Source organism: Eucyclogobius newberryi, unplaced genomic scaffold (genome assembly GCF_026437365.1).
Source record: "Eucyclogobius newberryi isolate DKJ021-1_F unplaced genomic scaffold, fEucNew1.0.hap1 SCAF_8, whole genome shotgun sequence".
Classification (NCBI taxonomy): Eukaryota; Metazoa; Chordata; class Actinopteri; order Gobiiformes; family Gobiidae; genus Eucyclogobius; species Eucyclogobius newberryi.
In genome coordinates, this window is record NW_027316500.1 from 36,839,023 (window position 1) to 36,983,201 (window position 144,179).

Sequence of the window (144,179 nt, forward strand, 5' to 3'; positions counted from 1 at the left end):
GGTGGTACGTGTGGAAGCGTGTGTCCTACAGAGGCCGTGGGTGCGTGCTCTGGTGGTACGTGTGGAAGCGTGTGTCCTACAGAGGCCGTGGGTGCGTGCTCTGGTGGTACGTGTGGAAGCGCTTTAGCCACGCCCCTCACACACACTAGCTTTAGCCACGCCCCTCACACATACACACACACACACACACACACACACACACTGGAATTACTAGAGGTCTTTTTTTGTGAAAAAGTGTCCTTTCTGCGCCCCGCCCCCTATGAGCTCATTGGTCCTCACCTCTCCGTTGCTCACGCCCGCCTCTTCGATGGTCGGGCGGGGCCCGAGGTCGGGGCAGCTGTAGCGAGCGTCTTCTTCACACATCCACATTAAAACACTGTTCTCTGAGGCTCCGCCCCCCAAGTCACCGTCGCTCGTTGAGACCAGCCGCCAGCGAATCAGGAGCTCCGACTGCTCGCCCACCGAGCGCCGACAGCGAATCAGCTCCGAGGGACACGCCCTGCGGCCGGCGAACTGCACCACCAGTGCTCCGGACATCTGCAAACACGTGTTGTCATGGAAACGTGAGCTTTAGAAACATCCGTCTGTTATACACGAGAACCTGGAAGAGTCACAGCCCAAAGGCTCTAAACCAGAGGACAGATGAGAAGAGAGAAGAGAGACATTCAGCAGACCCATGTCAGGGACTGAAAATGAACCCACAACACTCACTGAAACATTTCTCTCTACAGCTGAAACATTTCTCTCTACAGCTGAAACATTTCTCTCTACAGCTGAAACATCTCTCTCTACAGCTGAAACATCTCTCTACAGCTGAAACATCTCTACAGCTGAAACATCTCTCCACAGCTGAAACATCTCTACAGCTAAAACTTTTCTCTACAGCTGAAACATCCGTCTACAGCTGAAACAGCTGAAACATCTCTCTACAGCTGAAACATCTCTACAGCTGAAACATCTCTACAGCTGAAACATCTCTACAGCTGAAACATCTCTCTACAGCTGAAACATCTCTCTACAGCTGAAACATCTCTACAGTTGAAACATCCCTCTACAGCTGAAACAACCCTCTACAGCTGAAACAACCCTCTACAGTTGAAACAACTCTACAGCTGAAACAACTCTACAGCTGAAATAAGTCTACAGCTGAAACATCTCTACACAGCTGAAACATCTCTACAGCTGAAACATCTCTACACAGCTGAAACATCTCTACAGCTGAAACATCCGTCTACAGCTGAAACTTTTCTCTCTACAGCTGAAACATCCGTCTACAGCTGAAACATAGCTCTACAGCTGAAACATCTCTACAACTGAAACATCTTTCTACAGCTGAAACATCTCTACAACTGAAACATCTTTCTACAGCTGAAACATCCCTCTACAGCTGAAACATCTCTACAGCTGAAACATCCCTCTACAGCTGAAACATAGCTCTACAGCTGAAACATCTCTACAACTGAAACATCTTTCTACAGCTGAAACATCTCTACAACTGAAACATCTTTCTACAGCTGAAACATCCCTCTACAGCTGAAACATCCCTCTACAGCTGAAACATCCCTCTACAGCTGAAACATAGCTCTACAGCTGAAACATCTCTACAACTGAAACATCTTTCTACAGCTGAAACATCTCTACAACTGAAACATCTTTCTACAGCTGAAACATCCCTCTACAGCTGAAACATCCCTCTACAGCTGAAACATCTCTACAGCTGAAACATCCCTCTACAGCTGAAACATCTCTACAACTGAAACATCTTTCTACAGCTGAAACATCTCTACAACTGAAACATCTTTCTACAGCTGAAACATCTCTACAGCTGAAACATCCCTCTACAGCTGAAACATCTCTACAGTTGAAACTTCTGACCCTCACCCCAGGAAATGTGACTCAGACTTTCACTTTCGGTTCAGTCCGAGCTCAGGCCTGAGTCTGGACCAGGACTAAAACAGGACTAAAACAGGACTAAAACCGGTCTAAAGCAGGACTAAAGCAGGACTAAAGCAGGACTAAAACAGGACTAAAACAGGACTAAAACCGGTCTAAAGCAGGACTAAAGCAGGACTAAAACAGGACTAAAACCGGTCTAAAGCAGGACTAAAGCAGGACTAAAACAGGACTAAAGCAGGACTAAAACAGGACTAAAACAGGACTAAAACCGGTCTAAAGCAGGACTAAAGCAGGACTAAAACAGGACTAAAGCAGGACTAAAACAGGACTAAAACAGGACTAAAACAGGACTAAAACAGGACTAAAACCGGTCTAAAGCAGGACTAAAACAGGACTAAAGCAGATCTAAAGCAGGACTAAAGCAGGACTAAAACAGGACTAAAACAGGACTAAAGCAGGACTAAAACAGGACTAAAACAGGACTAAAACAGGACTAAAACAGGACTAAAACCGGTCTAAAGCAGGACTAAAGCAGGACTAAAGCAGGACTAAAACAGGACTAAAACAGGACTAAAACCGGTCTAAAGCAGGACTAAAGCAGGACTAAAACAGGACTAAAACCGGTCTAAAGCAGGACTAAAGCAGGACTAAAGCAGGACTAAAGCAGGACTAAAACAGGACTAAAGCAGGACTAAAACAGGACTAAAACAGGACTAAAACCGGTCTAAAGCAGGACTAAAGCAGGACTAAAACAGGACTAAAGCAGGACTAAAACAGGACTAAAACAGGACTAAAACAGGACTAAAACCGGTCTAAAGCAGGACTAAAACAGGACTAAAGCAGATCTAAAGCAGGACTAAAGCAGGACTAAAACAGGACTAAAACAGGACTAAAACAGGACTAAAGCAGGACTAAAGCAGGACTAAAACAGGACTAAAACAGGACTAAAACAGGACTAAAACAGGACTAAAACCGGTCTAAAGCAGGACTAAAGCAGGACTAAAACAGGACTAAAACAGGACTAAAACAGGACTAAAACCGGTCTAAAGCAGGACTAAAGCAGGACTAAAACAGGACTAAAACCGGTCTAAAGCAGGACTAAAGCAGGACTAAAGCAGGACTAAAGCAGGACTAAAACAGGACTAAAGCAGGACTAAAACAGGACTAAAACAGGACTAAAACCGGTCTAAAGCAGGACTAAAGCAGGACTAAAACAGGACTAAAGCGGGTGTCTCCCCCCGTGTGTCAGTTTCACCTCTGTCCCTTGGCCTCAGTTCCGGCTCTGTCCAGCACGTCCCGGTTCTGGTTCTGGTCCCGGTTCTGTACGGGAGTCTGGGCCTCAGTATTGGTGATATTTTGTGTAGTTTTTGGTGGTTTCCTGTAGTTTCCTGTAGCCTCGCGCTGCGACCTGTGCAGCGGAAGTGACGTCAGTTAACTTCTGCTGTTTGTAGAGGGGCAGCGCCTCCTGCCGGACACAGGGCGCACACGCACTACACAGGTTTATTCAGTGTGACTGAATCACCTGTATATGGTATATATGTGGTGTTTATATATATGGTGTATATGGTATATATATATATATATATATATATATATATATATATATGGTGTATATGGTATATATATATATATATATATGGTGTATATGGTATATATATATATATATATATATATATATATATGGTGTATATGGTATATATATATATATGGTGTATATGGTATATATGTGGTGTGTATATATATATATGGTGTATATATATATGGTATATATGTGGTGTATATATATATGGTGTATATGGTATTTATGGTGTATATGGTATACATGGTGTATATGGTGTATAAATATGGTGTATATATGGTGCGTATATATGGTATATATGTGGTGTATGTGGTATATATGGTGTATATATATATGGTGTATATGGTATACATGGTGTATATATATATATATATATATATATGGTGTATATGGTATACATGGTGTATATGGTGTATAAATATGGTGTATATGGTATACATGGTGTATATATATGGTGTATATGGTATATATATATTGTATATGGTATATATGTGGTGTATATGGTATTTATTGTGTATATATATGGTATATATATATATATATATATATATATGGTGTATATGGTATATATATGGTGTATATGGTATATATGGTGTATATATATGGTATATATGTGGTGTATATGGTATATATATGGTGTATATTCTCCATTTGCCTGATGTCTGTCCCTCTCTCAGTCCTCGTTGGTGATGTTTGTGTCCATTTCTTTGTGATGGACTTTTTCCTGCCGCCAAAAGTACATTCTAAAGTACAGCCTAAAGTACAGTCTAAAGTACAGTCTAAAGTACAGTCTAAAGTACATTCTAAAGTACAGCCTAAAGTACAGTCTAAAGTACATTCTAAAGTACATTCTAAAGTAGTCTAAAGTACAGTCTAAAGTACAGTGTAAAGTAGTCTGAAGTACATTCTAAAGTACATTCTAAAGTACAGTCTAAAGTACATTCTAAAGTACAGTCTAAAGTACATTCTAAAGTACATTCTAAAGTACAGTCTTTAAAGTACATTCTAAAGTAGTCTAAAGTAGTCTAAAGTACATTCTAAAGTACATTCTAAAGTACAGTCTAAAGTACAGTCTAAAGTACATTCTAAAGTACATTCTAAAGTACACTTTAAAGTACATTCTAAAGTACACTCTAAAGTACACTCTAAAGTACAGTCTAAAGTACATTCTAAAGTACAGTCTAAAGTATATTCTAAAGTACATTCTAAAGTACAGTCTTTAAAGTACATTCTAAAGTAGTCTAAAGTAGTCTAAAGTACATTCTAAAGTACATTCTAAAGTACATTCTAAAGTACATTCTAAAGTACAGTCTAAAGTACATTCTAAAGTACAGTCTTTAAAGTACATTCTAAAGTAGTCTAAAGTAGTCTAAAGTACATTCTAAAGTACATTCTAAAGTACATTCTAAAGTACAGTCTAAAGTACAGTCTAAAGTACATTCTAAAGTACATTCTAAAGTACACTCTAAAGTACATTCTAAAGTACACTCTAAAGTACACTCTAAAGTACATTCTAAAGTACATTCTAAAGTACAGTCTAAAGTACACTCTAAAGTACATTCTAAAGTACACTCTAAAGTACAGTCTAAAGTACATTCTAAAGTACAGTCTAAAGTATATTCTAAAGTACATTCTAAAGTACACTCTAAAGTACATTCTAAAGTACACTCTAAAGTACACTCTAAAGTACATTCTAAAGTACATTCTAAAGTACACTCTAAAGTACATTCTAAAGTACAGTCTAAAGTACAGTCTAAAGTACATTCTAAAGTAGTCTAAAGTACAGTCTAAAGTACATTCTAAAGTAGTCTAAAGTACAGTCTAAAGTACAGTCTAAAGTACAGTCTAAAGTACAGTCTAAAGTAGTCTAAAGTACATTCTAAAGTATATTCTAAAGTACACTCTAAAGTACATTCTAAAGTACACTCTGAAGTACATTCTAAAGTACACTCTAAAGTACATTCTAAAGTACAGTCTAAAGTACATTCTGAAGTACATTCTAAAGTACATTCTAAAGTACAGTCTTTAAAGTACATTCTAAAGTAGTCTAAAGTACATTCTAAAGTACATTCTAAAGTACATTCTAAAGTACATTCTAAAGTACAGTCTAAAGTACATTCTAAAGTACACTCTAAAGTACACTCTAAAGTACACTCTAAAGTACATTCTAAAGTACACTCTAAAGTACAGTCTAAAGTACATTCTAAAGTACATTCTAAAGTACAGTCTAAAGTACATTCTAAAGTAGTCTAAAGTAGTCTAAAGTAAATTCTAAAGTACAGTCTGAAGTAGTCTTTAAAGTACATTCTAAAGTAGTCTAAAGTAGTCTAAAGTACATTCTAAAGTACAGTCTAAAGTACATTCTAAAGTACACTCTAAAGTACATTCTAAAGTACAGTCTAAAGTACATTCTAAAGTACAGTCTAAAGTACATTATAAAGTACATTCTAAAGTACATTCTAAAGTACACTCTAAGGTACACTCTAAAGTACATTCTAAAGTACATTCTAAAGTACATTCTAAAGTACACTCTAAAGTACAGTCTAAAGTACATTCTAAAGTACAGTCTAAAGTACATTCTAAAGTACACTCTAAAGTACACTCTAAAGTACATTCTAAAGTACACTCTGAAGTACAGTCTGAAGTACATTCTAAAGTACATTCTAAAGCACATTCTAAAGTACACTCTAAAGTACATTCTAAAGTACATTCTAAAGTACAGTCTAAAGTACATTCTAAAGTAAGGTCTAAAGTACATTCTAAAGTACATTCTAAAGTACACTCTAAAGTACATTCTAAAGTACATTCTAAAGTACACTCTAAAGTACATTCTAAAGTACATTCTAAAGTACACTCTAAAGTACAGTCTAAAGTACATTCTAAAGTACAGTCTAAAGTACATTCTAAAGTACATTCTAAAGTACACTCTAAAGTACATTCTAAAGTACATTCTAAAGTACATTCTAAAGTACAGTCTAAAGTACATTCTAAAGTACAATCCAAAGTACACTCTAAAGTACATTCTAAAGTACATTCTAAAGTACATTCTAAAGTACACTCGAAAGTACACTCTAAAGTACACTCTAAAGTACACTCTAAAGTACATTCTAAAGTACAGTCTAAAGTACAGTCTAAAGTACATTCTAAAGTACATTCTAAAGTACATTCTAAAGTACATTCTAAAGTACATTCTGAAGTTCATTCTAAAGTACAGTCTAAAGTACATTCTAAAGTATACTCTAAAGTACATTCTAAAGTACATTCTAAAGTACATTCTAAAGTTAATTCTAAACTACAGTCTAAAGTATAGTCTAAAGTACAGTCTAAAGTAGTCCAAAGTACATTCTAAAGTACATTCTAAAGTACACTCTAAAGTACATTCTAAAGTACAGTCTAAAGTACAGTCTAAAGTACATTCTAAAGTACAGTCTAAAGTACAGTCTAAAGTACATTCTAAAGTAGCCTAAAGTAGTCTAAAGTACATTCTAAAGTACAGTCTAAAGTACAGTCTTTAAAGTACATTCTAAAGTACATTCTAAAGTACATTCTAAAGTACATTCTAAAGTACATTCTAAAGTACACTCTAAAGTACACTCTAAAGTACATTCTAAAGTACATTCTAAAGTACACTCTAAAGTACATTCTAAAGTACATTCTAAAGTACACTCTAAAGTACAGTCTAAAGTACATTCTAAAGTACATTCTAAAGTACATTCTAAAGTACATTCTAAAGTACACTCTAAAGTACACTCTAAAGTACAGTCTAAAGTACAGTCTAAAGTACATTCTAAAGTACATTCTAAAGCACACTCTAAAGTACACTCTAAAGTACATTCTAAAGTACATTCTAAAGTACATTCTAAAGTAGTCTAAAGTAGTCTAAAGTACATTCTAAAGTACATTCTAAAGTACAGTCTTTAAAGTACATTCTAAAGTAGTCTAAATGAGTCTAAAGTAAATTCTAAAGTACATTCTAAAGTACAGTCTAAAGTACAGTCTGAAGTACAGTCTAAAATACATTCTAAAGTACATTCTAAAGTACAGTCTGAAGTAGTCTTTAAAGTACATTCTAAAGTAGTCTAAAGTATATTCTAAAGTACAGTCTAAAGTACATTCTAAAGTACAGTCTAAAGTACAGTCTAAAGTACATTCTAAAGTAGCCTAAAGTAGTCTAAAGTACATTCTAAAGTACAGTCTAAAGTACAGTCTTTAAAGTACATTCTAAAGTAATCTAAAGTACATTCTAAAGTACATTCTAAAGTACATTCTAAAGTACAGTCTAAAGTACATTCTAAAGTACACTCTAAAGTACACTCTAAAGTACATTCTAAAGTACATTCTAAAGTACACTCTAAAGTACATTCTAAAGTACACTCTAAAGTACATTCTAAAGTACATTCTAAAGTACACTCTAAAGTACATTCTAAAGTACATTCTAAAGTACACTCTAAAGTACAGTCTAAAGTACATTCTAAAGTACACTCTAAAGTACACTCTAAAGTACACTCTAAAGTACAGTCTAAAGTACAGTCTAAAGTACATTCTAAAGTACATTCTAAAGCACACTCTAAAGTACACTCTAAAGTACATTCTAAAGTACATTCTAAAGTACATTCTAAAGTAGTCTAAAGTAGTCTAAAGTACATTCTAAAGTACATTCTAAAGTACAGTCTTTAAAGTACATTCTAAAGTAGTCTAAATGAGTCTAAAGTAAATTCTAAAGTACATTCTAAAGTACAGTCTAAAGTACAGTCTGAAGTACAGTCTAAAATACATTCTAAAGTACATTCTAAAGCACACTCTAAAGTACACTCTAAAGTACATTCTAAAGTACATTCTAAAGTACATTCTAAAGTACATTCTAAAGTAGTCAAAAGTAGTCTAAAGTACATTCTAAAGTACATTCTAAAGTACAGTCTTTAAAGTACATTCTAAAGTAGTCTAAATGAGTCTAAAGTAAATTCTAAAGTACATTCTAAAGTACAGTCTAAAGTACAGTCTGAAGTACAGTCTAAAGTACATTCTAAAGTATATTCTAAAGTACACTCTAAAGTACACTCTAAAGTACACTCTAAAGTACATTCTAAAGTACATTCTAAAGTACATTCTAAAGTACAGTCTAAAGTACATTCTAAAGTACAATCCAAAGTACACTCTAAAGTACATTCTAAAGTACATTCTAAAGTACATTCTAAAGTACACTCGAAAGTACACTCTAAAGTACACTCTAAAGTACACTCTAAAGTACATTCTAAAGTACAGTCTAAAGTACAGTCTAAAGTACATTCTAAAGTACATTCTAAAGTACATTCTAAAGTACATTATGAAGTTCATTCTAAAGTACAGTCTAAAGTACATTCTAAAGTATACTCTAAAGTACATTCTAAAGTACATTCTAAAGTACATTCTAAAGTTAATTCTAAACTACAGTCTAAAGTATAGTCTAAAGTACAGTCTAAAGTAGTCCAAAGTACATTCTAAAGTACATTCTAAAGTACACTCTAAAGTACATTCTAAAGTACAGTCTAAAGTACAGTCTAAAGTACATTCTAAAGTACAGTCTAAAGTACAGTCTAAAGTACATTCTAAAGTAGCCTAAAGTAGTCTAAAGTACATTCTAAAGTACAGTCTAAAGTACAGTCTTTAAAGTACATTCTAAAGTAATCTAAAGTACATTCTAAAGTACATTCTAAAGTACATTCTAAAGTACATTCTAAAGTACACTCTAAAGTACACTCTAAAGTACATTCTAAAGTACATTCTAAAGTACACTCTAAAGTACATTCTAAAGTACATTCTAAAGTACACTCTAAAGTACAGTCTAAAGTACATTCTAAAGTACACTCTAAAGTACACTCTAAAGTACAGTCTAAAGTACAGTCTAAAGTACATTCTAAAGTACATTCTAAAGCACACTCTAAAGTACACTCTAAAGTACATTCTAAAGTACATTCTAAAGTACATTCTAAAGTAGTCTAAAGTAGTCTAAAGTACATTCTAAAGTACATTCTAAAGTACAGTCTTTAAAGTACATTCTAAAGTAGTCTAAATGAGTCTAAAGTAAATTCTAAAGTACATTCTAAAGTACAGTCTAAAGTACAGTCTGAAGTACAGTCTAAAATACATTCTAAAGTACATTCTAAAGTACAGTCTGAAGTAGTCTTTAAAGTACATTCTAAAGTAGTCTAAAGTATATTCTAAAGTACAGTCTAAAGTACATTCTAAAGTACAGTCTAAAGTACAGTCTAAAGTACATTCTAAAGTAGCCTAAAGTAGTCTAAAGTACATTCTAAAGTACAGTCTAAAGTACAGTCTTTAAAGTACATTCTAAAGTAATCTAAAGTACATTCTAAAGTACATTCTAAAGTACATTCTAAAGTACAGTCTAAAGTACATTCTAAAGTACACTCTAAAGTACACTCTAAAGTACATTCTAAAGTACATTCTAAAGTACACTCTAAAGTACATTCTAAAGTACACTCTAAAGTACATTCTAAAGTACATTCTAAAGTACACTCTAAAGTACATTCTAAAGTACATTCTAAAGTACACTCTAAAGTACAGTCTAAAGTACATTCTAAAGTACACTCTAAAGTACACTCTAAAGTACAGTCTAAAGTACAGTCTAAAGTACATTCTAAAGTACATTCTAAAGCACACTCTAAAGTACACTCTAAAGTACATTCTAAAGTACATTCTAAAGTACATTCTAAAGTAGTCTAAAGTAGTCTAAAGTACATTCTAAAGTACATTCTAAAGTACAGTCTTTAAAGTACATTCTAAAGTAGTCTAAATGAGTCTAAAGTAAATTCTAAAGTACATTCTAAAGTACAGTCTAAAGTACAGTCTGAAGTACAGTCTAAAATACATTCTAAAGTACATTCTAAAGCACACTCTAAAGTACACTCTAAAGTACATTCTAAAGTACATTCTAAAGTACATTCTAAAGTACATTCTAAAGTAGTCAAAAGTAGTCTAAAGTACATTCTAAAGTACATTCTAAAGTACAGTCTTTAAAGTACATTCTAAAGTAGTCTAAATGAGTCTAAAGTAAATTCTAAAGTACATTCTAAAGTACAGTCTAAAGTACAGTCTGAAGTACAGTCTAAAGTACATTCTAAAGTATATTCTAAAGTACACTCTAAAGTACACTCTAAAGTACACTCTAAAGTACATTCTAAAGTACATTCTAAAGTACACTCTAAAGTACATCCTAAAGTACATTCTAAAGTACAGTCTAAAGTACATTCTAAAGTACATTCTAAAGTACACTCTAAAGTACTCTAAAGTACAGTCTAAAGTACATTCTAAAGTACACTCTAAAGTACATCCTAAAGTACATTCTAAAGTACACTCTAAAGTACAGTCTGAAGTACACTCTAAAGTACATTCTAAAGTACATTCTAAAGTACACTCTAAAGTACAGTCTAAAGTACATTCTAAAGTACACTCTAAAGTACACTCTAAAGTACACTCTAAAGGACATTCTAAAGTACATTCTCAAGTACAGTCTAAAGTACATTCTAAAGTACAGTCTAAAGTACAGTCTAAAGTACAGTCTAAAGTAGTCTAAAGTACATTCTAAAGTTCATTCTAAAGCACAGTCTAAAGTACATTCTAAAGTACACTCTAAAGTACATTCTAAAGTACAGTCTAAAGTACAGTCTAAAGTACATTCTAAAGTACATTCTAAAGTACAGTCTAAAGTACAGTCTAAAGTACATTCTAAAGTAGTCTAAAGTAGTCTAAGGTACATTCTAAAGTACATTCTAAAGTACAGTCTTTAAAGTACATTCTAAAGTAGTCTAGTCTAAAGTACATTCTAAAGTACACTCTAAAGTACATTGTAAAGTACACTCTAAAGTACACTCTAAAGTACAGTCTAAAGTACATTCTAAAGTACAGTCTAAAGTACACTCTAAAGTACATTCTAAAGTACACTCTAAAGTACAGTCTAAAGTACATTCTAAAGTACAGTCTAAAGTATATTCTAAAGTACATTCTAAAGTACACTCTAAAGTACACTCCAAAGTACATTCTAAAGTACATTCTAAAGTACACTCTAAAGTACATTCTAAAGTACATTCTAAAGTACAGTCTAAAGTACAGTCTAAAGTACAGTCTAAAGTACATTCTAAAGTAGTCTAAAGTACAGTCTAAAGTACAGTCTAAAGTATATTCTAAAGTACACTCTAAAGTACATTCTAAAGTACACTCTGAAGTACATTCTAAAGTACACTCTAAAGTACATTCTAAAGTACAGTCTAAAGTACATTCTAAAGTACATTCTAAAGTACAGTCTAAAGTACATTCTAAAGTAGTCTAAAGTAGTCTAAAGTACATTCTAAAGTACAGTCTGAAGTAGTCTTTAAAGTACATTCTAAAGTAGTCTAAAGTATATTCTAAAGTACAGTCTAAAGTACAGTCTAAAGTACATTCTAAAGTACACTCTAAAGTACACTCTAAAGTACATTCTAAAGTACAGTCTAAAGTACATTCTAAAGTACAGTCTAAAGTACATTCTAAAGTACATTCTAAAGTACACTCTAAGGTACACTCTAAAGTACATTCTAAAGTACAGTCTAAAGTACATTCTAAAGTACAGTCTTTAAAGTACATTCTAAAGTAGTCTAGTCTAAAGTACATTCTAAAGTACATTCTAAAGTACACTCTAAAGTACACTCTAAAGTACACTCTAAAGTACACTCTAAAGTACACTCTAAAGTACAGTCTAAAGTACACTCTAAAGTACATTCTAAAGTACACTCTAAAGTACAGTCTAAAGTACATTCTAAAGTACAGTCTAAAGTATATTCTAAAGTACATTCTAAAGTACACTCTAAAGTACATTCTAAAGTACACTCTAAAGTACACTCTAAAGTACATTCTAAAGTACATTCTAAAGTACAGTCTAAAGTACATTCTAAAGTACAGTCTAAAGTACAGTGTAAAGTAGTCTGAAGTACATTCTAAAGTACATTCTAAAGTACAGTCTAAAGTACATTCTAAAGTACAGTCTAAAGTACATTCTAAAGTACATTCTAAAGTACAGTCTTTAAAGTACATTCTAAAGTAGTCTAAAGTAGTCTAAAGTACATTCTAAAGTACATTCTAAAGTACAGTCTAAAGTACAGTCTAAAGTACATTCTAAAGTACATTCTAAAGTACACTTTAAAGTACATTCTAAAGTACACTCTAAAGTACACTCTAAAGTACACTCTAAAGTACATTCTAAAGTACAGTCTAAAGTACACTCTAAAGTACATTCTAAAGTACACTCTAAAGTACAGTCTAAAGTACATTCTAAAGTACAGTCTAAAGTATATTCTAAAGTACATTCTAAAGTACAGTCTTTAAAGTACATTCTAAAGTAGTCTAAAGTAGTCTAAAGTACATTCTAAAGTACATTCTAAAGTACATTCTAAAGTACATTCTAAAGTACAGTCTAAAGTACAGTCTAAAGTACATTCTAAAGTACATTCTAAAGTACAGTCTTTAAAGTACATTCTAAAGTAGTCTAAAGTACATTCTAAAGTACAGTCTAAAGTACATTCTAAAGTACATTCTAAAGTACATTCTAAAGTACACTCTAAAGTACACTCTAAAGTACACTCTAAAGTACATTCTAAAGTACACTCTAAAGTACAGTCTAAAGTACATTCTAAAGTACAGTCTAAAGTATATTCTAAAGTACATTCTAAAGTACACTCTAAAGTACATTCTAAAGTACACTCTAAAGTACACTCTAAAGTACATTCTAAAGTACATTCTAAAGTACACTCTAAAGTACAGTCTAAAGTACATTCTAAAGTACAGTCTAAAGTATATTCTAAAGTACATTCTAAAGTACACTCTAAAGTACATTCTAAAGTACACTCTAAAGTACACTCTAAAGTACATTCTAAAGTACACTCTAAAGTACATTCTAAAGTACAGTCTAAAGTACAGTCTAAAGTACATTCTAAAGTACAGTCTAAAGTACAGTCTAAAGTACAGTCTAAAGTAGTCTAAAGTACATTCTAAAGTATATTCTAAAGTACACTCTAAAGTACATTCTAAAGTACACTCTGAAGTACATTCTAAAGTACACTCTAAAGTACATTCTAAAGTACAGTCTAAAGTACATTCTGAAGTACATTCTAAAGTACATTCTAAAGTACAGTCTTTAAAGTACATTCTAAAGTAGTCTAAAGTAGTCTTAAGTACATTCTAAAGTACATTCTAAAGTACATTCTAAAGTACAGTCTAAAGTACAGTCTAAAGTACATTCTAAAGTACACTCTAAAGTACACTCTAAAGTACACTCTAAAGTACATTCTAAAGTACACTCTAAAGTACAGTCTAAAGTACATTCTAAAGTACATTCTAAAGTACAGTCTAAAGTACATTCTAAAGTAGTCTAAAGTAGTCTAAAGTACATTCTAAAGTACAGTCTGAAGTAGTCTTTAAAGTACATTCTAAAGTAGTCTAAAGTAGTCTAAAGTACATTCTAAAGTACAGTCTAAAGTACATTCTAAAGTACACTCTAAAGTACATTCTAAAGTACAGTCTAAAGTACATTCTAAAGTACAGTCTAAAGTACATTATAAAGTACATTCTAAAGTACATTCTAAAGTACACTCTAAGGTACACTCTAAAGTACATTCTAAAGTACATTCTAAAGTACATTCTAAAGTACATTCTAAAGTACACTCTAAAGTACAGTCTAAAGTACATTCTAAAGTACAGTCTAAAGTACATTCTAAAGTACACTCTAAAGTACATTCTAAAGTACACTCTGAAGTACAGTCTGAAGTACATTCTAAAGTACATTCTAAAGCACATTCTAAAGTACACTCTAAAGTACATTCTAAAGTACATTCTAAAGTACATTCTAAAGTAAGGTCTAAAGTACATTCTAAAGTACATTCTAAAGTACACTCTAAAGTACATTCTAAAGTACACTCTAAAGTACACTCTAAAGTACATTCTAAAGTACATTCTAAAGTACACTCTAAAGTACATTCTAAAGTACATTCTAAAGTACACTCTAAAGTACAGTCTAAAGTACATTCTAAAGTACAGTCTAAAGTACATTCTAAAGTACAATCCAAAGTACACTCTAAAGTACATTCTAAAGTACACTCTAAAGTACAGTCTAAAGTACATTCTAAAGTACATTCTAAAGCACATTCTAAAGTACACTCTAAAGTACATTCTAAAGTACACTCTAAAGTACAGTCTAAAGTATATTCTAAAGTACAGTCGAAAGTACATTCTAAAGTACACTCTAAAGTACAGTCGAAAGTACATTCTAAAGTACACTCTAAAGTACACTCTAAAGTACAGTCTAAAGTACAGTCTAAAGTACATTCTAAAGTACATTCTAAAGTACACTCTAAAGTACATTCTAAAGTATGCTCTAAAGTACAGTCTAAAGTACATTCTAAAGTACACTCTAAAGTACACTCTAAAGTACATTCTAAAGTAGTCTAAAGTACAGTCTAAAGTACAGTCTAAAGTACATTCTAAAGTAAAGTCTAAAGTACATTCTAAAGTACACTCTAAAGTACACTCTAAAGTACAGTCTAAAGTACATTCTAAAGTACACTCTAAAGTACAGTCTAAAGTACAGTCTAAAGTACATTCTAAAGTAGTCTAAAGTAGTCAAAAGTACATTCTAAAGTACAATCTAAAATACAGTCTAAAGTACAGTCTTGAAAGTACATTCTAAAGTAGTCTAAAGTAGTCTAAAGTACATTCTAAAGTACAGTCTAAAGTACAGTCTTGAAAGTACATTCTAAAGTAGTCTAAAGTAGTCTAAAGTACAGTCTAAAGTACATTCTAAAGTACATTCTAAAGTACATTCTAAAGTACATTCTAAAGTACACTCTAAAGTACATTCTAAAGTACACTCTAAAGTACAGTCTAAAGTACATTCTAAAGTACATTCTAAAGTACACTCTAAAGTACAGTCTAAAGTACATTCTAAAGTACATTCTAAAGTACACTCGAAAGTACACTCTAAAGTACACTCTAAAGTACACTCTAAAGTACATTCTAAAGTACAGTCTAAAGTATAGTCTAAAGTACAGTCTAAAGTACATTCTAAAGTACATTCTAAAGTACATTCTAAAGTATATTCTAAAGTACATTCTAAAGTACACTCTAAAGTACATTCTAAAGTACACTCTAAAGTACACTCTAAAGTACATTCTAAAGTACACTCTAAAGTACATTCTAAAGTACAGTCTAAAGTACAGTCTAAAGTACATTCTAAAGTACAGTCTAAAGTACAGTCTAAAGTACAGTCTAAAGTAGTCTAAAGTACATTCTAAAGTATATTCTAAAGTACACTCTAAAGTACATTCTAAAGTACACTCTGAAGTACATTCTAAAGTACACTCTAAAGTACATTCTAAAGTACAGTCTAAAGTACATTCTGAAGTACATTCTAAAGTACATTCTAAAGTACAGTCTTTAAAGTACATTCTAAAGTAGTCTAAAGTAGTCTTAAGTACATTCTAAAGTACATTCTAAAGTACATTCTAAAGTACAGTCTAAAGTACAGTCTAAAGTACATTCTAAAGTACACTCTAAAGTACACTCTAAAGTACACTCTAAAGTACATTCTAAAGTACACTCTAAAGTACAGTCTAAAGTACATTCTAAAGTACATTCTAAAGTACAGTCTAAAGTACATTCTAAAGTAGTCTAAAGTAGTCTAAAGTACATTCTAAAGTACAGTCTGAAGTAGTCTTTAAAGTACATTCTAAAGTAGTCTAAAGTAGTCTAAAGTACATTCTAAAGTACAGTCTAAAGTACATTCTAAAGTACAGTCTAAAGTACATTCTAAAGTACAGTCTAAAGTACATTATAAAGTACATTCTAAAGTACATTCTAAAGTACACTCTAAGGTACACTCTAAAGTACATTCTAAAGTACATTCTAAAGTACATTCTAAAGTACATTCTAAAGTACACTCTAAAGTACAGTCTAAAGTACATTCTAAAGTACAGTCTAAAGTACATTCTAAAGTACACTCTAAAGTACATTCTAAAGTACACTCTGAAGTACAGTCTGAAGTACATTCTAAAGTACATTCTAAAGCACATTCTAAAGTACACTCTAAAGTACATTCTAAAGTACATTCTAAAGTACAGTCTAAAGTACATTCTAAAGTAAGGTCTAAAGTACATTCTAAAGTACATTCTAAAGTACACTCTAAAGTACATTCTAAAGTACACTCTAAAGTACACTCTAAAGTACATTCTAAAGTACATTCTAAAGTACACTCTAAAGTACATTCTAAAGTACATTTTAAAGTACACTCTAAAGTACAGTCTAAAGTACATTCTAAAGTACAGTCTAAAGTACATTCTAAAGTACAATCCAAAGTACACTCTAAAGTACATTCTAAAGTACACTCTAAAGTACAGTCTAAAGTACATTCTAAAGTACATTCTAAAGCACATTCTAAAGTACACTCTAAAGTACATTCTAAAGTACACTCTAAAGTACAGTCTAAAGTATATTCTAAAGTACAGTCGAAAGTACATTCTAAAGTACACTCTAAAGTACAGTCGAAAGTACATTCTAAAGTACACTCTAAAGTACACTCTAAAGTACAGTCTAAAGTACAGTCTAAAGTACATTCTAAAGTACATTCTAAAGTACACTCTAAAGTACATTCTAAAGTATGCTCTAAAGTACAGTCTAAAGTACATTCTAAAGTACACTCTAAAGTACACTCTAAAGTACATTCTAAAGTAGTCTAAAGTACAGTCTAAAGTACAGTCTAAAGTACATTCTAAAGTAAAGTCTAAAGTACATTCTAAAGTACACTCTAAAGTACACTCTAAAGTACAGTCTAAAGTACATTCTAAAGTACACTCTAAAGTACAGTCTAAAGTACAGTCTAAAGTACATTCTAAAGTAGTCTAAAGTAGTCAAAAGTACATTCTAAAGTACAATCTAAAATACAGTCTAAAGTACAGTCTTGAAAGTACATTCTAAAGTAGTCTAAAGTAGTCTAAAGTACATTCTAAAGTACAGTCTAAAGTACAGTCTTGAAAGTACATTCTAAAGTAGTCTAAAGTAGTCTAAAGTACAGTCTAAAGTACATTCTAAAGTACATTCTAAAGTACACTCTAAAGTACATTCTAAAGTACATTCTAAAGTACACTCTAAAGTACATTCTAAAGTACACTCTAAAGTACAGTCTAAAGTACATTCTAAAGTACATTCTAAAGTACACTCTAAAGTACAGTCTAAAGTACATTCTAAAGTACATTCTAAAGTACACTCAAAAGTACACTCTAAAGTACACTCTAAAGTACACTCTAAAGTACATTCTAAAGTACAGTCTAAAGTATAGTCTAAAGTACAGTCTAAAGTACATTCTAAAGTACATTCTAAAGTACATTCTAAAGTACATTCTGAAGTTCATTCTAAAGTACAGTCTAAAGTACATTCTAAAGTATACTCTAAAGTACATTCTAAAGTACAGTCTAAAGTACAGTCTAAAGTACATTCTAAAGTTCATTCTAAACTACAGTCTAAAGTATAGTCTAAAGTACAGTCTAAAGTAGTCCAAAGTACATTCTAAAGTACATTCTAAAGTACACTCTAAAGTACATTCTAAAGTACAGTCTAAAGTACAGTCTAAAGTACATTCTAAAGTACAGTCTAAAGTACAGTCTAAAGTACATTCTAAAGTAGACTAAAGTAGTCTAAAGTACATTCTAAAGTACAGTCTAAAGTACATTCTAAAGTACAGTCTAAAGTACATTCTAAAGTACAGTCTTTAAAGTACATTCTAAAGTAGTCTAAAGTAGTCTAAAGTACATTCTAAAGTACATTCTAAAGTACATTCTAAAGTACAGTCTAAAGTACAGTCTAAAGTACATTCTAAAGTACAGTCTTTAAAGTACATTCTAAAGTAGTCTAAAGTAGTCTAAAGTACATTCTAAAGTACATTCTAAAGTACATTCTAAAGTACAGTCTAAAGTACAGTCTAAAGTACATTCTAAAGTACAGTCTAAAGTACATTCTAAAGTACATTCTAAAGTACAGTCTTTAAAGTACATTCTAAAGTAGTCTAAAGTAGTCTAAAGTACATTCTAAAGTACATTCTAAAGTACATTCTAAAGTACAGTCTAAAGTACAGTCTAAAGTACATTCTAAAGTACATTCTAAAGTACACTCTAAAGTACATTCTAAAGTACACTCTAAAGTACATTCTAAAGTACAGTCTAAAGTACACTCTAAAGTACATTCTAAAGTACACTCTAAAGTACAGTCTAAAGTACATTCTAAAGTACAGTCTAAAGTATATTCTAAAGTACATTCTAAAGTACACTCTAAAGTACATTCTAAAGTACACTCTAAAGTACACTCTAAAGTACATTCTAAAGTACATTCTAAAGTACACTCTAAAGTACATTCTAAAGTACAGTCTAAAGTACAGTCTAAAGTACATTCTAAAGTAGTCTAAAGTACAGTCTAAAGTACAGTCTAAAGTACATTCTAAAGTAGTCTAAAGTACAGTCTAAAGTACAGTCTAAAGTACAGTCTAAAGTACAGTCTAAAGTAGTCTAAAGTACATTCTAAAGTATATTCTAAAGTACACTCTAAAGTACATTCTAAAGTACACTCTGAAGTACATTCTAAAGTACACTCTAAAGTACATTCTAAAGTACAGTCTAAAGTACACTCTAAAGTACATTCTAAAGTACATTCTAAAGTACATTCTAAAGTACAGTCTAAAGTACAGTCTAAAGTACATTCTAAAGTACATTCTAAAGTACACTCTAAAGTACATTCTAAAGTACACTCTAAAGTACATTCTAAAGTACAGTCTAAAGTACACTCTAAAGTACATTCTAAAGTACACTCTAAAGTACAGTCTAAAGTACATTCTAAAGTACAGTCTAAAGTATATTCTAAAGTACATTCTAAAGTACACTCTAAAGTACATTCTAAAGTACACTCTAAAGTACACTCTAAAGTACATTCTAAAGTACATTCTAAAGTACACTCTAAAGTACATTCTAAAGTACAGTCTAAAGTACAGTCTAAAGTACATTCTAAAGTAGTCTAAAGTACAGTCTAAAGTACAGTCTAAAGTACATTCTAAAGTAGTCTAAAGTACAGTCTAAAGTACAGTCTAAAGTACAGTCTGAAGTACAGTCTAAAGTACATTCTAAAGTATATTCTAAAGTACACTCTAAAGTACACTCTAAAGTACACTCTAAAGTACATTCTAAAGTACATTCTAAAGTACACTCTAAAGTACATCCTAAAGTACATTCTAAAGTACAGTCTAAAGTACATTCTAAAGTACATTCTAAAGTACACTCTAAAGTACACTCTAAAGTACAGTCTAAAGTACATTCTAAAGTACACTCTAAAGTACATCCTAAAGTACATTCTAAAGTACACTCTAAAGTACAGTCTGAAGTACACTCTAAAGTACATTCTAAAGTACATTCTAAAGTACACTCTAAAGTACAGTCTAAAGTACATTCTAAAGTACACTCTAAAGTACACTCTAAAGTACACTCTAAAGGACATTCTAAAGTACATTCTCAAGTACAGTCTAAAGTACATTCTAAAGTACAGTCTAAAGTACAGTCTAAAGTACAGTCTAAAGTAGTCTAAAGTACATTCTAAAGTTCATTCTAAAGCACAGTCTAAAGTACATTCTAAAGTACACTCTAAAGTACATTCTAAAGTACAGTCTAAAGTACAGTCTAAAGTACATTCTAAAGTACATTCTAAAGTAAAGTCTAAAGTACAGTCTAAAGTACATTCTAAAGTAGTCTAAAGTAGTCTAAGGTACATTCTAAAGTACATTCTAAAGTACAGTCTTTAAAGTACATTCTAAAGTAGTCTAGTCTAAAGTACATTCTAAAGTACACTCTAAAGTACATTGTAAAGTACACTCTAAAGTACACTCTAAAGTACAGTCTAAAGTACATTCTAAAGTACAGTCTAAAGTACACTCTAAAGTACATTCTAAAGTACACTCTAAAGTACAGTCTAAAGTACATTCTAAAGTACAGTCTAAAGTATATTCTAAAGTACATTCTAAAGTACACTCTAAAGTACACTCCAAAGTACATTCTAAAGTACATTCTAAAGTACACTCTAAAGTACATTCTAAAGTACATTCTAAAGTACAGTCTAAAGTACAGTCTAAAGTACAGTCTAAAGTACATTCTAAAGTAGTCTAAAGTACAGTCTAAAGTACAGTCTAAAGTATATTCTAAAGTACACTCTAAAGTACATTCTAAAGTACACTCTGAAGTACATTCTAAAGTACACTCTAAAGTACATTCTAAAGTACAGTCTAAAGTACATTCTAAAGTACATTCTAAAGTACAGTCTAAAGTACATTCTAAAGTAGTCTAAAGTAGTCTAAAGTACATTCTAAAGTACAGTCTGAAGTAGTCTTTAAAGTACATTCTAAAGTAGTCTAAAGTATATTCTAAAGTACAGTCTAAAGTACAGTCTAAAGTACATTCTAAAGTACACTCTAAAGTACACTCTAAAGTACATTCTAAAGTACAGTCTAAAGTACATTCTAAAGTACAGTCTAAAGTACATTCTAAAGTACATTCTAAAGTACACTCTAAGGTACACTCTAAAGTACATTCTAAAGTACATTCTAAAGTACATTCTAAAGTACATTCTAAAGTACAGTCTTTAAAGTACATTCTAAAGTAGTCTAGTCTAAAGTACATTCTAAAGTACATTCTAAAGTACATTCTAAAGTACACTCTAAAGTACACTCTAAAGTACATTCTAAAGTACAGTCTAAAGTATATTCTAAAGTACATTCTAAAGTACACTCTAAAGTACACTCCAAAGTACATTCTAAAGTACATTCTAAAGTACACTCTAAAGTACATTCTAAAGTACATTCTAAAGTACAGTCTAAAGTACAGTCTAAAGTACATTCTAAAGTAGTCTAAAGTACAGTCTAAAGTACAGTCTAAAGTATATTCTAAAGTACACTCTAAAGTACATTCTAAAGTACACTCTGAAGTACATTCTAAAGTACACTCTAAAGTACATTCTAAAGTACAGTCTAAAGTACATTCTAAAGTACATTCTAAAGTACAGTCTAAAGTACATTCTAAAGTAGTCTAAAGTAGTCTAAAGTACATTCTAAAGTACAGTCTGAAGTAGTCTTTAAAGTACATTCTAAAGTAGTCTAAAGTATATTCTAAAGTACAGTCTAAAGTACAGTCTAAAGTACATTCTAAAGTACACTCTAAAGTACACTCTAAAGTACATTCTAAAGTACAGTCTAAAGTACATTCTAAAGTACAGTCTAAAGTACATTCTAAAGTACATTCTAAAGTACACTCTAAGGTACACTCTAAAGTACATTCTAAAGTACATTCTAAAGTACATTCTAAAGTACATTCTAAAGTACAGTCTTTAAAGTACATTCTAAAGTAGTCTAGTCTAAAGTACATTCTAAAGTACATTCTAAAGTACATTCTAAAGTACACTCTAAAGTACACTCTAAAGTACACTCTAAAGTACATTCTAAAGTACAGTCTAAAGTACACTCTAAAGTACATTCTAAAGTACACTCTAAAGTACAGTCTAAAGTACATTCTAAAGTACAGTCTAAAGTATATTCTAAAGTACATTCTAAAGTACACTCTAAAGTACATTCTAAAGTACACTCTAAAGTACACTCTAAAGTACATTCTAAAGTACATTCTAAAGTACAGTCTAAAGTACATTCTAAAGTACAGTCTAAAGTACAGTGTAAAGTAGTCTGAAGTACATTCTAAAGTACATTCTAAAGTACAGTCTAAAGTACATTCTAAAGTACATTCTAAAGTACAGTCTTTAAAGTACATTCTAAAGTAGTCTAAAGTAGTCTAAAGTACATTCTAAAGTACATTCTAAAGTACAGTCTAAAGTACAGTCTAAAGTACATTCTAAAGTACATTCTAAAGTACACTTTAAAGTACATTCTAAAGTACACTCTAAAGTACACTCTAAAGTACACTCTAAAGTACATTCTAAAGTACAGTCTAAAGTACACTCTAAAGTACACTCTAAAGTACAGTCTAAAGTACAGTCTAAAGTACATTCTAAAGTACAGTCTAAAGTATATTCTAAAGTACATTCTAAAGTACAGTCTTTAAAGTACATTCTAAAGTAGTCTAAAGTAGTCTAAAGTACATTCTAAAGTACAGTCTAAAGTACATTCTAAAGTACATTCTAAAGTACAGTCTTTAAAGTACATTCTAAAGTAGTCTAAAGTAGTCTGAAGTACATTCTAAAGTACATTCTAAAGTACAGTCTAAAGTACATTCTAAAGTACATTCTAAAGTACAGTCTTTAAAGTACATTCTAAAGTAGTCTAAAGTAGTCTAAAGTACATTCTAAAGTACATTCTAAAGTACAGTCTAAAGTACAGTCTAAAGTACATTCTAAAGTACATTCTAAAGTACACTTTAAAGTACATTCTAAAGTACACTCTAAAGTACACTCTAAAGTACACTCTAAAGTACATTCTAAAGTACAGTCTAAAGTACACTCTAAAGTACACTCTAAAGTACAGTCTAAAGTACAGTCTAAAGTACATTCTAAAGTACAGTCTAAAGTATATTCTAAAGTACATTCTAAAGTACAGTCTTTAAAGTACATTCTAAAGTAGTCTAAAGTAGTCTAAAGTACATTCTAAAGTACATTCTAAAGTACATTCTAAAGTACATTCTAAAGTACAGTCTAAAGTACAGTCTAAAGTACATTCTAAAGTACATTCTAAAGTACAGTCTTTAAAGTACATTCTAAAGTAGTCTAAAGTAGTCTAAAGTACATTCTAAAGTACAGTCTAAAGTACATTCTAAAGTACATTCTAAAGTACACTCTAAAGTACACTCTAAAGTACACTCTAAAGTACATTCTAAAGTACACTCTAAAGTACAGTCTAAAGTACATTCTAAAGTACAGTCTAAAGTATATTCTAAAGTACATTCTAAAGTACACTCTAAAGTACATTCTAAAGTACACTCTAAAGTACACTCTAAAGTACATTCTAAAGTACATTCTAAAGTACACTCTAAAGTACAGTCTAAAGTACATTCTAAAGTACAGTCTAAAGTATATTCTAAAGTACATTCTAAAGTACACTCTAAAGTACATTCTAAAGTACACTCTAAAGTACACTCTAAAGTACATTCTAAAGTACACTCTAAAGTACATTCTAAAGTACAGTCTAAAGTACAGTCTAAAGTACATTCTAAAGTACAGTCTAAAGTACAGTCTAAAGTACAGTCTAAAGTAGTCTAAAGTACATTCTAAAGTATATTCTAAAGTACACTCTAAAGTACATTCTAAAGTACACTCTGAAGTACATTCTAAAGTACACTCTAAAGTACATTCTAAAGTACAGTCTAAAGTACATTCTGAAGTACATTCTAAAGTACATTCTAAAGTACAGTCTTTAAAGTACATTCTAAAGTAGTCTAAAGTAGTCTTAAGTACATTCTAAAGTACATTCTAAAGTACATTCTAAAGTACAGTCTAAAGTACAGTCTAAAGTACATTCTAAAGTACACTCTAAAGTACACTCTAAAGTACACTCTAAAGTACATTCTAAAGTACACTCTAAAGTACAGTCTAAAGTACATTCTAAAGTACATTCTAAAGTACAGTCTAAAGTACATTCTAAAGTAGTCTAAAGTAGTCTAAAGTACATTCTAAAGTACAGTCTGAAGTAGTCTTTAAAGTACATTCTAAAGTAGTCTAAAGTAGTCTAAAGTACATTCTAAAGTACAGTCTAAAGTACATTCTAAAGTACACTCTAAAGTACATTCTAAAGTACAGTCTAAAGTACATTCTAAAGTACATTATAAAGTACATTCTAAAGTACATTCTAAAGTACACTCTAAGGTACACTCTAAAGTACATTCTAAAGTACATTCTAAAGTACATTCTAAAGTACATTCTAAAGTACACTCTAAAGTACAGTCTAAAGTACATTCTAAAGTACAGTCTAAAGTACATTCTAAAGTACACTCTAAAGTACATTCTAAAGTACACTCTGAAGTACAGTCTGAAGTACATTCTAAAGTACATTCTAAAGCACATTCTAAAGTACACTCTAAAGTACATTCTAAAGTACATTCTAAAGTACAGTCTAAAGTAAGGTCTAAAGTACATTCTAAAGTACATTCTAAAGTACACTCTAAAGTACATTCTAAAGTACACTCTAAAGTACACTCTAAAGTACATTCTAAAGTACATTCTAAAGTACACTCTAAAGTACATTCTAAAGTACATTCTAAAGTACACTCTAAAGTACAGTCTAAAGTACATTCTAAAGTACAGTCTAAAGTACATTCTAAAGTACAATCCAAAGTACACTCTAAAGTACATTCTAAAGTACACTCTAAAGTACAGTCTAAAGTACATTCTAAAGTACATTCTAAAGCACATTCTAAAGTACACTCTAAAGTACATTCTAAAGTACACTCTAAAGTACAGTCTAAAGTATATTCTAAAGTACAGTCGAAAGTACATTCTAAAGTACACTCTAAAGTACAGTCGAAAGTACATTCTAAAGTACACTCTAAAGTACATTCTAAAGTATGCTCTAAAGTACAGTCTAAAGTACATTCTAAAGTACACTCTAAAGTACACTCTAAAGTACATTCTAAAGTAGTCTAAAGTACAGTCTAAAGTACAGTCTAAAGTACATTCTAAAGTACATTCTAAAGTACACTCTAAAGTACATTCTAAAGTATGCTCTAAAGTACAGTCTAAAGTACATTCTAAAGTACACTCTAAAGTACACTCTAAAGTACATTCTAAAGTAGTCTAAAGTACAGTCTAAAGTACAGTCTAAAGTACATTCTAAAGTAAAGTCTAAAGTACATTCTAAAGTACACTCCAAAGTACACTCTAAAGTACAGTCTAAAGTACATTCTAAAGTACACTCTAAAGTACACTCTAAAGTACAGTCTAAAGTACATTCTAAAGTAGTCTAAAGTAGTCAAAAGTACATTCTAAAGTACAATCTAAAATACAGTCTAAAGTACAGTCTTGAAAGTACATTCTAAAGTAGTCTAAAGTAGTCTAAAGTACATTCTAAAGTACAGTCTAAAGTACAGTCTTGAAAGTACATTCTAAAGTAGTCTAAAGTAGTCTAAAGTACAGTCTAAAGTACATTCTAAAGTACACTCTAAAGTACATTCTAAAGTACATTCTAAAGTACACTCTAAAGTACATTCTAAAGTACACTCTAAAGTACAGTCTAAAGTACATTCTAAAGTACATTCTAAAGTACACTCTAAAGTACAGTCTAAAGTACATTCTAAAGTACATTCTAAAGTACACTCGAAAGTACACTCTAAAGTACACTCTAAAGTACACTCTAAAGTACATTCTAAAGTACAGTCTAAAGTATAGTCTAAAGTACAGTCTAAAGTACATTCTAAAGTACATTCTAAAGTACATTCTAAAGTACATTCTGAAGTTCATTCTAAAGTACAGTCTAAAGTACATTCTAAAGTATACTCTAAAGTACATTCTAAAGTACAGTCTAAAGTACAGTCTAAAGTACATTCTAAAGTTCATTCTAAACTACAGTCTAAAGTATAGTCTAAAGTACAGTCTAAAGTAGTCCAAAGTACATTCTAAAGTACATTCTAAAGTACACTCTAAAGTACATTCTAAAGTACAGTCTAAAGTACAGTCTAAAGTACATTCTAAAGTACAGTCTAAAGTACAGTCTAAAGTACATTCTAAAGTAGCCTAAAGTAGTCTAAAGTACATTCTAAAGTACAGTCTAAAGTACATTCTAAAGTACAGTCTAAAGTACATTCTAAAGTACAGTCTTTAAAGTACATTCTAAAGTAGTCTAAAGTAGTCTAAAGTACATTCTAAAGTACATTCTAAAGTACATTCTAAAGTACATTCTAAAGTACAGTCTAAAGTACAGTCTAAAGTACATTCTAAAGTACATTCTAAAGTACAGTCTTTAAAGTACATTCTAAAGTAGTCTAAAGTAGTCTAAAGTACATTCTAAAGTACATTCTAAAGTACATTCTAAAGTACAGTCTAAAGTACAGTCTAAAGTACATTCTAAAGTACAGTCTAAAGTACATTCTAAAGTACATTCTAAAGTACAGTCTTTAAAGTACATTCTAAAGTAGTCTAAAGTAGTCTAAAGTACATTCTAAAGTACATTCTAAAGTACAGTCTAAAGTACAGTCTAAAGTACAGTCTAAAGTACATTCTAAAGTACATTCTAAAGTACACTCTAAAGTACATTCTAAAGTACACTCTAAAGTACATTCTAAAGTACAGTCTAAAGTACACTCTAAAGTACATTCTAAAGTACACTCTAAAGTACAGTCTAAAGTACATTCTAAAGTACAGTCTAAAGTATATTCTAAAGTACATTCTAAAGTACACTCTAAAGTACATTCTAAAGTACACTCTAAAGTACACTCTAAAGTACATTCTAAAGTACATTCTAAAGTACACTCTAAAGTACATTCTAAAGTACAGTCTAAAGTACAGTCTAAAGTACATTCTAAAGTAGTCTAAAGTACAGTCTAAAGTACAGTCTAAAGTACATTCTAAAGTAGTCTAAAGTACAGTCTAAAGTACAGTCTAAAGTACAGTCTAAAGTACAGTCTAAAGTAGTCTAAAGTACATTCTAAAGTATATTCTAAAGTACACTCTAAAGTACATTCTAAAGTACACTCTGAAGTACATTCTAAAGTACACTCTAAAGTACATTCTAAAGTACAGTCTAAAGTACATTCTGAAGTACATTCTAAAGTACATTCTAAAGTACAGTCTTTAAAGTACATTCTAAAGTAGTCTAAAGTACATTCTAAAGTACATTCTAAAGTACATTCTAAAGTACAGTCTAAAGTACAGTCTAAAGTACAGTCTAAAGTACATTCTAAAGTACACTCTAAAGTACACTCTAAAGTACACTCTAAAGTACAGTCTAAAGTACATTCTAAAGTACATTCTAAAGTACAGTCTAAAGTACATTCTAAAGTAGTCTAAAGTAGTCTAAAGTAAATTCTAAAGTACAGTCTGAAGTAGTCTTTAAAGTACATTCTAAAGTAGTCTAAAGTAGTCTAAAGTACATTCTAAAGTACAGTCTAAAGTACATTCTAAAGTACAGTCTAAAGTACATTCTAAAGTACAGTCTAAAGTACATTCTAAAGTACATTCTAAAGTACACTCTAAGGTACACTCTAAAGTACATTCTAAAGTACATTCTAAAGTACATTCTAAAGTACACTCTAAAGTACAGTCTAAAGTACATTCTAAAGTACAGTCTAAAGTACATTCTAAAGTACACTCTAAAGTACATTCTAAAGTACACTCTGAAGTACAGTCTGAAGTACATTCTAAAGTACATTCTAAAGCACATTCTAAAGTACACTCTAAAGTACATTCTAAAGTACATTCTAAAGTACAGTCTAAAGTACATTCTAAAGTAAGGTCTAAAGTACATTCTAAAGTACATTCTAAAGTACACTCTAAAGTACATTCTAAAGTACATTCTAAAGTACACTCTAAAGTACATTCTAAAGTACATTCTAAAGTACACTCTAAAGTACAGTCTAAAGTATAGTCTAAAGTACAGTCTAAAGTACATTCTAAAGTACATTCTAAAGTACATTCTAAAGTACATTCTGAAGTTCATTCTAAAGTACAGTCTAAAGTACATTCTAAAGTATACTCTAAAGTACATTCTAAAGTACAGTCTAAAGTACAGTCTAAAGTACATTCTAAAGTTCATTCTAAACTACAGTCTAAAGTATAGTCTAAAGTACAGTCTAAAGTAGTCCAAAGTACATTCTAAAGTACATTCTAAAGTACACTCTAAAGTACATTCTAAAGTACAGTCTAAAGTACAGTCTAAAGTACATTCTAAAGTACAGTCTAAAGTACAGTCTAAAGTACATTCTAAAGTAGCCTAAAGTAGTCTAAAGTACATTCTAAAGTACAGTCTAAAGTACATTCTAAAGTACAGTCTAAAGTACATTCTAAAGTACAGTCTTTAAAGTACATTCTAAAGTAGTCTAAAGTAGTCTAAAGTACATTCTAAAGTACATTCTAAAGTACATTCTAAAGTACAGTCTAAAGTACAGTCTAAAGTACATTCTAAAGTACATTCTAAAGTACAGTCTTTAAAGTACATTCTAAAGTAGTCTAAAGTAGTCTAAAGTACAGTCTAAAGTACAGTCTAAAGTACATTCTAAAGTACATTCTAAAGTACAGTCTTTAAAGTACATTCTAAAGTAGTCTAAAGTAGTCTAAAGTACACTCTAAAGTACATTCTAAAGTACAGTCTAAAGTACAGTCTAAAGTACATTCTAAAGTACATTCTAAAGTACACTCTAAAGTACATTCTAAAGTACACTCTAAAGTACACTCTAAAGTACACTCTAAAGTACATTCTAAAGTACAGTCTAAAGTACACTCTAAAGTACATTCTAAAGTACACTCTAAAGTACAGTCTAAAGTACATTCTAAAGTACAGTCTAAAGTATATTCTAAAGTACATTCTAAAGTACACTCTAAAGTACATTCTAAAGTACACTCTAAAGTACACTCTAAAGTACATTCTAAAGTACATTCTAAAGTACACTCTAAAGTACATTCTAAAGTACAGTCTAAAGTACAGTCTAAAGTACATTCTAAAGTAGTCTAAAGTACAGTCTAAAGTACAGTCTAAAGTACATTCTAAAGTAGTCTAAAGTACAGTCTAAAGTACAGTCTAAAGTACAGTCTAAAGTAGTCTAAAGTACATTCTAAAGTATATTCTAAAGTACACTCTAAAGTACATTCTAAAGTACACTCTGAAGTACATTCTAAAGTACACTCTAAAGTACATTCTAAAGTACAGTCTAAAGTACATTCTGAAGTACATTCTAAAGTACATTCTAAAGTACAGTCTTTAAAGTACATTCTAAAGTAGTCTAAAGTAGTCTAAAGTACATTCTAAAGTACATTCTAAAGTACATTCTAAAGTACATTCTAAAGTACAGTCTAAAGTACAGTCTAAAGTACATTCTAAAGTACACTCTAAAGTACACTCTAAAGTACACTCTAAAGTACATTCTAAAGTACACTCTAAAGTACAGTCTAAAGTACATTCTAAAGTACATTCTAAAGTACAGTCTAAAGTACATTCTAAAGTAGTCTAAAGTAGTCTAAAGTAAATTCTAAAGTACAGTCTGAAGTAGTCTTTAAAGTACATTCTAAAGTAGTCTAAAGTAGTCTAAAGTACATTCTAAAGTACAGTCTAAAGTACATTCTAAAGTACACTCTAAAGTACATTCTAAAGTACAGTCTAAAGTACATTCTAAAGTACAGTCTAAAGTACATTATAAAGTACATTCTAAAGTACACTCTAAGGTACACTCTAAAGTACATTCTAAAGTACATTCTAAAGTACATTCTAAAGTACATTCTAAAGTACACTCTAAAGTACAGTCTAAAGTACATTCTAAAGTACAGTCTAAAGTACATTCTAAAGTACACTCTAAAGTACATTCTAAAGTACACTCTGAAGTACAGTCTGAAGTACATTCTAAAGTACATTCTAAAGCACATTCTAAAGTACACTCTAAAGTACATTCTAAAGTACATTCTAAAGTACAGTCTAAAGTACATTCTAAAGTAAGGTCTAAAGTACATTCTAAAGTACATTCTAAAGTACACTCTAAAGTACATTCTAAAGTACATTCTAAAGTACACTCTAAAGTACATTCTAAAGTACATTCTAAAGTACACTCTAAAGTACAGTCTAAAGTACATTCTAAAGTACAGTCTAAAGTACATTCTAAAGTACATTCTAAAGTACACTCTAAAGTACATTCTAAAGTACATTCTAAAGTACACTCTAAAGTACAGTCTAAAGTACATTCTAAAGTACAGTCTAAAGTACATTCTAAAGTACAATCCAAAGTACACTCTAAAGTACATTCTAAAGTACACTCTAAAGTACATTCTAAAGTACACTCTAAAGTACACTCTAAAGTACATTCTAAAGTACATTCTAAAGTACACTCTAAAGTACATTCTAAAGTACATTCTAAAGTACACTCTAAAGTACATTCTAAAGTACATTCTAAAGTACACTCTAAAGTACAGTCTAAAGTACATTCTAAAGTACAGTCTAAAGTACATTCTAAAGTACAATCCAAAGTACACTCTAAAGTACATTCTAAAGTACACTCTAAAGTACAGTCTAAAGTACATTCTAAAGTACATTCTAAAGCACATTCTAAAGTACACTCTAAAGTACATTCTAAAGTACACTCTAAAGTACAGTCTAAAGTATATTCTAAAGTACAGTCGAAAGTACATTCTAAAGTACACTCTAAAGTACAGTCTAAAGTACATTCTAAAGTACACTCTAAAGTACACTCTAAAGTACAGTCTAAAGTACAGTCTAAAGTACATTCTAAAGTACATTCTAAAGTACACTCTAAAGTACATTCTAAAGTATGCTCTAAAGTACAGTCTAAAGTACATTCTAAAGTACACTCTAAAGTACACTCTAAAGTACATTCTAAAGTAGTCTAAAGTACAGTCTAAAGTACACTCTAAAGTACACTCTAAAGTACAGTCTAAAGTACATTCTAAAGTACACTCTAAAGTACAGTCTAAAGTACAGTCTAAAGTACATTCTAAAGTAGTCTAAAGTAGTCAAAAGTACATTCTAAAGTACAATCTAAAATACAGTCTAAAGTACAGTCTTGAAAGTACATTCTAAAGTAGTCTAAAGTAGTCTAAAGTACATTCTAAAGTACAGTCTAAAGTACAGTCTTGAAAGTACATTCTAAAGTAGTCTAAAGTAGTCTAAAGTACAGTCTAAAGTACATTCTAAAGTACATTCTAAAGTACATTCTAAAGTACACTCTAAAGTACATTCTAAAGTACAGTCTAAAGTACATTCTAAAGTACATTCTAAAGTACATTCTAAAGTACACTCTAAAGTACATTCTAAACTACACTCTAAAGTACATTCTAAAGTACATTCTAAAGTACACTCTAAAGTACAGTCTAAAGTACATTCTAAAGTACATTCTAAAGTACACTCAAAAGTACACTCTAAAGTACACTCTAAAGTACATTCTAAAGTACATTCTAAAGTAGTCTAAAGTACAGTCTAAAGTACATTCTAAAGTACATTCTAAAGTACATTCTAAAGTACATTCTGAAGTTCATTCTAAAGTACAGTCTAAAGTACATTCTAAAGTATACTCTAAAGTACATTCTAAAGTACAGTCTAAAGTACAGTCTAAAGTACATTCTAAAGTTCATTCTAAACTACAGTCTAAAGTATAGTCTAAAGTACAGTCTAAAGTAGTCCAAAGTACATTCTAAAGTACATTCTAAAGTACACTCTAAAGTACATTCTAAAGTACAGTCTAAAGTACAGTCTAAAGTACACTCTAAAGTACATTCTAAACTACACTCTAAAGTACATTCTAAAGTACATTCTAAAGTACACTCTAAAGTACACTCTAAAGTACATTCTAAAGTACATTCTAAAGTACACTCGAAAGTACACTCTAAAGTACACTCTAAAGTACACTCTAAAGTACATTCTAAAGTACAGTCTAAAGTACAGTCTAAAGTACAGTCTAAAGTACATTCTAAAGTACATTCTAAAGTACATTCTAAAGTACATTCTAAAGTACATTCTGAAGTTCATTCTAAAGTACAGTCTAAAGTACATTCTAAAGTATACTCTAAAGTACATTCTAAAGTACAGTCTAAAGTACATTCTAAAGTACATTCTAAAGTACAGTCTAAAGTACAGTCTAAAGTACAGTCTAAAGTACATTCTAAAGTACACTCTAAAGTACACTCTAAAGTACACTCTAAAGTACACTCTAAAGTACAGTCTAAAGTACATTCTAAAGTACATTCTAAAGTACATTCTAAAGTAGTCTAAAGTAGTCTAAAGTAAATTCTAAAGTACAGTCTGAAGTAGTCTTTAAAGTACATTCTAAAGTAGTCTAAAGTAGTCTAAAGTACATTCTAAAGTACAGTCTAAAGTACATTCTAAAGTACACTCTAAAGTACATTCTAAAGTACAGTCTAAAGTACATTCTAAAGTAGTCTAAAGTACATTCTAAAGTACATTCTAAAGTACATTCTAAAGTACATTCTAAAGTACAGTCTAAAGTACAGTCTAAAGTACAGTCTAAAGTACATTCTAAAGTACACTCTAAAGTACACTCTAAAGTACACTCTAAAGTACAGTCTAAAGTACATTCTAAAGTACATTCTAAAGTACAGTCTAAAGTACATTCTAAAGTAGTCTAAAGTAGTCTAAAGTAAATTCTAAAGTACAGTCTGAAGTAGTCTTTAAAGTACATTCTAAAGTAGTCTAAAGTAGTCTAAAGTACATTCTAAAGTACAGTCTAAAGTACATTCTAAAGTACACTCTAAAGTACATTCTAAAGTACAGTCTAAAGTACATTCTAAAGTACAGTCTAAAGTACATTCTAAAGTACATTCTAAAGTACACTCTAAGGTACACTCTAAAGTACATTCTAAAGTACATTCTAAAGTACATTCTAAAGTACACTCTAAAGTACAGTCTAAAGTACATTCTAAAGTACAGTCTAAAGTACATTCTAAAGTACACTCTAAAGTACATTCTAAAGTACACTCTGAAGTACAGTCTGAAGTACATTCTAAAGTACATTCTAAAGCACATTCTAAAGTACACTCTAAAGTACATTCTAAAGTACATTCTAAAGTACAGTCTAAAGTACATTCTAAAGTAAGGTCTAAAGTACATTCTAAAGTACATTCTAAAGTACACTCTAAAGTACATTCTAAAGTACATTCTAAAGTACACTCTAAAGTACATTCTAAAGTACATTCTAAAGTACACTCTAAAGTACAGTCTAAAGTATAGTCTAAAGTACAGTCTAAAGTACATTCTAAAGTACATTCTAAAGTACATTCTAAAGTACATTCTGAAGTTCATTCTAAAGTACAGTCTAAAGTACATTCTAAAGTATACTCTAAAGTACATTCTAAAGTACAGTCTAAAGTACAGTCTAAAGTACAGTCTAAAGTACATTCTAAAGTTCATTCTAAACTACAGTCTAAAGTATAGTCTAAAGTACAGTCTAAAGTAGTCCAAAGTACATTCTAAAGTACATTCTAAAGTACACTCTAAAGTACATTCTAAAGTACAGTCTAAAGTACAGTCTAAAGTACATTCTAAAGTACAGTCTAAAGTACAGTCTAAAGTACATTCTAAAGTAGCCTAAAGTAGTCTAAAGTACATTCTAAAGTACAGTCTAAAGTACATTCTAAAGTACAGTCTAAAGTACATTCTAAAGTACAGTCTTTAAAGTACATTCTAAAGTAGTCTAAAGTAGTCTAAAGTACATTCTAAAGTACATTCTAAAGTACATTCTAAAGTACAGTCTAAAGTACAGTCTAAAGTACATTCTAAAGTACATTCTAAAGTACAGTCTTTAAAGTACATTCTAAAGTAGTCTAAAGTAGTCTAAAGTACAGTCTAAAGTACAGTCTAAAGTACATTCTAAAGTACATTCTAAAGTACAGTCTTTAAAGTACATTCTAAAGTAGTCTAAAGTAGTCTAAAGTACACTCTAAAGTACATTCTAAAGTACAGTCTAAAGTACAGTCTAAAGTACATTCTAAAGTACATTCTAAAGTACACTCTAAAGTACATTCTAAAGTACACTCTAAAGTACACTCTAAAGTACACTCTAAAGTACATTCTAAAGTACAGTCTAAAGTACACTCTAAAGTACATTCTAAAGTACACTCTAAAGTACAGTCTAAAGTACATTCTAAAGTACAGTCTAAAGTATATTCTAAAGTACATTCTAAAGTACACTCTAAAGTACATTCTAAAGTACACTCTAAAGTACACTCTAAAGTACATTCTAAAGTACATTCTAAAGTACACTCTAAAGTACATTCTAAAGTACAGTCTAAAGTACAGTCTAAAGTACATTCTAAAGTAGTCTAAAGTACAGTCTAAAGTACAGTCTAAAGTACATTCTAAAGTAGTCTAAAGTACAGTCTAAAGTACAGTCTAAAGTAGTCTAAAGTACATTCTAAAGTATATTCTAAAGTACACTCTAAAGTACATTCTAAAGTACACTCTGAAGTACATTCTAAAGTACACTCTAAAGTACATTCTAAAGTACAGTCTAAAGTACATTCTGAAGTACATTCTAAAGTACATTCTAAAGTACAGTCTTTAAAGTACATTCTAAAGTAGTCTAAAGTAGTCTAAAGTACATTCTAAAGTACATTCTAAAGTACATTCTAAAGTACATTCTAAAGTACAGTCTAAAGTACAGTCTAAAGTACATTCTAAAGTACACTCTAAAGTACACTCTAAAGTACACTCTAAAGTACATTCTAAAGTACACTCTAAAGTACAGTCTAAAGTACATTCTAAAGTACATTCTAAAGTACAGTCTAAAGTACATTCTAAAGTAGTCTAAAGTAGTCTAAAGTAAATTCTAAAGTACAGTCTGAAGTAGTCTTTAAAGTACATTCTAAAGTAGTCTAAAGTAGTCTAAAGTACATTCTAAAGTACAGTCTAAAGTACATTCTAAAGTACACTCTAAAGTACATTCTAAAGTACAGTCTAAAGTACATTCTAAAGTACAGTCTAAAGTACATTATAAAGTACATTCTAAAGTACATTCTAAAGTACATTCTAAAGTACACTCTAAAGTACAGTCTAAAGTACATTCTAAAGTACAGTCTAAAGTACATTCTAAAGTACACTCTAAAGTACATTCTAAAGTACACTCTGAAGTACAGTCTGAAGTACATTCTAAAGTACATTCTAAAGCACATTCTAAAGTACACTCTAAAGTACATTCTAAAGTACATTCTAAAGTACAGTCTAAAGTACATTCTAAAGTAAGGTCTAAAGTACATTCTAAAGTACATTCTAAAGTACACTCTAAAGTACATTCTAAAGTACATTCTAAAGTACACTCTAAAGTACATTCTAAAGTACATTCTAAAGTACACTCTAAAGTACAGTCTAAAGTACATTCTAAAGTACAGTCTAAAGTACATTCTAAAGTACATTCTAAAGTACACTCTAAAGTACATTCTAAAGTACATTCTAAAGTACACTCTAAAGTACAGTCTAAAGTACATTCTAAAGTACAGTCTAAAGTACATTCTAAAGTACAATCCAAAGTACACTCTAAAGTACATTCTAAAGTACACTCTAAAGTACATTCTAAAGTACACTCTAAAGTACACTCTAAAGTACATTCTAAAGTACATTCTAAAGTACACTCTAAAGTACATTCTAAAGTACATTCTAAAGTACACTCTAAAGTACATTCTAAAGTACATTCTAAAGTACACTCTAAAGTACAGTCTAAAGTACATTCTAAAGTACAGTCTAAAGTACATTCTAAAGTACAATCCAAAGTACACTCTAAAGTACATTCTAAAGTACACTCTAAAGTACAGTCTAAAGTACATTCTAAAGTACATTCTAAAGCACATTCTAAAGTACACTCTAAAGTACATTCTAAAGTACACTCTAAAGTACAGTCTAAAGTATATTCTAAAGTACAGTCGAAAGTACATTCTAAAGTACACTCTAAAGTACAGTCTAAAGTACATTCTAAAGTACACTCTAAAGTACACTCTAAAGTACAGTCTAAAGTACAGTCTAAAGTACATTCTAAAGTACATTCTAAAGTACACTCTAAAGTACATTCTAAAGTATGCTCTAAAGTACAGTCTAAAGTACATTCTAAAGTACACTCTAAAGTACACTCTAAAGTACATTCTAAAGTAGTCTAAAGTACAGTCTAAAGTACACTCTAAAGTACACTCTAAAGTACAGTCTAAAGTACATTCTAAAGTACACTCTAAAGTACAGTCTAAAGTACAGTCTAAAGTACATTCTAAAGTAGTCTAAAGTAGTCAAAAGTACATTCTAAAGTACAATCTAAAATACAGTCTAAAGTACAGTCTTGAAAGTACATTCTAAAGTAGTCTAAAGTAGTCTAAAGTACATTCTAAAGTACAGTCTAAAGTACAGTCTTGAAAGTACATTCTAAAGTAGTCTAAAGTAGTCTAAAGTACAGTCTAAAGTACATTCTAAAGTACATTCTAAAGTACATTCTAAAGTACACTCTAAAGTACATTCTAAAGTACAGTCTAAAGTACATTCTAAAGTACATTCTAAAGTACATTCTAAAGTACACTCTAAAGTACATTCTAAACTACACTCTAAAGTACATTCTAAAGTACATTCTAAAGTACACTCTAAAGTACAGTCTAAAGTACATTCTAAAGTACATTCTAAAGTACACTCAAAAGTACACTCTAAAGTACACTCTAAAGTACACTCTAAAGTACATTCTAAAGTAGTCTAAAGTACAGTCTAAAGTACATTCTAAAGTACATTCTAAAGTACATTCTAAAGTACATTCTGAAGTTCATTCTAAAGTACAGTCTAAAGTACATTCTAAAGTATACTCTAAAGTACATTCTAAAGTACAGTCTAAAGTACAGTCTAAAGTACATTCTAAAGTTCATTCTAAACTACAGTCTAAAGTATAGTCTAAAGTACAGTCTAAAGTAGTCCAAAGTACATTCTAAAGTACATTCTAAAGTACACTCTAAAGTACATTCTAAAGTACAGTCTAAAGTACAGTCTAAAGTACACTCTAAAGTACATTCTAAACTACACTCTAAAGTACATTCTAAAGTACATTCTAAAGTACACTCTAAAGTACACTCTAAAGTACATTCTAAAGTACATTCTAAAGTACACTCGAAAGTACACTCTAAAGTACACTCTAAAGTACACTCTAAAGTACATTCTAAAGTACAGTCTAAAGTACAGTCTAAAGTACAGTCTAAAGTACATTCTAAAGTACATTCTAAAGTACATTCTAAAGTACATTCTGAAGTTCATTCTAAAGTACAGTCTAAAGTACATTCTAAAGTATACTCTAAAGTACATTCTAAAGTACAGTCTAAAGTACAGTCTAAAGTACATTCTAAAGTTCATTCTAAACTACAGTCTAAAGTATAGTCTAAAGTACAGTCTAAAGTAGTCCAAAGTACATTCTAAAGTACATTCTAAAGTACACTCTAAAGTACATTCTAAAGTACAGTCTAAAGTACAGTCTAAAGTACATTCTAAAGTACAGTCTAAAGTACAGTCTAAAGTACATTCTAAAGTAGCCTAAAGTAGTCTAAAGTACATTCTAAAGTACAGTCTAAAGTACAGTCTTTAAAGTACATTCTAAAGTAATCTAAAGTACATTCTAAAGTACATTCTAAAGTACATTCTAAAGTACATTCTAAAGTACAGTCTAAAGTACATTCTAAAGTACACTCTAAAGTACACTCTAAAGTACATTCTAAAGTACATTCTAAAGTACACTCTAAAGTACATTCTAAAGTACATTCTAAAGTACATTCTAAAGTACACTCTAAAGTACAGTCTAAAGTACATTCTAAAGTACACTCTAAAGTACACTCTAAAGTACACTCTAAAGTACAGTCTAAAGTACAGTCTAAAGTACATTCTAAAGTACATTCTAAAGCACACTCTAAAGTACACTCTAAAGTACATTCTAAAGTACATTCTAAAGTACATTCTAAAGTAGTCTAAAGTAGTCTAAAGTACATTCTAAAGTACATTCTAAAGTACAGTCTTTAAAGTACATTCTAAAGTAGTCTAAATGAGTCTAAAGTAAATTCTAAAGTACATTCTAAAGTACAGTCTAAAGTACAGTCTGAAGTACAGTCTAAAATACATTCTAAAGTACATTCTAAAGTACAGTCTGAAGTAGTCTTTAAAGTACATTCTAAAGTAGTCTAAAGTATATTCTAAAGTACAGTCTAAAGTACATTCTAAAGTACAGTCTAAAGTACAGTCTAAAGTACATTCTAAAGTAGCCTAAAGTAGTCTAAAGTACATTCTAAAGTACAGTCTAAAGTACAGTCTTTAAAGTACATTCTAAAGTAATCTAAAGTACATTCTAAAGTACATTCTAAAGTACATTCTAAAGTACAGTCTAAAGTACATTCTAAAGTAGTCTAAAGTAGTCTAAAGTACATTCTAAAGTACAGTCTAAAGTACATTCTAAAGTACACTCTAAAGTACATTCTAAAGTACAGTCTAAAGTACATTCTAAAGTACAGTCTAAAGTACATTATAAAGTACATTCTAAAGTACACTCTAAGGTACACTCTAAAGTACATTCTAAAGTACATTCTAAAGTACATTCTAAAGTACACTCTAAAGTACAGTCTAAAGTACATTCTAAAGTACAGTCTAAAGTACATTCTAAAGTACACTCTAAAGTACATTCTAAAGTACACTCTGAAGTACAGTCTGAAGTACATTCTAAAGTACATTCTAAAGCACATTCTAAAGTACACTCTAAAGTACATTCTAAAGTACATTCTAAAGTACAGTCTAAAGTACATTCTAAAGTAAGGTCTAAAGTACATTCTAAAGTACATTCTAAAGTACACTCTAAAGTACATTCTAAAGTACATTCTAAAGTACACTCTAAAGTACATTCTAAAGTACATTCTAAAGTACAGTCTAAAGTACATTCTAAAGTACATTCTAAAGTACACTCTAAAGTACATTCTAAAGTACATTCTAAAGTACACTCTAAAGTACATTCTAAAGTACATTCTAAAGTACACTCTAAAGTACAGTCTAAAGTACATTCTAAAGTACAGTCTAAAGTACATTCTAAAGTACAATCCAAAGTACACTCTAAAGTACATTCTAAAGTACACTCTAAAGTACATTCTAAAGTACACTCTAAAGTACACTCTAAAGTACATTCTAAAGTACATTCTAAAGTACACTCTAAAGTACATTCTAAAGTACATTCTAAAGTACACTCTAAAGTACATTCTAAAGTACATTCTAAAGTACACTCTAAAGTACAGTCTAAAGTACATTCTAAAGTACAGTCTAAAGTACATTCTAAAGTACAATCCAAAGTACACTCTAAAGTACATTCTAAAGTACACTCTAAAGTACAGTCTAAAGTACATTCTAAAGTACATTCTAAAGCACATTCTAAAGTACACTCTAAAGTACATTCTAAAGTACACTCTAAAGTACAGTCTAAAGTATATTCTAAAGTACAGTCGAAAGTACATTCTAAAGTACACTCTAAAGTACAGTCTAAAGTACATTCTAAAGTACACTCTAAAGTACACTCTAAAGTACAGTCTAAAGTACAGTCTAAAGTACATTCTAAAGTACATTCTAAAGTACACTCTAAAGTACATTCTAAAGTATGCTCTAAAGTACAGTCTAAAGTACATTCTAAAGTACACTCTAAAGTACACTCTAAAGTACATTCTAAAGTAGTCTAAAGTACAGTCTAAAGTACACTCTAAAGTACACTCTAAAGTACAGTCTAAAGTACATTCTAAAGTACACTCTAAAGTACAGTCTAAAGTACAGTCTAAAGTACATTCTAAAGTAGTCTAAAGTAGTCAAAAGTACATTCTAAAGTACAATCTAAAATACAGTCTAAAGTACAGTCTTGAAAGTACATTCTAAAGTAGTCTAAAGTAGTCTAAAGTACATTCTAAAGTACAGTCTAAAGTACAGTCTTGAAAGTACATTCTAAAGTAGTCTAAAGTAGTCTAAAGTACAGTCTAAAGTACATTCTAAAGTACATTCTAAAGTACATTCTAAAGTACACTCTAAAGTACATTCTAAAGTACAGTCTAAAGTACATTCTAAAGTACATTCTAAAGTACATTCTAAAGTACACTCTAAAGTACATTCTAAACTACACTCTAAAGTACATTCTAAAGTACATTCTAAAGTACACTCTAAAGTACAGTCTAAAGTACATTCTAAAGTACATTCTAAAGTACACTCAAAAGTACACTCTAAAGTACACTCTAAAGTACACTCTAAAGTACATTCTAAAGTAGTCTAAAGTACAGTCTAAAGTACATTCTAAAGTACATTCTAAAGTACATTCTAAAGTACATTCTGAAGTTCATTCTAAAGTACAGTCTAAAGTACATTCTAAAGTATACTCTAAAGTACATTCTAAAGTACAGTCTAAAGTACAGTCTAAAGTACATTCTAAAGTTCATTCTAAACTACAGTCTAAAGTATAGTCTAAAGTACAGTCTAAAGTAGTCCAAAGTACATTCTAAAGTACATTCTAAAGTACACTCTAAAGTACATTCTAAAGTACAGTCTAAAGTACAGTCTAAAGTACACTCTAAAGTACATTCTAAACTACACTCTAAAGTACATTCTAAAGTACATTCTAAAGTACACTCTAAAGTACACTCTAAAGTACATTCTAAAGTACATTCTAAAGTACACTCGAAAGTACACTCTAAAGTACACTCTAAAGTACACTCTAAAGTACATTCTAAAGTACAGTCTAAAGTACAGTCTAAAGTACAGTCTAAAGTACATTCTAAAGTACATTCTAAAGTACATTCTAAAGTACATTCTGAAGTTCATTCTAAAGTACAGTCTAAAGTACATTCTAAAGTATACTCTAAAGTACATTCTAAAGTACAGTCTAAAGTACAGTCTAAAGTACATTCTAAAGTTCATTCTAAACTACAGTCTAAAGTATAGTCTAAAGTACAGTCTAAAGTAGTCCAAAGTACATTCTAAAGTACATTCTAAAGTACACTCTAAAGTACATTCTAAAGTACAGTCTAAAGTACAGTCTAAAGTACATTCTAAAGTACAGTCTAAAGTACAGTCTAAAGTACATTCTAAAGTAGCCTAAAGTAGTCTAAAGTACATTCTAAAGTACAGTCTAAAGTACAGTCTTTAAAGTACATTCTAAAGTAATCTAAAGTACATTCTAAAGTACATTCTAAAGTACATTCTAAAGTACATTCTAAAGTACAGTCTAAAGTACATTCTAAAGTACACTCTAAAGTACACTCTAAAGTACATTCTAAAGTACATTCTAAAGTACACTCTAAAGTACATTCTAAAGTACATTCTAAAGTACATTCTAAAGTACACTCTAAAGTACAGTCTAAAGTACATTCTAAAGTACACTCTAAAGTACACTCTAAAGTACACTCTAAAGTACAGTCTAAAGTACAGTCTAAAGTACATTCTAAAGTACATTCTAAAGCACACTCTAAAGTACACTCTAAAGTACATTCTAAAGTACATTCTAAAGTACATTCTAAAGTAGTCTAAAGTAGTCTAAAGTACATTCTAAAGTACATTCTAAAGTACAGTCTTTAAAGTACATTCTAAAGTAGTCTAAATGAGTCTAAAGTAAATTCTAAAGTACATTCTAAAGTACAGTCTAAAGTACAGTCTGAAGTACAGTCTAAAATACATTCTAAAGTACATTCTAAAGTACAGTCTGAAGTAGTCTTTAAAGTACATTCTAAAGTAGTCTAAAGTATATTCTAAAGTACAGTCTAAAGTACATTCTAAAGTACAGTCTAAAGTACAGTCTAAAGTACATTCTAAAGTAGCCTAAAGTAGTCTAAAGTACATTCTAAAGTACAGTCTAAAGTACAGTCTTTAAAGTACATTCTAAAGTAATCTAAAGTACATTCTAAAGTACATTCTAAAGTACATTCTAAAGTACAGTCTAAAGTACATTCTAAAGTACACTCTAAAGTACACTCTAAAGTACATTCTAGAGTACACTCTAAAGTACATTCTAAAGTACATTCTAAAGTACACTCTAAAGTACAGTCTAAAGTACATTCTAAAGTACACTCTAAAGTACACTCTAAAGTACACTCTAAAGTACAGTCTAAAGTACAGTCTAAAGTACATTCTAAAGTACATTCTAAAGCACACTCTAAAGTACACTCTAAAGTACATTCTAAAGTACATTCTAAAGTACATTCTAAAGTAGTCTAAAGTAGTCTAAAGTAGTCTAAAGTACATTCTAAAGTACATTCTAAAGTACAGTCTTTAAAGTACATTCTAAAGTAGTCTAAATGAGTCTAAAGTAAATTCTATAGTACATTCTAAAGTACAGTCTAAAGTACAGTCTGAAGTACAGTCTAAAATACATTCTAAAGTACATTCTAAAGCACACTCTAAAGTACACTCTAAAGTACATTCTAAAGTACATTCTAAAGTACATTCTAAAGTACATTCTAAAGTAGTCAAAAGTAGTCTAAAGTACATTCTAAAGTACATTCTAAAGTACAGTCTTTAAAGTACATTCTAAAGTAGTCTAAATGAGTCTAAAGTAAATTCTAAAGTACATTCTAAAGTACAGTCTAAAGTACAGTCTGAAGTACAGTCTAAAGTACATTCTAAAGTATATTCTAAAGTACACTCTAAAGTACACTCTAAAGTACACTCTAAAGTACATTCTAAAGTACATTCTAAAGTACATCCTAAAGTACATTCTAAAGTACAGTCTAAAGTACATTCTAAAGTACATTCTAAAGTACACTCTAAAGTACACTCTAAAGTACAGTCTAAAGTACATTCTAAAGTACACTCTAAAGTACATCCTAAAGTACATTCTAAAGTACACTCTAAAGTAAAGTCTGAAGTACACTCTAAAGTACATTCTAAAGTACATTCTAAAGTACACTCTAAAGTACAGTCTAAAGTACATTCTAAAGTACACTCTAAAGTACACTCTAAAGTACACTCTAAAGGACATTCTAAAGTACATTCTCAAGTACAGTCTAAAGTACATTCTAAAGTACAGTCTAAAGTACAGTCTAAAGTACAGTCTAAAGTAGTCTAAAGTTCATTCTAAAGTTCATTCTAAAGCACAGTCTAAAGTACATTCTAAAGTACACTCTAAAGTACATTCTAAAGTACAGTCTAAAGTACAGTCTAAAGTACATTCTAAAGTACATTCTAAAGTAATCTAAAGTACATTCTAAAGTACATTCTAAAGTACATTCTAAAGTACATTCTAAAGTACAGTCTAAAGTACATTCTAAAGTACACTCTAAAGTACACTCTAAAGTACATTCTAAAGTACATTCTAAAGTACATTCTAAAGTACAGTCTAAAGTACATTCTAAAGTACACTCTAAAGTACACTCTAAAGTACATTCTAAAGTACATTCTAAAGTACACTCTAAAGTACATTCTAAAGTACATTCTAAAGTACATTCTAAAGTACACTCTAAAGTACAGTCTAAAGTACATTCTAAAGTACACTCTAAAGTACACTCTAAAGTACACTCTAAAGTACAGTCTAAAGTACAGTCTAAAGTACATTCTAAAGTACATTCTAAAGCACACTCTAAAGTACACTCTAAAGTACATTCTAAAGTACATTCTAAAGTACATTCTAAAGTAGTCTAAAGTAGTCTAAAGTACATTCTAAAGTACATTCTAAAGTACAGTCTTTAAAGTACATTCTAAAGTAGTCTAAATGAGTCTAAAGTAAATTCTAAAGTACATTCTAAAGTACAGTCTAAAGTACAGTCTGAAGTACAGTCTAAAATACATTCTAAAGTACATTCTAAAGTACAGTCTGAAGTAGTCTTTAAAGTACATTCTAAAGTAGTCTAAAGTATATTCTAAAGTACAGTCTAAAGTACATTCTAAAGTACAGTCTAAAGTACAGTCTAAAGTACATTCTAAAGTAGCCTAAAGTAGTCTAAAGTACATTCTAAAGTACAGTCTAAAGTACAGTCTTTAAAGTACATTCTAAAGTAATCTAAAGTACATTCTAAAGTACATTCTAAAGTACATTCTAAAGTACAGTCTAAAGTACATTCTAAAGTACACTCTAAAGTACACTCTAAAGTACATTCTAGAGTACACTCTAAAGTACATTCTAAAGTACATTCTAAAGTACACTCTAAAGTACAGTCTAAAGTACATTCTAAAGTACACTCTAAAGTACACTCTAAAGTACACTCTAAAGTACAGTCTAAAGTACAGTCTAAAGTACATTCTAAAGTACATTCTAAAGCACACTCTAAAGTACACTCTAAAGTACATTCTAAAGTACATTCTAAAGTACATTCTAAAGTAGTCTAAAGTAGTCTAAAGTAGTCTAAAGTACATTCTAAAGTACATTCTAAAGTACAGTCTTTAAAGTACATTCTAAAGTAGTCTAAATGAGTCTAAAGTAAATTCTATAGTACATTCTAAAGTACAGTCTAAAGTACAGTCTGAAGTACAGTCTAAAATACATTCTAAAGTACATTCTAAAGCACACTCTAAAGTACACTCTAAAGTACATTCTAAAGTACATTCTAAAGTACATTCTAAAGTACATTCTAAAGTAGTCAAAAGTAGTCTAAAGTACATTCTAAAGTACATTCTAAAGTACAGTCTTTAAAGTACATTCTAAAGTAGTCTAAATGAGTCTAAAGTAAATTCTAAAGTACATTCTAAAGTACAGTCTAAAGTACAGTCTGAAGTACAGTCTAAAGTACATTCTAAAGTATATTCTAAAGTACACTCTAAAGTACACTCTAAAGTACACTCTAAAGTACATTCTAAAGTACATTCTAAAGTACATCCTAAAGTACATTCTAAAGTACAGTCTAAAGTACATTCTAAAGTACATTCTAAAGTACACTCTAAAGTACACTCTAAAGTACAGTCTAAAGTACATTCTAAAGTACACTCTAAAGTACATCCTAAAGTACATTCTAAAGTACACTCTAAAGTAAAGTCTGAAGTACACTCTAAAGTACATTCTAAAGTACATTCTAAAGTACACTCTAAAGTACAGTCTAAAGTACATTCTAAAGTACACTCTAAAGTACACTCTAAAGTACACTCTAAAGGACATTCTAAAGTACATTCTCAAGTACAGTCTAAAGTACATTCTAAAGTACAGTCTAAAGTACAGTCTAAAGTACAGTCTAAAGTAGTCTAAAGTTCATTCTAAAGTTCATTCTAAAGCACAGTCTAAAGTACATTCTAAAGTACACTCTAAAGTACATTCTAAAGTACAGTCTAAAGTACAGTCTAAAGTACATTCTAAAGTACATTCTAAAGTACAGTCTAAAGTACAGTCTAAAGTACATTCTAAAGTAGTCTAAAGTAGTCTAAGGTACATTCTAAAGTACATTCTAAAGTACAGTCTTTAAAGTACATTCTAAAGTAGTCTAGTCTAAAGTACATTCTAAAGTACATTCTAAAGTACATTCTAAAGTACACTCTAAAGTACATTGTAAAGTACACTCTAAAGTACACTCTAAAGTACAGTCTAAAGTACATTCTAAAGTACAGTCTAAAGTACACTCTAAAGTACATTCTAAAGTACACTCTAAAGTACAGTCTAAAGTACATTCTAAAGTACAGTCTAAAGTATATTCTAAAGTACATTCTAAAGTACACTCTAAAGTACACTCCAAAGTACATTCTAAAGTACATTCTAAAGTACACTCTAAAGTACATTCTAAAGTACATTCTAAAGTACAGTCTAAAGTACAGTCTAAAGTACAGTCTAAAGTACATTCTAAAGTAGTCTAAAGTACAGTCTAAAGTACAGTCTAAAGTATATTCTAAAGTACACTCTAAAGTACATTCTAAAGTACACTCTGAAGTACATTCTAAAGTACACTCTAAAGTACATTCTAAAGTACAGTCTAAAGTACATTCTAAAGTACATTCTAAAGTACAGTCTAAAGTACATTCTAAAGTAGTCTAAAGTAGTCTAAAGTACATTCTAAAGTACAGTCTGAAGTAGTCTTTAAAGTACATTCTAAAGTAGTCTAAAGTATATTCTAAAGTACAGTCTAAAGTACATTCTAAAGTACACTCTAAAGTACACTCTAAAGTACATTCTAAAGTACAGTCTAAAGTACATTCTAAAGTACAGTCTAAAGTACATTCTAAAGTACATTCTAAAGTACACTCTAAGGTACACTCTAAAGTACATTCTAAAGTACATTCTAAAGTACATTCTAAAGTACATTCTAAAGTACAGTCTTTAAAGTACATTCTAAAGTAGTCTAGTCTAAAGTACATTCTAAAGTACATTCTAAAGTACATTCTAAAGTACACTCTAAAGTACATTCTAAAGTACACTCTAAAGTACACTCTAAAGTACACTCTAAAGTACATTCTAAAGTACAGTCTAAAGTACACTCTAAAGTACATTCTAAAGTACACTCTAAAGTACAGTCTAAAGTACATTCTAAAGTACAGTCTAAAGTATATTCTAAAGTACATTCTAAAGTACACTCTAAAGTACATTCTAAAGTACACTCTAAAGTACACTCTAAAGTACATTCTAAAGTACAGTCTAAAGTACATTCTAAAGTACAGTCTAAAGTACAGTGTAAAGTAGTCTGAAGTACATTCTAAAGTACATTCTAAAGTACATTCTAAAGTACAGTCTAAAGTACATTCTAAAGTACAGTCTAAAGTACATTCTAAAGTACATTCTAAAGTACAGTCTTTAAAGTACATTCTAAAGTAGTCTAAAGTAGTCTAAAGTACATTCTAAAGTACATTCTAAAGTACAGTCTAAAGTACAGTCTAAAGTACATTCTAAAGTACATTCTAAAGTACACTTTAAAGTACATTCTAAAGTACACTCTAAAGTACACTCTAAAGTACACTCTAAAGTACATTCTAAAGTACAGTCTAAAGTACACTCTAAAGTACATTCTAAAGTACACTCTAAAGTACAGTCTAAAGTACACTCTAAAGTACACTCTAAAGTACACTCTAAAGTACACTCTAAAGTACATTCTAAAGTACAGTCTAAAGTACATTCTAAAGTACAGTCTAAAGTACAGTGTAAAGTAGTCTGAAGTACATTCTAAAGTACATTCTAAAGTACATTCTAAAGTACAGTCTAAAGTACATTCTAAAGTACAGTCTAAAGTATATTCTAAAGTACATTCTAAAGTACAGTCTTTAAAGTACATTCTAAAGTAGTCTAAAGTAGTCTAAAGTACATTCTAAAGTACATTCTAAAGTACAGTCTAAAGTACAGTCTAAAGTACATTCTAAAGTACACTTTAAAGTACATTCTAAAGTACACTCTAAAGTACACTCTAAAGTACACTCTAAAGTACAGTCTAAAGTACACTCTAAAGTACATTCTAAAGTACACTCTAAAGTACAGTCTAAAGTACACTCTAAAGTACACTCTAAAGTACACTCTAAAGTACACTCTAAAGTACATTCTAAAGTAGTCTAAAGTACAGTCTAAAGTACAGTCTAAAGTACATTCTAAAGTAAAGTCTAAAGTACATTCTAAAGTACACTCTAAAGTACACTCTAAAGTACAGTCTAAAGTACATTCTAAAGTACACTCTAAAGTACACTCTAAAGTACAGTCTAAAGTACAGTCTAAAGTACATTCTAAAGTAGTCTAAAGTAGTCAAAAGTACATTCTAAAGTACAATCTAAAATACAGTCTAAAGTACAGTCTTGAAAGTACATTCTAAAGTAGTCTAAAGTAGTCTAAAGTACATTCTAAAGTACAGTCTAAAGTACAGTCTTGAAAGTACATTCTAAAGTAGTCTAAAGTAGTCTAAAGTACAGTCTAAAGTACATTCTAAAGTACATTCTAAAGTACACTCTAAAGTACATTCTGAAGTTCATTCTAAAGTACAGTCTAAAGTACATTCTAAAGTATACTCTAAAGTACATTCTAAAGTACAGTCTAAAGTACAGTCTAAAGTACATTCTAAAGTTCATTCTAAACTACAGTCTAAAGTATAGTCTAAAGTACAGTCTAAAGTAGTCCAAAGTACATTCTAAAGTACATTCTAAAGTACACTCTAAAGTACATTCTAAAGTACAGTCTAAAGTACAGTCTAAAGTACATTCTAAAGTACAGTCTAAAGTACAGTCTAAAGTACATTCTAAAGTAGCCTAAAGTAGTCTAAAGTACATTCTAAAGTACAGTCTAAAGTACATTCTAAAGTACAGTCTAAAGTACATTCTAAAGTACACTCTAAAGTACACTCTAAAGTACATTCTAAAGTACATTCTAAAGTACACTCTAAAGTACATTCTAAAGTACATTCTAAAGTACACTCTAAAGTACAGTCTAAAGTACATTCTAAAGTACACTCTAAAGTACACTCTAAAGTACACTCTAAAGTACAGTCTAAAGTACAGTCTAAAGTACATTCTAAAGTACATTCTAAAGCACACTCTAAAGTACACTCTAAAGTACATTCTAAAGTACATTCTAAAGTACATTCTAAAGTAGTCTAAAGTAGTCTAAAGTACATTCTAAAGTACATTCTAAAGTACAGTCTTTAAAGTACATTCTAAAGTAGTCTAAATGAGTCTAAAGTAAATTCTAAAGTACATTCTAAAGTACAGTCTAAAGTACAGTCTGAAGTACAGTCTAAAATACATTCTAAAGTACATTCTAAAGCACACTCTAAAGTACACTCTAAAGTACATTCTAAAGTACATTCTAAAGTACATTCTAAAGTACATTCTAAAGTAGTCAAAAGTAGTCTAAAGTACATTCTAAAGTACATTCTAAAGTACAGACTTTAAAGTACATTCTAAAGTAGTCTAAATGAGTCTAAAGTAAATTCTAAAGTACATTCTAAAGTACAGTCTAAAGTACAGTCTGAAGTACAGTCTAAAGTACATTCTAAAGTATATTCTAAAGTACACTCTAAAGTACACTCTAAAGTACACTCTAAAGTACACTCTAAAGTACATTCTAAAGTACATTCTAAAGTACACTCTAAAGTACATCCTAAAGTACATTCTAAAGTACAGTCTAAAGTACATTCTAAAGTACATTCTAAAGTACACTCTAAAGTACAGTCTAAAGTACAGTCTAAAGTACATTCTAAAGTAGTCTAAAGTAGTCTAAGGTACATTCTAAAGTACATTCTAAAGTACAGTCTTTAAAGTACATTCTAAAGTAGTCTAGTCTAAAGTACATTCTAAAGTACATTCTAAAGTACATTCTAAAGTACATTCTAAAGTACACTCTAAACTACATTGTAAAGTACACTCTAAAGTACACTCTAAAGTACAGTCTAAAGTACAGTCTAAAGTACACTCTAAAGTACATTCTAAAGTACACTCTAAAGTACAGTCTAAAGTACATTCTAAAGTACAGTCTAAAGTATATTCTAAAGTACATGCTAAAGTACACTCTAAAGTACACTCCAAAGTACATTCTAAAGTACATTCTAAAGTACACTCTAAAGTACAGTCTAAAGTACAGTCTAAAGTACACTCTAAAGTACATTCTAAAGTACACTCTAAAGTACAGTCTAAAGTACATTCTAAAGTACAGTCTAAAGTATATTCTAAAGTACATGCTAAAGTACACTCTAAAGTACACTCCAAAGTACATTCTAAAGTACATTCTAAAGTACACTCTAAAGTACATTCTAAAGTACACTCTAAAGTACATTCTAAAGTACAGTCTAAAGTACAGTCTAAAGTACATTCTAAAGTACATTCTAAAGTACATTCTAAAGTACACTCTAAAGTACACTCTAAAGTACACTCTAAAGTACATTCTAAAGTACAGTCTAAAGTACACTCTAAAGTACATTCTAAAGTACACTCTAAAGTACAGTCTAAAGTACATTCTAAAGTACAGTCTAAAGTATATTCTAAAGTACATTCTAAAGTACACTCTAAAGTACATTCTAAAGTACACTCTAAAGTACACTCTAAAGTACATTCTAAAGTACAGTCTAAAGTACATTCTAAAGTACAGTCTAAAGTACAGTGTAAAGTAGTCTGAAGTACATTCTAAAGTACATTCTAAAGTACATTCTAAAGTACAGTCTAAAGTACATTCTAAAGTACAGTCTAAAGTACATTCTAAAGTACATTCTAAAGTACAGTCTAAAGTACAGTCTAAAGTACATTCTAAAGTACATTCTAAAGTACACTTTAAAGTACATTCTAAAGTACACTCTAAAGTACACTCTAAAGTACACTCTAAAGTACATTCTAAAGTACAGTCTAAAGTACACTCTAAAGTACATTCTAAAGTACACTCTAAAGTACAGTCTAAAGTACATTATAAAGTACAGTCTAAAGTATATTCTAAAGTACATTCTAAAGTACAGTCTTTAAAGTACATTCTAAAGTAGTCTAAAGTAGTCTAAAGTACATTCTAAAGTACATTCTAAAGTACATTCTAAAGTACATTCTAAAGTACAGTCTAAAGTACAGTCTAAAGTACATTCTAAAGTACAGTCTTTAAAGTACATTCTAAAGTAGTCTAAAGTAGTCTAAAGTACATTCTAAAGTACATTCTAAAGTACATTCTAAAGTACACTCTAAAGTACATTCTAAAGTACACTCTAAAGTACACTCTAAAGTACACTCTAAAGTACATTCTAAAGTACACTCTAAAGTACAGTCTAAAGTACATTCTAAAGTACAGTCTAAAGTATATTCTAAAGTACATTCTAAAGTACATTCTAAAGTACAGTCTAAAGTACAGTCTAAAGTACATTCTAAAGTACATTCTAAAGTACAGTCTTTAAAGTACATTCTAAAGTAGTCTAAAGTAGTCTAAAGTACATTCTAAAGTACATTCTAAAGTACATTCTAAAGTACACTCTAAAGTACATTCTAAAGTACACTCTAAAGTACACTCTAAAGTACACTCTAAAGTACATTCTAAAGTACACTCTAAAGTACAGTCTAAAGTACATTCTAAAGTACAGTCTAAAGTATATTCTAAAGTACATTCTAAAGTACACTCTAAAGTACATTCTAAAGTACACTCTAAAGTACAGTCTAAAGTACATTATAAAGTACAGTCTAAAGTATATTCTAAAGTACATTCTAAAGTACAGTCTTTAAAGTACATTCTAAAGTAGTCTAAAGTAGTCTAAAGTACATTCTAAAGTACATTCTAAAGTACATTCTAAAGTACATTCTAAAGTACAGTCTAAAGTACAGTCTAAAGTACATTCTAAAGTACATTCTAAAGTACAGTCTTTAAAGTACATTCTAAAGTAGTCTAAAGTAGTCTAAAGTACATTCTAAAGTACATTCTAAAGTACATTCTAAAGTACACTCTAAAGTACATTCTAAAGTACACTCTAAAGTACACTCTAAAGTACACTCTAAAGTACATTCTAAAGTACACTCTAAAGTACAGTCTAAAGTACATTCTAAAGTACAGTCTAAAGTATATTCTAAAGTACATTCTAAAGTACACTCTAAAGTACATTCTAAAGTACACTCTAAAGTACACTCTAAAGTACATTCTAAAGTACACTCTAAAGTACATTATAAAGTACAGTCTAAAGTACAGTCTAAAGTACATTCTAAAGTACAGTCTAAAGTACAGTCTAAAGTACAGTCTAAAGTAGTCTAAAGTACATTCTAAAGTATATTCTAAAGTACACTCTAAAGTACATTCTAAAGTACACTCTGAAGTACATTCTAAAGTACACTCTAAAGTACATTCTAAAGTACAGTCTAAAGTACATTCTAAAGTACATTCTAAAGTACATTCTAAAGTACAGTCTAAAGTACAGTCTAAAGTACATTCTAAAGTACACTCTAAAGTACACTCTAAAGTACACTCTAAAGTACACTCTAAAGTACATTCTAAAGTACACTCTAAAGTACAGTCTAAAGTACATTCTAAAGTACATTCTAAAGTACAGTCTAAAGTACATTCTAAAGTAGTCTAAAGTAGTCTAAAGTACATTCTAAAGTACAGTCTGAAGTAGTCTTTAAAGTACATTCTAAAGTAGTCTAAAGTAGTCTAAAGTACACTCTAAAGTACATTCTAAAGTACAGTCTAAAGTACATTCTAAAGTACAGTCTAAAGTACATTATAAAGTACATTCTAAAGTACATTCTAAAGTACACTCTAAGGTACACTCTAAAGTACATTCTAAAGTACATTCTAAAGTACATTCTAAAGTACATTCTAAAGTACACTCTAAAGTACAGTCTAAAGTACATTCTAAAGTACAGTCTAAAGTACATTCTAAAGTACACTCTAAAGTACATTCTAAAGTACACTCTGAAGTACAGTCTGAAGTACATTCTAAAGTACATTCTAAAGCACATTCTAAAGTACACTCTAAAGTACATTCTAAAGTACATTCTAAAGTACAGTCTAAAGTACATTCTAAAGTAAGGTCTAAAGTACACTCTAAAGTACATTCTAAAGTACACTCTAAAGTACACTCTAAAGTACACTCTAAAGTACACTCTAAAGTACACTCTAAAGTACATTCTAAAGTACATTCTAAAGTACACTCTAAAGTACATTCTAAAGTACAGTCTAAAGTACATTCTAAAGTACAGTCTAAAGTACATTCTAAAGTACAATCCAAAGTACACTCTAAAGTACATTCTAAAGTACACTCTAAAGTACAGTCTAAAGTACATTCTAAAGTACATTCTAAAGCACATTCTAAAGTACACTCTAAAGTACATTCTAAAGTACACTCTAAAGTACAGTCTAAAGTATATTCTAAAGTACAGTCGAAAGTACATTCTAAAGTACACTCTAAAGTACAGTCTAAAGTACACTCTAAAGTACACTCTAAAGTACACTCTAAAGTACAGTCTAAAGTACAGTCTAAAGTACATTCTAAAGTACATTCTAAAGTACACTCTAAAGTACATTCTAAAGTATGCTCTAAAGTACAGTCTAAAGTACATTCTAAAGTACACTCTAAAGTACACTCTAAAGTACATTCTAAAGTAGTCTAAAGTACAGTCTAAAGTACAGTCTAAAGTACATTCTAAAGTAAAGTCTAAAGTACATTCTAAAGTACACTCTAAAGTACACTCTAAAGTACAGTCTAAAGTACATTCTAAAGTACACTCTAAAGTACAGTCTAAAGTACAGTCTAAAGTACATTCTAAAGTAGTCTAAAGTAGTCAAAAGTACATTCTAAAGTACAATCTAAATTACAGTCTAAAGTACAGTCTTAAAAGTACATTCTAAAGTAGTCTAAAGTAGTCTAAAGTACATTCTAAAGTACAGTCTAAAGTACAGTCTTGAAAGTACATTCTAAAGTAGTCTAAAGTAGTCTAAAGTACAGTCTAAAGTACATTCTAAAGTACATTCTAAAGTACACTCTAAAGTACATTCTAAAGTACATTCTAAAGTACACTCTAAAGTACATTCTAAAGTACACTCTAAAGTACAGTCTAAAGTACATTCTAAAGTACATTCTAAAGTACACTCTAAAGTACAGTCTAAAGTACATTCTAAAGTACATTCTAAAGTACACTCGAAAGTACACTCTAAAGTACACTCTAAAGTACACTCTAAAGTACATTCTAAAGTACATTCTAAAGTACATTCTAAAGTACATTCTGAAGTTCATTCTAAAGTACATTCTAAAGTACATTCTAAAGTACACTCTAAAGTACAGTCTAAAGTACATTCTAAAGTACATTCTAAAGTACACTCGAAAGTACACTCTAAAGTACACTCTAAAGTACACTCTAAAGTACAGTCTAAAGTACAGTCTAAAGTACATTCTAAAGTATACTCTAAAGTACATTCTAAAGTACAGTCTAAAGTACAGTCTAAAGTACATTCTAAAGTACATTCTAAAGTACATTCTAAAGTACATTCTGAAGTTCATTCTAAAGTACATTCTAAAGTACATTCTAAAGTACACTCTAAAGTACAGTCTAAAGTACATTCTAAAGTACATTCTAAAGTACACTCGAAAGTACACTCTAAAGTACACTCTAAAGTACACTCTAAAGTACAGTCTAAAGTACAGTCTAAAGTACATTCTAAAGTATACTCTAAAGTACATTCTAAAGTACAGTCTAAAGTACAGTCTAAAGTACATTCTAAAGTAGTCTAAAGTAGTCAAAAGTACATTCTAAAGTACAATCTAAAATACAGTCTAAAGTACAGTCTTGAAAGTACATTCTAAAGTAGTCTAAAGTAGTCTAAAGTACATTCTAAAGTACAGTCTAAAGTACAGTCTTGAAAGTACATTCTAAAGTAGTCTAAAGTAGTCTAAAGTACAGTCTAAAGTACATTCTAAAGTACATTCTAAAGTACACTCTAAAGTACATTCTGAAGTTCATTCTAAAGTACAGTCTAAAGTACATTCTAAAGTATACTCTAAAGTACATTCTAAAGTACAGTCTAAAGTACAGTCTAAAGTACATTCTAAAGTTCATTCTAAACTACAGTCTAAAGTATAGTCTAAAGTACAGTCTAAAGTAGTCCAAAGTACATTCTAAAGTACATTCTAAAGTACACTCTAAAGTACATTCTAAAGTACAGTCTAAAGTACAGTCTAAAGTACATTCTAAAGTACAGTCTAAAGTACAGTCTAAAGTACATTCTAAAGTAGCCTAAAGTAGTCTAAAGTACATTCTAAAGTACAGTCTAAAGTACATTCTAAAGTACAGTCTAAAGTACATTCTAAAGTACACTCTAAAGTACACTCTAAAGTACATTCTAAAGTACATTCTAAAGTACACTCTAAAGTACATTCTAAAGTACATTCTAAAGTACACTCTAAAGTACAGTCTAAAGTACATTCTAAAGTACACTCTAAAGTACACTCTAAAGTACACTCTAAAGTACAGTCTAAAGTACAGTCTAAAGTACATTCTAAAGTACATTCTAAAGCACACTCTAAAGTACACTCTAAAGTACATTCTAAAGTACATTCTAAAGTACATTCTAAAGTAGTCTAAAGTAGTCTAAAGTACATTCTAAAGTACATTCTAAAGTACAGTCTTTAAAGTACATTCTAAAGTAGTCTAAATGAGTCTAAAGTAAATTCTAAAGTACATTCTAAAGTACAGTCTAAAGTACAGTCTGAAGTACAGTCTAAAATACATTCTAAAGTACATTCTAAAGCACACTCTAAAGTACACTCTAAAGTACATTCTAAAGTACATTCTAAAGTACATTCTAAAGTACATTCTAAAGTAGTCAAAAGTAGTCTAAAGTACATTCTAAAGTACATTCTAAAGTACAGACTTTAAAGTACATTCTAAAGTAGTCTAAATGAGTCTAAAGTAAATTCTAAAGTACATTCTAAAGTACAGTCTAAAGTACAGTCTGAAGTACAGTCTAAAGTACATTCTAAAGTATATTCTAAAGTACACTCTAAAGTACACTCTAAAGTACACTCTAAAGTACACTCTAAAGTACATTCTAAAGTACATTCTAAAGTACACTCTAAAGTACATCCTAAAGTACATTCTAAAGTACAGTCTAAAGTACATTCTAAAGTACATTCTAAAGTACACTCTAAAGTACAGTCTAAAGTACAGTCTAAAGTACATTCTAAAGTAGTCTAAAGTAGTCTAAGGTACATTCTAAAGTACATTCTAAAGTACAGTCTTTAAAGTACATTCTAAAGTAGTCTAGTCTAAAGTACATTCTAAAGTACATTCTAAAGTACATTCTAAAGTACATTCTAAAGTACACTCTAAAGTACATTGTAAAGTACACTCTAAAGTACACTCTAAAGTACAGTCTAAAGTACAGTCTAAAGTACACTCTAAAGTACATTCTAAAGTACACTCTAAAGTACAGTCTAAAGTACATTCTAAAGTACAGTCTAAAGTATATTCTAAAGTACATGCTAAAGTACACTCTAAAGTACACTCCAAAGTACATTCTAAAGTACATTCTAAAGTACACTCTAAAGTACAGTCTAAAGTACAGTCTAAAGTACACTCTAAAGTACATTCTAAAGTACACTCTAAAGTACAGTCTAAAGTACATTCTAAAGTACAGTCTAAAGTATATTCTAAAGTACATGCTAAAGTACACTCTAAAGTACACTCCAAAGTACATTCTAAAGTACATTCTAAAGTACACTCTAAAGTACATTCTAAAGTACACTCTAAAGTACATTCTAAAGTACAGTCTAAAGTACAGTCTAAAGTACATTCTAAAGTACATTCTAAAGTACACTCTAAAGTACACTCTAAAGTACACTCTAAAGTACATTCTAAAGTACAGTCTAAAGTACACTCTAAAGTACATTCTAAAGTACACTCTAAAGTACAGTCTAAAGTACATTCTAAAGTACAGTCTAAAGTATATTCTAAAGTACATTCTAAAGTACACTCTAAAGTACATTCTAAAGTACACTCTAAAGTACACTCTAAAGTACATTCTAAAGTACAGTCTAAAGTACATTCTAAAGTACAGTCTAAAGTACAGTGTAAAGTAGTCTGAAGTACATTCTAAAGTACATTCTAAAGTACATTCTAAAGTACAGTCTAAAGTACATTCTAAAGTACAGTCTAAAGTACATTCTAAAGTACATTCTAAAGTACAGTCTAAAGTACAGTCTAAAGTACATTCTAAAGTACATTCTAAAGTACACTTTAAAGTACATTCTAAAGTACACTCTAAAGTACACTCTAAAGTACACTCTAAAGTACATTCTAAAGTACAGTCTAAAGTACACTCTAAAGTACATTCTAAAGTACACTCTAAAGTACAGTCTAAAGTACATTATAAAGTACAGTCTAAAGTATATTCTAAAGTACATTCTAAAGTACAGTCTTTAAAGTACATTCTAAAGTAGTCTAAAGTAGTCTAAAGTACATTCTAAAGTACATTCTAAAGTACATTCTAAAGTACATTCTAAAGTACAGTCTAAAGTACATTCTAAAGTACATTCTAAAGTACAGTCTTTAAAGTACATTCTAAAGTAGTCTAAAGTAGTCTAAAGTACATTCTAAAGTACATTCTAAAGTACATTCTAAAGTACACTCTAAAGTACATTCTAAAGTACACTCTAAAGTACACTCTAAAGTACACTCTAAAGTACATTCTAAAGTACACTCTAAAGTACAGTCTAAAGTACATTCTAAAGTACAGTCTAAAGTATATTCTAAAGTACATTCTAAAGTACATTCTAAAGTACAGTCTAAAGTACAGTCTAAAGTACATTCTAAAGTACATTCTAAAGTACAGTCTTTAAAGTACATTCTAAAGTAGTCTAAAGTAGTCTAAAGTACATTCTAAAGTACATTCTAAAGTACATTCTAAAGTACACTCTAAAGTACATTCTAAAGTACACTCTAAAGTACACTCTAAAGTACACTCTAAAGTACATTCTAAAGTACACTCTAAAGTACAGTCTAAAGTACATTCTAAAGTACAGTCTAAAGTATATTCTAAAGTACATTCTAAAGTACACTCTAAAGTACATTCTAAAGTACACTCTAAAGTACAGTCTAAAGTACATTATAAAGTACAGTCTAAAGTATATTCTAAAGTACATTCTAAAGTACAGTCTTTAAAGTACATTCTAAAGTAGTCTAAAGTAGTCTAAAGTACATTCTAAAGTACATTCTAAAGTACATTCTAAAGTACATTCTAAAGTACAGTCTAAAGTACAGTCTAAAGTACATTCTAAAGTACATTCTAAAGTACAGTCTTTAAAGTACATTCTAAAGTAGTCTAAAGTAGTCTAAAGTACATTCTAAAGTACATTCTAAAGTACATTCTAAAGTACACTCTAAAGTACATTCTAAAGTACACTCTAAAGTACACTCTAAAGTACACTCTAAAGTACATTCTAAAGTACACTCTAAAGTACAGTCTAAAGTACATTCTAAAGTACAGTCTAAAGTATATTCTAAAGTACATTCTAAAGTACACTCTAAAGTACATTCTAAAGTACACTCTAAAGTACACTCTAAAGTACATTCTAAAGTACATTATAAAGTACAGTCTAAAGTACAGTCTAAAGTACATTCTAAAGTACAGTCTAAAGTACAGTCTAAAGTACAGTCTAAAGTAGTCTAAAGTACATTCTAAAGTATATTCTAAAGTACACTCTAAAGTACATTCTAAAGTACACTCTGAAGTACATTCTAAAGTACACTCTAAAGTACATTCTAAAGTACAGTCTAAAGTACATTCTAAAGTACATTCTAAAGTACATTCTAAAGTACAGTCTAAAGTACAGTCTAAAGTACATTCTAAAGTACACTCTAAAGTACACTCTAAAGTACACTCTAAAGTACACTCTAAAGTACATTCTAAAGTACACTCTAAAGTACAGTCTAAAGTACATTCTAAAGTACATTCTAAAGTACAGTCTAAAGTACATTCTAAAGTAGTCTAAAGTAGTCTAAAGTACATTCTAAAGTACAGTCTGAAGTAGTCTTTAAAGTACATTCTAAAGTAGTCTAAAGTAGTCTAAAGTACACTCTAAAGTACATTCTAAAGTACAGTCTAAAGTACATTCTAAAGTACAGTCTAAAGTACATTATAAAGTACATTCTAAAGTACATTCTAAAGTACACTCTAAGGTACACTCTAAAGTACATTCTAAAGTACATTCTAAAGTACATTCTAAAGTACATTCTAAAGTACACTCTAAAGTACAGTCTAAAGTACATTCTAAAGTACAGTCTAAAGTACATTCTAAAGTACACTCTAAAGTACATTCTAAAGTACACTCTGAAGTACAGTCTGAAGTACATTCTAAAGTACATTCTAAAGCACATTCTAAAGTACACTCTAAAGTACATTCTAAAGTACATTCTAAAGTACAGTCTAAAGTACATTCTAAAGTAAGGTCTAAAGTACACTCTAAAGTACATTCTAAAGTACACTCTAAAGTACACTCTAAAGTACACTCTAAAGTACACTCTAAAGTACACTCTAAAGTACATTCTAAAGTACATTCTAAAGTACACTCTAAAGTACATTCTAAAGTACAGTCTAAAGTACATTCTAAAGTACAGTCTAAAGTACATTCTAAAGTACAATCCAAAGTACACTCTAAAGTACATTCTAAAGTACACTCTAAAGTACAGTCTAAAGTACATTCTAAAGTACATTCTAAAGCACATTCTAAAGTACACTCTAAAGTACATTCTAAAGTACACTCTAAAGTACAGTCTAAAGTATATTCTAAAGTACAGTCGAAAGTACATTCTAAAGTACACTCTAAAGTACAGTCTAAAGTACACTCTAAAGTACACTCTAAAGTACACTCTAAAGTACAGTCTAAAGTACAGTCTAAAGTACATTCTAAAGTACATTCTAAAGTACACTCTAAAGTACATTCTAAAGTATGCTCTAAAGTACAGTCTAAAGTACATTCTAAAGTACACTCTAAAGTACACTCTAAAGTACATTCTAAAGTAGTCTAAAGTACAGTCTAAAGTACAGTCTAAAGTACATTCTAAAGTAAAGTCTAAAGTACATTCTAAAGTACACTCTAAAGTACACTCTAAAGTACAGTCTAAAGTACATTCTAAAGTACACTCTAAAGTACAGTCTAAAGTACAGTCTAAAGTACATTCTAAAGTAGTCTAAAGTAGTCAAAAGTACATTCTAAAGTACAATCTAAATTACAGTCTAAAGTACAGTCTTGAAAGTACATTCTAAAGTAGTCTAAAGTAGTCTAAAGTACATTCTAAAGTACAGTCTAAAGTACAGTCTTGAAAGTACATTCTAAAGTAGTCTAAAGTAGTCTAAAGTACAGTCTAAAGTACATTCTAAAGTACATTCTAAAGTACACTCTAAAGTACATTCTAAAGTACATTCTAAAGTACACTCTAAAGTACATTCTAAAGTACACTCTAAAGTACAGTCTAAAGTACATTCTAAAGTACATTCTAAAGTACACTCTAAAGTACAGTCTAAAGTACATTCTAAAGTACATTCTAAAGTACACTCGAAAGTACACTCTAAAGTACACTCTAAAGTACACTCTAAAGTACATTCTAAAGTACATTCTAAAGTACATTCTAAAGTACATTCTGAAGTTCATTCTAAAGTACATTCTAAAGTACATTCTAAAGTACACTCTAAAGTACAGTCTAAAGTACATTCTAAAGTACATTCTAAAGTACACTCGAAAGTACACTCTAAAGTACACTCTAAAGTACACTCTAAAGTACAGTCTAAAGTACAGTCTAAAGTACATTCTAAAGTATACTCTAAAGTACATTCTAAAGTACAGTCTAAAGTACAGTCTAAAGTACATTCTAAAGTTCATTCTAAACTACAGTCTAAAGTATAGTCTAAAGTACAGTCTAAAGTAGTCCAAAGTACATTCTAAAGTACATTCTAAAGTACATTCTAAAGTACATTCTAAAGTACACTCTAAAGTACAGTCTAAAGTACATTCTAAAGTACATTCTAAAGTACACTCGAAAGTACACTCTAAAGTACACTCTAAAGTACACTCTAAAGTACAGTCTAAAGTACAGTCTAAAGTACATTCTAAAGTATACTCTAAAGTACATTCTAAAGTACAGTCTAAAGTACAGTCTAAAGTACATTCTAAAGTTCATTCTAAACTACAGTCTAAAGTATAGTCTAAAGTACAGTCTAAAGTAGTCCAAAGTACATTCTAAAGTACATTCTAAAGTACACTCTAAAGTACATTCTAAAGTACAGTCTAAAGTACAGTCTAAAGTACATTCTAAAGTACAGTCTAAAGTACAGTCTAAAGTACATTCTAAAGTAGCCTAAAGTAGTCTAAAGTACATTCTAAAGTACAGTCTAAAGTACATTCTAAAGTACAGTCTAAAGTACATTCTAAAGTACACTCTAAAGTACACTCTAAAGTACATTCTAAAGTACATTCTAAAGTACACTCTAAAGTACATTCTAAAGTACATTCTAAAGTACACTCTAAAGTACAGTCTAAAGTACATTCTAAAGTACACTCTAAAGTACACTCTAAAGTACAGTCTAAAGTACAGTCTAAAGTACATTCTAAAGTACATTCTAAAGCACACTCTAAAGTACACTCTAAAGTACATTCTAAAGTACATTCTAAAGTACATTCTAAAGTAGTCTAAAGTAGTCTAAAGTACATTCTAAAGTACATTCTAAAGTACAGTCTTTAAAGTACATTCTAAAGTAGTCTAAATGAGTCTAAAGTAAATTCTAAAGTACATTCTAAAGTACAGTCTAAAGTACAGTCTGAAGTACAGTCTAAAATACATTCTAAAGTACATTCTAAAGCACACTCTAAAGTACACTCTAAAGTACATTCTAAAGTACATTCTAAAGTACATTCTAAAGTACATTCTAAAGTAGTCAAAAGTAGTCTAAAGTACATTCTAAAGTACATTCTAAAGTACAGACTTTAAAGTACATTCTAAAGTAGTCTAAATGAGTCTAAAGTAAATTCTAAAGTACATTCTAAAGTACAGTCTAAAGTACAGTCTGAAGTACATTCTAAAGTATATTCTAAAGTACACTCTAAAGTACACTCTAAAGTACACTCTAAAGTACACTCTAAAGTACATTCTAAAGTACATTCTAAAGTACACTCTAAAGTACATCCTAAAGTACATTCTAAAGTACAGTCTAAAGTACATTCTAAAGTACATTCTAAAGTACACTCTAAAGTACACTCTAAAGTACAGTCTAAAGTACATTCTAAAGTACACTCTAAAGTACATTCTAAAGTACATTCTAAAGTACACTCTAAAGTACAGTCTAAAGTACATTCTAAAGTACACTCTAAAGTACACTCTAAAGTACACTCTAAAGGACATTCTAAAGTACATTCTCAAGTACAGTCTAAAGTACATTCTAAAGTACAGTCTAAAGTACAGTCTAAAGTACAGTCTAAAGTACATTCTAAAGTACAGTCTAAAGTACAGTCTAAAGTACAGTCTAAAGTAGTCTAAAGTACATTCTAAAGTTCATTCTAAAGTACACTCTAAAGTACAGTCTAAAGTACATTCTAAAGTACACTCTAAAGTACACTCTAAAGTACAGTCTAAAGTACAGTCTAAAGTACATTCTAAAGTACATTCTAAAGTACAGTCTAAAGTACAGTCTAAAGTACATTCTAAAGTAGTCTAAAGTAGTCTAAGGTACATTCTAAAGTACATTCTAAAGTACAGTCTTTAAAGTACATTCTAAAGTAGTCTAGTCTAAAGTACATTCTAAAGTACATTCTAAAGTACATTCTAAAGTACATTCTAAAGTACACTCTAAAGTACATTGTAAAGTACACTCTAAAGTACACTCTAAAGTACAGTCTAAAGTACATTCTAAAGTACAGTCTAAAGTACACTCTAAAGTACATTCTAAAGTACACTCTAAAGTACAGTCTAAAGTACATTCTAAAGTACAGTCTAAAGTATATTCTAAAGTACATTCTAAAGTACACTCTAAAGTACACTCCAAAGTACATTCTAAAGTACATTCTAAAGTACAGTCTAAATTACATTCTAAAGTACATTCTAAAGTACAGTCTAAAGTACAGTCTAAAGTACAGTCTAAAGTACATTCTAAAGTAGTCTAAAGTACAGTCTAAAGTACAGTCTAAAGTACACTCTGAAGTACATTCTAAAGTACACTCTAAAGTACATTCTAAAGTACAGTCTAAAGTACATTCTAAAGTACATTCTAAAGTACAGTCTAAAGTACATTCTAAAGTAGTCTAAAGTAGTCTAAAGTACATTCTAAAGTACAGTCTGAAGTAGTCTTTAAAGTACATTCTAAAGTAGTCTAAAGTATATTCTAAAGTACAGTCTAAAGTACAGTCTAAAGTACATTCTAAAGTACACTCTAAAGTACACTCTAAAGTACATTCTAAAGTACAGTCTAAAGTACATTCTAAAGTACAGTCTAAAGTACATTCTAAAGTACATTCTAAAGTACACTCTAAGGTACACTCTAAAGTACATTCTAAAGTACATTCTAAAGTACATTCTAAAGTACAGTCTTTAAAGTACATTCTAAAGTAGTCTAGTCTAAAGTACATTCTAAAGTACATTCTAAAGTACATTCTAAAGTACACTCTAAAGTACATTCTAAAGTACACTCTAAAGTACACTCTAAAGTACACTCTAAAGTACATTCTAAAGTACAGTCTAAAGTACACTCTAAAGTACATTCTAAAGTACACTCTAAAGTACAGTCTAAAGTACATTCTAAAGTACAGTCTAAAGTATATTCTAAAGTACATTCTAAAGTACACTCTAAAGTACATTCTAAAGTACACTCTAAAGTACACTCTAAAGTACATTATAAAGTACATTCTAAAGTACACTCTAAAGTACAGTCTAAAGTACAGTCTAAAGTACAGTCTAAAGTACATTCTAAAGTAGTCTAAAGTACAGTCTAAAGTACAGTCTAAAGTACATTCTAAAGTAGTCTAAAGTACAGTCTAAAGTACAGTCTAAAGTACAGTCTAAAGTAGTCTAAAGTACATTCTAAAGTATATTCTAAAGTACACTCTAAAGTACATTCTAAAGTACACTCTGAAGTACATTCTAAAGTACACTCTAAAGTACATTCTAAAGTACAGTCTAAAGTACATTCTGAAGTACATTCTAAAGTACATTCTAAAGTACAGTCTTTAAAGTACATTCTAAAGTAGTCTAAAGTAGTCTAAAGTACATTCTAAAGTACATTCTAAAGTACATTCTAAAGTACAGTCTAAAGTACAGTCTAAAGTACATTCTAAAGTACATTCTAAAGTACACTCTAAAGTACACTCTAAAGTACATTCTAAAGTACACTCTAAAGTACAGTCTAAAGTACATTCTAAAGTACATTCTAAAGTACAGTCTGAAGTAGTCTTTAAAGTACATTCTAAAGTAGTCTAAAGTACATTCTAAAGTACAGTCTAAAGTACATTCTAAAGTACACTCTAAAGTACATTCTAAAGTACAGTCTAAAGTACATTCTAAAGTACAGTCTAAAGTACATTCTAAAGTACATTCTAAAGTACATTCTAAAGTACACTCTAAGGTACACTCTAAAGTACATTCTAAAGTACATTCTAAAGTACATTCTAAAGTACATTCTAAAGTACACTCTAAAGTACAGTCTAAAGTACATTCTAAAGTACAGTCTAAAGTACATTCTAAAGTACACTCTAAAGTACATTCTAAAGTACACTCTGAAGTACAGTCTGAAGTACATTCTAAAGTACATTCTAAAGCACATTCTAAAGTACAGTCTAAAGTACATTCTAAAGTACATTCTAAAGTACAGTCTAAAGTACATTCTAAAGTAAGGTCTAAAGTACATTCTAAAGTACATTCTAAAGTACACTCTAAAGTACATTCTAAAGTACATTCTAAAGTACACTCTAAAGTACATTCTAAAGTACATTCTAAAGTACACTCTAAAGTACACTCTAAAGTACATTCTAAAGTACACTCTAAAGTACATTCTAAAGTACATTCTAAAGTACACTCTAAAGTACAGTCTAAAGTACATTCTAAAGTACAGTCTAAAGTACATTTTAAAGTACAATCCAAAGTACACTCTAAAGTACATTCTAAAGTACACTCTAAAGTACAGTCTAAAGTACATTCTAAAGTACATTCTAAAGTACATTCTAAAGCACATTCTACTCTAAAGTACATTCTAAAGTACACTCTAAAGTACAGTCTAAAGTACATTCTAAAGTACAGTCGAAAGTACATTCTAAAGTACACTCTAAAGTACAGTCTAAAGTACACTCTAAAGTACACTCTAAAGTACACTCTAAAGTACAGTCTAAAGTACAGTCTAAAGTACATTCTAAAGTACATTCTAAAGTACACTCTAAAGTACATTCTAAAGTATGCTCTAAAGTACAGTCTAAAGTACATTCTAAAGTACACTCTAAAGTACACTCTAAAGTACATTCTAAAGTAGTCTAAAGTACAGTCTAAAGTACAGTCTAAAGTACATTCTAAAGTACAGTCTAAAGTACATTCTAAAGTACACTCTAAAGTACACTCTAAAGTACAGTCTAAAGTACATTCTAAAGTACACTCTAAAGTACAGTCTAAAGTACAGTCTAAAGTACATTCTAAAGTAGTCTAAAGTAGTCAAAAGTACATTCTAAAGTACAATCTAAAATACAGTCTAAAGTACAGTCTTGAAAGTACATTCTAAAGTAGTCTAAAGTAGTCTAAAGTACATTCTAAAGTACAGTCTAAAGTACAGTCTTGAAAGTACATTCTAAAGTAGTCTAAAGTAGTCTAAAGTACAGTCTAAAGTACATTCTAAAGTACATTCTAAAGTACACTCTAAAGTACATTCTAAAGTACACTCTAAAGTACATTCTAAAGTACACTCTAAAGTACAGTCTAAAGTACATTCTAAAGTACATTCTAAAGTACACTCTAAAGTACACTCTAAAGTACATTCTAAACTACACTCTAAAGTACATTCTAAAGTACATTCTAAAGTACACTCTAAAGTACAGTCTAAAGTACATTCTAAAGTACATTCTAAAGTACACTCGAAAGTACACTCTAAAGTACACTCTAAAGTACACTCTAAAGTACATTCTAAAGTACAGTCTAAAGTACAGTCTAAAGTACAGTCTAAAGTACATTCTAAAGTACATTCTAAAGTACATTCTAAAGTACATTCTGAAGTTCATTCTAAAGTACAGTCTAAAGTACATTCTAAAGTATACTCTAAAGTACATTCTAAAGTACAGTCTAAAGTACAGTCTGAAGTACATTCTAAAGTTCATTCTAAACTACAGTCTAAAGTATAGTCTAAAGTACAGTCTAAAGTAGTCCAAAGTACATTCTAAAGTACATTCTAAAGTACACTCTAAAGTACATTCTAAAGTACAGTCTAAAGTACAGTCTAAAGTACATTCTAAAGTACAGTCTAAAGTACAGTCTAAAGTACATTCTAAAGTAGCCTAAAGTAGTCTAAAGTACATTCTAAAGTACAGTCTAAAGTACAGTCTTTAAAGTACATTCTAAAGTAATCTAAAGTACATTCTAAAGTACATTCTAAAGTACATTCTAAAGTACAGTCTAAAGTACATTCTAAAGTACACTCTAAAGTACACTCTAAAGTACATTCTAAAGTACATTCTAAAGTACACTCTAAAGTACATTCTAAAGTACATTCTAAAGTACACTCTAAAGTACAGTCTAAAGTACATTCTAAAGTACACTCTAAAGTACACTCTAAAGTACAGTCTAAAGTACAGTCTAAAGTACAGTCTAAAGTAGTCTAAAGTAGTCTAAAGTACATTCTAAAGTACATTCTAAAGTACAGTCTTTAAAGTACATTCTAAAGTAGTCTAAATGAGTCTAAAGTAAATTCTAAAGTACATTCTAAAGTACAGTCTAAAGTACAGTCTGAAGTACAGTCTAAAATACATTCTAAAGTACATTCTAAAGCACACTCTAAAGTACACTCTAAAGTACATTCTAAAGTACATTCTAAAGTACATTCTAAAGTACATTCTAAAGTAGTCAAAAGTAGTCTAAAGTACATTCTAAAGTACATTCTAAAGTACAGTCTTTAAAGTACATTCTAAAGTAGTCTAAATGAGTCTAAAGTAAATTCTAAAGTACATTCTAAAGTACAGTCTAAAGTACAGTCTGAAGTACAGTCTAAAGTACATTCTAAAGTACACTCTAAAGTACACTCTAAAGTACACTCTAAAGTACACTCTAAAGTACATTCTAAAGTACATTCTAAAGTACATTCTAAAGTACACTCTAAAGTACATCCTAAAGTACATTCTAAAGTACACTCTAAAGTACAGTCTAAAGTACATTCTAAAGTACATTCTAAAGTACACTCTAAAGTACACTCTAAAGTACAGTCTAAAGTACATTCTAAAGTACACTCTAAAGTACATCCTAAAGTACATTCTAAAGTACACTCTAAAGTACAGTCTGAAGTACACTCTAAAGTACATTCTAAAGTACATTCTAAAGTACACTCTAAAGTACAGTCTAAAGTACATTCTAAAGTACACTCTAAAGTACACTCTAAAGTACACTCTAAAGGACATTCTAAAGTACATTCTCAAGTACAGTCTAAAGTACATTCTAAAGTACAGTCTAAAGTACAGTCTAAAGTAGTCTAAAGTACATTCTAAAGTTCATTCTAAAGCACAGTCTAAAGTACATTCTAAAGTACACTCTAAAGTACATTCTAAAGTACAGTCTAAAGTACAGTCTAAAGTACATTCTAAAGTACAGTCTAAAGTACAGTCTAAAGTACATTCTAAAGTAGTCTAAAGTAGTCTAAGGTACATTCTAAAGTACATTCTAAAGTACAGTCTTTAAAGTACATTCTAAAGTAGTCTAGTCTAAAGTACATTCTAAAGTACATTCTAAAGTACATTCTAAAGTACACTCTAAAGTACATTGTAAAGTACACTCTAAAGTACACTCTAAAGTACAGTCTAAAGTACATTCTAAAGTACAGTCTAAAGTACACTCTAAAGTACATTCTAAAGTACACTCTAAAGTACAGTCTAAAGTACATTCTAAAGTACAGTCTAAAGTATATTCTAAAGTACATTCTAAAGTACACTCTAAAGTACACTCTAAAGTACATTCTAAAGTACATTCTAAAGTACACTCTAAAGTACATTCTAAAGTACATTCTAAAGTACAGTCTAAAGTACAGTCTAAAGTACAGTCTAAAGTACATTCTAAAGTAGTCTAAAGTACAGTCTAAAGTACAGTCTAAAGTACAGTCTAAAGTATATTCTAAAGTACACTCTAAAGTACATTCTAAAGTACACTCTGAAGTACATTCTAAAGTACACTCTAAAGTACATTCTAAAGTACAGTCTAAAGTACATTCTAAAGAACATTCTAAAGTACAGTCTAAAGTACATTCTAAAGTAGTCTAAAGTAGTCTAAAGTACATTCTAAAGTACATTCTAAAGTACAGTCTGAAGTAGTCTTTAAAGTACATTCTAAAGTAGTCTAAAGTATATTCTAAAGTACAGTCTAAAGTACAGTCTAAAGTACAGTCTAAAGTACATTCTAAAGTAGTCTAAAGTACAGTCTAAAGTACAGTCTAAAGTACAGTCTAAAGTATATTCTAAAGTACACTCTAAAGTACATTCTAAAGTACACTCTGAAGTACATTCTAAAGTACACTCTAAAGTACATTCTAAAGTACAGTCTAAAGTACATTCTAAAGTACATTCTAAAGTACAGTCTAAAGTACATTCTAAAGTAGTCTAAAGTACATTCTAAAGTACAGTCTGAAGTAGTCTTTAAAGTACATTCTAAAGTAGTCTAAAGTATATTCTAAAGTACAGTCTAAAGTACAGTCTAAAGTACATTCTAAAGTACACTCTAAAGTACACTCTAAAGTACATTCTAAAGTACAGTCTAAAGTACATTCTAAAGTACAGTCTAAAGTACATTCTAAAGTACATTCTAAAGTACACTCTAAGGTACACTCTAAAGTACATTCTAAAGTACATTCTAAAGTACATTCTAAAGTACAGTCTTTAAAGTACATTCTAAAGTAGTCTAGTCTAAAGTACATTCTAAAGTACATTCTAAAGTACATTCTAAAGTACACTCTAAAGTACATTCTAAAGTACACTCTAAAGTACACTCTAAAGTACACTCTAAAGTACATTCTAAAGTACAGTCTAAAGTACACTCTAAAGTACATTCTAAAGTACACTCTAAAGTACAGTCTAAAGTACATTCTAAAGTACAGTCTAAAGTATATTCTAAAGTACATTCTAAAGTACACTCTAAAGTACATTCTAAAGTACACTCTAAAGTACACTCTAAAGTACATTATAAAGTACATTCTAAAGTACACTCTAAAGTACATTCTAAAGTACAGTCTAAAGTACAGTCTAAAGTACATTCTAAAGTAGTCTAAAGTACAGTCTAAAGTACAGTCTAAAGTACATTCTAAAGTAGTCTAAAGTACAGTCTAAAGTACAGTCTAAAGTACAGTCTAAAGTAGTCTAAAGTACATTCTAAAGTATATTCTAAAGTACACTCTAAAGTACATTCTAAAGTACACTCTGAAGTACATTCTAAAGTACACTCTAAAGTACATTCTAAAGTACAGTCTAAAGTACATTCTGAAGTACATTCTAAAGTACATTCTAAAGTACAGTCTTTAAAGTACATTCTAAAGTAGTCTAAAGTAGTCTAAAGTACATTCTAAAGTACATTCTAAAGTACATTCTAAAGTACAGTCTAAAGTACAGTCTAAAGTACATTCTAAAGTACATTCTAAAGTACACTCTAAAGTACACTCTAAAGTACACTCTAAAGTACATTCTAAAGTACACTCTAAAGTACAGTCTAAAGTACATTCTAAAGTACATTCTAAAGTACAGTCTAAAGTACATTCTAAAGTAGTCTAAAGTAGTCTAAAGTACATTCTAAAGTACAGTCTGAAGTAGTCTTTAAAGTACATTCTAAAGTAGTCTAAAGTAGTCTAAAGTACATTCTAAAGTACAGTCTAAAGTACATTCTAAAGTACACTCTAAAGTACATTCTAAAGTACAGTCTAAAGTACATTCTAAAGTACAGTCTAAAGTACATTCTAAAGTACATTCTAAAGTACATTCTAAAGTACACTCTAAGGTACACTCTAAAGTACATTCTAAAGTACATTCTAAAGTACATTCTAAAGTACATTCTAAAGTACACTCTAAAGTACAGTCTAAAGTACATTCTAAAGTACAGTCTAAAGTACATTCTAAAGTACACTCTAAAGTACATTCTAAAGTACACTCTGAAGAACAGTCTGAAGTACATTCTAAAGTACATTCTAAAGCACATTCTAAAGTACAGTCTAAAGTACATTCTAAAGTACATTCTAAAGTACAGTCTAAAGTACATTCTAAAGTAAGGTCTAAAGTACATTCTAAAGTACATTCTAAAGTACACTCTAAAGTACATTCTAAAGTACATTCTAAAGTACACTCTAAAGTACATTCTAAAGTACATTCTAAAGTACACTCTAAAGTACACTCTAAAGTACATTCTAAAGTACACTCTAAAGTACATTCTAAAGTACATTCTAAAGTACACTCTAAAGTACAGTCTAAAGTACATTCTAAAGTACAGTCTAAAGTACATTCTAAAGTACAATCCAAAGTACACTCTAAAGTACATTCTAAAGTACACTCTAAAGTACAGTCTAAAGTACATTCTAAAGTACATTCTAAAGCACATTCTACTCTAAAGTACATTCTAAAGTACACTCTAAAGTACAGTCTAAAGTACATTCTAAAGTACAGTCGAAAGTACATTCTAAAGTACACTCTAAAGTACAGTCTAAAGTACATTCTAAAGTACACTCTAAAGTACACTCTAAAGTACAGTCTAAAGTACACTCTAAAGTACATTCTAAAGTACACTCTAAAGTACATTCTAAAGTACACTCTAAAGTACAGTCTAAAGTACAGTCTAAAGTACAGTCTAAAGTAGTCTAAAGTACATTCTAAAGTTCATTCTAAAGTACAGTCTAAAGTACATTCTAAAGTACACTCTAAAGTACACTCTAAAGTACATTCTAAAGTACACTCTAAAGTACAGTCTAAAGTACATTCTAAAGTACAGTCTAAAGTATATTCTAAAGTACATTCTAAAGTACACTCTAAAGTACATTCTAAGGTACACTCTAAAGTACACTCTAAAGTACATTCTAAAGTACATTCTAAAGTACACTCTAAAGTACATTCTAAAGTACATTCTAAAGTACAGTCTAAAGTAGTCTAAAGTACAGTCTAAAGTACAGTCTAAAGTACAGTCTAAAGTACAGTCTAAAGTACATTCTAAAGTAGTCTAAAGTACAGTCTAAAGTACAGTCTAAAGTAGAGTCTAAAGTACAGTCTAAAGTAGTCTAAAGTACACTCTAAAGTACATTCTAAAGTACACTCTAAAGTACATTCTAAAGTACACTCTGAAGTACATTCTAAAGTACACTCTAAAGTACATTCTAAAGTACAGTCTAAAGTACATTCTAAAGTACATTCTAAAGTACAGTCTAAAGTACATTCTAAAATAGTCTAAAGTAGTCTAAAGTACATTCTAAAGTACACTCTAAAGTACATTCTAAAGTACAGTCTAAAGTACATTCTAAAGTACAGTCTAAAGTACATTCTAAAGAGCATTCTAAAGTACATTCTAAAGTACACTCTAAGGTACACTCTAAAGTACATTCTAAAGTACATTCTAAAGTACATTCTAAAGTACACTCTAAAGTACAGTCTAAAGTACATTCTAAAGTAGTCTAAAGTACAGTCTAAAGTATATTCTAAAGTACATTCTAAAGTACACTCTAAAGTACACTCTAAAGTACATTCTAAAGTACACTCTAAAGTACAGTCTAAAGTACATTCTAAAGTACAGTCTAAAGTATATTCTAAAGTACATTCTAAAGTACACTCTAAAGTACACTCTAAAGTACATTCTAAAGTACATTCTAAAGTACACTCTAAAGTACATTCTAAAGTACATTCTAAAGTACAGTCTAAAGTACAGTCTAAAGTACAGTCTAAAGTACATTCTAAAGTAGTCTAAAGTACAGTCTAAAGTACAGTCTAAAGTACAGTCTAAAGTATATTCTAAAGTACACTCTAAAGTACATTCTAAAGTACACTCTGAAGTACATTCTAAAGTACACTCTAAAGTACATTCTAAAGTACAGTCTAAAGTACATTCTAAAGAACATTCTAAAGTACAGTCTAAAGTACATTCTAAAGTAGTCTAAAGTAGTCTAAAGTACATTCTAAAGTACATTCTAAAGTACAGTCTGAAGTAGTCTTTAAAGTACATTCTAAAGTAGTCTAAAGTATATTCTAAAGTACAGTCTAAAGTACAGTCTAAAGTACAGTCTAAAGTACATTCTAAAGTAGTCTAAAGTACAGTCTAAAGTACAGTCTAAAGTACAGTCTAAAGTATATTCTAAAGTACACTCTAAAGTACATTCTAAAGTACACTCTGAAGTACATTCTAAAGTACACTCTAAAGTACATTCTAAAGTACAGTCTAAAGTACATTCTAAAGTACATTCTAAAGTACAGTCTAAAGTACATTCTAAAGTAGTCTAAAGTACATTCTAAAGTACAGTCTGAAGTAGTCTTTAAAGTACATTCTAAAGTAGTCTAAAGTATATTCTAAAGTACAGTCTAAAGTACAGTCTAAAGTACATTCTAAAGTACACTCTAAAGTACACTCTAAAGTACATTCTAAAGTACAGTCTAAAGTACATTCTAAAGTACAGTCTAAAGTACATTCTAAAGTACATTCTAAAGTACACTCTAAGGTACACTCTAAAGTACATTCTAAAGTACATTCTAAAGTACATTCTAAAGTACAGTCTTTAAAGTACATTCTAAAGTAGTCTAGTCTAAAGTACATTCTAAAGTACATTCTAAAGTACATTCTAAAGTACACTCTAAAGTACATTCTAAAGTACACTCTAAAGTACACTCTAAAGTACACTCTAAAGTACATTCTAAAGTACAGTCTAAAGTACACTCTAAAGTACATTCTAAAGTACACTCTAAAGTACAGTCTAAAGTACATTCTAAAGTACAGTCTAAAGTATATTCTAAAGTACATTCTAAAGTACACTCTAAAGTACATTCTAAAGTACACTCTAAAGTACACTCTAAAGTACATTATAAAGTACATTCTAAAGTACACTCTAAAGTACATTCTAAAGTACAGTCTAAAGTACAGTCTAAAGTACATTCTAAAGTAGTCTAAAGTACAGTCTAAAGTACAGTCTAAAGTACATTCTAAAGTAGTCTAAAGTACAGTCTAAAGTACAGTCTAAAGTACAGTCTAAAGTAGTCTAAAGTACATTCTAAAGTATATTCTAAAGTACACTCTAAAGTACATTCTAAAGTACACTCTGAAGTACATTCTAAAGTACACTCTAAAGTACATTCTAAAGTACAGTCTAAAGTACATTCTGAAGTACATTCTAAAGTACATTCTAAAGTACAGTCTTTAAAGTACATTCTAAAGTAGTCTAAAGTAGTCTAAAGTACATTCTAAAGTACATTCTAAAGTACATTCTAAAGTACAGTCTAAAGTACAGTCTAAAGTACATTCTAAAGTACATTCTAAAGTACACTCTAAAGTACACTCTAAAGTACACTCTAAAGTACATTCTAAAGTACACTCTAAAGTACAGTCTAAAGTACATTCTAAAGTACATTCTAAAGTACAGTCTAAAGTACATTCTAAAGTAGTCTAAAGTAGTCTAAAGTACATTCTAAAGTACAGTCTGAAGTAGTCTTTAAAGTACATTCTAAAGTAGTCTAAAGTAGTCTAAAGTACATTCTAAAGTACAGTCTAAAGTACATTCTAAAGTACACTCTAAAGTACATTCTAAAGTACAGTCTAAAGTACATTCTAAAGTACAGTCTAAAGTACATTCTAAAGTACATTCTAAAGTACATTCTAAAGTACACTCTAAGGTACACTCTAAAGTACATTCTAAAGTACATTCTAAAGTACATTCTAAAGTACATTCTAAAGTACACTCTAAAGTACAGTCTAAAGTACATTCTAAAGTACAGTCTAAAGTACATTCTAAAGTACACTCTAAAGTACATTCTAAAGTACACTCTGAAGAACAGTCTGAAGTACATTCTAAAGTACATTCTAAAGCACATTCTAAAGTACAGTCTAAAGTACATTCTAAAGTACATTCTAAAGTACAGTCTAAAGTACATTCTAAAGTAAGGTCTAAAGTACATTCTAAAGTACATTCTAAAGTACACTCTAAAGTACATTCTAAAGTACATTCTAAAGTACACTCTAAAGTACATTCTAAAGTACATTCTAAAGTACACTCTAAAGTACACTCTAAAGTACATTCTAAAGTACACTCTAAAGTACATTCTAAAGTACATTCTAAAGTACACTCTAAAGTACAGTCTAAAGTACATTCTAAAGTACAGTCTAAAGTACATTCTAAAGTACAATCCAAAGTACACTCTAAAGTACATTCTAAAGTACACTCTAAAGTACAGTCTAAAGTACATTCTAAAGTACATTCTAAAGCACATTCTACTCTAAAGTACATTCTAAAGTACACTCTAAAGTACAGTCTAAAGTACATTCTAAAGTACAGTCGAAAGTACATTCTAAAGTACACTCTAAAGTACAGTCTAAAGTACATTCTAAAGTACACTCTAAAGTACACTCTAAAGTACAGTCTAAAGTACACTCTAAAGTACATTCTAAAGTACACTCTAAAGTACATTCTAAAGTACACTCTAAAGTACAGTCTAAAGTACAGTCTAAAGTACAGTCTAAAGTAGTCTAAAGTACATTCTAAAGTTCATTCTAAAGTACAGTCTAAAGTACATTCTAAAGTACACTCTAAAGTACACTCTAAAGTACATTCTAAAGTACACTCTAAAGTACAGTCTAAAGTACATTCTAAAGTACAGTCTAAAGTATATTCTAAAGTACATTCTAAAGTACACTCTAAAGTACATTCTAAGGTACACTCTAAAGTACACTCTAAAGTACATTCTAAAGTACATTCTAAAGTACACTCTAAAGTACATTCTAAAGTACATTCTAAAGTACAGTCTAAAGTAGTCTAAAGTACAGTCTAAAGTACAGTCTAAAGTACAGTCTAAAGTACAGTCTAAAGTACATTCTAAAGTAGTCTAAAGTACAGTCTAAAGTACAGTCTAAAGTAGAGTCTAAAGTACAGTCTAAAGTAGTCTAAAGTACACTCTAAAGTACATTCTAAAGTACACTCTAAAGTACATTCTAAAGTACACTCTGAAGTACATTCTAAAGTACACTCTAAAGTACATTCTAAAGTACAGTCTAAAGTACATTCTAAAGTACATTCTAAAGTACAGTCTAAAGTACATTCTAAAATAGTCTAAAGTAGTCTAAAGTACATTCTAAAGTACACTCTAAAGTACATTCTAAAGTACAGTCTAAAGTACATTCTAAAGTACAGTCTAAAGTACATTCTAAAGAGCATTCTAAAGTACATTCTAAAGTACACTCTAAGGTACACTCTAAAGTACATTCTAAAGTACATTCTAAAGTACATTCTAAAGTACACTCTAAAGTACAGTCTAAAGTACATTCTAAAGTAGTCTAAAGTACAGTCTAAAGTATATTCTAAAGTACATTCTAAAGTACACTCTAAAGTACACTCTAAAGTACATTCTAAAGTACATTCTAAAGTACACTCTAAAGTACATTCTAAAGTACATTCTAAAGTACAGTCTAAAGTACAGTCTAAAGTACATTCTAAAGTAGTCTAAAGTACAGTCTAAAGTACAGTCTAAAGTATATTCTAAAGTACACTCTAAAGTACATTCTAAAGTACACTCTGAAGTACATTCTAAAGTACACTCTAAAGTACATTCTAAAGTACAGTCTAAAGTACATTCTAAAGAACATTCTAAAGTACAGTCTAAAGTACATTCTAAAGTAGTCTAAAGTAGTCTAAAGTACATTCTAAAGTACATTCTAAAGTACAGTCTGAAGTAGTCTTTAAAGTACATTCTAAAGTAGTCTAAAGTATATTCTAAAGTACAGTCTAAAGTACAGTCTAAAGTACACTCTAAAGTACACTCTAAAGTACACTCTAAAGTACAGTCTAAAGTACATTCTAAAGTACAGTCTAAAGTACATGCTAAAGTACATTCTAAAGTACACTCTAAGGTACACTCTAAAGTACATTCTAAAGTACAGTCTAAAGTAGTCTAAAGTACAGTCTAAAGTACAATTTAAAGTACACTCTAAAGTACATTCTAAAGTACACTCTGAAGTACATTCTAAAGTACACTCTAAAGTACATTCTAAAGTACAGTCTAAAGTACATTCTAAAGAACATTCTAAAGTACAGTCTAAAGTACATTCTAAAGTAGTCTAAAGTAGTCTAAAGTACATTCTAAAGTACATTCTAAAGTACAGTCTGAAGTAGTCTTTAAAGTACATTCTAAAGTAGTCTAAAGTATATTCTAAAGTACAGTCTAAAGTACAGTCTAAAGTACACTCTAAAGTACACTCTAAAGTACACTCTAAAGTACATTCTAAAGTACAGTCTAAAGTACATTCTAAAGTACAGTCTAAAGTACATTCTAAAGTACATTCTAAAGTACACTCTAAGGTACACTCTAAAGTACATTCTAAAGTACATTCTAAAGTACATTCTAAAGTAAATTCTAAAGTACACTCTAAAGTACATTCTAAAGTACAGTCTAAAGTAGTCTAAAGTACAGTCTAAAGTACAATTTAAAGTAGTCTAAAGTACAGTCTAAAGTACAGTCTAAAGTACAGTCTAAAGTACACTCTAAAGTACACTCTAAAGTACAGTCTAAAGTACACTCTAAAGTACATTCTAAAGTACAGTCTAAAGTACACTCTAAAGTACAGTCTAAAGTACTTTCTAAAGTACAGTCTAAAGTACAGTCTAAAGTAGTCTAAAGTACATTCTAAAGTTCATTCTAAAGTACATTCTAAAGTACACTCTAAAGTACATTCTAAAGTACAGTCTAAAGTACAGTCTAAAGTACATTCTAAAGTAGTCTAAAGTACATTCTAAAGTACACTCTAAAGTACACTCTAAAGTACAGTCTAAAGTACATTCTAAAGTACATTCTAAAGCACACTCTAAAGTACACTCTAAAGTACATTCTGAAGTACATTCTAAAGTACATTCTAAAGTACATTCTAAAGTACACTCTAAAGTACAGTCTAAAGTACAGTCTAAAGTACAGTCTAAAGTAGTCTAAAGTACATTCTAAAGTTCATTCTAAAGTACAGTCTAAAGTACATTCTAAAGTACACTCTAAAGTACACTCTAAAGTACATTCTAAAGTACACTCTAAAGTACAGTCTAAAGTACATTCTAAAGTACAGTCTAAAGTATATTCTAAAGTACATTCTAAAGTACACTCTAAAGTACATTCTAAGGTACACTCTAAAGTACACTCTAAAGTACATTCTAAAGTACATTCTAAAGTACACTCTAAAGTATATTCTAAAGTACAGTCTAAAGTACAGTCTAAAGTACATTCTAAAGTACACTCTAAAGTACACTCTAAAGTACATTCTAAAGTACAGTCTAAAGTACATTCTAAAGTACAGTCTAAAGTACATTCTAAAGTACATTCTAAAGTACACTCTAAGGTACACTCTAAAGTACATTCTAAAGTACATTCTAAAGTACATTCTAAAGTACATTCTAAAGTACAGTCTTTAAAGTACATTCTAAAGTAGTCTAGTCTAAAGTACATTCTAAAGTACATTCTAAAGTACATTCTAAAGTACACTTTAAAGTACATTCTAAAGTACACTCTAAAGTACATTCTAAAGTACAGTCTAAAGTACACTCTAAAGTACATTCTAAAGTACAGTCTAAAGTACACTCTAAAATACACTCTAAAGTACAGTCTAAAGTACTTTCTAAAGTACAGTCTAAAGTACAGTCTAAAGTAGTCTAAAGTACATTCTAAAGTTCATTCTAAAGTACATTCTAAAGTACACTCTAAAGTACATTCTAAAGTACAGTCTAAAGTACAGTCTAAAGTACATTCTAAAGTACAGTCTAAAGTACAGTCTAAAGTACATTCTAAAGTAGTCTAAAGTACATTCTAAAGTACACTCTAAAGTACACTCTAAAGTACAGTCTAAAGTACATTCTAAAGTACATTCTAAAGCAGACTCTAAAGTACACTCTAAAGTACATTCTGAAGTACATTCTAAAGTACATTCTAAAGTACATTCTAAAGTACACTCTAAAGTACAGTCTAAAGTACAGTCTAAAGTACAGTCTAAAGTAGTCTAAAGTACATTCTAAAGTTCATTCTAAAGTACAGTCTAAAGTACATTCTAAAGTACACTCTAAAGTACACTCTAAAGTACATTCTAAAGTACACTCTAAAGTACAGTCTAAAGTACATTCTAAAGTACAGTCTAAAGTATATTCTAAAGTACATTCTAAAGTACACTCTAAAGTACATTCTAAGGTACACTCTAAAGTACACTCTAAAGTACATTCTAAAGTACATTCTAAAGTACACTCTAAAGTACATTCTAAAGTACATTCTAAAGTACAGTCTAAAGTACAGTCTAAAGTACATTCTAAAGTAGTCTAAAGTACAGTCTAAAGTACAGTCTAAAGTACATTCTAAAGTAGTCTAAAGTACAGTCTAAAGTACAGTCTAAAGTAGAGTCTAAAGTACAGTCTAAAGTAGTCTAAAGTACATTCTAAAGTATATTCTAAAGTACACTCTAAAGTACATTCTAAAGTACACTCTGAAGTACATTCTAAAGTACACTCTAAAGTACATTCTAAAGTACAGTCTAAAGTACATTCTAAAGTACATTCTAAAGTACAGTCTAAAGTACATTCTAAAATAGTCTAAAGTAGTCTAAAGTACATTCTAAAGTACACTCTAAAGTACATTCTAAAGTACAGTCTAAAGTACATTCTAAAGTACAGTCTAAAGTACATTCTAAAGAGCATTCTAAAGTACATTCTAAAGTACACTCTAAGGTACACTCTAAAGTACATTCTAAAGTACATTCTAAAGTACATTCTAAAGTACACTCTAAAGTACAGTCTAAAGTACATTCTAAAGTAGTCTAAAGTACAGTCTAAAGTATATTCTAAAGTACATTCTAAAGTACACTCTAAAGTACACTCTAAAGTACATTCTAAAGTACATTCTAAAGTACACTCTAAAGTACATTCTAAAGTACATTCTAAAGTACAGTCTAAAGTACAGTCTAAAGTACAGTCTAAAGTACATTCTAAAGTAGTCTAAAGTACAGTCTAAAGTACAGTCTAAAGTATATTCTAAAGTACACTCTAAAGTACATTCTAAAGTACACTCTGAAGTACATTCTAAAGTACACTCTAAAGTACATTCTAAAGTACAGTCTAAAGTACATTCTAAAGTACATTCTAAAGTACAGTCTGAAGTAGTCTTTAAAGTACATTCTAAAGTAGTCTAAAGTATATTCTAAAGTACAGTCTAAAGTACAGTCTAAAGTACACTCTAAAGTACACTCTAAAGTACATTCTAAAGTACAGTCTAAAGTACATTCTAAAGTACAGTCTAAAGTACATTCTAAAGTACATTCTAAAGTACACTCTAAGGTACACTCTAAAGTACATTCTAAAGTACATTCTAAAGTACATTCTAAAGTACATTCTAAAGTACACTCTAAAGTACATTCTAAAGTACAGTCTAAAGTAGTCTAAAGTACAGTCTAAAGTACAATTTAAAGTAGTCTAAAGTACAGTCTAAAGTACAGTCTAAAGTACAGTCTAAAGTACACTCTAAAGTACAGTCTAAAGTACACTCTAAAGTACATTCTAAAGTACAGTCTAAAGTACACTCTAAAGTACACTCTAAAGTACTTTCTAAAGTACAGTCTAAAGTACAGTCTAAAGTAGTCTAAAGTACATTCTAAAGTTCATTCTAAAGTACATTCTAAAGTACACTCTAAAGTACATTCTAAAGTACAGTCTAAAGTACAGTCTAAAGTACATTCTAAAGTAGTCTAAAGTACATTCTAAAGTACACTCTAAAGTACACTCTAAAGTACAGTCTAAAGTACATTCTAAAGTACATTCTAAAGCACACTCTAAAGTACACTCTAAAGTACATTCTGAAGTACATTCTAAAGTACATTCTAAAGTACATTCTAAAGTACACTCTAAAGTACAGTCTAAAGTACAGTCTAAAGTACAGTCTAAAGTAGTCTAAAGTACATTCTAAAGTTCATTCTAAAGTACAGTCTAAAGTACATTCTAAAGTACACTCTAAAGTACACTCTAAAGTACATTCTAAAGTACACTCTAAAGTACAGTCTAAAGTACATTCTAAAGTACAGTCTAAAGTATATTCTAAAGTACATTCTAAAGTACACTCTAAAGTACATTCTAAGGTACACTCTAAAGTACACTCTAAAGTACATTCTAAAGTACAGTCTAAAGTACACTCTAAAGTACAGTCTAAAGTACTTTCTAAAGTACAGTCTAAAGTACAGTCTAAAGTAGTCTAAAGTACATTCTAAAGTTCATTCTAAAGTACATTCTAAAGTACACTCTAAAGTACATTCTAAAGTACAGTCTAAAGTACAGTCTAAAGTACATTCTAAAGTAGTCTAAAGTACATTCTAAAGTACACTCTAAAGTACACTCTAAAGTACAGTCTAAAGTACATTCTAAAGTACATTCTAAAGCACACTCTAAAGTACACTCTAAAGTACATTCTGAAGTACATTCTAAAGTACATTCTAAAGTACATTCTAAAGTACACTCTAAAGTACAGTCTAAAGTACAGTCTAAAGTACAGTCTAAAGTAGTCTAAAGTACATTCTAAAGTTCATTCTAAAGTACAGTCTAAAGTACATTCTAAAGTACACTCTAAAGTACACTCTAAAGTACATTCTAAAGTACACTCTAAAGTACAGTCTAAAGTACATTCTAAAGTACAGTCTAAAGTATATTCTAAAGTACATTCTAAAGTACACTCTAAAGTACATTCTAAGGTACACTCTAAAGTACACTCTAAAGTACATTCTAAAGTACATTCTAAAGTACACTCTAAAGTATATTCTAAAGTACAGTCTAAAGTACAGTCTAAAGTACATTCTAAAGTACACTCTAAAGTACACTCTAAAGTACATTCTAAAGTACAGTCTAAAGTACATTCTAAAGTACAGTCTAAAGTACATTCTAAAGTACATTCTAAAGTACACTCTAAGGTACACTCTAAAGTACATTCTAAAGTACATTCTAAAGTACATTCTAAAGTACATTCTAAAGTACAGTCTTTAAAGTACATTCTAAAGTAGTCTAGTCTAAAGTACATTCTAAAGTACATTCTAAAGTACATTCTAAAGTACACTTTAAAGTACATTCTAAAGTACACTCTAAAGTACATTCTAAAGTACAGTCTAAAGTACACTCTAAAGTACATTCTAAAGTACACTCTAAAGTACAGTCTAAAGTACACTCTAAAATACACTCTAAAGTACAGTCTAAAGTACTTTCTAAAGTACAGTCTAAAGTACAGTCTAAAGTAGTCTAAAGTACATTCTAAAGTTCATTCTAAAGTACATTCTAAAGTACACTCTAAAGTACATTCTAAAGTACAGTCTAAAGTACAGTCTAAAGTACATTCTAAAGTACAGTCTAAAGTACAGTCTAAAGTACATTCTAAAGTAGTCTAAAGTACATTCTAAAGTACACTCTAAAGTACACTCTAAAGTACAGTCTAAAGTACATTCTAAAGTACATTCTAAAGCACACTCTAAAGTACACTCTAAAGTACATTCTGAAGTACATTCTAAAGTACATTCTAAAGTACATTCTAAAGTACACTCTAAAGTACAGTCTAAAGTACAGTCTAAAGTACAGTCTAAAGTAGTCTAAAGTACATTCTAAAGTTCATTCTAAAGTACAGTCTAAAGTACATTCTAAAGTACACTCTAAAGTACACTCTAAAGTACATTCTAAAGTACACTCTAAAGTACAGTCTAAAGTACATTCTAAAGTACAGTCTAAAGTATATTCTAAAGTACATTCTAAAGTACACTCTAAAGTACATTCTAAGGTACACTCTAAAGTACACTCTAAAGTACATTCTAAAGTACATTCTAAAGTACACTCTAAAGTACATTCTAAAGTACATTCTAAAGTACAGTCTAAAGTACAGTCTAAAGTACATTCTAAAGTAGTCTAAAGTACAGTCTAAAGTACAGTCTAAAGTACATTCTAAAGTAGTCTAAAGTACAGTCTAAAGTACAGTCTAAAGTAGAGTCTAAAGTACAGTCTAAAGTAGTCTAAAGTACATTCTAAAGTATATTCTAAAGTACACTCTAAAGTACATTCTAAAGTACACTCTGAAGTACATTCTAAAGTACACTCTAAAGTACATTCTAAAGTACAGTCTAAAGTACATTCTAAAGTACATTCTAAAGTACAGTCTAAAGTACATTCTAAAATAGTCTAAAGTAGTCTAAAGTACATTCTAAAGTACACTCTAAAGTACATTCTAAAGTACAGTCTAAAGTACATTCTAAAGTACAGTCTAAAGTACATTCTAAAGAGCATTCTAAAGTACATTCTAAAGTACACTCTAAGGTACACTCTAAAGTACATTCTAAAGTACATTCTAAAGTACATTCTAAAGTACACTCTAAAGTACAGTCTAAAGTACATTCTAAAGTAGTCTAAAGTACAGTCTAAAGTATATTCTAAAGTACATTCTAAAGTACACTCTAAAGTACACTCTAAAGTACATTCTAAAGTACATTCTAAAGTACACTCTAAAGTACATTCTAAAGTACATTCTAAAGTACAGTCTAAAGTACAGTCTAAAGTACAGTCTAAAGTACATTCTAAAGTAGTCTAAAGTACAGTCTAAAGTACAGTCTAAAGTATATTCTAAAGTACACTCTAAAGTACATTCTAAAGTACACTCTGAAGTACATTCTAAAGTACACTCTAAAGTACATTCTAAAGTACAGTCTAAAGTACATTCTAAAGTACATTCTAAAGTACAGTCTGAAGTAGTCTTTAAAGTACATTCTAAAGTAGTCTAAAGTATATTCTAAAGTACAGTCTAAAGTACAGTCTAAAGTACACTCTAAAGTACACTCTAAAGTACATTCTAAAGTACAGTCTAAAGTACATTCTAAAGTACAGTCTAAAGTACATTCTAAAGTACATTCTAAAGTACACTCTAAGGTACACTCTAAAGTACATTCTAAAGTACATTCTAAAGTACATTCTAAAGTACATTCTAAAGTACACTCTAAAGTACATTCTAAAGTACAGTCTAAAGTAGTCTAAAGTACAGTCTAAAGTACAATTTAAAGTAGTCTAAAGTACAGTCTAAAGTACAGTCTAAAGTACAGTCTAAAGTACACTCTAAAGTACAGTCTAAAGTACACTCTAAAGTACATTCTAAAGTACAGTCTAAAGTACACTCTAAAGTACACTCTAAAGTACTTTCTAAAGTACAGTCTAAAGTACAGTCTAAAGTAGTCAAATGTACATTCTAAAGTTCATTCTAAAGTACATTCTAAAGTACACTCTAAAGTACATTCTAAAGTACAGTCTAAAGTACAGTCTAAAGTACATTCTAAAGTAGTCTAAAGTACATTCTAAAGTACACTCTAAAGTACACTCTAAAGTACAGTCTAAAGTACATTCTAAAGTACATTCTAAAGCACACTCTAAAGTACACTCTAAAGTACATTCTGAAGTACATTCTAAAGTACATTCTAAAGTACATTCTAAAGTACACTCTAAAGTACAGTCTAAAGTACAGTCTAAAGTACAGTCTAAAGTAGTCTAAAGTACATTCTAAAGTTCATTCTAAAGTACAGTCTAAAGTACATTCTAAAGTACACTCTAAAGTACACTCTAAAGTACATTCTAAAGTACACTCTAAAGTACAGTCTAAAGTACATTCTAAAGTACAGTCTAAAGTATATTCTAAAGTACATTCTAAAGTACACTCTAAAGTACATTCTAAGGTACACTCTAAAGTACACTCTAAAGTACATTCTAAAGTACATTCTAAAGTACACTCTAAAGTATATTCTAAAGTACAGTCTAAAGTACAGTCTAAAGTACATTCTAAAGTACACTCTAAAGTACACTCTAAAGTACATTCTAAAGTACAGTCTAAAGTACATTCTAAAGTACAGTCTAAAGTACATTCTAAAGTACATTCTAAAGTACACTCTAAGGTACACTCTAAAGTACATTCTAAAGTACATTCTAAAGTACATTCTAAAGTACATTCTAAAGTACAGTCTTTAAAGTACATTCTAAAGTAGTCTAGTCTAAAGTACATTCTAAAGTACATTCTAAAGTACATTCTAAAGTACACTCTAAAGTACATTCTAAAGTACACTCTAAAGTACATTCTAAAGTACAGTCTAAAGTACACTCTAAAGTACATTCTAAAGTACACTCTAAAGTACAGTCTAAAGTACATTCTAAAGTACAGTCTAAAGTATATTCTAAAGTACATTCTAAAGTACACTCTAAAGTACATTCTAAAGTACACTCTAAAGTACACTCTAAAGTACATTCTAAAGTACATTCTAAAGTACACTCTAAAGTACATTCTAAAGTACAGTCTAAAGTACAGTCTAAAGTACATTCTAAAGTAGTCTAAAGTACAGTCTAAAGTACAGTCTAAAGTACATTCTAAAGTAGTCTAAAGTACAGTCTAAAGTACAGTCTAAAGTACAGTAGAAAGTACAGTCTAAAGTAGTCTAAAGTACATTCTAAAGTATATTCTAAAGTACACTCTAAAGTACATTCTAAAGTACACTCTGAAGTACATTCTAAAGTACACTCTAAAGTACATTCTAAAGTACAGTCTAAAGTACATTCTGAAGTACATTCTAAAGTACATTCTAAAGTACAGTCTTTAAAGTACATTCTAAAGTAGTCTAAAGTACATTCTAAAGTACATTCTAAAGTACATTCTAAAGTACAGTCTAAAGTACAGTCTAAAGTACATTCTAAAGTACACTCTAAAGTACACTCTAAAGTACACTCTAAAGTACATTCTAAAGTACACTCTAAAGTACAGTCTAAAGTACATTCTAAAGTACATTCTAAAGTACAGTCTAAAGTACATTCTAAAGTAGTCTAAAGTAGTCTAAAGTACATTCTAAAGTACAGTCTGAAGTACATTCTAAAGTACACTCTAAAGTACATTCTAAAGTACAGTCTAAAGTACATTCTAAAGTACAGTCTAAAGTACATTCTAAAGTACATTCTAAAGTACATTCTAAAGTACACTCTAAGGTACACTCTAAAGTACATTCTAAAGTACATTCTAAAGTACATTCTAAAGTACACTCTAAAGTACAGTCTAAAGTACATTCTAAAGTACACTCTAAAGTACATTCTAAAGTACACTCTAAAGTACAGTCTAAAGTACATTCTAAAGTACATTCTAAAGTACAGTCTAAAGTACATTCTAAAGTAGTCTAAAGTAGTCTAAAGTACATTCTAAAGTAGAGTCTGAAGTACATTCTAAAGTACACTCTAAAGTACATTCTAAAGTACAGTCTAAAGTACATTCTAAAGTACAGTCTAAAGTACATTCTAAAGTACATTCTAAGGTACATTCTAAAGTACACTCTAAGGTACACTCTAAAGTACATTCTAAAGTACATTCTAAAGTACATTCTAAAGTACACTCTAAAGTACAGTCTAAAGTACATTCTAAAGTACATTCTAAAGTACACTCTAAAGTACATTCTAAAGTACACTCTAAAGTACATTCTAAAGTACACTCTGAAGTACAGTCTGAAGTACATTCTAAAGTACATTCTAAAGCACATTCTAAAGTACACTCTAAAGTACATTCTAAAGTACATTCTAAAGTACAGTCTAAAGTACATTCTAAAGTAAGGTCTAAAGTACATTCTAAAGTACATTCTAAAGTACACTCTAAAGTACATTCTAAAGTACACTCTAAAGTACACTCTAAAGTACATTCTAAAGTACATTCTAAAGTACACTCTAAAGTACAGTCTAAAGTACATTCTAAAGTACACTCTAAAGTACACTCTAAAGTACAGTCTAAAGTACAGTCTAAAGTACATTCTAAAGTACATTCTAAAGTACACTCTAAAGTACATTCTAAAGTATGCTCTAAAGTACAGTCTAAAGTACATTCTAAAGTACACTCTAAAGTACACTCTAAAGTACATTCTAAAGTACAGTCTAAAGTACATTCTAAAGTACATTCTAAAGTACAGTCTAAAGTACATTCTAAAGTACACTCTAAAGTACACTCTAAAGTACAGTCTAAAGTACATTCTAAAGTACACTCTAAAGTACATTCTAAAGTACATTCTAAAGTACAGTCTAAAGTACATTCTAAAGTACAGTCTAAAGTACATTCTAAAGTACATTCTAAAGTACATTCTAAAGTACACTCTAAGGTACATTCTAAAGTACATTCTAAAGTACATTCTAAAGTACATTCTAAAGTACACTCTAAAGTACAGTCTAAAGTACATTCTAAAGTACACTCTAAAGTACATTCTAAAGTACACTCTAAAGTACAGTCTAAAGTACATTCTAAAGTACATTCTAAAGTACAGTCTAAAGTACATTCTAAAGTAGTCTAAAGTAGTCTAAAGTACATTCTAAAGTAGAGTCTGAAGTACATTCTAAAGTACACTCTAAAGTACATTCTAAAGTACAGTCTAAAGTACATTCTAAAGTACAGTCTAAAGTACATTCTAAAGTACATTCTAAAGTACATTCTAAAGTACACTCTAAGGTACACTCTAAAGTACATTCTAAAGTACATTCTAAAGTACATTCTAAAGTACATTCTAAAGTACACTCTAAAGTACAGTCTAAAGTACATTCTAAAGTACATTCTAAAGTACAGTCTAAAGTACATTCTAAAGTACACTCTAAAGTACATTCTAAAGTACACTCTGAAGTACAGTCTGAAGTACATTCTAAAGTACATTCTAAAGCACATTCTAAAGTACACTCTAAAGTACATTCTAAAGTACATTCTAAAGTACAGTCTAAAGTACATTCTAAAGTAAGGTCTAAAGTACATTCTAAAGTACATTCTAAAGTACACTCTAAAGTACATTCTAAAGTACACTCTAAAGTACACTCTAAAGTACATTCTAAAGTACATTCTAAAGTACACTCTAAAGTACATTCTAAAGTACATTCTAAAGTACACTCTAAAGTACATTCTAAAGTACACTCTAAAGTACATTCTAAAGTACAGTCTAAAGTACACTCTAAAGTACATTCTAAAGTACACTCTAAAGTACAGTCTAAAGTACATTCTAAAGTACAGTCTAAAGTATATTCTAAAGTACATTCTAAAGTACACTCTAAAGTACATTCTAAAGTACACTCTAAAGTACACTCTAAAGTACATTCTAAAGTACATTCTAAAGTACACTCTAAAGTACATTCTAAAGTACAGTCTAAAGTACAGTCTAAAGTACATTCTAAAGTAGTCTAAAGTACAGTCTAAAGTACAGTCTAAAGTACATTCTAAAGTAGTCTAAAGTACAGTCTAAAGTACAGTCTAAAGTACAGTAGAAAGTACAGTCTAAAGTAGTCTAAAGTACATTCTAAAGTATATTCTAAAGTACACTCTAAAGTACATTCTAAAGTACACTCTGAAGTACATTCTAAAGTACACTCTAAAGTACATTCTAAAGTACAGTCTAAAGTACATTCTGAAGTACATTCTAAAGTACATTCTAAAGTACAGTCTTTAAAGTACATTCTAAAGTAGTCTAAAGTACATTCTAAAGTACATTCTAAAGTACATTCTAAAGTACAGTCTAAAGTACAGTCTAAAGTACATTCTAAAGTACACTCTAAAGTACACTCTAAAGTACACTCTAAAGTACATTCTAAAGTACACTCTAAAGTACAGTCTAAAGTACATTCTAAAGTACATTCTAAAGTACAGTCTAAAGTACATTCTAAAGTAGTCTAAAGTAGTCTAAAGTACATTCTAAAGTACAGTCTGAAGTACATTCTAAAGTACACTCTAAAGTACATTCTAAAGTACAGTCTAAAGTACATTCTAAAGTACAGTCTAAAGTACATTCTAAAGTACATTCTAAAGTACATTCTAAAGTACACTCTAAGGTACACTCTAAAGTACATTCTAAAGTACATTCTAAAGTACATTCTAAAGTACATTCTAAAGTACACTCTAAAGTACAGTCTAAAGTACATTCTAAAGTACACTCTAAAGTACATTCTAAAGTACACTCTAAAGTACAGTCTAAAGTACATTCTAAAGTACATTCTAAAGTACAGTCTAAAGTACATTCTAAAGTAGTCTAAAGTAGTCTAAAGTACATTCTAAAGTAGAGTCTGAAGTACATTCTAAAGTACACTCTAAAGTACATTCTAAAGTACAGTCTAAAGTACATTCTAAAGGACAGTCTAAAGTACATTCTAAAGTACATTCTAAAGTACATTCTAAAGTACACTCTAAGGTACATTCTAAAGTACATTCTAAAGTACATTCTAAAGTACACTCTAAAGTACAGTCTAAAGTACATTCTAAAGTACATTCTAAAGTACAGTCTAAAGTACATTCTAAAGTACACTCTAAAGTACATTCTAAAGTACACTCTGAAGTACAGTCTGAAGTACATTCTAAAGTACATTCTAAAGCACATTCTAAAGTACACTCTAAAGTACATTCTAAAGTACATTCTAAAGTACAGTCTAAAGTACATTCTAAAGTAAGGTCTAAAGTACATTCTAAAGTACATTCTAAAGTACACTCTAAAGTACATTCTAAAGTACACTCTAAAGTACACTCTAAAGTACATTCTAAAGTACATTCTAAAGTACACTCTAAAGTACATTCTAAAGTACATTCTAAAGTACACTCTAAAGTACACTCTAAAGTACAGTCTAAAGTACATTCTAAAGTACAGTCTAAAGTACAGTCTAAAGTACATTCTAAAGTACATTCTAAAGCACATTCTAAAGTACACTCTAAAGTACATTCTAAAGTACACTCTAAAGTACAGTCTAAAGTACATTCTAAAGTACAGTCGAAAGTACATTCTAAAGTACACTCTAAAGTACAGTCTAAAGTACATTCTAAAGTACACTCTAAAGTACACTCTAAAGTACATTCTAAAGTACATTCTAAAGCACATTCTAAAGTACACTCTAAAGTACATTCTAAAGTACACTCTAAAGTACAGTCTAAAGTACATTCTAAAGTACAGTCGAAAGTACATTCTAAAGTACACTCTAAAGTACAGTCTAAAGTACATTCTAAAGTACACTCTAAAGTACACTCTAAAGTACAGTCTAAAGTACAGTCTAAAGTACATTCTAAAGTACATTCTAAAGTACACTCTAAAGTACATTCTAAAGTATGCTCTAAAGTACAGTCTAAAGTACATTCTAAAGTACACTCTAAAGTACACTCTAAAGTACATTCTAAAGTACAGTCTAAAGTACAGTCTAAAGTACATTCTAAAGTACAGTCTAAAGTACATTCTAAAGTACACTCTAAAGTACACTCTAAAGTACAGTCTAAAGTACATTCTAAAGTACACTCTAAAGTACATTCTAAAGTACATTCTAAAGTACAGTCTAAAGTACATTCTAAAGTACAGTCTAAAGTACATTCTAAAGTACATTCTAAAGTACATTCTAAAGTACACTCTAAGGTACACTCTAAAGTACATTCTAAAGTACATTCTAAAGTACATTCTAAAGTACATTCTAAAGTACACTCTAAAGTACAGTCTAAAGTACATTCTAAAGTACACTCTAAAGTACATTCTAAAGTACACTCTAAAGTACAGTCTAAAGTACATTCTAAAGTACATTCTAAAGTACAGTCTAAAGTACATTCTAAAGTAGTCTAAAGTAGTCTAAAGTACATTCTAAAGTAGAGTCTGAAGTACATTCTAAAGTACACTCTAAAGTACATTCTAAAGTACAGTCTAAAGTACATTCTAAAGTACAGTCTAAAGTACATTCTAAAGTACATTCTAAAGTACATTCTAAAGTACACTCTAAGGTACACTCTAAAGTACATTCTAAAGTACATTCTAAAGTACATTCTAAAGTACATTCTAAAGTACACTCTAAAGTACAGTCTAAAGTACATTCTAAAGTACATTCTAAAGTACATTCTAAAGTACAGTCTAAAGTACATTCTAAAGTACACTCTAAAGTACATTCTAAAGTACACTCTGAAGTACAGTCTGAAGTACATTCTAAAGTACATTCTAAAGCACATTCTAAAGTACACTCTAAAGTACACTCTAAAGTACATTCTAAAGTACAGTCTAAAGTACATTCTAAAGTAAGGTCTAAAGTACATTCTAAAGTACATTCTAAAGTACACTCTAAAGTACATTCTAAAGTACACTCTAAAGTACACTCTAAAGTACATTCTAAAGTACATTCTAAAGTACACTCTAAAGTACATTCTAAAGTACATTCTAAAGTACACTCTAAAGTACACTCTAAAGTACAGTCTAAAGTACATTCTAAAGTACAGTCTAAAGTACAGTCTAAAGTACATTCTAAAGTACATTCTAAAGCACATTCTAAAGTACACTCTAAAGTACATTCTAAAGTACACTCTAAAGTACAGTCTAAAGTACATTCTAAAGTACAGTCGAAAGTACATTCTAAAGTACACTCTAAAGTACAGTCTAAAGTACATTCTAAAGTACACTCTAAAGTACACTCTAAAGTACATTCTAAAGTACATTCTAAAGCACATTCTAAAGTACACTCTAAAGTACATTCTAAAGTACACTCTAAAGTACAGTCTAAAGTACATTCTAAAGTACAGTCGAAAGTACATTCTAAAGTACACTCTAAAGTACAGTCTAAAGTACATTCTAAAGTACACTCTAAAGTACACTCTAAAGTACAGTCTAAAGTACAGTCTAAAGTACATTCTAAAGTACATTCTAAAGTACACTCTAAAGTACATTCTAAAGTATGCTCTAAAGTACAGTCTAAAGTACATTCTAAAGTACACTCTAAAGTACACTCTAAAGTACATTCTAAAGTACAGTCTAAAGTACAGTCTAAAGTACATTCTAAAGTACAGTCTAAAGTACATTCTAAAGTACACTCTAAAGTACACTCTAAAGTACACTCTAAAGTACAGTCTAAAGTACATTCTAAAGTACACTCTAAAGTACAGTCTAAAGTACAGTCTAAAGTACATTCTAAAGTAGTCTAAAGTAGTCAAAAGTACATTCTAAAGTACAATCTAAAATACAGTCTTGAAAGTACATTCTAAAGTAGTCTAAAGTAGTCTAAAGTACAGTCTAAAGTACATTCTAAAGTACATTCTAAAGTACACTCTAAAGTACATTCTAAAGTACATTCTAAAGTACACTCTAAAGTACATTCTAAAGTACACTCTAAAGTACAGTCTAAAGTACATTCTAAAGTACATTCTAAAGTACACTCTAAAGTACACTCTAAAGTACATTCTAAACTACACTCTAAAGTACATTCTAAAGTACATTCTAAAGTACACTCTAAAGTACAGTCTAAAGTACATTCTAAAGTACATTCTAAAGTACACTCGAAAGTACACTCTAAAGTACACTCTAAAGTACACTCTAAAGTACATTCTAAAGTAGTCTAAAGTACAGTCTAAAGTACATTCTAAAGTACATTCTAAAGTACAGTCTAAAGTACATTCTAAAGTAGTCTAAAGTAGTCTAAAGTACATTCTAAAGTACAGTCTGAAGTAGTCTTTAAAGTACATTCTAAAGTACATTCTAAAGTACAGTGTAAAGTACAGTCTAAAGTACATTCTAAAGTACATTCTAAAGTACAGTCTAAAGTACATTCTAAAGTAGTCTAAAGTAGTCTAAAGTACATTCTAAAGTACAGTCTGAAGTAGTCTTTAAAGTACACTCTAAAGTACATTCTAAAGTACAGTCTAAAGTACAGTCTAAAGTACATTCTAAAGTACATTCTAAAGTACAGTCTAAAGTACATTCTAAAGTAGTCTAAAGTAGTCTAAAGTACATTCTAAAGTACAGTCTGAAGTAGTCTTTAAAGTACAGTCTAAAGTACAGTCTAAAGTACAGTCTAAAGTACATTCTAAAGTACATTCTAAAGTACATTCTGAAGTTCATTCTAAAGTACAGTCTAAAGTACATTCTAAAGTATACTCTAAAGTACATTCTAAAGTACAGTCTAAAGTACAGTCTAAAGTACATTCTAAAGTTCATTCTAAACTACAGTCTTAAGTATAGTCTAAAGTACAGTCTAAAGTAGTCCAAAGTACATTCTAAAGTACATTCTAAAGTACACTCTAAAGTACATTCTAAAGTACAGTCTAAAGTACAGTCTAAAGTACATTCTAAAGTACAGTCTAAAGTACAGTCTAAAGTAGTCTAAAGTACATTCTAAAGTACATTCTAAAGTACAGTCTTTAAAGTACATTCTAAAGTAGTCTAAATGAGTCTAAAGTAAATTCTAAAGTACATTCTAAAGTACAGTCTAAACTACAGTCTGAAGTACAGTCTAAAATACATTCTAAAGTACATTCTAAAGCACACTCTAAAGTACACTCTAAAGTACATTCTAAAGTACATTCTAAAGTACATTCTAAAGTACATTCTAAAGTAGTCAAAAGTAGTCTAAAGTACATTCTAAAGTACATTCTAAAGTACAGTCTTTAAAGTACATTCTAAAGTAGTCTAAATGAGTCTAAAGTAAATTCTAAAGTACATTCTAAAGTACAGTCTAAAGTACAGTCTGAAGTACAGTCTAAAGTACATTCTAAAGTATATTCTAAAGTACACTCTAAAGTACACTCTAAAGTACACTATAAAGTACACTCTAAAGTACATTCTAAAGTACATTCTAAAGTACACTCTAAAGTACATCCTAAAGTACATTCTAAAGTACAATCTAAAGTACAGTCTAAAGTACATTCTAAAGTACATTCTAAAGTACACTCTAAAGTACACTCTAAAGTACAGTCTAAAGTACATTCTAAAGTACACTCTAAAGTACATCCTAAAGTACATTCTAAAGTACACTCTAAAGTACAGTCTGAAGTACACTCTAAAGTACATTCTAAAGTACATTCTAAAGTACACTCTAAAGTACAGTCTAAAGTACACTCTAAAGTACACTCTAAAGTACACTCTAAAGTACACTCTAAAGGACATTCTAAAGTACATTCTCAAGTACAGTCTAAAGTACATTCTAGGGTACAGTCTAAAGTACAGTCTAAAGTACAGTCTAAAGTAGTCTAAAGTACATTCTAAAGTTCATTCTAAAGCACAGTCTAAAGTACATTCTAAAGTACACTCTAAAGTACATTCTAAAGTACAGTCTAAAGTACAGTCTAAAGTACATTCTAAAGTACATTCTAAAGTACAGTCTAAAGTACAGTCTAAAGTACATTCTAAAGTAGTCTTAAGTAGTCTAAGGTACATTCTAAAGTACATTCTAAAGTACAGTCTTTAAAGTACATTCTAAAGTAGTCTAGTCTAAAGTACATTCTAAAGTACATTCTAAAGTACATTCTAAAGTACATTCTAAAGTACACTCTAAAGTACATTGTAAAGTACACTCTAAAGTACACTCTAAAGTACAGTCTAAAGTACATTCTAAAGTACAGTCTAAAGTACACTCTAAAGTACATTCTAAAGTACACTCTAAAGTACAGTCTAAAGTACATTCTAAAGTACAGTCTAAAGTATATTCTAAAGTACATTCTAAAGTACACTCTAAAGTACACTCTAAAGTACATTCTAAAGTACATTCTAAAGTACACTCTAAAGTACATTCTAAAGTACATTCTAAAGTACAGTCTAAAGTACAGTCTAAAGTACATTCTAAAGTAGTCTAAAGTACAGTCTAAAGTACAGTCTAAAGTACATTCTAAAGTACACTCTAAAGTACAGTCTAAAGTACAGTCTAAAGTACATTCTAAAGTTGTCTAAAGTAGTCAAAAGTACATTCTAAAGTACAATCTAAAATACAGTCTAAAGTACAGTCTTGAAAGTACATTCTAAAGTAGTCTAAAGTAGTCTAAAGTACATTCTAAAGTACAGTCTAAAGTACAGTCTTGAAAGTACATTCTAAAGTAGTCTAAAGTAGTCTAAAGTACAGTCTAAAGTACATTCTAAAGTACATTCTAAAGTACACTCTAAAGTACATTCTAAAGTACATTCTAAAGTACACTCTAAAGTACATTCTAAAGTACACTCTAAAGTACAGTCTAAAGTACATTCTAAAGTACATTCTAAAGTACACTCTAAAGTACACTCTAAAGTACATTCTAAACTACACTCTAAAGTACATTCTAAAGTACACTCTAAAGTACAGTCTAAAGTACATTCTAAAGTACATTCTAAAGTACACTCGAAAGTACACTCTAAAGTACACTCTAAAGTACACTCTAAAGTACATTCTAAAGTACATTCTAAAGTACAGTCTAAAGTACAGTCTAAAGTACATTCTAAAGTACATTCTAAAGTACAGTCTAAAGTACATTCTAAAGTAGTCTAAAGTAGTCTAAAGTACATTCTAAAGTACAGTCTGAAGTAGTCTTTAAAGTACATTCTAAAGTACATTCTAAAGTACAGTCTAAAGTACAGTCTAAAGTACATTCTAAAGTACATTCTAAAGTACAGTCTAAAGTACATTCTAAAGTAGTCTAAAGTAGTCTAAAGTACATTCTAAAGTACAGTCTGAAGTAGTCTTTAAAGTACACTCTAAAGTACATTCTAAAGTACAGTCTAAAGTACAGTCTAAAGTACATTCTAAAGTACATTCTAAAGTACAGTCTAAAGTACATTCTAAAGTAGTCTAAAGTAGTCTAAAGTACATTCTAAAGTACAGTCTGAAGTAGTCTTTAAAGTACAGTCTAAAGTACAGTCTAAAGTACAGTCTAAAGTACATTCTAAAGTACATTCTGAAGTTCATTCTAAAGTACAGTCTAAAGTACACTCTAAAGTACACTCTAAAGTACAGTCTAAAGTATAGTCTAAAGTACAGTCTAAAGTAGTCCAAAGTACATTCTAAAGTACATTCTAAAGTACACTCTAAAGTACATTCTAAAGTACAGTCTAAAGTACAGTCTAAAGTACATTCTAAAGTACAGTCTAAAGTACAGTCTAAAGTACATTCTAAAGTAGCCTAAAGTAGTCTAAAGTACATTCTAAAGTACAGTCTAAAGTACAGTCTTTAAAGTACATTCTAAAGTAATCTAAAGTACATTCTAAAGTACATTCTAAAGTACATTCTAAAGTACAGTCTAAAGTACATTCTAAAGTACACTCTAAAGTACACTCTAAAGTACATTCTAAAGTACATTCTAAAGTACACTCTAAAGTACATTCTAAAGTACATTCTAAAGTACACTCTAAAGTACAGTCTAAAGTACATTCTAAAGTAGACTCTAAAGTACACTCTAAAGTACACTCTAAAGTACAGTCTAAAGTACAGTCTAAAGTACATTCTAAAGTACATTCTAAAGCACACTCTAAAGTACACTCTAAAGTACATTCTAAAGTACATTCTAAAGTACATTCTAAAGTAGTCTAAAGTAGTCTAAAGTACATTCTAAAGTACAGTCTTTAAAGTACATTCTAAAGTAGTCTAAATGAGTCTAAAGTAAATTCTAAAGTACATTCTAAAGTACAGTCTAAAGTACAGTCTGAAGTACAGTCTAAAATACATTCTAAAGTACATTCTAAAGCACACTCTAAAGTACACTCTAAAGTACATTCTAAAGTACATTCTAAAGTACATTCTAAAGTACATTCTAAAGTAGTCAAAAGTAGTCTAAAGTACATTCTAAAGTACATTCTAAAGTACAGTCTTTAAAGTACATTCTAAAGTAGTCTAAATGAGTCTAAAGTAAATTCTAAAGTACATTCTAAAGTACAGTCTAAAGTACAGTCTGAAGTACAGTCTAAAGTACATTCTAAAGTATATTCTAAAGTACACTCTAAAGTACACTCTAAAGTACACTCTAAAGTACATTCTAAAGTACATTCTAAAGTAGACTCTAAAGTACATCCTAAAGTACATTCTAAAGTACACTCTAAAGTAGAGTCTAAAGTACATTCTAAAGTACATTCTAAAGTACACTCTAAAGTACACTCTAAAGTACAGTCTAAAGTACATTCTAAAGTACACTCTAAAGTACATCCTAAAGTACATTCTAAAGTACACTCTAAAGTACAGTCTGAAGTACACTCTAAAGTACATTCTAAAGTACATTCTAAAGTACACTCTAAAGTACAGTCTAAAGTACATTCTAAAGTACACTCTAAAGTACACTCTAAAGTACACTCTAAAGGACATTCTAAAGTACATTCTCAAGTACAGTCTAAAGTACATTCTAAAGTACAGTCTAAAGTACAGTCTAAAGTACAGTCTAAAGTAGTCTAAAGTACATTCTAAAGTTCATTCTAAAGCACAGTCTAAAGTACATTCTAAAGTACACTCTAAAGTACATTCTAAAGTACAGTCTAAAGTACAGTCTAAAGTACATTCTAAAGTACATTCTAAAGTACAGTCTAAAGTACAGTCTAAAGTACATTCTAAAGTAGTCTAAAGTAGTCTAAGGTACATTCTAAAGTACATTCTAAAGTACAGTCTTTAAAGTACATTCTAAAGTAGTCTAGTCTAAAGTACATTCTAAAGTACATTCTAAAGTACATTCTAAAGTACATTCTAAAGTACACTCTAAAGTACATTGTAAAGTACACTCTAAAGTACACTCTAAAGTACAGTCTAAAGTACATTCTAAAGTACAGTCTAAAGTACACTCTAAAGTACATTCTAAAGTACACTCTAAAGTACAGTCTAAAGTACATTCTAAAGTACAGTCTAAAGTATATTCTAAAGTACATTCTAAAGTACACTCTAAAGTACACTCTAAAGTACATTCTAAAGTACATTCTAAAGTACACTCTAAAGTACATTCTAAAGTACATTCTAAAGTACAGTCTAAAGTACAGTCTAAAGTACAGTCTAAAGTACATTCTAAAGTAGTCTAAAGTACAGTCTAAAGTACAGTCTAAAGTACAGTCTAAAGTATATTCTAAAGTACACTCTAAAGTACATTCTAAAGTACACTCTGAAGTACATTCTAAAGTACACTCTAAAGTACATTCTAAAGTACAGTTTAAAGTACATTCTAAAGAACATTCTAAAGTACAGTCTAAAGTACATTCTAAAGTAGTCTAAAGTAGTCTAAAGTACATTCTAAAGTACATTCTAAAGTACAGTCTGAAGTAGTCTTTAAAGTACATTCTAAAGTAGTCTAAATGAGTCTAAAGTAAATTCTAAAGTACATTCTAAAGTACAGTCTAAAGTACAGTCTGAAGTACAGTCTAAAATACATTCTAAAGTACATTCTAAAGCACACTCTAAAGTACACTCTAAAGTACATTCTAAAGTACATTCTAAAGTACATTCTAAAGTACATTCTAAAGTACACTCTAAGGTACACTCTAAGGTACACTCTAAGGTACATTCTAAAGTACATTCTAAAGTACATTCTAAAGTACATTCTAAAGTACACTCTAAAGTACATTCTAAAGTACAGTCTAAAGTAGTCTAAAGTACAGTCTAAAGTACAATTTAAAGTAGTCTAAAGTACAGTCTAAAGTACAGTCTAAAGTACAGTCTAAAGTACACTCTAAAGTACACTCTAAAGTACAGTCTAAAGTACACTCTAAAGTACATTCTAAAGTACAGTCTAAAGTACACTCTAAAGTACACTCTAAAGTACAGTCTAAAGTACTTTCTAAAGTACAGTCTAAAGTACAGTCTAAAGTAGTCTAAAGTACATTCTAAAGTTCATTCTAAAGTACATTCTAAAGTACACTCTAAAGTACATTCTAAAGTACAGTCTAAAGTACAGTCTAAAGTACATTCTAAAGTACAGTCTAAAGTACAGTCTAAAGTACATTCTAAAGTAGTCTAAAGTACATTCTAAAGTACACTCTAAAGTACACTCTAAAGTACAGTCTAAAGTACATTCTAAAGTACATTCTAAAGCACACTCTAAAGTACACTCTAAAGTACATTCTGAAGTATATTCTAAAGTACATTCTAAAGTACATTCTAAAGTACACTCTAAAGTACAGTCTAAAGTACAGTCTAAAGTACAGTCTAAAGTAGTCTAAAGTACATTCTAAAGTTCATTCTAAAGTACAGTCTAAAGTACATTCTAAAGTACACTCTAAAGTACACTCTAAAGTACATTCTAAAGTACACTCTAAAGTACAGTCTAAAGTACATTCTAAAGTACAGTCTAAAGTATATTCTAAAGTACATTCTAAAGTACACTCTAAAGTACATTCTAAGGTACACTCTAAAGTACACTCTAAAGTACATTCTAAAGTACATTCTAAAGTACACTCTAAAGTACATTCTAAAGTACATTCTAAAGTACAGTCTAAAGTACAGTCTAAAGTACATTCTAAAGTAGTCTAAAGTACAGTCTAAAGTACAGTCTAAAGTACATTCTAAAGTAGTCTAAAGTACAGTCTAAAGTAGAGTCTAAAGTACAGTCTAAAGTAGTCTAAAGTACATTCTAAAGTACACTCTAAAGTACATTCTAAAGTACACTCTGAAGTACATTCTAAAGTACACTCTAAAGTACATTCTAAAGTACAGTCTAAAGTACATTCTAAAGTACATTCTAAAGTACAGTCTAAAGTACAGTCTAAAGTACATTCTAAAATAGTCTAAAGTAGTCTAAAGTACATTCTAAAGTAAAGTCTGAAGTAGTCTTTAAAGTACATTCTAAAGTAGTCTAAAGTAGTCTAAAGTACATTCTAAAGTACAGTCTAAAGTACATTCTAAAGTACACTCTAAAGTACATTCTAAAGTACAGTCTAAAGTACATTCTAAAGTACAGTCTAAAGTACATTCTAAAGAGCATTCTAAAGTACATTCTAAAGTACACTCTAAGGTACACTCTAAAGTACATTCTAAAGTACATTCTAAAGTACATTCTAAAGTACATTCTAAAGTACACTCTAAAGTACAGTCTAAAGTACATTCTAAAGTACAGTCTTTAAAGTACATTCTAAAGTAGTCTAAAGTACAGTCTAAAGTATATTCTAAAGTACATTCTAAAGTACACTCTAAAGTACACTCTAAAGTACATTCTAAAGTACATTCTAAAGTACACTCTAAAGTACATTCTAAAGTACATTCTACAGTACAGTCTAAAGTACAGTCTAAAGTACAGTCTAAAGTACATTCTAAAGTAGTCTAAAGTACAGTCTAAAGTACAGTCTAAAGTACAGTCTAAAGTATATTCTAAAGTACACTCTAAAGTACATTCTAAAGTACACTCTGAAGTACATTCTAAAGTACACTCTAAAGTACATTCTAAAGTACAGTCTAAAGTACATTCTAAAGAACATTCTAAAGTACAGTCTAAAGTACATTCTAAAGTAGTCTAAAGTAGTCTAAAGTACATTCTAAAGTACATTCTAAAGTACAGTCTGAAGTAGTCTTTAAAGTACATTCTAAAGTAGTCTAAAGTATATTCTAAAGTACAGTCTAAAGTACAGTCTAAAGTACATTCTAAAGTACACTCTAAAGTACACTCTAAAGTACATTCTAAAGTACAGTCTAAAGTACATTCTAAAGTACAGTCTAAAGTACATTCTAAAGTACATTCTAAAGTACACTCTAAGGTACACTCTAAAGTACATTCTAAAGTACATTCTAAAGTACATTCTAAAGTACATTCTAAAGTACACTCTAAAGTACATTCTAAAGTACAGTCTAAAGTAGTCTAAAGTACAGTCTAAAGTACAATTTAAAGTAGTCTAAAGTACAGTCTAAAGTACAGTCTAAAGTACACTCTAAAGTACACTCTAAAGTACAGTCTAAAGTACACTCTAAAGTACATTCTAAAGTACAGTCTAAAGTACACTCTAAAGTACACTCTAAAGTACAGTCTAAAGTACTTTCTAAAGTACAGTCTAAAGTACAGTCTAAAGTAGTCTAAAGTACATTCTAAAGTTCATTCTAAAGTACATTCTAAAGTACACTCTAAAGTACATTCTAAAGTACAGTCTAAAGTACAGTCTAAAGTACATTCTAAAGTACAGTCTAAAGTACAGTCTAAAGTACATTCTAAAGTAGTCTAAAGTACATTCTAAAGTACACTCTAAAGTACACTCTAAAGTACAGTCTAAAGTACATTCTAAAGTACATTCTAAAGCACACTCTAAAGTACACTCTAAAGTACATTCTGAAGTACATTCTAAAGTACATTCTAAAGTACATTCTAAAGTACACTCTAAAGTACAGTCTAAAGTACAGTCTAAAGTACAGTCTAAAGTAGTCTAAAGTACATTCTAAAGTTCATTCTAAAGTACAGTCTAAAGTACATTCTAAAGTACACTCTAAAGTACACTCTAAAGTACACTCTAAAGTACAGTCTAAAGTACATTCTAAAGTACACTCTAAAGTACAGTCTAAAGTACATTCTAAAGTACACTCTAAAGTACACTCTAAAGTACACTCTAAAGTACAGTCTAAAGTACAGTCTAAAGTACATTCTAAAGTACATTCTAAAGCACACTCTAAAGTACACTCTAAAGTACATTCTAAAGTACATTCTAAAGTACATTCTAAAGTAGTCTAAAGTAGTCTAAAGTACATTCTAAAGTACAGTCTTTAAAGTACATTCTAAAGTAGTCTAAATGAGTCTAAAGTAAATTCTAAAGTACATTCTATAGTACAGTCTAAAGTACAGTCTGAAGTACAGTCTAAAATACATTCTAAAGTACATTCTAAAGCACACTCTAAAGTACACTCTAAAGTACATTCTAAAGTACATTCTAAAGTACATTCTAAAGTACATTCTAAAGTAGTCAAAAGTAGTCTAAAGTACATTCTAAAGTACATTCTAAAGTACAGTCTTTAAAGTACATTCTAAAGTAGTCTAAATGAGTCTAAAGTAAATTCTAAAGTACATTCTAAAGTACAGTCTAAAGTACAGTCTGAAGTACAGTCTAAAGTACATTCTAAAGTATATTCTAAAGTACACTCTAAAGTACACTCTAAAGTACACTCTAAAGTACACTCTAAAGTACATTCTAAAGTACACTCTAAAGTACATCCTAAAGTACATTCTAAAGTACACTCTAAAGTAGAGTCTAAAGTACATTCTAAAGTACATTCTAAAGTACACTCTAAAGTACACTCTAAAGTACAGTCTAAAGTACATTCTAAAGTACACTCTAAAGTACATCCTAAAGTACATTCTAAAGTACACTCTAAAGTACAGTCTGAAGTACACTCTAAAGTACATTCTAAAGTACATTCTAAAGTACACTCTAAAGTACAGTCTAAAGTACATTCTAAAGTACACTCTAAAGTACACTCTAAAGTACACTCTAAAGGACATTCTAAAGTACATTCTCAAGTACAGTCTAAAGTACATTCTAAAGTACAGTCTAAAGTACAGTCTAAAGTACAGTCTAAAGTAGTCTAAAGTACATTCTAAAGTTCATTCTAAAGCACAGTCTAAAGTACACTCTAAAGTACATTCTAAAGTACAGTCTAAAGTACAGTCTAAAGTACATTCTAAAGTACAGTCTAAAGTACAGTCTAAAGTACATTCTAAAGTAGTCTAAAGTACATTCTAAAGTACACTCTAAAGTACACTCTAAAGTACAGTCTAAAGTACATTCTAAAGTACATTCTAAAGCACACTCTAAAGTACACTCTAAAGTACATTCTGAAGTACATTCTAAAGTACATTCTAAAGTACATTCTAAAGTACACTCTAAAGTACAGTCTAAAGTACAGTCTAAAGTACAGTCTAAAGTAGTCTAAAGTACATTCTAAAGTTCATTCTAAAGTACAGTCTAAAGTACATTCTAAAGTACACTCTAAAGTACACTCTAAAGTACACTCTAAAGTACAGTCTAAAGTACATTCTAAAGTACAGTCTAAAGTACAGTCTAAAGTACATTCTAAAGTACATTCTAAAGCACACTCTAAAGTACACTCTAAAGTACATTCTAAAGTACATTCTAAAGTACATTCTAAAGTAGACTAAAGTAGTCTAAAGTACATTCTAAAGTACAGTCTTTAAAGTACATTCTAAAGTAGTCTAAATGAGTCTAAAGTAAATTCTAAAGTACATTCTAAAGTACAGTCTAAAGTACAGTCTGAAGTACAGTCTAAAATACATTCTAAAGCACACTCTAAAGTACACTCTAAAGTACATTCTAAAGTACATTCTAAAGTACATTCTAAAGTACATTCTAAAGTAGTCAAAAGTAGTCTAAAGTACATTCTAAAGTACATTCTAAAGTACAGTCTTTAAAGTACATTCTAAAGTAGTCTAAATGAGTCTAAAGTAAATTCTAAAGTACATTCTAAAGTACAGTCTAAAGTACAGTCTGAAGTACAGTCTAAAGTACATTCTAAAGTACACTCTAAAGTACACTCTAAAGTACACTCTAAAGTACACTCTAAAGTACATTCTAAAGTACATTCTAAAGTACACTCTAAAGTACATCCTAAAGTACATTCTAAAGTACACTCTAAAGTAGAGTCTAAAGTACATTCTAAAGTACATTCTAAAGTACACTCTAAAGTACACTCTAAAGTACAGTCTAAAGTACATTCTAAAGTACACTCTAAAGTACATCCTAAAGTACATTCTAAAGTACACTCTAAAGTACAGTCTGAAGTACACTCTAAAGTACATTCTAAAGTACATTCTAAAGTACACTCTAAAGTACAGTCTAAAGTACATTCTAAAGTACACTCTAAAGTACACTCTAAAGTACACTCTAAAGGACATTCTAAAGTATATTCTCAAGTACAGTCTAAAGTACATTCTAAAGTACAGTCTAAAGTACAGTCTAAAGTACAGTCTAAAGTAGTCTAAAGTACATTCTAAAGTTCATTCTAAAGCACAGTCTAAAGTACATTCTAAAGTACACTCTAAAGTACAGTCTAAAGTACAGTCTAAAGTACAGTCTAAAGTAGTCTAAAGTACATTCTAAAGTTCATTCTAAAGCACAGTCTAAAGTACATTCTAAAGTACACTCTAAAGTACATTCTAAAGTACAGTCTAAAGTACAGTCTAAAGTACAGTCTAAAGTACACTCTAAAGTACACTCTAAAGTACAGTCTAAAGTACACTCTAAAGTACATTCTAAAGTACAGTCTAAAGTACACTCTAAAGTACACTCTAAAGTACAGTCTAAAGTACTTTCTAAAGTACAGTCTAAAGTACAGTCTAAAGTAGTCTAAAGTACATTCTAAAGTTCATTCTAAAGTACATTCTAAAGTACACTCTAAAGTACATTCTAAAGTACAGTCTAAAGTACAGTCTAAAGTACATTCTAAAGTACAGTCTAAAGTACAGTGTAAAGTACATTCTAAAGTAGTCTAAAGTACATTCTAAAGTACACTCTAAAGTACACTCTAAAGTACAGTCTAAAGTACATTCTAAAGTACATTCTAAAGCACACTCTAAAGTACACTCTAAAGTACATTCTGAAGTACATTCTAAAGTACATTCTAAAGTACATTCTAAAGTACACTCTAAAGTACAGTCTAAAGTACAGTCTAAAGTACAGTCTAAAGTAGTCTAAAGTACATTCTAAAGTTCATTCTAAAGTACAGTCTAAAGTACATTCTAAAGTACACTCTAAAGTACACTCTAAAGTACACTCTAAAGTACAGTCTAAAGTACATTCTAAAGTACACTCTAAAGTACAGTCTAAAGTACATTCTAAAGTACACTCTAAAGTACACTCTAAAGTACACTCTAAAGTACAGTCTAAAGTACAGTCTAAAGTACAGTCTAAAGTACATTCTAAAGCACACTCTAAAGTACACTCTAAAGTACATTCTAAAGTACATTCTAAAGTACATTCTAAAGTACACTCTAAAGTACATTCTAAAGTACAGTCTAAAGTACAGTCTAAAGTACATTCTAAAGTACAGTCTAAAGTACAGTCTAAAGTACATTCTAAAGTAGTCTAAAGTACATTCTAAAGTACACTCTAAAGTACACTCTAAAGTACAGTCTAAAGTACATTCTAAAGTACATTCTAAAGCACACTCTAAAGTACACTCTAAAGTACATTCTGAAGTACATTCTAAAGTACATTCTAAAGTACATTCTAAAGTACACTCTAAAGTACAGTCTAAAGTACAGTCTAAAGTACAGTCTAAAGTAGTCTAAAGTACATTCTAAAGTTCATTCTAAAGTACAGTCTAAAGTACATTCTAAAGTACATTCTAAAGCACACTCTAAAGTACACTCTAAAGTACATTCTGAAGTACATTCTAAAGTACATTCTAAAGTACATTCTAAAGTACACTCTAAAGTACAGTCTAAAGTACAGTCTAAAGTACAGTCTAAAGTAGTCTAAAGTACATTCTAAAGTCCATTCTAAAGTACAGTCTAAAGTACATTCTAAAGTACACTCTAAAGTACACTCTAAAGTACACTCTAAAGTACAGTCTAAAGTACATTCTAAAGTACACTCTAAAGTACAGTCTAAAGTACATTCTAAAGCACACTCTAAAGTACACTCTAAAGTACATTCTAAAGTACATTCTAAAGTACATTCTAAAGTACATTCTAAAGTAGTCTAAAGTACATTCTAAAGTACAGTCTTTAAAGTACATTCTAAAGTAGTCTAAATGAGTCTAAAGTAAATTCTAAAGTACATTCTAAAGTACAGTCTAAAGTACAGTCTGAAGTACAGTCTAAAATACATTCTAAAGTACATTCTAAAGCACACTCTAAAGTACACTCTAAAGTACATTCTAAAGTACATTCTAAAGTACATTCTAAAGTACATTCTAAAGTAGTCAAAAGTAGTCTAAAGTACATTCTAAAGTACATTCTAAAGTACAGTCTTTAAAGTACATTCTAAAGTAGTCTAAATGAGTCTAAAGTAAATTCTAAAGTACATTCTAAAGTACAGTCTAAAGTACAGTCTGAAGTACAGTCTAAAGTACATTCTAAAGTATATTCTAAAGTACACTCTAAAGTACACTCTAAAGTACACTCTAAAGTACACTCTAAAGTACATTCTAATGTACATTCTAAAGTACACTCTAAAGTACATCCTAAAGTACATTCTAAAGTACACTCTAAAGTAGAGTCTAAAGTACATTCTAAAGTACACTCTAAAGTACACTCTAAAATACAGTCTAAAGTACATTCTAAAGTACAGTCTAAAGTACACTCTAAAGTACATTCTAAAGTACACTCTAAAGTACAGTCTAAAGTACATTCTAAAGTACAGTCTAAAGTATATTCTAAAGTACAGTCTGAAGTACACTCTAAAGTACATTCTAAAGTACATTCTAAAGTACACTCTAAAGTACAGTCTAAAGTAGATTCTAAAGTACACTCTAAAGTACACTCTAAAGTACACTCTAAAGGACATTCTAAAGTACATTCTCAAGTACAGTCTAAAGTACATTCTAAAGTACAGTCTAAAGTACAGTCTAAAGTACAGTCTAAAGTAGTCTAAAGTACATTCTAAAGTTCATTCTGAAGTACATTCTAAAGTACACTCTAAAGTACATTCTAAAGTACTGTCTAAAGTACATTCTAAAGAACATTCTAAAGTACAGTCTAAAGTACATTCTAAAGTAGTCTAAAGTAGTCTAAAGTACATTCTAAAGTACATTCTAAAGTACAGTCTGAAGTAGTCTTTAAAGTACATTCTAAAGTAGTCTAAAGTATATTCTAAAGTACAGTCTAAAGTACAGTCTAAAGTACATTCTAAAGTACACTCTAAAGTACACTCTAAAGTACATTCTAAAGTACAGTCTAAAGTACATTCTAAAGTACAGTCTAAAGTACATTCTAAAGTACATTCTAAAGTACACTCTAAGGTACACTCTAAGGTACATTCTAAAGTACATTCTAAAGTACATTCTAAAGTACATTCTAAAGTACACTCTAAAGTACATTCTAAAGTACAGTCTAAAGTAGTCTAAAGTACAGTCTAAAGTACAATTTAAAGTAGTCTAAAGTACAGTCTAAAGTACAGTCTAAAGTACAGTCTAAAGTACACTCTAAAGTACACTCTAAAGTACAGTCTAAAGTACACTCTAAAGTACATTCTAAAGTACAGTCTAAAGTACATTCTAAAGTACATTCTAAAGTACATTCTAAAGTACAGTCTAAAGTACAGTCTAAAGTACATTCTAAAGTAGTCTAAAGTAGTCTAAAGTACATTCTAAAGTACATTCTAAAGTACAGTCTGAAGTAGTCTTTAAAGTACATTCTAAAGTAGTCTAAAGTATATTCTAAAGTACAGTCTAAAGTACAGTCTAAAGTACATTCTAAAGTACACTCTAAAGTACACTCTAAAGTACACTCTAAAGTACATTCTAAAGTACAGTCTAAAGTACATTCTAAAGTACAGTCTAAAGTACATTCTAAAGTACATTCTAAAGTACACTCTAAGGTACACTCTAAGGTACATTCTAAAGTACATTCTAAAGTACATTCTAAAGTACATTCTAAAGTACACTCTAAAGTACATTCTAAAGTACAGTCTAAAGTAGTCTAAAGTACAGTCTAAAGTACAATTTAAAGTAGTCTAAAGTACAGTCTAAAGTACAGTCTAAAGTACAGTCTAAAGTACACTCTAAAGTACACTCTAAAGTACAGTCTAAAGTACACTCTAAAGTACATTCTAAAGTACAGTCTAAAGTACATTCTAAAGTACATTCTAAAGTACACTCTAAGGTACACTCTAAAGTACAGTCTAAAGTACAGTCTAAAGTACAGTCTAAAGTATATTCTAAAGTACACTCTAAAGTACATTCTAAAGTACACTCTGAAGTACATTCTAAAGTACACTCTAAAGTACATTCTAAAGTACAGTCTAAAGTACATTCTAAAGAACATTCTAAAGTACAGTCTAAAGTACATTCTAAAGTAGTCTAAAGTAGTCTAAAGTACATTCTAAAGTACATTCTAAAGTACAGTCTGAAGTAGTCTTTAAAGTACATTCTAAAGTAGTCTAAAGTATATTCTAAAGTACAGTCTAAAGTACAGTCTAAAGTACATTCTAAAGTACACTCTAAAGTACACTCTAAAGTACATTCTAAAGTACAGTCTAAAGTACATTCTAAAGTACAGTCTAAAGTACATTCTAAAGTACATTCTAAAGTACACTCTAAGGTACACTCTAAAGTACATTCTAAAGTACATTCTAAAGTACATTCTAAAGTACACTCTAAAGTACATTCTAAAGTACAGTCTAAAGTAGTCTAAAGTACAGTCTAAAGTACAATTTAAAGTAGTCTAAAGTACAGTCTAAAGTACAGTCTAAAGTACAGTCTAAAGTACAGTCTAAAGTACACTCTAAAGTACAGTCTAAAGTACACTCTAAAGTACATTCTAAAGTACAGTCTAAAGTACACTCTAAAGTACACTCTAAAGTACAGTCTAAAGTACTTTCTAAAGTACAGTCTAAAGTACAGTCTAAAGTAGTCTAAAGTACATTCTAAAGTTCATTCTAAAGTACATTCTAAAGTACACTCTAAAGTACATTCTAAAGTACAGTCTAAAGTACAGTCTAAAGTACATTCTAAAGTACAGTCTAAAGTACAGTCTAAAGTACATTCTAAAGTAGTCTAAAGTACATTCTAAAGTACACTCTAAAGTACACTCTAAAGTACAGTCTAAAGTACATTCTAAAGTACATTCTAAAGCACACTCTAAAGTACACTCTAAAGTACATTCTGAAGTACATTCTAAAGTACATTCTAAAGTACATTCTAAAGTACACTCTAAAGTACAGTCTAAAGTACAGTCTAAAGTACAGTCTAAAGTAGTCTAAAGTACATTCTAAAGTTCATTCTAAAGTACAGTCTAAAGTACATTCTAAAGTACACTCTAAAGTACACTCTAAAGTACACTCTAAAGTACAGTCTAAAGTACATTCTAAAGTACACTCTAAAGTACAGTCTAAAGTACATTCTAAAGTACACTCTAAAGTACACTCTAAAGTACAGTCTAAAGTACAGTCTAAAGTACATTCTAAAGTACATTCTAAAGCACACTCTAAAGTACACTCTAAAGTACATTCTAAAGTACATTCTAAAGTACATTCTAAAGTAGTCTAAAGTAGTCTAAAGTACATTCTAAAGTACAGTCTTTAAAGTACATTCTAAAGTAGTCTAAATGAGTCTAAAGTAAATTCTAAAGTACATTCTAAAGTACAGTCTAAAGTACAGTCTGAAGTACAGTCTAAAATACATTCTAAAGTACATTCTAAAGCACACTCTAAAGTACACTCTAAAGTACATTCTAAAGTACATTCTAAAGTACATTCTAAAGTACATTCTAAAGTAGTCAAAAGTAGTCTAAAGTACATTCTAAAGTACATTCTAAAGTACAGTCTTTAAAGTACATTCTAAAGTAGTCTAAATGAGTCTAAAGTAAATTCTAAAGTACATTCTAAAGTACAGTCTAAAGTACAGTCTGAAGTACAGTCTAAAGTACATTCTAAAGTATATTCTAAAGTACACTCTAAAGTACACTCTAAAGTACACTCTAAAGTACACTCTAAAGTACATTCTAAAGTACATTCTAAAGTACACTCTAAAGTACATCCTAAAGTACATTCTAAAGTACACTCTAAAGTAGAGTCTAAAGTACATTCTAAAGTACATTCTAAAGTACACTCTAAAGTACACTCTAAAGTACATTCTAAAGTACAGTCTAAAGTACACTCTAAAGTACATTCTAAAGTACACTCTAAAGTACAGTCTAAAGTACATTCTAAAGTACAGTCTAAAGTATATTCTAAAGTACAGTCTGAAGTACACTCTAAAGTACATTCTAAAGTACATTCTAAAGTACACTCTAAAGTACAGTCTAAAGTACATTCTAAAGTACACTCTAAAGTACACTCTAAAGTACACTCTAAAGGACATTCTAAAGTACATTCTCAAGTACAGTCTAAAGTACATTCTAAAGTACAGTCTAAAGTACAGTCTAAAGTACAGTCTAAAGTAGTCTAAAGTACATTCTAAAGTTCATTCTGAAGTACATTCTAAAGTACACTCTAAAGTACATTCTAAAGTACAGTCTAAAGTACATTCTAAAGAACATTCTAAAGTACAGTCTAAAGTACATTCTAAAGTAGTCTAAAGTAGTCTAAAGTACATTCTAAAGTACATTCTAAAGTACAGTCTGAAGTAGTCTTTAAAGTACATTCTAAAGTAGTCTAAAGTATATTCTAAAGTACAGTCTAAAGTACAGTCTAAAGTACATTCTAAAGTACACTCTAAAGTACACTCTAAAGTACATTCTAAAGTACAGTCTAAAGTACATTCTAAAGTACAGTCTAAAGTACATTCTAAAGTACATTCTAAAGTACACTCTAAGGTACACTCTAAGGTACATTCTAAAGTACATTCTAAAGTACATTCTAAAGTACATTCTAAAGTACATTCTAAAGTACACTCTAAAGTACATTCTAAAGTACAGTCTAAAGTAGTCTAAAGTACAGTCTAAAGTACAATTTAAAGTAGTCTAAAGTACAGTCTAAAGTACAGTCTAAAGTACAGTCTAAAGTACACTCTAAAGTACACTCTAAAGTACAGTCTAAAGTACATTCTAAAGTACATTCTAAAGTACATTCTAAAGTACAGTCTAAAGTACAGTCTAAAGTACATTCTAAAGTAGTCTAAAGTAGTCTAAAGTACATTCTAAAGTACATTCTAAAGTACAGTCTGAAGTAGTCTTTAAAGTACATTCTAAAGTAGTCTAAAGTATATTCTAAAGTACAGTCTAAAGTACAGTCTAAAGTACATTCTAAAGTACACTCTAAAGTACACTCTAAAGTACACTCTAAAGTACATTCTAAAGTACAGTCTAAAGTACATTCTAAAGTACAGTCTAAAGTACATTCTAAAGTACATTCTAAAGTACACTCTAAGGTACACTCTAAGGTACATTCTAAAGTACATTCTAAAGTACATTCTAAAGTACACTCTAAAGTACATTCTAAAGTACAGTCTAAAGTAGTCTAAAGTACAGTCTAAAGTACAATTTAAAGTAGTCTAAAGTACAGTCTAAAGTACAGTCTAAAGTACACTCTAAAGTACACTCTAAAGTACAGTCTAAAGTACACTCTAAAGTACATTCTAAAGTACAGTCTAAAGTACATTCTAAAGTACATTCTAAAGTACACTCTAAGGTACACTCTAAAGTACAGTCTAAAGTACAGTCTAAAGTACAGTCTAAAGTATATTCTAAAGTACACTCTAAAGTACATTCTAAAGTACACTCTGAAGTACATTCTAAAGTACACTCTAAAGTACATTCTAAAGTACAGTCTAAAGTACATTCTAAAGAACATTCTAAAGTACAGTCTAAAGTACATTCTAAAGTAGTCTAAAGTAGTCTAAAGTACATTCTAAAGTACATTCTAAAGTACAGTCTGAAGTAGTCTTTAAAGTACATTCTAAAGTAGTCTAAAGTATATTCTAAAGTACAGTCTAAAGTACAGTCTAAAGTACATTCTAAAGTACACTCTAAAGTACACTCTAAAGTACATTCTAAAGTACACTCTAAAGTACATTCTAAAGTACAGTCTAAAGTACATTCTAAAGTACAGTCTAAAGTACATTCTAAAGTACATTCTAAAGTACACTCTAAGGTACACTCTAAAGTACATTCTAAAGTACATTCTAAAGTACATTCTAAAGTACACTCTAAAGTACATTCTAAAGTACAGTCTAAAGTAGTCTAAAGTACAGTCTAAAGTACAATTTAAAGTAGTCTAAAGTACAGTCTAAAGTACAGTCTAAAGTACAGTCTAAAGTACACTCTAAAGTACACTCTAAAGTACAGTCTAAAGTACACTCTAAAGTACATTCTAAAGTACAGTCTAAAGTACACTCTAAAGTACACTCTAAAGTACAGTCTAAAGTACTTTCTAAAGTACAGTCTAAAGTACAGTCTAAAGTAGTCTAAAGTACATTCTAAAGTTCATTCTAAAGTACATTCTAAAGTACACTCTAAAGGACATTCTAAAGTACAGTCTAAAGTACAGTCTAAAGTACATTCTAAAGTACAGTCTAAAGTACAGTCTAAAGTACATTCTAAAGTAGTCTAAAGTAGTCTAAAGTACATTCTAAAGTACATTCTAAAGTACAGTCTGAAGTAGTCTTTAAAGTACATTCTAAAGTAGTCTAAAGTATATTCTAAAGTACAGTCTAAAGTACAGTCTAAAGTACATTCTAAAGTACACTCTAAAGTACACTCTAAAGTACACTCTAAAGTACATTCTAAAATACAGTCTAAAGTACATTCTAAAGTACAGTCTAAAGTACATTCTAAAGTACATTCTAAAGTACACTCTAAGGTACACTCTAAGGTACATTCTAAAGTACATTCTAAAGTACATTCTAAAGTACATTCTAAAGTACACTCTAAAGTACATTCTAAAGTACAGTCTAAAGTAGTCTAAAGTACAGTCTAAAGTACAATTTAAAGTAGTCTAAAGTACAGTCTAAAGTACAGTCTAAAGTACACTCTAAAGTACACTCTAAAGTACAGTCTAAAGTACAGTCTAAAGTACAGTCTAAAGTATATTCTAAAGTACACTCTAAAGTACATTCTAAAGTACACTCTGAAGTACATTCTAAAGTACACTCTAAAGTACACTCTAAAGTACAGTCTAAAGTACATTCTAAAGAACATTCTAAAGTACAGTCTAAAGTACATTCTAAAGTAGTCTAAAGTAGTCTAAAGTACATTCTAAAGTACATTCTAAAGTACAGTCTGAAGTAGTCTTTAAAGTACATTCTAAAGTAGTCTAAAGTATATTCTAAAGTACAGTCTAAAGTACAGTCTAAAGTACATTCTAAAGTACACTCTAAAGTACACTCTAAAGTACATTCTAAAGTACAGTCTAAAGCACATTCTAAAGTACAGTCTAAAGTACATTCTAAAGTACATTCTAAAGTACACTCTAAGGTACACTCTAAAGTACATTCTAAAGTACATTCTAAAGTACATTCTAAAGTACACTCTAAAGTACATTCTAAAGTACAGTCTAAAGTAGTCTAAAGTACAGTCTAAAGTACAATTTAAAGTAGTCTAAAGTACAGTCTAAAGTACAGTCTAAAGTACAGTCTAAAGTACACTCTAAAGTACACTCTAAAGTACAGTCTAAAGTACACTCTAAAGTACATTCTAAAGTACAGTCTAAAGTACACTCTAAAGTACACTCTAAAGTACAGTCTAAAGTACTTTCTAAAGTACAGTCTAAAGTACAGTCTAAAGTAGTCTAAAGTACATTCTAAAGTTCATTCTAAAGTACATTCTAAAGTACACTCTAAAGTACATTCTAAAGTACAGTCTAAAGTACAGTCTAAAGTACATTCTAAAGTACAGTCTAAAGTACAGTCTAAAGTACATTCTAAAGTAGTCTAAAGTACATTCTAAAGTACACTCTAAAGTACACTCTAAAGTACAGTCTAAAGTACATTCTAAAGTACATTCTAAAGCACACTCTAAAGTACACTCTAAAGTACATTCTGAAGTACATTCTAAAGTACATTCTAAAGTACATTCTAAAGTACACTCTAAAGTACAGTCTAAAGTACAGTCTAAAGTACAGTCTAAAGTAGTCTAAAGTACATTCTAAAGTTCATTCTAAAGTACAGTCTAAAGTACATTCTAAAGTACACTCTAAAGTACACTCTAAAGTACACTCTAAAGTACAGTCTAAAGTACATTCTAAAGTACACTCTAAAGTACAGTCTAAAGTACATTCTAAAGTACACTCTAAAGTACACTCTAAAGTACACTCTAAAGTACAGTCTAAAGTACAGTCTAAAGTACATTCTAAAGTACATTCTAAAGCACACTCTAAAGTACACTCTAAAGTACATTCTAAAGTACATTCTAAAGTACATTCTAAAGTAGTCTAAAGTAGTCTAAAGTACATTCTAAAGTACAGTCTTTAAAGTACATTCTAAAGTAGTCTAAATGAGTCTAAAGTAAATTCTAAAGTACATTCTAAAGTACAGTCTAAAGTACAGTCTGAAGTACAGTCTAAAATACATTCTAAAGTACATTCTAAAGCACACTCTAAAGTACACTCTAAAGTACATTCTAAAGTACATTCTAAAGTACATTCTAAAGTAGTCAAAAGTAGTCTAAAGTACATTCTAAAGTACATTCTAAAGTACAGTCTTTAAAGTACATTCTAAAGTAGTCTAAATGAGTCTAAAGTAAATTCTAAAGTACATTCTAAAGTACAGTCTAAAGTACAGTCTGAAGTACAGTCTAAAGTACATTCTAAAGTATATTCTAAAGTACACTCTAAAGTACACTCTAAAGTACACTCTAAAGTACACTCTAAAGTACATTCTAAAGTACATTCTAAAGTACACTCTAAAGTACATCCTAAAGTACATTCTAAAGTACACTCTAAAGTAGAGTCTAAAGTACATTCTAAAGTACATTCTAAAGTACACTCTAAAGTACACTCTAAAGTACATTCTAAAGTACAGTCTAAAGTACACTCTAAAGTACATTCTAAAGTACACTCTAAAGTACAGTCTAAAGTACATTCTAAAGTACAGTCTAAAGTATATTCTAAAGTACAGTCTGAAGTACACTCTAAAGTACATTCTAAAGTACATTCTAAAGTACACTCTAAAGTACAGTCTAAAGTACATTCTAAAGTACACTCTAAAGTACACTCTAAAGTACACTCTAAAGGACATTCTAAAGTACATTCTCAAGTACAGTCTAAAGTACATTCTAAAGTACAGTCTAAAGTACAGTCTAAAGTACAGTCTAAAGTAGTCTAAAGTACATTCTAAAGTTCATTCTGAAGTACATTCTAAAGTACACTCTAAAGTACATTCTAAAGTACAGTCTAAAGTACATTCTAAAGAACATTCTAAAGTACAGTCTAAAGTACATTCTAAAGTAGTCTAAAGTAGTCTAAAGTACATTCTAAAGTACATTCTAAAGTACAGTCTGAAGTAGTCTTTAAAGTACATTCTAAAGTAGTCTAAAGTATATTCTAAAGTACAGTCTAAAGTACAGTCTAAAGTACATTCTAAAGTACACTCTAAAGTACACTCTAAAGTACATTCTAAAGTACAGTCTAAAGTACATTCTAAAGTACAGTCTAAAGTACATTCTAAAGTACATTCTAAAGTACACTCTAAGGTACACTCTAAGGTACATTCTAAAGTACATTCTAAAGTACATTCTAAAGTACATTCTAAAGTACATTCTAAAGTACAGTCTAAAGTAGTCTAAAGTACAGTCTAAAGTACAATTTAAAGTAGTCTAAAGTACAGTCTAAAGTACAGTCTAAAGTACAGTCTAAAGTACACTCTAAAGTACACTCTAAAGTACAGTCTAAAGTACACTCTAAAGTACATTCTAAAGTACAGTCTAAAGTACATTCTAAAGTACATTCTAAAGTACATTCTAAAGTACAGTCTAAAGTACAGTCTAAAGTACATTCTAAAGTAGTCTAAAGTAGTCTAAAGTACATTCTAAAGTACATTCTAAAGTACAGTCTGAAGTAGTCTTTAAAGTACATTCTAAAGTAGTCTAAAGTATATTCTAAAGTACAGTCTAAAGTACAGTCTAAAGTACATTCTAAAGTACACTCTAAAGTACACTCTAAAGTACACTCTAAAGTACATTCTAAAGTACAGTCTAAAGTACATTCTAAAGTACAGTCTAAAGTACATTCTAAAGTACATTCTAAAGTACACTCTAAGGTACACTCTAAGGTACATTCTAAAGTACATTCTAAAGTACATTCTAAAGTACACTCTAAAGTACATTCTAAAGTACAGTCTAAAGTAGTCTAAAGTACAGTCTAAAGTACAATTTAAAGTAGTCTAAAGTACAGTCTAAAGTACAGTCTAAAGTACAGTCTAAAGTACACTCTAAAGTACAGTCTAAAGTACACTCTAAAGTACATTCTAAAGTACAGTCTAAAGTACATTCTAAAGTACATTCTAAAGTACACTCTAAGGTACACTCTAAAGTACAGTCTAAAGTACAGTCTAAAGTACAGTCTAAAGTATATTCTAAAGTACACTCTAAAGTACATTCTAAAGTACACTCTGAAGTACATTCTAAAGTACACTCTAAAGTACATTCTAAAGTACAGTCTAAAGTACATTCTAAAGAACATTCTAAAGTACAGTCTAAAGTACATTCTAAAGTAGTCTAAAGTAGTCTAAAGTACATTCTAAAGTACATTCTAAAGTACAGTCTGAAGTAGTCTTTAAAGTACATTCTAAAGTAGTCTAAAGTATATTCTAAAGTACAGTCTAAAGTACAGTCTAAAGTACATTCTAAAGTACACTCTAAAGTACATTCTAAAGTACATTCTAAAGTACACTCTAAGGTACACTCTAAAGTACATTCTAAAGTACATTCTAAAGTACATTCTAAAGTACACTCTAAAGTACATTCTAAAGTACAGTCTAAAGTAGTCTAAAGTACAGTCTAAAGTACAATTTAAAGTAGTCTAAAGTACAGTCTAAAGTACAGTCTAAAGTACAGTCTAAAGTACACTCTAAAGTACACTCTAAAGTACAGTCTAAAGTACACTCTAAAGTACATTCTAAAGTACAGTCTAAAGTACACTCTAAAGTACACTGTAAAGTACAGTCTAAAGTACTTTCTAAAGTACAGTCTAAAGTACAGTCTAAAGTAGTCTAAAGTACATTCTAAAGTTCATTCTAAAGTACATTCTAAAGTACACTCTAAAGTACATTCTAAAGTACAGTCTAAAGTACAGTCTAAAGTACATTCTAAAGTACAGTCTAAAGTACAGTCTAAAGTACATTCTAAAGTAGTCTAAAGTAGTCTAAAGTACATTCTAAAGTACATTCTAAAGTACAGTCTGAAGTAGTCTTTAAAGTACATTCTAAAGTAGTCTAAAGTATATTCTAAAGTACAGTCTAAAGTACAGTCTAAAGTACATTCTAAAGTACACTCTAAAGTACACTCTAAAGTACACTCTAAAGTACATTCTAAAGTACAGTCTAAAGTACATTCTAAAGTACAGTCTAAAGTACATTCTAAAGTACATTCTAAAGTACACTCTAAGGTACACTCTAAGGTACATTCTAAAGTACATTCTAAAGTACATTCTAAAGTACACTCTAAAGTACAGTCTAAAGTAGTCTAAAGTACAGTCTAAAGTACAATTTGAAGTAGTCTAAAGTACAGTCTAAAGTACAGTCTAAAGTACAGTCTAAAGTACACTCTAAAGTACACTCTAAAGTACAGTCTAAAGTACATTCTAAAGTACATTCTAAAGTACACTCTAAGGTACACTCTAAAGTACAGTCTAAAGTACAGTCTAAAGTACAGTCTAAAGTATATTCTAAAGTACACTCTAAAGTACACTCTAAAGTACATTCTAAAGTACAGTCTAAAGTACACTCTAAAGTACATTCTAAAGTACACTCTAAAGTACAGTCTAAAGTACATTCTAAAGTACAGTCTAAAGTATATTCTAAAGTACAGTCTGAAGTACACTCTAAAGTACATTCTAAAGTACATTCTAAAGTACACTCTAAAGTACAGTCTAAAGTACATTCTAAAGTACACTCTAAAGTACACTCTAAAGTACACTCTAAAGGACATTCTAAAGTACATTCTCAAGTACAGTCTAAAGTACATTCTAAAGTACAGTCTAAAGTACAGTCTAAAGTACAGTCTAAAGTAGTCTAAAGTACATTCTAAAGTTCATTCTGAAGTACATTCTAAAGTACACTCTAAAGTACATTCTAAAGTACAGTCTAAAGTACATTCTAAAGAACATTCTAAAGTACAGTCTAAAGTACATTCTAAAGTAGTCTAAAGTAGTCTAAAGTACATTCTAAAGTACATTCTAAAGTACAGTCTGAAGTAGTCTTTAAAGTACATTCTAAAGTAGTCTAAAGTATATTCTAAAGTACAGTCTAAAGTACAGTCTAAAGTACATTCTAAAGTACACTCTAAAGTACACTCTAAAGTACATTCTAAAGTACAGTCTAAAGTACATTCTAAAGTACAGTCTAAAGTACATTCTAAAGTACATTCTAAAGTACACTCTAAGGTACACTCTAAGGTACATTCTAAAGTACATTCTAAAGTACATTCTAAAGTACATTCTAAAGTACATTCTAAAGTACAGTCTAAAGTAGTCTAAAGTACAGTCTAAAGTACAATTTAAAGTAGTCTAAAGTACAGTCTAAAGTACAGTCTAAAGTACAGTCTAAAGTACACTCTAAAGTACACTCTAAAGTACAGTCTAAAGTACACTCTAAAGTACATTCTAAAGTACAGTCTAAAGTACATTCTAAAGTACATTCTAAAGTACATTCTAAAGTACAGTCTAAAGTACAGTCTAAAGTACATTCTAAAGTAGTCTAAAGTAGTCTAAAGTACATTCTAAAGTACATTCTAAAGTACAGTCTGAAGTAGTCTTTAAAGTACATTCTAAAGTAGTCTAAAGTATATTCTAAAGTACAGTCTAAAGTACAGTCTAAAGTACATTCTAAAGTACACTCTAAAGTACACTCTAAAGTACACTCTAAAGTACATTCTAAAGTACAGTCTAAAGTACATTCTAAAGTACAGTCTAAAGTACATTCTAAAGTACATTCTAAAGTACACTCTAAGGTACACTCTAAGGTACATTCTAAAGTACATTCTAAAGTACATTCTAAAGTACACTCTAAAGTACATTCTAAAGTACAGTCTAAAGTAGTCTAAAGTACAGTCTAAAGTACAATTTAAAGTAGTCTAAAGTACAGTCTAAAGTACAGTCTAAAGTACACTCTAAAGTACACTCTAAAGTACAGTCTAAAGTACACTCTAAAGTACATTCTAAAGTACAGTCTAAAGTACATTCTAAAGTACATTCTAAAGTACACTCTAAGGTACACTCTAAAGTACAGTCTAAAGTACAGTCTAAAGTACAGTCTAAAGTATATTCTAAAGTACACTCTAAAGTACATTCTAAAGTACACTCTGAAGTACATTCTAAAGTACACTCTAAAGTACATTCTAAAGTACAGTCTAAAGTACATTCTAAAGAACATTCTAAAGTACAGTCTAAAGTACATTCTAAAGTAGTCTAAAGTAGTCTAAAGTACATTCTAAAGTACATTCTAAAGTACAGTCTGAAGTAGTCTTTAAAGTACATTCTAAAGTAGTCTAAAGTATATTCTAAAGTACAGTCTAAAGTACAGTCTAAAGTACATTCTAAAGTACACTCTAAAGTACATTCTAAAGTACATTCTAAAGTACACTCTAAGGTACACTCTAAAGTACATTCTAAAGTACATTCTAAAGTACATTCTAAAGTACACTCTAAAGTACATTCTAAAGTACAGTCTAAAGTAGTCTAAAGTACAGTCTAAAGTACAATTTAAAGTAGTCTAAAGTACAGTCTAAAGTACAGTCTAAAGTACAGTCTAAAGTACACTCTAAAGTACACTCTAAAGTACAGTCTAAAGTACACTCTAAAGTACATTCTAAAGTACAGTCTAAAGTACACTCTAAAGTACACTGTAAAGTACAGTCTAAAGTACTTTCTAAAGTACAGTCTAAAGTACAGTCTAAAGTAGTCTAAAGTACATTCTAAAGTTCATTCTAAAGTACATTCTAAAGTACACTCTAAAGTACATTCTAAAGTACAGTCTAAAGTACAGTCTAAAGTACATTCTAAAGTACAGTCTAAAGTACAGTCTAAAGTACATTCTAAAGTAGTCTAAAGTAGTCTAAAGTACATTCTAAAGTACATTCTAAAGTACAGTCTGAAGTAGTCTTTAAAGTACATTCTAAAGTAGTCTAAAGTATATTCTAAAGTACAGTCTAAAGTACAGTCTAAAGTACATTCTAAAGTACACTCTAAAGTACACTCTAAAGTACACTCTAAAGTACATTCTAAAGTACAGTCTAAAGTACATTCTAAAGTACAGTCTAAAGTACATTCTAAAGTACATTCTAAAGTACACTCTAAGGTACACTCTAAGGTACATTCTAAAGTACATTCTAAAGTACATTCTAAAGTACACTCTAAAGTACAGTCTAAAGTAGTCTAAAGTACAGTCTAAAGTACAATTTGAAGTAGTCTAAAGTACAGTCTAAAGTACAGTCTAAAGTACAGTCTAAAGTACACTCTAAAGTACACTCTAAAGTACAGTCTAAAGTACATTCTAAAGTACATTCTAAAGTACACTCTAAGGTACACTCTAAAGTACAGTCTAAAGTACAGTCTAAAGTACAGTCTAAAGTATATTCTAAAGTACACTCTAAAGTACATTCTAAAGTACACTCTGAAGTACATTCTAAAGTACACTCTAAAGTACATTCTAAAGTACAGTCTAAAGTACATTCTAAAGAACATTCTAAAGTACAGTCTAAAGTACATTCTAAAGTAGTCTAAAGTAGTCTAAAGTACATTCTAAAGTACATTCTAAAGTACAGTCTGAAGTAGTCTTTAAAGTACATTCTAAAGTAGTCTAAAGTATATTCTAAAGTACAGTCTAAAGTACAGTCTAAAGTACATTCTAAAGTACACTCTAAAGTACACTCTAAAGTACATTCTAAAGTACAGTCTAAAGTACATTCTAAAGTACATTCTAAAGTACATTCTAAAGTACATTCTAAAGTTCATTCTAAAGTACATTCTAAAGTACACTCTAAAGTACATTCTAAAGTACAGTCTAAAGTACAGTCTAAAGTACATTCTAAAGTACAGTCTAAAGTACAGTCTAAAGTACATTCTAAAGTAGTCTAAAGTACATTCTAAAGTACACTCTAAAGTACACTCTAAAGTACAGTCTAAAGTACATTCTAAAGTACATTCTAAAGCACACTCTAAAGTACACTCTAAAGTACATTCTGAAGTACATTCTAAAGTACATTCTAAAGTACATTCTAAAGTACACTCTAAAGTACAGTCTAAAGTACAGTCTAAAGTACAGTCTAAAGTAGTCTAAAGTACATTCTAAAGTTCATTCTAAAGTACAGTCTAAAGTACATTCTAAAGTACACTCTAAAGTACACTCTAAAGTACACTCTAAAGTACAGTCTAAAGTACATTCTAAAGTACACTCTAAAGTACAGTCTAAAGTACATTCTAAAGTACACTCTAAAGTACACTCTAAAGTACACTCTAAAGTACAGTCTAAAGTACAGTCTAAAGTACATTCTAAAGTACATTCTAAAGCACACTCTAAAGTACACTCTAAAGTACATTCTAAAGTACATTCTAAAGTACATTCTAAAGTAGTCTAAAGTAGTCTAAAGTACATTCTAAAGTACAGTCTTTAAAGTACATTCTAAAGTAGTCTAAATGAGTCTAAAGTAAATTCTAAAGTACATTCTAAAGTACAGTCTAAAGTACAGTCTGAAGTACAGTCTAAAATACATTCTAAAGTACATTCTAAAGCACACTCTAAAGTACACTCTAAAGTACATTCTAAAGTACATTCTAAAGTACATTCTAAAGTAGTCAAAAGTAGTCTAAAGTACATTCTAAAGTACATTCTAAAGTACAGTCTTTAAAGTACATTCTAAAGTAGTCTAAATGAGTCTAAAGTAAATTCTAAAGTACATTCTAAAGTACAGTCTAAAGTACAGTCTGAAGTACAGTCTAAAGTACATTCTAAAGTATATTCTAAAGTACACTCTAAAGTACACTCTAAAGTACACTCTAAAGTACACTCTAAAGTACATTCTAAAGTACATTCTAAAGTACACTCTAAAGTACATCCTAAAGTACATTCTAAAGTACACTCTAAAGTAGAGTCTAAAGTACATTCTAAAGTACATTCTAAAGTACACTCTAAAGTACACTCTAAAGTACATTCTAAAGTACAGTCTAAAGTACACTCTAAAGTACATTCTAAAGTACACTCTAAAGTACAGTCTAAAGTACATTCTAAAGTACAGTCTAAAGTATATTCTAAAGTACAGTCTGAAGTACACTCTAAAGTACATTCTAAAGTACATTCTAAAGTACACTCTAAAGTACAGTCTAAAGTACATTCTAAAGTACACTCTAAAGTACACTCTAAAGTACACTCTAAAGGACATTCTAAAGTACATTCTCAAGTACAGTCTAAAGTACATTCTAAAGTACAGTCTAAAGTACAGTCTAAAGTACAGTCTAAAGTAGTCTAAAGTACATTCTAAAGTTCATTCTGAAGTACATTCTAAAGTACACTCTAAAGTACATTCTAAAGTACAGTCTAAAGTACATTCTAAAGAACATTCTAAAGTACAGTCTAAAGTACATTCTAAAGTAGTCTAAAGTAGTCTAAAGTACATTCTAAAGTACATTCTAAAGTACAGTCTGAAGTAGTCTTTAAAGTACATTCTAAAGTAGTCTAAAGTATATTCTAAAGTACAGTCTAAAGTACAGTCTAAAGTACATTCTAAAGTACACTCTAAAGTACACTCTAAAGTACATTCTAAAGTACAGTCTAAAGTACATTCTAAAGTACAGTCTAAAGTACATTCTAAAGTACATTCTAAAGTACACTCTAAGGTACACTCTAAGGTACATTCTAAAGTACATTCTAAAGTACATTCTAAAGTACATTCTAAAGTACATTCTAAAGTACAGTCTAAAGTAGTCTAAAGTACAGTCTAAAGTACAATTTAAAGTAGTCTAAAGTACAGTCTAAAGTACAGTCTAAAGTACAGTCTAAAGTACACTCTAAAGTACACTCTAAAGTACAGTCTAAAGTACACTCTAAAGTACATTCTAAAGTACAGTCTAAAGTACATTCTAAAGTACATTCTAAAGTACATTCTAAAGTACAGTCTAAAGTACAGTCTAAAGTACATTCTAAAGTAGTCTAAAGTAGTCTAAAGTACATTCTAAAGTACATTCTAAAGTACAGTCTGAAGTAGTCTTTAAAGTACATTCTAAAGTAGTCTAAAGTATATTCTAAAGTACAGTCTAAAGTACAGTCTAAAGTACATTCTAAAGTACACTCTAAAGTACACTCTAAAGTACACTCTAAAGTACATTCTAAAGTACATTCTAAAGTACACTCTAAGGTACACTCTAAGGTACATTCTAAAGTACATTCTAAAGTACATTCTAAAGTACACTCTAAAGTACATTCTAAAGTACAGTCTAAAGTAGTCTAAAGTACAGTCTAAAGTACAATTTAAAGTAGTCTAAAGTACAGTCTAAAGTACAGTCTAAAGTACACTCTAAAGTACACTCTAAAGTACAGTCTAAAGTACACTCTAAAGTACATTCTAAAGTACAGTCTAAAGTACATTCTAAAGTACATTCTAAAGTACACTCTAAGGTACACTCTAAAGTACAGTCTAAAGTACAGTCTAAAGTACAGTCTAAAGTATATTCTAAAGTACACTCTAAAGTACATTCTAAAGTACACTCTGAAGTACATTCTAAAGTACACTCTAAAGTACATTCTAAAGTACAGTCTAAAGTACATTCTAAAGAACATTCTAAAGTACAGTCTAAAGTACATTCTAAAGTAGTCTAAAGTAGTCTAAAGTACATTCTAAAGTACATTCTAAAGTACAGTCTGAAGTAGTCTTTAAAGTACATTCTAAAGTAGTCTAAAGTATATTCTAAAGTACAGTCTAAAGTACAGTCTAAAGTACATTCTAAAGTACACTCTAAAGTACATTCTAAAGTACATTCTAAAGTACACTCTAAGGTACACTCTAAAGTACATTCTAAAGTACATTCTAAAGTACATTCTAAAGTACACTCTAAAGTACATTCTAAAGTACAGTCTAAAGTAGTCTAAAGTACAGTCTAAAGTACAATTTAAAGTAGTCTAAAGTACAGTCTAAAGTACAGTCTAAAGTACAGTCTAAAGTACACTCTAAAGTACACTCTAAAGTACAGTCTAAAGTACACTCTAAAGTACACTGTAAAGTACAGTCTAAAGTACTTTCTAAAGTACAGTCTAAAGTACAGTCTAAAGTAGTCTAAAGTACATTCTAAAGTTCATTCTAAAGTACATTCTAAAGTACACTCTAAAGTACATTCTAAAGTACAGTCTAAAGTACAGTCTAAAGTACATTCTAAAGTACAGTCTAAAGTACAGTCTAAAGTACATTCTAAAGTAGTCTAAAGTAGTCTAAAGTACATTCTAAAGTACATTCTAAAGTACAGTCTGAAGTAGTCTTTAAAGTACATTCTAAAGTAGTCTAAAGTATATTCTAAAGTACAGTCTAAAGTACAGTCTAAAGTACATTCTAAAGTACACTCTAAAGTACACTCTAAAGTACACTCTAAAGTACATTCTAAAGTACAGTCTAAAGTACATTCTAAAGTACAGTCTAAAGTACATTCTAAAGTACATTCTAAAGTACACTCTAAGGTACACTCTAAGGTACATTCTAAAGTACATTCTAAAGTACATTCTAAAGTACACTCTAAAGTACAGTCTAAAGTAGTCTAAAGTACAGTCTAAAGTACAATTTAAAGTAGTCTAAAGTACAGTCTAAAGTACAGTCTAAAGTACAGTCTAAAGTACACTCTAAAGTACACTCTAAAGTACAGTCTAAAGTACATTCTAAAGTACATTCTAAAGTACACTCTAAGGTACACTCTAAAGTACAGTCTAAAGTACAGTCTAAAGTACAGTCTAAAGTATATTCTAAAGTACACTCTAAAGTACATTCTAAAGTACACTCTGAAGTACATTCTAAAGTACACTCTAAAGTACATTCTAAAGTACAGTCTAAAGTACATTCTAAAGAACATTCTAAAGTACAGTCTAAAGTACATTCTAAAGTAGTCTAAAGTAGTCTAAAGTACATTCTAAAGTACATTCTAAAGTACAGTCTGAAGTAGTCTTTAAAGTACATTCTAAAGTAGTCTAAAGTATATTCTAAAGTACAGTCTAAAGTACAGTCTAAAGTACATTCTAAAGTACACTCTAAAGTACACTCTAAAGTACATTCTAAAGTACAGTCTAAAGTACATTCTAAAGTACATTCTAAAGTACATTCTAAAGTACACTCTAAGGTACACTCTAAAGTACATTCTAAAGTACATTCTAAAGTACATTCTAAAGTACATTCTAAAGTACACTCTAAAGTACATTCTAAAGTACAGTCTAAAGTAGTCTAAAGTACAGTCTAAAGTACAATTTAAAGTAGTCTAAAGTACAGTCTAAAGTACAGTCTAAAGTACAGTCTAAAGTACACTCTAAAGTACAGTCTAAAGTACACTCTAAAGTACATTCTAAAGTACAGTCTAAAGTACACTCTAAAGTACACTCTAAAGTACAGTCTAAAGTACTTTCTAAAGTACAGTCTAAAGTACAGTCTAAAGTAGTCTAAAGTACATTCTAAAGTTCATTCTAAAGTACATTCTAAAGTACACTCTAAAGTACATTCTAAAGTACAGTCTAAAGTACAGTCTAAAGTACAGTCTAAAGTACAGTCTAAAGTACATTCTAAAGTAGTCTAAAGTACATTCTAAAGTACACTCTAAAGTACACTCTAAAGTACAGTCTAAAGTACATTCTAAAGTACATTCTAAAGCACACTCTAAAGTACACTCTAAAGTACATTCTGAAGTACATTCTAAAGTACATTCTAAAGTACATTCTAAAGTACACTCTAAAGTACAGTCTAAAGTACAGTCTAAAGTACAGTCTAAAGTAGTCTAAAGTACATTCTAACGTTCATTCTAAAGTACAGTCTAAAGTACATTCTAAAGTACACTCTAAAGTACACTCTAAAGTACACTCTAAAGTACAGTCTAAAGTACATTCTAAAGTACACTCTAAAGTACAGTCTAAAGTACATTCTAAAGTACACTCTAAAGTACACTCTAAAGTACACTCTAAAGTACAGTCTAAAGTACAGTCTAAAGTACATTCTAAAGTACATTCTAAAGTACACTCTAAAGTACATTCTAAAGTACATTCTAAAGTACATTCTAAAGTAGTCTAAAGTAGTCTAAAGTACATTCTAAAGTACAGTCTTTAAAGTACATTCTAAAGTAGTCTAAATGAGTCTAAAGTAAATTCTAAAGTACATTCTAAAGTACAGTCTAAAGTACAGTCTGAAGTACAGTCTAAAATACATTCTAAAGTACATTCTAAAGCACACTCTAAAGTACACTCTAAAGTACAGTCTAAAGTACACTCTAAAGTACATTCTAAAGTACAGTCTAAAGTACATTCTAAAGTACATTCTAAAGTACACTCTAAGGTACACTCTAAAGTACAGTCTAAAGTACAGTCTAAAGTACAGTCTAAAGTATATTCTAAAGTACACTCTAAAGTACATTCTAAAGTACACTCTGAAGTACATTCTAAAGTACACTCTAAAGTACATTCTAAAGTACAGTCTAAAGTACATTCTAAAGAACATTCTAAAGTACAGTCTAAAGTACATTCTAAAGTAGTCTAAAGTAGTCTAAAGTACATTCTAAAGTACATTCTAAAGTACAGTCTGAAGTAGTCTTTAAAGTACATTCTAAAGTAGTCTAAAGTATATTCTAAAGTACAGTCTAAAGTACAGTCTAAAGTACATTCTAAAGTACACTCTAAAGTACACTCTAAAGTACATTCTAAAGTACAGTCTAAAGTACATTCTAAAGTACAGTCTAAAGTACATTCTAAAGTACATTCTAAAGTACACTCTAAGGTACACTCTAAAGTACATTCTAAAGTACATTCTAAAGTACATTCTAAAGTACATTCTAAAGTACAGTCTAAAGTACATTCTAAAGTACAGTCTAAAGTAGTCTAAAGTACAGTCTAAAGTACAATTTAAAGTAGTCTAAAGTACAGTCTAAAGTACAGTCTAAAGTACAGTCTAAAGTACACTCTAAAGTACACTCTAAAGTACAGTCTAAAGTACACTCTAAAGTACATTCTAAAGTACAGTCTAAAGTACACTCTAAAGTACACTCTAAAGTACAGTCTAAAGTACTTTCTAAAGTACAGTCTAAAGTACAGTCTAAAGTAGTCTAAAGTACATTCTAAAGTTCATTCTAAAGTACATTCTAAAGTACACTCTAAAGTACATTCTAAAGTACAGTCTAAAGTACAGTCTAAAGTACATTCTAAAGTACAGTCTAAAGTACAGTCTAAAGTACATTCTAAAGTAGTCTAAAGTACATTCTAAAGTACACTCTAAAGTACACTCTAAAGTACATTCTAAAGTACATTCTAAAGCACACTCTAAAGTACACTCTAAAGTACATTCTGAAGTACATTCTAAAGTACATTCTAAAGTACATTCTAAAGTACACTCTAAAGTACAGTCTAAAGTACAGTCTAAAGTACAGTCTAAAGTAGTCTAAAGTACATTCTAAAGTTCATTCTAAAGTACAGTCTAAAGTACACTCTAAAGTACACTCTAAAGTACACTCTAAAGTACAGTCTAAAGTACATTCTAAAGTACACTCTAAAGTACAGTCTAAAGTACATTCTAAAGTACACTCTAAAGTACACTCTAAAGTACACTCTAAAGTACAGTCTAAAGTACATTCTAAAGTACATTCTAAAGCACACTCTAAAGTACACTCTAAAGTACATTCTAAAGTACATTCTAAAGTACATTCTAAAGTAGTCTAAAGTAGTCTAAAGTACATTCTAAAGTACAGTCTTTAAAGTACATTCTAAAGTAGTCTAAATAAGTCTAAAGTAAATTCTAAAGTACATTCTAAAGTACAGTCTAAAGTACAGTCTGAAGTACAGTCTAAAATACATTCTAAAGTACATTCTAAAGCACACTCTAAAGTACACTCTAAAGTACATTCTAAAGTACATTCTAAAGTACATTCTAAAGTACATTCTAAAGTAGTCAAAAGTAGTCTAAAGTACATTCTAAAGTACATTCTAAAGTACAGTCTTTAAAGTACATTCTAAAGTAGTCTAAATGAGTCTAAAGTAAATTCTAAAGTACATTCTAAAGTACAGTCTAAAGTACAGTCTGAAGTACAGTCTAAAGTACATTCTAAAGTATATTCTAAAGTACACTCTAAAGTACACTCTAAAGTACACTCTAAAGTACATTCTAAAGTACATTCTAAAGTACACTCTAAAGTACATCCTAAAGTACATTCTAAAGTACACTCTAAAGTAGAGTCTAAAGTACATTCTAAAGTACATTCTAAAGTACACTCTAAAGTACACTCTAAAGTACAGTCTAAAGTACATTCTAAAGTACACTCTAAAGTACATCCTAAAGTACATTCTAAAGTACACTCTAAAGTACAGTCTGAAGTACACTCTAAAGTACATTCTAAAGTACATTCTAAAGTACACTCTAAAGTACAGTCTAAAGTACATTCTAAAGTACACTCTAAAGTACACTCTAAAGTACACTCTAAAGGACATTCTAAAGTACATTCTCAAGTACAGTCTAAAGTACATTCTAAAGTACAGTCTAAAGTACAGTCTAAAGTACAGTCTAAAGTAGTCTAAAGTACATTCTAAAGTTCATTCTAAAGCACAGTCTAAAGTACACTCTAAAGTACATTCTAAAGTACAGTCTAAAGTACAGTCTAAAGTACATTCTAAAGTACAGTCTAAAGTACAGTCTAAAGTACATTCTAAAGTAGTCTAAAGTACATTCTAAAGTACACTCTAAAGTACAGTCTAAAGTACATTCTAAAGTACATTCTAAAGCACACTCTAAAGTACACTCTAAAGTACATTCTGAAGTACATTCTAAAGTACATTCTAAAGTACATTCTAAAGTACACTCTAAAGTACAGTCTAAAGTACAGTCTAAAGTACAGTCTAAAGTAGTCTAAAGTACATTCTAAAGTTCATTCTAAAGTACAGTCTAAAGTACATTCTAAAGTACACTCTAAAGTACACTCTAAAGTACAGTCTAAAGTACATTCTAAAGTACACTCTAAAGTACAGTCTAAAGTACATTCTAAAGTACACTCTAAAGTACACTCTAAAGTACACTCTAAAGTACAGTCTAAAGTACAGTCTAAAGTACATTCTAAAGTACATTCTAAAGCACACTCTAAAGTACACTCTAAAGTACATTCTAAAGTACATTCTAAAGTACATTCTAAAGTAGTCTAAAGTAGTCTAAAGTACATTCTAAAGTACAGTCTTTAAAGTACATTCTAAAGTAGTCTAAATGAGTCTAAAGTAAATTCTAAAGTACATTCTAAAGTACAGTCTAAAGTACAGTCTGAAGTACAGTCTAAAATACATTCTAAAGTACATTCTAAAGCACACTCTAAAGTACATTCTAAAGTACATTCTAAAGTACATTCTAAAGTACATTCTAAAGTAGTCAAAAGTAGTCTAAAGTACATTCTAAAGTACATTCTAAAGTACAGTCTTTAAAGTACATTCTAAAGTACAGTCTAAAGTACAGTCTGAAGTACAGTCTAAAGTACATTCTAAAGTATATTCTAAAGTACACTCTAAAGTACACTCTAAAGTACACTCTAAAGTACATTCTAAAGTACACTCTAAAGTACATCCTAAAGTACATTCTAAAGTACACTCTAAAGTAGAGTCTAAAGTACATTCTAAAGTACATTCTAAAGTACACTCTAAAGTACACTCTAAAGTACAGTCTAAAGTACATTCTAAAGTACAGTCTAAAGTACATTCTAAAGTACACTCTAAAGTACATCCTAAAGTACATTCTAAAGTACACTCTAAAGTACAGTCTGAAGTACACTCTAAAGTACATTCTAAAGTACATTCTAAAGTACACTCTAAAGTACAGTCTAAAGTACATTCTAAAGTACACTCTAAAGTACACTCTAAAGTACACTCTAAAGGACATTCTAAAGTACATTCTCAAGTACAGTCTAAAGTACATTCTAAAGTACAGTCTAAAGTACAGTCTAAAGTACAGTCTAAAGTAGTCTAAAGTACATTCTAAAGTTCATTCTAAAGCACAGTCTAAAGTACATTCTAAAGTACACTCTAAAGTACATTCTAAAGTACAGTCTAAAGTACAGTCTAAAGTACAGTCTAAAGTACAGTCTAAAGTAGTCTAAAGTACATTCTAAAGTTCATTCTAAAGTACAGTCTAAAGTACACTCTAAAGTACACTCTAAAGTACACTCTAAAGTACAGTCTAAAGTACATTCTAAAGTACACTCTAAAGTACAGTCTAAAGTACATTCTAAAGTACACTCTAAAGTACACTCTAAAGTACACTCTAAAGTACAGTCTAAAGTACATTCTAAAGTACATTCTAAAGCACACTCTAAAGTACACTCTAAAGTACATTCTAAAGTACATTCTAAAGTACATTCTAAAGTAGTCTAAAGTAGTCTAAAGTACATTCTAAAGTACAGTCTTTAAAGTACATTCTAAAGTAGTCTAAATAAGTCTAAAGTAAATTCTAAAGTACATTCTAAAGTACAGTCTAAAGTACAGTCTGAAGTACAGTCTAAAATACATTCTAAAGTACATTCTAAAGCACACTCTAAAGTACACTCTAAAGTACATTCTAAAGTACATTCTAAAGTACATTCTAAAGTAGTCAAAAGTAGTCTAAAGTACATTCTAAAGTACATTCTAAAGTACAGTCTTTAAAGTACATTCTAAAGTAGTCTAAATGAGTCTAAAGTAAATTCTAAAGTACATTCTAAAGTACAGTCTAAAGTACAGTCTGAAGTACAGTCTAAAGTACATTCTAAAGTATATTCTAAAGTACACTCTAAAGTACACTCTAAAGTACACTCTAAAGTACACTCTAAAGTACATTCTAAAGTACATTCTAAAGTACACTCTAAAGTACATCCTAAAGTACATTCTAAAGTACACTCTAAAGTAGAGTCTAAAGTACATTCTAAAGTACATTCTAAAGTACACTCTAAAGTACACTCTAAAGTACAGTCTAAAGTACATTCTAAAGTACACTCTAAAGTACATCCTAAAGTACATTCTAAAGTACACTCTAAAGTACAGTCTGAAGTACACTCTAAAGTACATTCTAAAGTACATTCTAAAGTACACTCTAAAGTACAGTCTAAAGTACATTCTAAAGTACACTCTAAAGTACACTCTAAAGTACACTCTAAAGGACATTCTAAAGTACATTCTCAAGTACAGTCTAAAGTACATTCTAAAGTACAGTCTAAAGTACAGTCTAAAGTACAGTCTAAAGTAGTCTAAAGTACATTCTAAAGTTCATTCTAAAGCACAGTCTAAAGTACACTCTAAAGTACATTCTAAAGTACAGTCTAAAGTACAGTCTAAAGTACATTCTAAAGTACAGTCTAAAGTACAGTCTAAAGTACATTCTAAAGTAGTCTAAAGTACATTCTAAAGTACACTCTAAAGTACAGTCTAAAGTACATTCTAAAGTACATTCTAAAGCACACTCTAAAGTACACTCTAAAGTACATTCTGAAGTACATTCTAAAGTACATTCTAAAGTACATTCTAAAGTACACTCTAAAGTACAGTCTAAAGTACAGTCTAAAGTACAGTCTAAAGTAGTCTAAAGTACATTCTAAAGTTCATTCTAAAGTACAGTCTAAAGTACATTCTAAAGTACACTCTAAAGTACACTCTAAAGTACAGTCTAAAGTACATTCTAAAGTACACTCTAAAGTACAGTCTAAAGTACATTCTAAAGTACACTCTAAAGTACACTCTAAAGTACACTCTAAAGTACAGTCTAAAGTACAGTCTAAAGTACATTCTAAAGTACATTCTAAAGCACACTCTAAAGTACACTCTAAAGTACATTCTAAAGTACATTCTAAAGTACATTCTAAAGTAGTCTAAAGTAGTCTAAAGTACATTCTAAAGTACAGTCTTTAAAGTACATTCTAAAGTAGTCTAAATGAGTCTAAAGTAAATTCTAAAGTACATTCTAAAGTACAGTCTAAAGTACAGTCTGAAGTACAGTCTAAAATACATTCTAAAGTACATTCTAAAGCACACTCTAAAGTACATTCTAAAGTACATTCTAAAGTACATTCTAAAGTACATTCTAAAGTAGTCAAAAGTAGTCTAAAGTACATTCTAAAGTACATTCTAAAGTACAGTCTTTAAAGTACATTCTAAAGTACAGTCTAAAGTACAGTCTGAAGTACAGTCTAAAGTACATTCTAAAGTATATTCTAAAGTACACTCTAAAGTACACTCTAAAGTACACTCTAAAGTACATTCTAAAGTACATTCTAAAGTACACTCTAAAGTACATCCTAAAGTACATTCTAAAGTACACTCTAAAGTAGAGTCTAAAGTACATTCTAAAGTACATTCTAAAGTACACTCTAAAGTACACTCTAAAGTACAGTCTAAAGTACATTCTAAAGTACACTCTAAAGTACATCCTAAAGTACATTCTAAAGTACACTCTAAAGTACAGTCTGAAGTACACTCTAAAGTACATTCTAAAGTACATTCTAAAGTACACTCTAAAGTACAGTCTAAAGTACATTCTAAAGTACACTCTAAAGTACACTCTAAAGGACATTCTAAAGTACTTTCTCAAGTACAGTCTAAAGTACATTCTAAAGTACAGTCTAAAGTACAGTCTAAAGTACAGTCTAAAGTAGTCTAAAGTACATTCTAAAGTTCATTCTAAAGCACAGTCTAAAGTACATTCTAAAGTACACTCTAAAGTACATTCTAAAGTACAGTCTAAAGTACAGTCTAAAGTACATTCTAAAGTACATTCTAAAGTACAGTCTAAAGTACAGTCTAAAGTACATTCTAAAGTAGTCTAAAGTAGTCTAAGGTACATTCTAAAGTACATTCTAAAGTACAGTCTTTAAAGTACATTCTAAAGTAGTCTAGTCTAAAGTACATTCTAAAGTACATTCTAAAGTACATTCTAAAGTACACTCTAAAGTACATTGTAAAGTACACTCTAAAGTACACTCTAAAATACAGTCTAAAGTACATTCTAAAGTACAGTCTAAAGTACACTCTAAAGTACATTCTAAAGTACACTCTAAAGTACAGTCTAAAGTACATTCTAAAGTACAGTCTAAAGTATATTCTAAAGTACAGTCTGAAGTACACTCTAAAGTACATTCTAAAGTACATTCTAAAGTACACTCTAAAGTACAGTCTAAAGTACATTCTAAAGTACACTCTAAAGTACACTCTAAAGTACACTCTAAAGGACATTCTAAAGTACATTCTCAAGTACAGTCTAAAGTACATTCTAAAGTACAGTCTAAAGTACAGTCTAAAGTACAGTCTAAAGTAGTCTAAAGTACATTCTAAAGTTCATTCTGAAGTACATTCTAAAGTACACTCTAAAGTACATTCTAAAGTACAGTCTAAAGTACATTCTAAAGAACATTCTAAAGTACAGTCTAAAGTACATTCTAAAGTAGTCTAAAGTAGTCTAAAGTACATTCTGAAGTACATTCTAAAGTACAGTCTGAAGTAGTCTTTAAAGTACATTCTAAAGTAGTCTAAAGTATATTCTAAAGTACAGTCTAAAGTACATTCTAAAGTACACTCTAAAGTACACTCTAAAGTACATTCTAAAGTACAGTCTAAAGTACATTCTAAAGTACAGTCTAAAGTACATTCTAAAGTACATTCTAAAGTACACTCTAAGGTACACTCTAAGGTACATTCTAAAGTACATTCTAAAGTACATTCTAAAGTACACTCTAAAGTACATTCTAAAGTACAGTCTAAAGTAGTCTAAAGTACAGTCTAAAGTACAATTTAAAGTAGTCTATAGTACAGTCTAAAGTACAGTCTAAAGTACAGTCTAAAGTACACTCTAAAGTACACTCTAAAGTACAGTCTAAAGTACACTCTAAAGTACATTCTAAAGTACAGTCTAAAGTACATTCTAAAGTACATTCTAAAGTACACTCTAAGGTACACTCTAAAGTACATTCTAAAGTACATTCTAAAGTACATTCTAAAGTACATTCTAAAGTACACTCTAAAGTACATTCTAAAGTACAGTCTAAAGTAGTCTAAAGTACAGTCTAAAGTACAATTTAAAGTAGTCTAAAGTACAGTCTAAAGTACAGTCTAAAGTACAGTCTAAAGTACACTCTAAAGTACACTCTAAAGTACAGTCTAAAGTACACTCTAAAGTACATTCTAAAGTACAGTCTAAAGTACACTCTAAAGTACACTCTAAAGTACAGTCTAAAGTACTTTCTAAAGTACAGTCTAAAGTACAGTCTAAAGTAGTCTAAAGTACATTCTAAAGTTCATTCTAAAGTACATTCTAAAGTACACTCTAAAGTACATTCTAAAGTACAGTCTAAAGTACAGTCTAAAGTACATTCTAAAGTACAGTCTAAAGTACAGTCTAAAGTACATTCTAAAGTAGTCTAAAGTACATTCTAAAGTACACTCTAAAGTACACTCTAAAGTACAGTCTAAAGTACATTCTAAAGTACATTCTAAAGCACACTCTAAAGTACACTCTAAAGTACATTCTGAAGTACATTCTAAAGTACATTCTAAAGTACATTCTAAAGTACACTCTAAAGTTCAGTCTAAAGTACAGTCTAAAGTACAGTCTAAAGTAGTCTAAAGTACATTCTAAAGTTCATTCTAAAGTACAGTCTAAAGTACATTCTAAAGTACACTCTAAAGTACACTCTAAAGTACACTCTAAAGTACAGTCTAAAGTACATTCTAAAGTACATTCTAAAGTACACTCTAAAGTACATTCTAAAGTACACTCTAAAGTACACTCTAAAGTACACTCTAAAGTACAGTCTAAAGTACAGTCTAAAGTACATTCTAAAGTACATTCTAAAGCACACTCTAAAGTACACTCTAAAGTACATTCTAAAGTACATTCTAAAGTACATTCTAAAGTAGTCTAAAGTAGTCTAAAGTACATTCTAAAGTACAGTCTTTAAAGTACATTCTAAAGTAGTCTAAATGAGTCTAAAGTAAATTCTAAAGTACAGTCTAAAGTACAGTCTGAAGTACAGTCTAAAATACATTCTAAAGTACATTCTAAAGCACACTCTAAAGTACACTCTAAAGTACATTCTAAAGTACATTCTAAAGTACATTCTAAAGTACATTCTAAAGTAGTCAAAAGTAGTCTAAAGTACATTCTAAAGTACATTCTAAAGTACAGTCTTTAAAGTACATTCTAAAGTAGTCTAAATGAGTCTAAAGTAAATTCTAAAGTACATTCTAAAGTACAGTCTAAAGTACAGTCTGAAGTACAGTCTAAAGTACATTCTAAAGTATATTCTAAAGTACACTCTAAAGTACACTCTAAAGTACACTCTAAAGTACATTCTAAAGTACATTCTAAAGTACACTCTAAAGTACATCCTAAAGTACATTCTAAAGTACACTCTAAAGTAGAGTCTAAAGTACATTCTAAAGTACATTCTAAAGTACACTCTAAAGTACACTCTAAAGTACAGTCTAAAGTACATTCTAAAGTACACTCTAAAGTACATCCTAAAGTACATTCTAAAGTACACTCTAAAGTACAGTCTGAAGTACACTCTAAAGTACATTCTAAAGTACATTCTAAAGTACACTCTAAAGTACACTCTAAAGTACACTCTAAAGGACATTCTAAAGTACATTCTCAAGTACAGTCTAAAGTACATTCTAAAGTACAGTCTAAAGTACAGTCTAAAGTACAGTCTAAAGTAGTCTAAAGTACATTCTAAAGTTCATTCTAAAGCACAGTCTAAAGTACATTCTAAAGTACACTCTAAAGTACATTCTAAAGTACAGTCTAAAGTACAGTCTAAAGTACATTCTAAAGTACATTCTAAAGTACAGTCTAAAGTACAGTCTAAAGTACATTCTAAAGTAGTCTAAAGTAGTCTAAGGTACATTCTAAAGTACATTCTAAAGTACAGTCTTTAAAGTACATTCTAAAGTAGTCTAGTCTAAAGTACATTCTAAAGTACATTCTAAAGTACATTCTAAAGTACACTCTAAAGTACATTGTAAAGTACACTCTAAAGTACACTCTAAAGTACAGTCTAAAGTACATTCTAAAGTACAGTCTAAAGTACACTCTAAAGTACACTCTAAAGGACATTCTAAAGTACATTCTCAAGTACAGTCTAAAGTACATTCTAAAGTACAGTCTAAAGTACAGTCTAAAGTACAGTCTAAAGTAGTCTAAAGTACATTCTAAAGTTCATTCTGAAGTACATTCTAAAGTACACTCTAAAGTACATTCTAAAGTACAGTCTAAAGTACATTCTAAAGAACATTCTAAAGTACAGTCTAAAGTACATTCTAAAGTAGTCTAAAGTAGTCTAAAGTACATTCTAAAGTACATTCTAAAGTACAGTCTGAAGTAGTCTTTAAAGTACATTCTAAAGTAGTCTAAAGTATATTCTAAAGTACAGTCTAAAGTACAGTCTAAAGTACATTCTAAAGTACACTCTAAAGTACACTCTAAAGTACATTCTAAAGTACAGTCTAAAGTACATTCTAAAGTACAGTCTAAAGTACATTCTAAAGTACATTCTAAAGTACACTCTAAGGTACACTCTAAGGTACATTCTAAAGTACATTCTAAAGTACATTCTAAAGTACATTCTAAAGTACATTCTAAAGTACAGTCTAAAGTAGTCTAAAGTACAGTCTAAAGTACAATTTAAAGTAGTCTAAAGTACAGTCTAAAGTACAGTCTAAAGTACAGTCTAAAGTACAGTCTAAAGTACTGTCTAAAGTACAGTCTAAAGTACACTCTAAAGTACATTCTAAAGTACAGTCTAAAGTACACTCTAAAGTACACTCTAAAGTACAGTCTAAAGTACTTTCTAAAGTACAGTCTAAAGTACAGTCTAAAGTAGTCTAAAGTACATTCTAAAGTTCATTCTAAAGTACATTCTAAAGTACACTCTAAAGTACATTCTAAAGTACAGTCTAAAGTACATTCTAAAGTACAGTCTAAAGTACAGTCTAAAGTACATTCTAAAGTAGTCTAAAGTACATTCTAAAGTACACTCTAAAGTACACTCTAAAGTACAGTCTAAAGTACATTCTAAAGTACATTCTAAAGCACACTCTAAAGTACACTCTAAAGTACATTCTGAAGTACATTCTAAAGTACATTCTAAAGTACATTCTAAAGTACACTCTAAAGTACAGTCTAAAGTACAGTCTAAAGTACAGTCTAAAGTAGTCTAAAGTACATTCTAAAGTTCATTCTAAAGTACAGTCTAAAGTACATTCTAAAGTACACTCTAAAGTACACTCTAAAGTACATTCTAAAGTACATTCTAAAGTACACTCTAAAGTACAGTCTAAAGTACATTCTAAAGTACAGTCTAAAGTATATTCTAAAGTACATTCTAAAGTACACTCTAAAGTACATTCTAAGGTACACTCTAAAGTACACTCTAATGTACATTCTAAAGTACATTCTAAAGTACACTCTAAAGTACATTCTAAAGTACATTCTAAAGTACAGTCTAAAGTACAGTCTAAAGTACATTCTAAAGTAGTCTAAAGTACAGTCTAAAGTACAGTCTAAAGTACATTCTAAAGTAGTCTAAAGTACAGTCTAAAATACAGTCTAAAGTAGAGTCTAAAGTACAGTCTAAAGTAGTCTAAAGTACATTCTAAAGTATATTCTAAAGTACACTCTAAAGTACATTCTAAAGTACACTCTGAAGTACATTCTAAAGTACACTCTAAAGTACATTCTAAAGTACAGTCTAAAGTACATTCTAAAGTACATTCTAAAGTACAGTCTAAAGTACATTCTAAAATAGTCTAAAGTAGTCTAAAGTACATTCTAAAGTACAGTCTGAAGTAGTCTTTAAAGTACATTCTAAAGTAGTCTAAAGTAGTCTAAAGTACATTCTAAAGTACAGTCTAAAGTACATTCTAAAGTACACTCTAAAGTACATTCTAAAGTACAGTCTAAAGTACATTCTAAAGTACAGTCTAAAGTACATTCTAAAGAGCATTCTAAAGTACATTCTAAAGTACACTCTAAGGTACACTCTAAAGTACATTCTAAAGTACATTCTAAAGTACATTCTAAAGTACATTCTAAAGTACACTCTAAAGTACAGTCTAAAGTACATTCTAAAGTACAGTCTTTAAAGTACATTCTAAAGTAGTCTAAAGTACAGTCTAAAGTATATTCTAAAGTACATTCTAAAGTACACTCTAAAGTACACTCTAAAGTACATTCTAAAGTACACTCTAAAGTACATTCTAAAGTACATTCTAAAGTACAGTCTAAAGTACAGTCTAAAGTACAGTCTAAAGTAGAGTCTAAAGTACAGTCTAAAGTAGTCTAAAGTACATTCTTACGTATATTCTAAAGTACACTCTAAAGTACATTCTAAAGTACACTCTGAAGTACATTCTAAAGTACACTCTAAAGTACATTCTAAAGTACAGTCTAAAGTACATTCTAAAGTACATTCTAAAGTACAGTCTAAAGTACATTCTAAAATAGTCTAAAGTAGTCTAAAGTACATTCTAAAGTACAGTCTGAAGTAGTCTTTAAAGTACATTCTAAAGTAGTCTAAAGTAGTCTAAAGTACATTCTAAAGTACAGTCTAAAGTACATTCTAAAGTACACTCTAAAGTACATTCTAAAGTACAGTCTAAAGTACATTCTAAAGTACAGTCTAAAGTACATTCTAAAGAGCATTCTAAAGTACATTCTAAAGTACACTCTAAGGTACACTCTAAAGTACATTCTAAAGTACATTCTAAAGTACATTCTAAAGTACATTCTAAAGTACACTCTAAAGTACAGTCTAAAGTACATTCTAAAGTACAGTCTTTAAAGTACATTCTAAAGTAGTCTAAAGTACAGTCTAAAGTATATTCTAAAGTACACTCTAAAGTACAGTCTAAAGTACACTCTAAAGTACATTCTAAAGTACAGTCTAAAGTACACTCTAAAGTACACTCTAAAGTACAGTCTAAAGTACTTTCTAAAGTACAGTCTAAAGTACATTCTAAAGTAGTCTAAAGTAGTCTAAAGTACATTCTAAAGTACAGTCTGAAGTAGTATTTAAAGTACAGTCTAAAGTACAGTCTAAAGTACATTCTAAAGTACACTCTAAGGTACACTCTAAAGTACATTCTAAAGTACATTCTAAAGTACATTCTAAAGTACATTCTAAAGTACACTCTAAAGTACATTCTAAAGTACAGTCTAAAGTAGTCTAAAGTACAGTCTAAAGTACAATTTAAAGTAGTCTAAAGTACAGTCTAAAGTACAGTCTAAAGTACAGTCTAAAGTACACTCTAAAGTACACTCTAAAGTACAGTCTAAAGTACACTCTAAAGTACATTCTAAAGTACAGTCTAAAGTACACTCTAAAGTACACTCTAAAGTACAGTCTAAAGTACTTTCTAAAGTACAGTCTAAAGTACAGTCTAAAGTAGTCTAAAGTACATTCTAAAGTTCATTCTAAAGTACATTCTAAAGTACACTCTAAAGTACATTCTAAAGTACAGTCTAAAGTACAGTCTAAAGTACATTCTAAAGTACAGTCTAAAGTACAGTCTAAAGTACATTCTAAAGTAGTCTAAAGTACATTCTAAAGTACACTCTAAAGTACACTCTAAAGTACAGTCTAAAGTACATTCTAAAGTACATTCTAAAGCACACTCTAAAGTACACTCTAAAGTACATTCTGAAGTACATTCTAAAGTACATTCTAAAGTACATTCTAAAGTACACTCTAAAGTTCAGTCTAAAGTACAGTCTAAAGTACAGTCTAAAGTAGTCTAAAGTACATTCTAAAGTTCATTCTAAAGTACAGTCTAAAGTACATTCTAAAGTACACTCTAAAGTACACTCTAAAGTACACTCTAAAGTACAGTCTAAAGTACATTCTAAAGTACATTCTAAAGTACACTCTAAAGTACATTCTAAAGTACACTCTAAAGTACACTCTAAAGTACACTCTAAAGTACAGTCTAAAGTACAGTCTAAAGTACATTCTAAAGTACATTCTAAAGCACACTCTAAAGTACACTCTAAAGTACATTCTAAAGTACATTCTAAAGTACATTCTAAAGTAGTCTAAAGTAGTCTAAAGTACATTCTAAAGTACAGTCTTTAAAGTACATTCTAAAGTAGTCTAAATGAGTCTAAAGTAAATTCTAAAGTACAGTCTAAAGTACAGTCTGAAGTACAGTCTAAAATACATTCTAAAGTACATTCTAAAGCACACTCTAAAGTACACTCTAAAGTACATTCTAAAGTACATTCTAAAGTACATTCTAAAGTACATTCTAAAGTAGTCAAAAGTAGTCTAAAGTACATTCTAAAGTACATTCTAAAGTACAGTCTTTAAAGTACATTCTAAAGTAGTCTAAATGAGTCTAAAGTAAATTCTAAAGTACATTCTAAAGTACAGTCTAAAGTACAGTCTGAAGTACAGTCTAAAGTACATTCTAAAGTATATTCTAAAGTACACTCTAAAGTACACTCTAAAGTACACTCTAAAGTACATTCTAAAGTACATTCTAAAGTACACTCTAAAGTACATCCTAAAGTACATTCTAAAGTACACTCTAAAGTAGAGTCTAAAGTACATTCTAAAGTACATTCTAAAGTACACTCTAAAGTACACTCTAAAGTACAGTCTAAAGTACATTCTAAAGTACACTCTAAAGTACATCCTAAAGTACATTCTAAAGTACACTCTAAAGTACAGTCTGAAGTACACTCTAAAGTACATTCTAAAGTACATTCTAAAGTACACTCTAAAGTACACTCTAAAGTACACTCTAAAGGACATTCTAAAGTACATTCTCAAGTACAGTCTAAAGTACATTCTAAAGTACAGTCTAAAGTACAGTCTAAAGTACAGTCTAAAGTAGTCTAAAGTACATTCTAAAGTTCATTCTAAAGCACAGTCTAAAGTACATTCTAAAGTACACTCTAAAGTACATTCTAAAGTACAGTCTAAAGTACAGTCTAAAGTACATTCTAAAGTACATTCTAAAGTACAGTCTAAAGTACAGTCTAAAGTACATTCTAAAGTAGTCTAAAGTAGTCTAAGGTACATTCTAAAGTACATTCTAAAGTACAGTCTTTAAAGTACATTCTAAAGTAGTCTAGTCTAAAGTACATTCTAAAGTACATTCTAAAGTACATTCTAAAGTACACTCTAAAGTACATTGTAAAGTACACTCTAAAGTACACTCTAAAGTACAGTCTAAAGTACATTCTAAAGTACAGTCTAAAGTACACTCTAAAGTACACTCTAAAGGACATTCTAAAGTACATTCTCAAGTACAGTCTAAAGTACATTCTAAAGTACAGTCTAAAGTACAGTCTAAAGTACAGTCTAAAGTAGTCTAAAGTACATTCTAAAGTTCATTCTGAAGTACATTCTAAAGTACACTCTAAAGTACATTCTAAAGTACAGTCTAAAGTACATTCTAAAGAACATTCTAAAGTACAGTCTAAAGTACATTCTAAAGTAGTCTAAAGTAGTCTAAAGTACATTCTAAAGTACATTCTAAAGTACAGTCTGAAGTAGTCTTTAAAGTACATTCTAAAGTAGTCTAAAGTATATTCTAAAGTACAGTCTAAAGTACAGTCTAAAGTACATTCTAAAGTACACTCTAAAGTACACTCTAAAGTACATTCTAAAGTACAGTCTAAAGTACATTCTAAAGTACAGTCTAAAGTACATTCTAAAGTACATTCTAAAGTACACTCTAAGGTACACTCTAAGGTACATTCTAAAGTACATTCTAAAGTACATTCTAAAGTACATTCTAAAGTACATTCTAAAGTACAGTCTAAAGTAGTCTAAAGTACAGTCTAAAGTACAATTTAAAGTAGTCTAAAGTACAGTCTAAAGTACAGTCTAAAGTACAGTCTAAAGTACAGTCTAAAGTACTGTCTAAAGTACAGTCTAAAGTACACTCTAAAGTACATTCTAAAGTACAGTCTAAAGTACAGTCTAAAGTACATTCTAAAGTACAGTCTAAAGTACAGTCTAAAGTACATTCTAAAGTAGTCTAAAGTACATTCTAAAGTACACTCTAAAGTACACTCTAAAGTACAGTCTAAAGTACATTCTAAAGTACATTCTAAAGCACACTCTAAAGTACACTCTAAAGTACATTCTGAAGTACATTCTAAAGTACATTCTAAAGTACATTCTAAAGTACACTCTAAAGTTCAGTCTAAAGTACAGTCTAAAGTACAGTCTAAAGTAGTCTAAAGTACATTCTAAAGTTCATTCTAAAGTACAGTCTAAAGTACATTCTAAAGTACACTCTAAAGTACACTCTAAAGTACACTCTAAAGTACAGTCTAAAGTACATTCTAAAGTACATTCTAAAGTACACTCTAAAGTACATTCTAAAGTACACTCTAAAGTACACTCTAAAGTACACTCTAAAGTACAGTCTAAAGTACAGTCTAAAGTACATTCTAAAGTACATTCTAAAGCACACTCTAAAGTACACTCTAAAGTACATTCTAAAGTACATTCTAAAGTACATTCTAAAGTAGTCTAAAGTAGTCTAAAGTACATTCTAAAGTACAGTCTTTAAAGTACATTCTAAAGTAGTCTAAATGAGTCTAAAGTAAATTCTAAAGTACAGTCTAAAGTACAGTCTGAAGTACAGTCTAAAATACATTCTAAAGTACATTCTAAAGCACACTCTAAAGTACACTCTAAAGTACATTCTAAAGTACATTCTAAAGTACATTCTAAAGTACATTCTAAAGTAGTCAAAAGTAGTCTAAAGTACATTCTAAAGTACATTCTAAAGTACAGTCTTTAAAGTACATTCTAAAGTAGTCTAAATGAGTCTAAAGTAAATTCTAAAGTACATTCTAAAGTACAGTCTAAAGTACAGTCTGAAGTACAGTCTAAAGTACATTCTAAAGTATATTCTAAAGTACACTCTAAAGTACACTCTAAAGTACACTCTAAAGTACATTCTAAAGTACATTCTAAAGTACACTCTAAAGTACATCCTAAAGTACATTCTAAAGTACACTCTAAAGTAGAGTCTAAAGTACATTCTAAAGTACATTCTAAAGTACACTCTAAAGTACACTCTAAAGTACAGTCTAAAGTACATTCTAAAGTACACTCTAAAGTACATCCTAAAGTACATTCTAAAGTACACTCTAAAGTACAGTCTGAAGTACACTCTAAAGTACATTCTAAAGTACATTCTAAAGTACACTCTAAAGTACACTCTAAAGTACACTCTAAAGGACATTCTAAAGTACATTCTCAAGTACAGTCTAAAGTACATTCTAAAGTACAGTCTAAAGTACAGTCTAAAGTACAGTCTAAAGTAGTCTAAAGTACATTCTAAAGTTCATTCTAAAGCACAGTCTAAAGTACATTCTAAAGTACACTCTAAAGTACATTCTAAAGTACAGTCTAAAGTACAGTCTAAAGTACATTCTAAAGTACATTCTAAAGTACAGTCTAAAGTACAGTCTAAAGTACATTCTAAAGTAGTCTAAAGTAGTCTAAGGTACATTCTAAAGTACATTCTAAAGTACAGTCTTTAAAGTACATTCTAAAGTAGTCTAGTCTAAAGTACATTCTAAAGTACATTCTAAAGTACATTCTAAAGTACACTCTAAAGTACATTGTAAAGTACACTCTAAAGTACACTCTAAAGTACAGTCTAAAGTACATTCTAAAGTACAGTCTAAAGTACACTCTAAAGTACACTCTAAAGGACATTCTAAAGTACATTCTCAAGTACAGTCTAAAGTACATTCTAAAGTACAGTCTAAAGTACAGTCTAAAGTACAGTCTAAAGTAGTCTAAAGTACATTCTAAAGTTCATTCTGAAGTACATTCTAAAGTACACTCTAAAGTACATTCTAAAGTACAGTCTAAAGTACATTCTAAAGAACATTCTAAAGTACAGTCTAAAGTACATTCTAAAGTAGTCTAAAGTAGTCTAAAGTACATTCTAAAGTACATTCTAAAGTACAGTCTGAAGTAGTCTTTAAAGTACATTCTAAAGTAGTCTAAAGTATATTCTAAAGTACAGTCTAAAGTACAGTCTAAAGTACATTCTAAAGTACACTCTAAAGTACACTCTAAAGTACATTCTAAAGTACAGTCTAAAGTACATTCTAAAGTACAGTCTAAAGTACATTCTAAAGTACATTCTAAAGTACACTCTAAGGTACACTCTAAGGTACATTCTAAAGTACATTCTAAAGTACATTCTAAAGTACATTCTAAAGTACATTCTAAAGTACAGTCTAAAGTAGTCTAAAGTACAGTCTAAAGTACAATTTAAAGTAGTCTAAAGTACAGTCTAAAGTACAGTCTAAAGTACAGTCTAAAGTACAGTCTAAAGTACTGTCTAAAGTACAGTCTAAAGTACACTCTAAAGTACATTCTAAAGTACAGTCTAAAGTACACTCTAAAGTACACTCTAAAGTACAGTCTAAAGTACTTTCTAAAGTACAGTCTAAAGTACAGTCTAAAGTAGTCTAAAGTACATTCTAAAGTTCATTCTAAAGTACATTCTAAAGTACACTCTAAAGTACATTCTAAAGTACAGTCTAAAGTACATTCTAAAGTACAGTCTAAAGTACAGTCTAAAGTACATTCTAAAGTAGTCTAAAGTACATTCTAAAGTACACTCTAAAGTACACTCTAAAGTACAGTCTAAAGTACATTCTAAAGTACATTCTAAAGCACACTCTAAAGTACACTCTAAAGTACATTCTGAAGTACATTCTAAAGTACATTCTAAAGTACATTCTAAAGTACACTCTAAAGTACAGTCTAAAGTACAGTCTAAAGTACAGTCTAAAGTAGTCTAAAGTACATTCTAAAGTTCATTCTAAAGTACAGTCTAAAGTACATTCTAAAGTACACTCTAAAGTACACTCTAAAGTACATTCTAAAGTACATTCTAAAGTACACTCTAAAGTACAGTCTAAAGTACATTCTAAAGTACAGTCTAAAGTATATTCTAAAGTACATTCTAAAGTACACTCTAAAGTACATTCTAAGGTACACTCTAAAGTACACTCTAATGTACATTCTAAAGTACATTCTAAAGTACACTCTAAAGTACATTCTAAAGTACATTCTAAAGTACAGTCTAAAGTACAGTCTAAAGTACATTCTAAAGTAGTCTAAAGTACAGTCTAAAGTACAGTCTAAAGTACATTCTAAAGTAGTCTAAAGTACAGTCTAAAATACAGTCTAAAGTAGAGTCTAAAGTACAGTCTAAAGTAGTCTAAAGTACATTCTAAAGTATATTCTAAAGTACACTCTAAAGTACATTCTAAAGTACACTCTGAAGTACATTCTAAAGTACACTCTAAAGTACATTCTAAAGTACAGTCTAAAGTACATTCTAAAGTACATTCTAAAGTACAGTCTAAAGTACATTCTAAAATAGTCTAAAGTAGTCTAAAGTACATTCTAAAGTACAGTCTGAAGTAGTCTTTAAAGTACATTCTAAAGTAGTCTAAAGTAGTCTAAAGTACATTCTAAAGTACAGTCTAAAGTACATTCTAAAGTACACTCTAAAGTACATTCTAAAGTACAGTCTAAAGTACATTCTAAAGTACAGTCTAAAGTACATTCTAAAGAGCATTC

At 29.8% G+C, this 144,179-nt stretch overlaps 1 protein-coding gene across 1 annotated transcript in view; it reads right to left on the minus strand.

Annotated features, from left to right (window-relative positions):
- LOC140350836 (cullin-9-like) overlaps positions 1-537 on the minus strand; it is a 59,626-nt gene extending 59,089 nt beyond the window's left edge. The window contains exon 1 of the mRNA XM_072436353.1: positions 280-537. Within this exon, the coding sequence (XP_072292454.1) occupies positions 280-537 (258 nt within the window). The remainder of the gene's footprint in view (positions 1-279) is intronic.
- Positions 538-144,179: the final 143,642 nt, after the last annotated feature.